This window comes from Megascapheus bottae, chromosome 8, assembly GCF_031878675.1.
Source record: "Megascapheus bottae isolate mThoBot1 chromosome 8, mThoBot2.hap1, whole genome shotgun sequence".
NCBI classification, from domain to species: Eukaryota; Metazoa; Chordata; class Mammalia; order Rodentia; family Geomyidae; genus Megascapheus; species Megascapheus bottae.
In genome coordinates, this window is record NC_143516.1 from 35,238,208 (window position 1) to 35,382,386 (window position 144,179).

The 144,179-nt window shown below is 37.6% G+C and overlaps 1 protein-coding gene across 2 annotated transcripts; it reads left to right on the forward strand.

Annotated features, from left to right (window-relative positions):
- Window positions 1-14,801: 14,801 nt before the first annotated feature.
- On the forward strand, window positions 14,802-114,913 carry Hs3st5 (heparan sulfate-glucosamine 3-sulfotransferase 5). Of its 2 annotated transcripts, none has more exons than XM_090337683.1 (3): window positions 14,802-14,881; window positions 109,197-109,335; window positions 113,980-114,913. In XM_090337683.1, the coding sequence occupies exons 2-3, from the start codon at window positions 109,229-109,231 to the stop codon at window positions 114,911-114,913; spliced, it is 1,041 nt and encodes a 346-aa protein (XP_090193809.1). In that variant the 5' UTR covers window positions 14,802-14,881; window positions 109,197-109,228. The 2 variants fall into 2 exon arrangements, with proteins under 2 accessions (XP_090193809.1, XP_090193810.1); XM_090337684.1 differs by having other exon boundaries at window positions 14,810-14,877.
- The last annotated feature ends 29,266 nt before the right edge of the window (window positions 114,914-144,179 follow it).

Consider the following 144,179-nt stretch of genomic DNA (forward strand, 5'->3'; position numbering starts at 1 on the left):
TGTAGTGTACATACCCAATGAAATTCTATGCTGCTCTCAGAAAGAACGGCATTGTCCCATTTGTAAGGAAATGGAAAGACTTAGAAAAAATCATATTAAGTGAAGTAAGCCAGACTCAAAGGAACATAGGCTTAATGGTTTCCCTCATTTGTCATAATCAGTAGAAACCTTGGGCTCTCCTAGCAGAGATTTACAATAGAAGAAAACCTAGATACATAAGGCCATATAGTATGATGCTAAATGAAAAGACCTTCAGGATATAGAAACAAAGGCCATATAATGAGTGATTGTTGTCCTTAATGTACTATGTTATCTCTCATCTCTTTTGCTGTCCCTTGGCTATCTCATATTGTTACAGTATTTCACCTTGTTATCTGATATATTGTATATATACTTATTTGGTTATTTGAAATTGGATAGGGAAGGGGGAAAACAAGATGAAGGGTGAGTGTAGTGGGAGGGAAATGGGGACCAACACATGAGAAAGGGTATCAATGTATGTGAAGTAATGCACCCTCTATCTGGTGAATATAATGTAACCTTTCTGTTAATTACAATAAAAATTATATGAAAAAATCTATGGAAAAATTAAAGCTTCACAACAATTCTTTCCTAAGAGGGATATCTCTGTGGAAGCATCTGTAGTGCAGCTCCAGGAACCTTCTAATTTTAGAGTATGAGTTTCCATGTTTTTGTCAATATTCATCTTCTCTTCTTCATCCAGCAGGCAGGTTAGAATATAACATTTCTTCCAACAGAATAACAAGGGTACATAGAAACCAGAGAAAAAAGGTGAGGAGGGTGGAGGATACAGAGTCAGGGAAATGAAAATTATTATAGTCCTTTCTATGCAAGTATGAAAAGAGAATAATAAAACCCCTTAAAATATTTTAAAGAGGAGAAGCTGGAGGTATTAACAAAGGTAGTAACAGGATGAATTTGACCAAAGTACATTGTATACGTATATGGAAATACCACAATGATACCCCTTTGTACAGTCAACAATGACAGTAATAAAAAAGAGGAAAAACAAAAATAATAATTGGGGCAATTTCACTTTATTTCATGCCACTTATCTTTTTCTTTTGGGTATTTGTCATTCTTTCGTGAACCATATTGCAGAGCTGATTAGCAAAGAGACTTTGGTGATGCTTAATAAATCATTTTTACATCTAAAACTCAACCCAAAAAAATGTCTCAGTAGTGGCTCAGTAGTGAAAAACTCATTCTTTTGTTCTTTAGAAATATGCTTATTTTTCTATATTGTCTTCAGGCAACCTGTGTTCGTATGTATGAAATCTAAAATCAAAGCATTCCAGGGAAGCACTGAGATAGCTGCTTATCACTGTGTCCTTAAATAAAAGAAAGGAAAAAGTGGGACTAGTCATTTGTTCAGAACACCAATGAATAATTGTGGTAAAGAAAACCATAGAAACAATGCTGAAAAGAAACTGGACTTATTCCAATATAATTTACATGTTTAAGCAAAGTTTTTTGTATGTCTTTTCTTCTTATATAAATAGATAACTGCACTAACTTACCAGCTACAGAAAAGTTCTTATTTCAGTGAATTTTCTCTTTTGAGGTTTATTCTATAGATCAAGGGAAAAATATAATCTTATAGCCATTTTTTTTGCTTTAATGCCCTTTTATAAATTTAAATTTCCAGGTGAACCTAGGCTTCCACATAGCAAAACCACTCTTAGAAGAAAAAACAAGAAAGAAATTCTTCTTGTGTAACTAGAACACCTCTCACAGGACTAAGTCCTTTGTTACTGAGATAAATTCTAGAAATGGATTTCAGAGTTAAGACCTCAGTGTTTGCTTTCATTCTTTGAAACCAATAAAGTGCTGACAAAGACTGCTGCAGTGTGCCACAGTAGTTTAAAAATAAGGCAAATTTAACAATATTCTTTATTGCTTTTTTGAAGGCTGGGTATTGCTAACCGCAGCTACACTACCCTATAACATGATGCTTTGCCCTAGCAACAGTGCAGTTAGATCATGTAAACCCTACTTGCATATTACACACCTTTTAAAAGCATTTCACAGTTAGGAATATTATGCTATCTCATTAAGCTGCCATAGGTTTAAGTCTGAAGTGGGAGAAAAATGTTGGAGGGAAAGTTGTGTGCTTTCATTGCTAGCTATTTCAAATACTATTCTTGTAGATAATAAATGAATTATTATTGTGATATATACTTGCTTTCTTGAATCTGAACATTCAAGTGCATGATACTTTATATTCAAAGTAGCATTACAGTACAGCTCTTAGGACAAGGAAGGGAGATGATAGAACACAATGTGGGTTTCAATCTCTGAGAAAGGAATGGAGCGAGGGAAATGCTTGCAAAGGGGAAATGATTAGGGAGAATGTCATGCAGTTGCAGAGTAGAGGAAGGTTTCAGTGCAAAATTCTCCACACGGCTGTATGATAGGTCACCTGGAGAGCCTACCACTTCTCAAGATTAACTAGCATGTAAGCTAAGATCACAGAAAGGAATTGATATTTAGGTCATAAAAATAGATTTGTAACCCACAGCTATTTTCAAAAACCGGTACATGTTCAAAAATTATATCTTTTCTTATTTTCAGGAGGGTGCAAGTAGAGTGGGATGAGGGGTAGGTTTTTATCATTTACCTTGAGTAGGCATTCAGTAAATGCCCTGTTTCCAATCCAGCTCCATTTCAAGCTTCAGCCCTGCGGAGTTTAGTTGAATGATGTCTGTACCTGGGAGTAGGCGTGCGTGTGTATATAATGCCCTGCATGAATGAAAAGCAAGATCAGTTCTTTCAAAAATGTTCTCTTGGTTCAAAAATGTTCTCTTGGTTCTGATGAAAGACAAAAATAAAAACTGTGCATTTCCACAAATGATACAAGTACTTTTTCTTACCAGCTACCCGATTTATACTTTCCACAGCATTTATTTTTCCTTTCATAAATACATCCTTCATTCAAGGACCCCCTTGAAACCACAGATGATTTATGTATAATTTGGTCAATGGTAGACATTTGAAATTATTGTGACAGTTTTTTTCCCATTGTCTCTGCTGATCTGATGTTTTTAATGCGTATTGCTAGAAAAGAATGTGGAGGACTCACATTCCATAGAATCAATTTGAAACACCCTTTCAAAATGGGACTGTTAAGGAGAAGCATTTTGGAAAGGATGGGGCAGGGAAGACAGTTCTTAAATCAAAAATATAGTTCAATCAAGCATATTTTATTGTCTTGATGGAGACTATATGCTCTCTGCTTTAATTTATGCATCATTACTATAGTCTTCAGGATTGTTTTCTGGACTACCAATAGGATGGCCAGTGGACATTATTTTGTGCCCTGGAGAAGCACTTCAACATATTTTGAAATAAGAGTTTGCTTAAATGACAAAGCAATTCTGAATGCTGGAGACTACAAACTACAGAAAACAAATCTCATAGAATGGCCCATCCATGCAAGCACTAATCTAAGAAACAAAGAGTAGCTGTGTTAAGTAATTTATAGAGGAATTAAAAAGGTTTTTGTTTTACTTAGGCATTGGAGGATAACATAGTGCAATCTTGTCATATTTTTAAATTCTGACTTAAGCAAAGTACTGGTGAGGCACTTGTTCAATTAAGACTTCCATTTACCTCCTTAGTAGTTTCTTTGCTTTCTCTGTCTTCCTCATGTACCCTCCCCCTTAGGCACAAAATAGGGAAGCAGTTGTGTCATGTTGTTATTTGGGATCTTCTTAATAAATGCCTCCTGTCTTTCAGATGTGGTCTGAGGAGGTCAGCTAATGCGTTTTACCTTTGATTACTTATATGAATTTGGGATGCAAAGAACTCTGAACCAATTACCTGAACTTGTCATCATTATAATTTACTTATCTGAACTGCTTCATTTGATTTAAGGCCTTTCAAGGATATATTGATTACTACAGCTCCTCATTATTTGATAACAATATTCATAAGAGGCTTTATTAGCCCATTCTATTTCCCTGACTCACTAATGGATAGGGATTTCATATTTTCTCCTTTGTTCACTCACATCATTTTGCCAGAGCTCTCAGACTCTGATGACCTGCAACATAAAGCAGCACTTCAGCAACTTTACAGGCTAGACATTGGTTCCCATAGCCGCTTCCTTCCCCCTTTCAATCCATGCTTATTGTTTATTACAAGTCTGAATTGTGAACTCATAATAAGCAATGGCATTCAAGAGTTTAACATATTTCAGTGTACTTGTTATCCTCTTTTTAGGTTTTCTTTTTAGAGAAGCATCATATGATAAGGCATTTGAACCAAATTATGAAATTTCTCATTCTAACTGGTATAGCCAACTAAGAATAAGAACACATGCCAACCCAATCAAGCTATTTTTAAAATATGATTATATTGAATAGTTTGTATAATCACCAGAAAGGAAAAGAAGCACAAAGATATTTGCCATATATGAACTTCTCAGTGAAATGATTCATCAGTCTTTTTAATGAAATATTTTAGAACATTTAAAATTGCCCAAGAACTGATCTAATCAGGATAGATTTTAAAAACAACAGGATAAATCCTTCCCCCTACAGAAATATTGTCTTTTTTGGAAACACAGGTAAGCAATGAGATGATGATGATGATATCACAATATGACAAAGACTTTAGAAAATACTAGGCATTGAGCATCTAAAGAAAGAACACCTAGCTGGGAGTTTGGCCTAGTTGTAGAGAGCTTGCCTAGCATGAAGACCTGGATTCAATTCCTTGGCACCACATACATAGAAAAACCAGAAGCGGTGCTGCAGCTTAAGTGGTAGAGCTCTAGCCTTGAGATAGTGCTCAGACGCTGAGTTCTGTCCCCAGAATTGGCAAAAAAAAGAAAAAGAAAAAGAAAAAACACTGAGCTGGGCACAGTGGTTCATGCCTGTAATCCTGGCTACACAGGAGGCTGAAATTTGAGGATAGTGGTTCAAAGTCAGTCCAGGCAGGAAAATCCATGAGACTCTTATCTCCATTTAACCATCAGAAAACTGGAAATGGTGCTGTGGATCCAGGAGTAGTGCAGTAGCCTTGAGCTGAAGACCTCAGGGACAAGGCCCAGGCCCAGAGTTCAAGTCCCACGACTGCCAGAAAAAAAATAAAAAACTGAGAAAAAGAATGGCCAGAAAAATCTTCCTAAAGACAAATGACATCCAACTGACATCAAAAAGAAGATAAATTAGCAATGTTAGTGTTAGTGCTATAGGCCAAGAAGAAACAGCTTGTAGCAATCAGGGAATGCTAACACGTTCTGGATGAATGAAAGTAAGGGAACTATGCAAAAGGACAAAGTTGGAGAACAATCAGGAACTCTTCTATAGGATCCCAATTAAGGGACCACATAAGAAGGGACCAGAATAGGAAGGGAAAAGATGGAGAGGTCTTATAAATGTTGATTTCAGGGACCTGTGGGTATCCCATTGAGAGTTCCAGCAGGGAGAGGCTGCACTGGTAACAAATAAGGGATTTGACTTTGAAATTTATGATTTACTAAGTTAGTTTAATTAGGAGGTGGCTGGTTTCTTATGATTCTTTAGGTAGTTTACTAGAAATTTCCATGGCTTTTCTCCAGCTACTCATTTTATAATTCACTTAAGGCTACACCTGTAGCTCTCTTTCTCAGCAAATTTCAGAATTATATGCTTAAAATTATTTTTCATATATTTTATTGTAATTAATAGAAGGGTTACATTATATTTGCCAGATAGAAGGTACATTAATTCACGTACATTGATACAAGTTTGCCCATTTTCATGGCTTATCTTTACTTTCTCTGTATTTTTCCCAACCTAATAAAGTATACCGTTGTTTCCTATGGAGAAGTACTAAATGTAAGATTGACTACAGCATCTCATATATTAAAGATTTGTTTCTATGGAAGTTGAAGTCCCCATGCTTCTCAAAAGTTGTTAAAACATTACTTGCCTATTCTGAAAATGCAGGCAGACATGTACTACTAATATATCAAAAAAGACACTCTCAAAGAAGACTTTTGCGGTAGAATATTCTGAATAGAAAGTTTGCTTCTAAAAAGAGCCCAACCTCTTTAACATTCCAAATCATACACAAAAGAATACAAAATGCCTAAATTTCCTGCCAGTCACAACATTTACCCTTTACTACATTCCTTTTTTTGTATTCCAAAAGCTGTTTCCCTAAAAGAATCATTAGTTTTATTCCATGATAACCCTAGTTTGAAGTAAAATGAAAGTAGCTGTGCCTTCCCTTTTCAAATGGATTCTTACAGACTTGTTAGCACTTCTAAAGGTATAATGAGGATGTGGCAGTCTAGGTCTACTATTAGATTCAGGGTAATTATGGGAGAAGCAATAGTTCTCTTATCTGTTAGGAACACTTGCTGTAGCTGACTACATTTCACTGTCTGGAAGATGAAATAGAGGACTGAAAACACAAACTAGTTCCTCAAGAAGTCCTCCCTCCCTAGTCGTTTTAGAAATCTGTAGCTCAGGGGAAGATGGCATCCAGGAGAGAATGATAGGTGATATTTAAAGGTCTTAGCAAAATTAACAAAGCAGATGTGTCTCTTCCACTTCTTCAAGTGATCCCTGCCTCTGGGGATCATCCTGTGATGATTCCAATTGTTTGGATCCTTTGAGACTGTCCAGAATTAAAGTAATGGTTGTTAGTCGAAATGTCAAACTGAAAAGTCAGATAATTGGCTTCAATTGCAATCTAATATTAAATTACCTAAATTTCCAAGTTAAGACAATATTTGTGACCCCCATTGTTCCAGGGAATGCACATAGGTCAAGCTCTCCCATGGGAATCAGGGAGATTGACTAGAAGAAAGTGAACCAGATGGCAGATGTGGTTGTTGAAATTAGTATAACTCAAGAACATTTTGGGCCAGGCACAGTGGCTCACGCCTGTAATCCTAGCTACTCAGGAGGCTGAGATCTGAGGATCTCATTTCAAAGCTAGCCCAGGAAACTAAAGACCTTGAAACTCTTATCTCCAATTAATCACTAAAATATGGGAAGTGGCACTGTGGCTCAAGGGGTAGGGTGGTAGCCTTGGGCTGAAGCTCTCAAGGACAGTGCGCAGGCCCAGAGTTCAAGCCCTATGACTCACAAAAAAAAAGAATATTCTGGAACATCATAATAGTACTATTGGGGGAAGCGCAGAAGACCCTTCAGCACCACTTTACTTGATGACTGGAGTTTATTTCTTTGTTCTCAATTAGGATATCCTAAGCACTATATAAGAAATTCCAGGTCTTCGCCCCATATTGTTACTGAAATAGGAGGAACTGATATTAGTCAGTAATCGTCACGTTGAGTATGTTACCTTTATGTTTTCATTAATTCAACTATTACCTCCAGGAAAAGCCAATTGTAAGACAGCAGAGAAGGAGGGAGGGGCCCTTCAGTATCCCACAATGTATGGCTTCCCCAACCCTATCAGACAGGAGCTGCAGGTAGTGAGGTACAGAACTGTAGGTTGCAACTTTTGCGTCTTGCCTGCATCATTCACTGATTATGTGAGCTTAGACAAGGGGCTTAACCTCTCCAAACTTTACTTCATTCATCTGTGACATAAGCCTCACACCTCATTGGATATTAATTTCACTTAGTGGCTAAAACATCTGAGTACCTAATAGCATTGTCATTAATAGACAAGTGTCTATAACTTAGCAATTTTGCCTGCTTGGCACAATAAAGATTGGACTTTATCACCACTGCTGAAGAAATTGCCCCCAGATGGCTTCTGAAACAGCAGATTTTTCAAGCCCATAGATTTGTATGAACCAAGAAGACTTTGTCTCTCTCTGGACACATGCACATAGCCATGTTTTATGTCTTCCTTTCAGTAGAAACTAAAGTCAAATTTTGTCCTTGGAAATGTTTCCTAGTTACATTTCTTGGTCAAATTTACAAGTAATTTTGTTTCCATGATTGTTACAAATGAAGAGCTGGAACCATAGCTCTTCTTAAATGTATGAAAACCAAAATTAATTTATATAGTTTGGGTTCCTGTGATCCCTTTGAAATTTAAACACATGTTATCGCATGGAAGGATGAAGGATATATAGTAGTGGTACAGGAGCTGTCAAAGACCACGTCAAGCTCTGATCTTATCATACACTAGGCCATGGGAGACCTTCAGTTGTATCTAGGGTAAATCTCCCTAGGGAGTCCACAACTGAAGCCAATGAAAGATGCAAATTGCTCCTTATAATGTTTTAATGTTAAAACTTTTCAGGACTCTTTTTTTTTGCCAGTCCTGGGCTTGAGCTCAGGGCCTGAGCACTGTCCTTGGACTTTCTTAAGGTAGAACTCTACCACTTGAGCCTCAGCACCACTTCCGGCTTTTTCTATATATATGGTACCAAGGAATCGAACCTGGGTCTTCGTGCATGCTAGGCAAGCACTTCAACCACTAGGCCAAACTCCTGGCCCCACTTATCAGCACTTTTGAGCTATTTTATAAATTAATTTCAAAAATGGATGAGGCAGTAACATTGAACTTCAGCTAATTAGGTTTAAATTAAATATAAGCATTTAAAATAACTATTTTAATTAAACACAAGGCTCAGCACACTAATTATTAAAAGTGGAATTGGTAACTTAGATTTATCATTGTGAAACCACTTGTACCACATTTCTAATGAGCTCTTTGTTCTACCTAAATGGAAGATTAATTATGTCTCCCTGTGTTGGCCTGGTAGCTAGCATAAGATGATCTTTTCTCAGGTCAGGACTGTCGTCTATGTATTGAGTCAAAGCAAAGTCCTTTTACTACAGCTTTCTAGATCCTGACTAGATTTTTTTGGAGGGTGCTAATCCTGGAACTTGAACTCAGGATATGGTCACTGTCACTGAGCAAGTTCTTTACCATTTGAGCTGCAGGTCCACTTCTAGCTGCTGTTGTTCCTGCTGTTGCTGCTGTTCTTCTTTTCCTTCTCCTCCTCCTCCTCCTCCTCCTCCTCCTTCTCCTCCTTCTCCTCCTTTTTCTCCTCCTCCTCCTCCTTCTTCTCCTCCTTCTCCTCCTTTTTCTCCTCCTCCTCCTCCTCCTCCTCCTCCTTCTCCTCCTTCTCCTCCTTCTCCTCCTCCTCCTCCTTCTTCTCCTCTTCCTCCTCCTCCTCCTCCTTCTTCTCCTCTTCCTCCTCCTTCTCCTCCTCCACCTTTTCCCCTCTTCTGCCTCCTCTTCCTCCTCCTTTTCTTTCTCTTTTGCTACCTTTTCCTCTTCCTCTTCTGCTTTTCTTGGTGTTTCAGTTGGTGGTTAAGAGTATCAAGGACTACCATAATCCTCAGATATCAGCCTCTTGAATAGCTAGTACTACAGGTATGAGTAACTCTGGCCCAGCTCCAAACTGCATTTACTATTTGCTACTCAGCATTTAATTTAGCACAATTTTTAGTTCTATAAATACTTGGGAAACATCTCTAAAACTTGAAATACCAAAGAGAAATTGTACCATTGCCACTGCTGAATAGATACAGGAAAAATAATTAACTAAACTTAGACCCCTCTATTTCTCACCCTATAAAAATCAACTCCAAATGGAGCAAATATCTTTATATAACTTCTGAAAAATACTGAAAATCAATCTCAGAACACTGCAAAGTTGGAGACATGTCTCAATGATATCTTCCAGCCTAGTAAACACGAGACCTTGAATTCAAACCCCAGTACCACAAAAAGGGGGAAAAAGTTCTCATATCATACATATCAAAGGAAGTAATAATTAACAGGATCTAGAGACAGTCCAAGTAAAAGAAGAAACTCTTTGTCAATAGATAAAAGGTTAATATCTGGAGTATGCAAAGAGCTAAAAAGAATAAATACCAAATGAACAAATTAGGTAAATGAGTTGAACAGACATCAATCCTAATTTCAAATGGCTAATAAATACATGAAGAAAAATATGCAACATCTTTAGACATAAAAATATAAATCAAAGCTTCATTAAGATTCCATGTCACTCTGTTTACCATGCCAATTGTCAAGAAAACAAACAGCAAATGCTGGTAAGGACGCACAGGGTAAGAAAACCTTACTCACTATTTCTGGGAATGTAAACCAGTGCAACTCCCATGGAAATCAGAATGAAAGTTCCTCAAGAAACTAAACGGTAGGGCGGGGAGTTTGGCCTTATGGTAGAGTTCTTGCCTGGCATGCATGAAGATCTGGGTTTGATTCCTCAGTATCACATACATAGAAAAAGCTGGAAGTGGTGTTGTGGCTCAAGTGGTAGAGCTCTAACCTTGAGAACGCCCAAGGACAGTGCTCAGGCCCTGAGTTCAAGGCCCAGAACTGGCAAAAAAAGAAAAAACAACTAAAAATGGACCCCCCTTATAACACTAACATCCACTTACAGGAGCATATATCCAAAGGATTATAGACTAGTATCCAAGAAGATACCTGCACACCCAGGGTTTTTTTTTTGTTTTGTTTTGTTTTGTTTTGTTTTGCAGCTCTCGTCACTACAACCACACTGTGAATCAAACAAAGTACCAGTAACTAATGAATGTATAAAGAAGATATTACACACACACACTGAGAATGACATCCATAAATGACAGGTTGCTATATGCAAGAAAATGGATGAGAATAGAGCTCATCATCTTCTGTGAGATAAGTCAAGTTCAAAGGGCCAAATGTCATAGCCTTCCCTCATTTGTAGAATCTAGACCTAAAATGAGAATATAGAATGTAAACAGGATTGCTTGGGGAGCTCAATGGGAGTTCGGGGAAAGGAAAGTATACAAGGATGAAGAAAACCATACCAGGGTGTGGGGGGGAGGGAAATGGGTACCAAGACATGTGAAAGGGTATCAATGTATGTGAATTAATGCACCTTCTACCTGGCAAATATCATGTAACCCTTTTACTAATTACAATAAAAAAAATTAAAAAAAAAAAAGAAAACCATACCATATATAAAAACATGCAATGAAACCCCAGTCAGTGTTTGGGAATGGGGTAAGAAGGAGGAGATTATGAGAATACGGTGGTAAATGTGTTCAAAGTATAGTATTTAGTATTTATCTATGGAATTACCAAACTGATATGCCCTCTCACTATTAATATATACTAAATAAAAAATAAATTATAACAAAATTGATATATTTTGTAAAAATAACATTAAACTCTATAGGGAAAGGTCTGAGAGGGAAAATTAAGTAATTTTGTAGCCTAAATCTTGCTAAATAAAATATTCTACCACTGGATTTGTGCCCCTAATCTTTTTTTTCCTAGTTCTGGGCTTGAGCTCAGGGCCTGAACACTGTCCTTGAACTTTCTCAAGGCTAGAGCTCTACCACTTGAGCCTCAGCACTACTTCTGGCTCTTTTTCTTCTATGTATGTGGTACTGAGGAATCGAACCTAGGTCTTCCTGCATGCTAGGCAAGCACTCTACCACTAGGCCAAACTCCTAGTCCAGTGCCTGTAATCCTTTTATCCTCTAAGTATTTTTTTATAAGATTTTGAGATTTTGTCAAATGCTTGCCTCTGATTCTGATCCTCCTGTGTGCATCACCATGCCCAGATTGTTGGTAGAGATGAACGTTCACTAACTTTTAATCCAAGTTGACCTCAAATTGCAATCCTATCCCTAAATCTCCAATCAGTGGGATCACAGGCATGAACCTTCATGCCCATTCCCTAAATTTTTAAAATTCTTTTGGATCTAAGAAGTGATGACATTTAATAATTGTTTATAAAATAAGCGGACATTTGAAAAGACTTTTGAAATCTATTTGCTATTATACCCTAACTTACTTAGTCATGATTGCCAATAAGGCTGAAACCCCTGTATTCGCTTTTTTTTTTTTTTTTTTTTTTTTTTTTTTGCCAATCCTGGGCTTGAGTTCAAGGCCTGAGCACTGTCCTTGGACTTTCTCATGGCTGGAGCTCTACCACTTGAACCTCAGAGCCACTTCTGGCTTTTTCCTATGTATGTGGTACCGAGGAATCAAACCCAGGTCTTCGTGAATGCTAGCCAAGCACTCTTAACACTAGGCCAAATTCCCGGCCACCGCCCCCGTACTCACTTTTAAAGTTGGCATGCTTCCTATCATCTGTTCTCCACTTATAGTACAGAATGAATAAAAATGTTAAGAACCTAAGAGCACAGTGCCTCTAATGGCTGAGAGAAGATGATTTAAAGTCAAGCTAGCTTGTTTTTGTTCTTTGAACAAAATACCTGCAATTGCTGGTTGTCACATTTGTCTTGTTTTGTAAAAAACTGAATTAATGACGGCATTACCCTTGGGGGACCAGCCCTACAGTGAAATGAATGTTGAATGCCTTCTTGAGTTTAACATTTTAATTATTCATAATTATAATGATTTCTGTTTATTTGGAATCTTTGGAAATAATTTTAGCTTGATAAATTGAGAAGCTGAGTAGTTTGGCTTTGTTTTGTATTGTTTTGTGGTCAGCAGGCCTCAGAACAGCCAAGAAGTTCTCACAGACAATGGATCTTGTTTTCTGGCTAACAGTAGAGAAGATTCGCATGTGTCCTGTCCTGAAGTAACTGGGTAGCAAATTTTTCTCTCATTCCTCTAAAGCTCTGGGAAATATTGGGGTTGTAAGTGGAAGAACTGACAAAGACTCAAATCCTTTAGAATTACAAATAACTTATGGAAATATTTTTGATATTTTTATTGTAATTAATAGAAGGGTTACATTATATTCACCAGATAGAAGGTACATTTCTTAACAATCATTGCTACCCCTTCTCATGTTTTTGTTCCCATTTCCCTCCCCCGATCCCCTCCCCTCATTGTGTTTCCTCCCCTTCCCTATCCTATTTCAAATAAACAAATAAACATATATACAATATATCAAATAATAAGATGAGAAATAACATAGTACATTAAAAACAGCAGTCACACCTTGTATGGCCCTTGTTTCTATATCCTAGGGGTCCTTTCATTTAGCCTCATCCTATATGGTCTTATGTATCAAGGTTTTGTTCTATTGTAAACATCTGCTAGGTGAGTTCAAGCTTTATAATAATTATGACAAATGAGGGAAACCATTGAGCCTATGTTCCTTTGAGTCTGGCTTACTTCACTTAATATGATTTTTTCTAAGTCTTTCCATTTCCTTACAAATGGGGTGATGTTGTTCTTCCTAATGATACCATAGAATTCAATTGTGTATAAATACCACATCTTGTTGATCCAATCATCAACTGAGGGGCATTTAGGTTGGTTCCATATCTTTGCTATGGTAAATAGTGCTGCAATGAACATCATTGTGCTAGTGGACTTAGTATGTCCTTGTTTCTGGATGATTGGGTAAATGCCAAGTAGTGGAATTGCTGGGTCATAGGGGAGTTCTATGTTTAGTCTTTTGAGGAACTGCCATACTGCTTTCCATAGTGGTTGAATGAGTTCGCACTCCCACAACAGGGTAGTAGTAATCCCTCCTGACCACATCCCCTCCAGCATCTGTTGTTATTAGATTTTTTGGCCATTCTTACTGGAGTGAGGTGGAATCTCAGAGTTTTTTTGATTTGCATTTCCTTTCTGATCAGAGAGGTCGAGCATTTCTTCATGTGTCCATAGGCCATTCTTATTTCTTCTTCAGAGAAGACTCTCTGTAAGTCTTTGGCCCATCTTTTAATGGGATAGTTGTTTCTTTAGAGATTAGTTTTGGAGTGATTCAATTTTTTGAGCTGTTGATATATTTTAGATATGAGGCCTTTGTCTGTTGTATGGTTAGTAAAGATCCTCTCCCATTCTGTAGGCTTTCTACTTAATTTGCTAGCTATGTCCTTTGCCATACAGAAGCTCTGCAGTTTAATGCAGTCCCACTTATCCAGACTTTCTTTGATTTGTTCTGTGGAAATATTTTAATCAATGGAAAGATGTAGGAGATTCAGTTGTTGGCTATTGGCCAAGCATATAATTCTTTAGGCTATTTCCTTCTCTTGAAAGTGTGTGTGTGTGTGTGTGTGTGTGTGTGTGTGTGTGTTTACTGTACACCATATATTTGCATTCAATAGAATTTAGGAAAAGATGGATTTTTCTGGGTCAGTTTAGCAGAATAATCTTATGTCTACTGTTACTACATATTTATTAGTGATAATGATTTATTAGAAGAATAAGTCTATTTAGAAGTCCTATATACTTTACAGAGTAACCTAAAGTAGAAATTAAACATTACTTTTTTAAAAAGTTTACATCACTCTCTCCCATTTTTCCAATATCTTTACTGTTTTTAATCTCTATAATATGACATGTCAGTGTTAGAATCAAACCTATACTCTACAGCTAGAGAATTACCCAGTTTTCTTGGTTACCTGCAGTCTGAGGTAAGAATGATTGATATGGATTATCAGCAATGTATGGAAAAGGTCAATCTGAAGATATGCAATACACAGCAGTTGCAAAGAGAATACATTTGGCCACTCATATTTGAAAACATCAATGGCCAGACAAGGAACAGAATTTTGCTATAAGAACATTATTGGAAATGTGAAGTTCCCATCTGTGACAGAAGGGAATTAGCCATAATGTATTTCAGAGCTAAACTTCAATATGAATTGGCATTTTAACAGAAAATTGTTTAACGAAGGAACTAGAAGATGTTTGTATTCATCTGCAATATGTTTCTTCCCACAACAATTGTTTTGGGGCTGCTCAAGTGGAGAGTGCCTATCTATCAAGCGTAAGGTCCTGAGTTCAAACCCTAGCACTGAAAAAAAAATTAATCAGATACTAAGAAAAAGTGTAGAAAAAAAAAAAGACTGACTAAAATCACTTTGCCTTAGGGGCTCATAAACAAGGAAGAAACCAAAAGAAGGAAATGATAAGGTGAGAAGAGGCCATGGAACATCCACAACTTAGATAATCAACGTTGGAATAACAGAGACGTGTCTGAATGTAGGTATGTGATTTCTTCACACTCTTAATAATGTCCAGCTTCCTCAACTTCAGTTTCCATTCAACCAATTGTTAGATGAAAATTTTTTCAGAAAAACTTTCAATGTCTTAATTTCTTCATCTCCACAATGAGGATAGTAGTAATATAGTGTGTTTCAGACTTTCCATCTCAATGGCAGATACCTGTGAGAAACGACTTATAGGGAGGACAGATTTACTTCAATACAAAGTTTATGAGGTTTCAGATCATGATCATATGCCTCAGAATTTCTGGGCTTGTAATAAGGCAGAATATCATGGTAGAATTTTGTGATGGAGGAAAGCTGCTAACCTAATAGAAGCCAGAAATCAGAGGAACAGGAAGTGGTTAGAAATATACCCTTAAAAAAATGCTCTCAGCTGGGCATGGTGGCTCACGCCTGTAATCCTAGCTACTCAGGGGGCTGAGATCTGAGGATCAAGGTTCAAAGCTACCCCGGGCACAAAAGTTCCTGAGACTCTATACCTCCAAGTAATTACTAGAAAACCAGAAGTGGCACTGTGGCTCAAAGGGTAGGGCAGTAGCCTTGAGATGAAGAGCTCAGGAACAGTGCCTAAGCTAAGTTCAAGCCCCATGACCTACAAAAAAAAATGCTCTCAGATACTTACTCTCTTCAGCCAGGTTCGACCTCTTGACTTGTCGCACCTCCCAATAATGCAGTTATAACAGATTTACCCATGGATTAAGTCAGAGCGCCCATAATCTATTTTATCACTTCAGCTCATGGGATCCATGAGCTGAAAATCAAACCTTTACCAGAAGAGCTTTTGAAGCATATTTCCTAAGCAAGCCTTAACATTTACTGTCTATATCATGCTTGTGATAACTGAGTTATTGTAAAAACAAAAGGCCTAAAATATATACTAAGCATTCCAAAATTAATACAATACTATTCCGTCTCAATTTTCTCAGGATTTCTTGTGAAATTGATGGTGTAGTCTCTGTTCTCAAGCATAAACCGTTATGAAAACATTGAACACTAAAGTAGATAGAATGAGAAGAACAAGAGTTTGTAAGCTCTAGGTTGTTTTAATCCTGGCATTGCTTTTCACATAGGTGCCAAGTGATAAGTTTAACTCCCTTATTCCTATAGATTTTCAGTATTAATCTTTAAGTACCCTTACAAAGGAGATGCCATTTAACAATGCAATTTTCTAATACAGTATATTTTGGTCATTGCTTCCCCCTTTCAATATTTTCACTCATCCTTCCCCTACCCAACTCTTCCCTCACTCTGCTCTGTTTTGTGGAATATACATTAGATTCTCGTCTGCATTTCTCACCTCTTCTCTTCATTCTTCTATCTACCTCTTTCCCCTTCCTCTCACCCCACCACTTTCAAGTACCTGTTTCCTGGTATTATTTAACTGAATTTTGGTGTTGGAATTACACTATTTGAGAACTCATTTAATCTCCCATATTTCCCCATTCATATAGTTTTTTAGAGATAAGAAATCTTTTTATTTTATTTTATTTGGCTGAGGTTTCTGTTTCCTTTATTTTTTATAGTTTTAAACAAAACTATGCTGAGATGCTGAGATTTCATCACTACATTTAGATCTTTAAATAAACATTATGGATGTGAACTAGTTCTAGTTAATAGTGAATACCTTTATCAATGGTTTAACTCAAATGGGGTACAGTCATAACAATACTATTTGTTTCTTTGTTTGACTCAGATGCTAAAATTCACTGTAAATATTTTTGCTCTGAAGTATTAAAAGAGGAAAGAGAAAGTGTTAAAAGCTATTTATGTCCTGGATTATTTTTAAAATTAGGTAATACAAATAATGAGAATACCATAGAACACCTAACCCATTCTAATTCTCCTTTCTCTGCTCACTGTGAGATAGACCCTCCATACAGGTTGGATACAACTTTAACTACACAAATCACATTAGGATTTAATGGAATAAATCATTGAAGAATAAACCATAAAATGTATATGAGGTAGTTTTAAAGTTGCTTTATTGTCTTTGGAAATTTTTTTTGGAGAATTTACAAAGATCCCGCTATACAATGTAACAGACTAGATTGTCTTGGAATATCTCTATTGTCTAAGAAGTCACCCACAAGTGTTGTTCTTGCTGCTTGTGACATTCATTGGTGATTATTCCTTCACTGGTATCTGTGGCACTTGCATAAGGCTGCGACGTAATAGGTAAATGATAAAGCCTCATTCCATAGGCCTACTGATACATTAAGTATTCTGTGTTCATTCACTACACCACTGAATTCCAGCATGACTTCAGAAATTCTCAGTGAACCTAATAGAACAAGCTTCAGATGCGCCATCATCCATTTTAGGACTAGAAAGCTTGAAATTTCTGAACAGTTAATCTTGCTCTAGATTTTATTTTATAGGTACATGGTTACTTTTATTCCTCAAAAGAATCCTATGAAGTAACAACTTGTCATTGCTGCTTATAACACAGAAGTTAAAATTCAGTGAGTTACACATATTTGAAAATCACAGCCAGGTACCTGTGGCTCACACCTACAATCCTAGCAATTTAGGTGGCTTAGATCTAAAGTCTGAGGTTGAGAGCCAGCCTAGGTAGACAAATCCGTGAGAGATTTTTATCTCCAATTAAGCACAAAATCCCAGAACTAGAGAAAAGCCTGAAGTGGTAGTGTGCCTGTCATGAATTTAAAAAAAAAAAAAAGCTGAGCAAAAATGTAAGGCCCAGATTTCAAGCCCCAGTATCAGAGGGGTAGGGTATTAGTGAGGAGAGTTTTCCAGCACAAACCACATCTATAAACAGAGGAGATATGATAGTCATGGGACAAAATGAGCCTAGACTGAGTCATGAGGTAGGTACTCTGTCTTGACACTAACCTCATGACATCTAAGGCACCTTACATAACCTCTGCCTCAACTTCCTCCTGGCAATAGCATTACTGTGTGGATGAAGGTGGAAATGGCTTTGAAACAGTAAAAGAAGCTCTAAACATAAACCATCACTCTGAATCTATTAACATAAATGCTAAAGCAGTTGATAAGTCACTGAATGATTGCCTTTAAATGCCTGACAGGTAATAGCAAGGAGATGGGTACAATGAAAGTAAGCAAAGACTAAAGATACAAAAATACCATGCTGACACAGGGGTCACTGGGATCTCAGCTGAGGTATCGGTGTATGGCCTGCTTCCAATGCTGACCAAATTCAATTCCCATTTGTCAAGTGGAAATTCTCTTCTAATATAGAATTTTATCATAGAGAGCATAGCTATTGTTATGGCCCAAATCACTGAGAACTGGACATAGAGTAGAACAGGAATTCAGCACTGTTACATATGAAACCATGTAGCTTGATAGATGGAATGTCTGTATGGAACATTAGAGTTTAAATGTTACTTGTGTATCCTCCAGTCTTTGACCCATCCTAAAAGACTCACTGAGACCTGGCCTTTTGCTTCTTGATATAGACTCCTCAGTGGTTTTTCCAAAAGATGAATGACACTTCCAATTGTCAGTGATGTCTGGCTTTGACCTTGTTGATATTGATGAGAGTAAAATAATTTGGTGAATTATTAAGCACATGTTTCAGTTGTTACAGTAACAAAAGCATCTCTGCCTTACAAAACAGTGAGGTGCTTTCTGTTCCTTAACACTTAATTGCCTTCCTACTGAGTTTAGATAAAAAGTCATTAATCTTGGCATATGATAGAGTGCCTTTGTATAAACTTTTTTGTTATTCATGTTTCTTTATGTCCTTTTTTGTTCTTTTAAGTTTCAGGTAATGGCTATTAGATTTATTTTTTAACTACAGTTTTGCCTAAATGAGAATAGATAGCATAGATATGTTAAACTGTATTTTAGGAATCAGGGCAATTAAGAAGCTACTTCTGTGTGTCTTCTCTCAGAGCGACCTAAGTGGAGGTCTCTGTATCTGAGATCTACTGCTGATATGGGCATTCTATGATGAATTCTTCAATTCCATCTAGCAATGTTCAGAAGTCAAGTATTTCTAAAAATATAAAAGTATGACAATACATTTGAGTTTTGAATGGCTTCTTGAGTATGTATAATATGTCAGTGTTAATTATTCAGCATCTTGATGATAGAATGGAATGCAAAGATAATGATCATGCTAATCAAGTTACCAAGGACTGATCTGTAACATTTTGGGGGCTGTATTCCCCAGTTGCAAAGGAATTTTTTAAACTAGAAGTTGCTATTCAAGTATTACTTACAAGAATAATTTTCATAACAGCAAATTATGGTCTCTGCAAGGCAGTGAAACATAACAGAGAAAAGCTTTCTTACCTGTTGTACATAAAAAAGAGTTTAAAACGTGTATTCAACAAATACCAGGGTGGTATCTATACAAGAAAACTCTCAAAAGTATATAACACCTGCTGTTCATGGAGGACTGCTTCATACTTTAAAATAGATCATTCTTAGTGTTCAGAACATTACTGCAGAAAGGCTTTGTTACCTTTCTATGCAGCTGAGGAAATTCAAGAGCAGATGGGTTAATAAATATATTAGTAAAGCATAGGATGGTAGAAACATAATGCAAACTGAAGTCTGTTTTGACTCCAGTGCTTATTACTGAGTCTGACACAATGAGTTATAAAGAAACACTCTCCAAACAAAAACAGTAATACAGTAACAATAGCCACCATTTATAAATGTGCCAGGTCCTGGGCAAAGTGCCTTATGGCATATATATTCACCAAAACTATAAACAATTCAGAAAGATCCATTCACATCAGTTTTTTTTCCAGATAAATTACATGTTAATACTATTCCCATTGCCTTATGAAAATTTTCATATTCAAAGACATTGAGTTAAAAGATGAAATATACTAAGTAGGAGAACAGAGTTGCTAATTTAGATGTTGATTTATAAAATCTTTTTATTACAGAATATGATAAGCACAATATGTATCTGGATTATAAAATAAAGATTCTAGACTATGTCGTTTTTTGTTGTTTTTTTTTTTTTGCCAGTCCTGGGCTTAAGCTCGGGGCCTGAGGACTGTCCTTGGATTTTTCTCAAGGCTAGAACTCTACCACTTGAGCCTCAACACCACTTCTGGCTTTTTCTAAGTATATGGTACCAAGGAATCGAACCCAGGTCTTCGTGTATGCTAGGCAAGCACACTACCACTAGGCCAAACTCCCGGCCCCTATGTTGTTTTTTATTTCTTTTTTATTGTAATTAATAGAAGGGTTACATTATATTTACGAGACAGAAGGTGCATTACTTCACATACATTGATACCCTTTCTCATGTCTTGGTCCCCATTCCCCCCCCCCACTCCCACCCTTCATCTTGTTTTTCCCCCTTCTCTATCCAATTTCAAATAACCAAATAAAAATATATCCAATATATCAGATAACAAAGTGAAATACTGTAAAATATGAGATACCCAAGGGACAGCAAAAGAGATGAGAGATAACATAGTACATTAAGGACAGCAATCACTCATTATATGGCTTTTGTTTTTATATCCTAGAGGTCCTTTCATTTAGCGTCATACTGTATGGCCTTATGTATCAAGGTTTTGCTCTATTGCAAATCTCTGCTAGGCGAGCCCAAGGTTTCTAATGATAATGACAAATGAGGGAAACCATTAAGCCTATGTTACTTTGAGCCTGGCTTACTTCACTTAATATGATTTTTTCTAAGTCTTTCCATTTCCTTACAAATGAGGTGATGTTGTTCTTCCTGACAGCAGCATAGAATTCCATTGCATATAAATACCACATCTTGTTGATCTAATCATCAACTGAGGGACATCTGGGTTGGTTCCATATCTTTGCTATGGTAAATAGTGCTGCGATGAACATCACTGTGCTAGTGGATTTAGTATGTCCTTGTTTCTGGACGATTGGGTAAATGCCAAGTAGTGGAATTGCTGGGTCATAGGGGAGCTCTATGAGTAACTGCCATACTGCTTTCCATGGTGGTTGAACGAATTTGCACTCCCACCAACAGTGTAGTAGTGATCCCTCCTGTCCACATCCCCACCAGCATCTGTTGTTATTAGATTTTTTTGATCCTGGCCATTCTAACTGGCATGAGGTGGAATCTTGGAGTCGTTTTGATTTCCATTTCTGACCAGAGATGTTGAGCATTTCTTCATGTGTCTATAGTCCATTTTTGTTTCTTCCTCAGAGAAGACTCTCTTTAAGTCTTTGGCCCATCTTTTAATGGAATGGTTGTTACTTTGGAGATTAGTTTTGGAGTGATTCAATTTTCTGAGCTGTTGATATATTTTAGATATGAAGCCTTTGTCTGTTGTATGGCTAGTGAAGATCTTCTCCCATTCTGTAGGCTTTCTAGTTAATTTGCTAGCTATGTCCTTTGCCCTACAGAAGCTCTACAGTTTAATGCAGTCCCACTTATCCAGCCTTTCTCTGATTTGTTGTGTTTCTTGGTCCTTATTGAGAAAGTTTCAACCTGTGCCAAGGAGGCCTAGTGTTAGACTATGTCTTACTTGCCTTCTTTCTCGTAAATCATTCTTGGTATTATTTCAGTTTTATGGAGAAATGAATGAGCTTTGTGGTAGAAAAGAACTTTCAGAAAGTTAATATTTGCTCAACTAATATGCTTTGGCTTATGTATATTCTATGCTGCCCATGTTTGTGTTTTATTGTTATAAATCCCATGAGTTCAGCTTGTGTTTCATAGTCTAGAGTTTCACTGTGAATGAAATAATGGAAGGAAATGTTTTATACCTAGGAAAACTTCCTCACATCCCTACATTGTTATTCTGTTGTTGTTGTTGCCAGTCCTGGGGCTTGAACTCAGGACCTGGGCACTGTCCATGGGCTTTCTCAAGGCTAGCGCTCTACCACTTGAATCACAGCACCACTTCAAACCCAGGTGTACTAGGCACTTTACCACAAGGCCATGTTTCCAGCCTCCTACATTGCTATGTTTTTTATGGGACATAGGGCTTGAACTCTGGACCTAGGCGCTGTCCCTGAGCTTTTCAGCCCAAGGCTATCACCCTATCCTTGAGCCTACATTGCTGTTCTTAAATGCTACAACTACATGGCTTGTGCCCTGAGCCTAGAGCAACACTTGGCATTCATTTGCTAAATAAATATCTATAGAGTGCCAGTGACCTTTTTTTATCACTGCATGCTGGGAATATTGACACATAATGAGAACTCAAAAACTCTTGCTCTCCAAGAGCTTTGTGAATTAATTAGGGAGGAAACACAGAGTAACCATTAAGCCACATAAGCCCAAAATTATCCAATATTACAATAATAAAATAAATGGCTTAATACAAAGCACACAAAAACTCTGGCTGCTGGTGCTGTTAATTGAAATAGTCAAAAAGGCCTGACAGAGGGAGACAAATCCTAGGTCAGAAAGGAAGGAGAACATTGGCCAGGTAGAGGTCCTAAAGGTTCCTGGAGAGGAAGTGGAGAAGACATGACTGGAAAAGGAGATGAAGACAAACAGCCAAAGCCTATGTTTCTACCTAAGGACTCTGGCCTTTAGCCTCCAGGTGATGGGAATTGCTGAAAAATTTTGAGCAGGGACACAGCATCATTAAAAGAGTGCGTTTTAAAAAGATTAATTTGGCAGGACCAGAAAAGATGAATTGGTGGAATGAGAATAGAGCAAAGAAACTGCTGCAATAACTCAGAGACAAGGTGATGAGGCTCTGAACAAAGTGGCAATAGGAACAGAAGGCAAGAAATAAATGTAAGAGGGGGCACAAAGAAAGATAAGCACCAATGCGATAGCCAGACAGGGGAAGGGAAAAACACAAAGTACACTAATTGTGAACACTACTTGGGAACCTCTGCAGTTTGCAATGTATTTATAATATCCATAGCCTGAAACACCATTAAGTGACTCAGCATGTCAATTATTTTGGCATGGTCAACAGGAAACTTTCACGCCTGTTAAAAATAGACCAAGACAATAAGTTTGTGTTAGTATAATAACTAGTAATGATACCTGAAGTTTTAGAATGGTAGCAGTTAGATGAGTAAAGAATTCACTTCCATAATTCACAATTGCAATTTCTTAACTGTTTAATTTCCCACCAAACTGACTCTTAGTACCTCTGAATTGAGAATGGCGTAAATTGTTTTTGCACATATATTGATAGGATTCTCTAGAAATCTTCCAAAGACTGAATCAATTGTCTTTAAAAGTCCTTGGATAATTATTTCACTTGTACAGATGAGGGAAAAAAAGTCCAAGAGAAAGTGAGTTAATGATTTGTACAACACAATGTGAGAATTCAAAAAATTATCAATTTGAGCCCAAAAGAAACATTAAATAAGATTAGAGAGCAAGTACTATTGTACTCAGTCTTTTATGTTTAATACAAGTATACCAAGCAAAGTAAAGAAAACCTTCCTCTCTAAATACACACACACACACACTGCATTGCATTACTCTATGATATATATAAGCAGTTACTTCAGAAAACAGGTGCCATTTTACTGTTACTTAGATGTTGCTTTTAATGTATCAAGTAAAATGCATCATGGCATCTAATATTAATTCATTCCCCCACTTAGCATTGTTAAAAATATTTATGGTATAGGATGGGGCAAAACGTATTATTTTCCATTTCCCACAAGTTTGATATAAAAGCATTCTTCAGCTATTTTCTAGGGAACAGTGTTATCCAAAGTTTGATGGTAATTTATGTTGTCAGTCCATTAAGTTGATTTTATGGCAGACAACACAACTATTGTCCATTTATGAGAAACCTGTGGGTCACTCCAGATCTCCTCCAAGGCCATTTGATACCTGCCCCTTCATACGGCTGACCTTGAGGGGAGGTGAGTTTGGTTATTTATGGCAAACACCATCTAGGAAGACCCATTTGCAAGATTCACTGTCATTTAGTGCTAAATGATCATTGCTGAGTCCAGAGACAATCCGATCTCCTGACAGAGCAATCCCATAAAAAATATTGCCTACCCACCCAGGTGTCCTTTCCAATTATCTGGAGTAGAAATTAATACTTTTAAAAGCTGCTAGTTTTTGAAGGGTTATTACAATTTATTCCAGCAGTTTCTTTTGCACATTATGATGAATTAGTTTATTACACCATTATTTTCCATGTCAGCTTTTTAGAAGATTGAACCATAATGTTGAAACATTCCTGTGAATGGCAAACATACTATTTTACAGCAGTGTAATATATTTCTTTGAGAAAAATGTGCTCAGTTTTTAATAACAGGTAATTTTATGTTTATGTTCCCTAATGCTGCTGTCATGTATTATTTATTTCTGTTTGGAAAGAATCAGAGAACTTTCTTTTAAAATGTTAATGGTGGTTTAGACAGATTTTAGAGTCATAGGAAGAATATATTACTTAAAAGTAGAAAATATGGTATTGGAAGTGTTTTGCCTAAAAGCTAATAATTTCCAAGACTTTTCTTGACACCAATTTAAAATATAGCCACTTCCAAAGAGAATAATACTTCTGTTTCAATATTTTCTGGAAGTGCTGTAGGGGAGGAGAGATTTTTAAATTTATTTTCTAAGGCTTAATGATTTCCAAGTTTCTTTTAAAGGAAAAGCCTTGATCTTAAATGAGTTTCTTCATAAATATTGATTCCTAAGTCATTTAGAAACATTTTAAATAACCTATAGACATTTTATCAAATAATTTGTTTATTCGAATGAGGGAAGGAGGGAAGGGGGAAACAAGATGATGAGCCAAAAAACAAAGGGTGAACCAATGTAACAGTGATATTTACAAGACAATATGCTGGAAATGAACTTTACAACTTGGGAGGGGTTGGGGGAGAGAAACTTGTAAAAAAAAATGGGAAAGGGTAACAGTGTTTGAGAAATAATGCGCTCACTACCTTACAAATGTAACTGTAATCCCTCTATTTATCACCCTCACAATACATTTTTTAAAAAATATAAAAATAAATAATTAAGCTGTGCCCCATGCCTCACTCCTGTAATTCTAATTACTCAGGAGGCTAAGATCTGAGGATCACAGTTCAAAGCCAGCCCAGACACTAAAATTTCTGTGATACTTTTATCTCCAATTAATCACCGGAAAACTGGAAGGGGGGTAGGATGCTAGCCTTGAGCTGTAGAGCTCAGGGACAATATCCAGGCCCAGAGTTCAAGTCTCACAATGGGCAAAAATATAAATAAATAAAATAAATAGAACTTTATTGGAGATTTCTTTCTCTTTAGTTACAGATATTATTCTGTCCTTTAGGTCTACTAAGATTAAGTAATTTCCTATTTGACCAAATATATATATATATATGTATATATATATATATGATACTTGCACAAAGATCAATTGCAAGCATTCGAAAGACTTCAATGTACTGTATTCATTCATGTGGTCTTGAATACGTATTACATGCTAGGCATTATACAACTGTGTGGCAGTAAGAAACATATAGTGAACTTCTAAAATTTCATCCTTCATTTCATTTGTGATAATTTTTATCCCCACAGTTAAAAAAATACATTTATACCAAATTCTGGATCCTCTATAAACTGAGCATGTTAAGCCCACTGGGCAACACTTCACAAGCTTTATATTTGCCACCTTCACCTGCCAAATGAAATTTTATTTTTTATTTTCTCATTAAACACATGTGTATTTTGAGCAAGCACATTCAATATTGAAGTATCTATTCTGGTTGATGTGGCTGGAACAAATGTTAGCTTTAGCAGAGCTTAGATTCAAAATCTACCACAAATTTTTCTTATCGCACCACAATGATTTTTTATTATATGCTAGTCTAATAATTTGAGTGACAAATATCTTTTTCTTAGGAGAGAGTTGTAAGTTAAAATTTTTATTGAAAGTAAATATACCTTCAAGAAAATGAAAACACTAAGTATGTAGCTCACTAGATTTTCTACGTGAGCACCCTTGTGTAATTGGTACCTGACTCAAGAAACAGAAATGAGTAGCATTCCAACAATCATTAATAGCCTCTCCAGTTGTCAGCCCAGCCCTGCCACGGTGTTCCCAGCCTATGATGTCATAGATTAGGTTAGGCTGTATTTTGAACTGTACTTTGTATTAATAACATCACAACTCTTTTTTTCTCAGTTTGTTTTTGAGATTTGTGCACATCATTTTTTATCAAAACACACTATAGTACATAATTATTTACCTCATACATTTTTACCCAGCCCAGTGCTAATAATTACTGAGTTGATTCCAGCCAATATGGAGCTACAAAAGTGAATCTCTGAGCAATCTTACAGTAACAATGAAGCATTCCTGTTACATGAGTGGCATGCTGGAGTCACAGTGTACATACACTTGCAGCTTGATAAGGACAGGCAGCTTTCAAGATCCCTAATCTCTTATAGTTACTTACTGGATACTTTTCTTTGGTCTTCAAGCTGTAAAATAATTGGCAAGGGTTGAGTGGATAATTTCTAGGCTTTTCTCAGATCTAGAATTCTGTACTTCAGTACTTGTTTACACTGAAAAACAGTAGCACAAATTTCAACAAAAGACAGATAATGAGAATCTGCTATTTGATTTTTTTATTCTATTTCTCAATTTGCATTTGCATCTGGATGTGACTGTTAATGAACCTAAGCATTCTCATTTTACACAAAATAGTAAAATTATTATTATCTGATGCAGAAGAGCTAGGAAGATATCTGCATTGCCAACACATAATATTTCTCATCATAGAGAATATTTTTATTAGTGTAGTAGAAATAACTAGCCAAATGTAAAATGAGCCCTCTCTTCAATAATCCTAGTTATTTTTTTTACTGGAGTTGAATAGGGATTGTGTATCTACATTTTTATGGTCTTTGGGCATTGCATAGAATCCTAGCTTTGCCAAATGATTTTTTCCAAGTTATTCATCTCCTTTGGCTTCATTTTCTTTGTCTGTTATATAAAGAACATTAGTAGTCCCTGCTTCACAGGTCATGATGAGAACAGAATGACCTAGCACATGCCAGTTGCTTTACAGGTTAATAATAATAATAAGGTCTGCAAGTGATAAATATTCCACAATGAATGGCATCATTTTCATTTTTTTCTCTTTGATCGAGTTTTTTTTAATTTTTTATTGTAATTAATAAAAGGGTTACATGATATTTGCCAGATAGAAGGTGCATTAATTCACATATATTGATACCCTTTCACATGTCTTGGTCCCCATTACCCTCCCTTCCACCCATCTTGGTTTTCCCCCTTCCCTATCCAATTTCAAATAACCAAATACAAATAAATCCAATATATCAGATAACAAAGTGAGATACTGTAACAATATGAGATAACCAAGGGACAGCAAAAGAGATGAGAGATAACATAGTACATTAAGGATAGCAATCATTATATGGCTTTTGTTTCACTATCCTGGAGGTCCTTTCAATTAGCTTCATACTATATGGCCTTATATATCAAGGTTTTGCTCTATTGCAGATCTCTGCTAGTAGAGCCCAAGGTTTCTACTGATTATGAAAAATGAGGGGAACCATTGAGCCTAATTTCCTTTGAGTCTGGCTTACTTCACTTAATATGATTTTTTCTAAGACTTTCCATTTCCTAACAAATGGGGCGGTGTCCTTTTTTCTGACAGCAGCATAGAATTCCATTGTGTACAAATACCACAACTTGTTGATCCACTCATCAACTGAGGGGCATTTAGGTTGGTTCCATATTTTTGCTATGGTGAATAATGCTGCAATGAACATTGTTATGGTAGTGGATTTAGTATGCCCTAGTTTCTGGATGGTTGGGTAAATGCCAAGGAGTGGAATTGCTGGGTCATAGGGAGCTCTATGTTTAGCCTTTTGAGGCACTGCCATATTGCTTTCCATAGTGGTTGAACGAGTTTGCACTCCCAACAACAGTGCAGTAGGGATCCCTCCTGGCCATATCCCCTACAGCATCTGTTGTTATTCGTTTTCCTGATCCTGGCCATTCTAACTGGAGTGAGGTGGAATCTTAGAGTTGTTTTGATTTGCATTTCTTTTATGACCAGAGATGTTGAGCACTTCTTCATGTGACTATAGGCCATTTTTTTTCTTCCTCAGAGAAGACTCTCTTTAAGTCTTTGACCCATTTTTTAATGGGATGGTTGTTACTTTGGAGATTAGTTTTGGAGTGATTCAATTTTTTGAGCTGTTGATATATTTTAGATATGAGGCCTTTGTCCATTGTTTGGTTGGTGAAGATCTTCTCCCATTCTGTAAGCTTCCTAATTAATTTACTAGCTATGTCCTTTGCCATACAAAAGCTCTGCAGTTTAATGCAGTCCCACTTATCCAGCCTTTCTCTTATTTGCTGTGATTCTTGGTCCTTATTAAGAAAGTTTCGACCTGTGCCAAGGAGGCCTAGTGTATCTCCTATTCCTTCTTGTAAAGTTTTCAGTGTGTCAGCTTTTACCTCCAGGTCTTTGATCCATTTGGAGTTAATTCTAGTGCAGGGTGACAAAGAAGGATCCAGCTTTAGTTTTCTGCAGGTGCTTAACCAGTTCTGCCAGCACAACTTGTTGAAGAGCCTGTAAACCCACAGCTAGTATTATACTTAATTGCGAAAAGCTAAAGCCATTCCCTCTAAAATCAGGAACGAGACAAGGATGCCCACTCTCTCCACTCCTCTTTAACATAGTATTAGAATTCCTAGCCAGTGCAATAAGGCAAGAAGCAAGCATAAAGGGGATCCAAATAGGGAAAGAGGAAGTAAAACTATCCCTCTTTGCAGACAACATGATTCTGTATTTAAAGAATCCTATAGACTCTACTCCCAAGCTCCTTGAGCTGATTCAAAACTTTGGAAGGGTAGCAGGCTATAAAATTAACCCTCAAAAATCAACTGCCTTCCTCTACGCCATCAGTGAGAGGAACGAGGCAATAATCAGGAAAGCAACTCCTTTCGCAATAGTATCAAAGAAAATAATGTACCTAGGAATTAGCTTAACTAAGAATGTAAAGGACCTTTTTGATGAAAACTTTAAAACACTAAAAAAGGAAATTAAAGCAGAACTGAGGAAATGGAAAACCCTCCCATGCTCCTGGATTGGAAGAATCAACATTGTGAAAATGACAATCTTGCCAAGGGCTATCTACAAATTCAGTGCAATACCCATCAACATCCCAATGGCATTCTTTAAAGAAATAGAAGAGGCAATCCAAAATTTCATATGGAATAATAAAAGACCCCGTATAGCAAAAACACTTCTTAGCAGAAAGAACAGCGCTGGAGGAATTTCAATTCCAAACTTTAGACTCTATTACAGAGCTATAATTCTCAAAACACCTTGGTACTGGCACAAGAACAGGCCTGAAGACCAATGGAATAGAACTGAGGACCCAGATATTAAACCACAGACCTATAGCCACCTAATCTTTGACAAGGGAGCCAAAAAAAATCATTTTCATTTTTAAGATGGGTATTCCTCCAACTTCTGCCTAAAAGAATAGAACTCCTGCTGCTCATAATATATGTGTTCTTTGAAGTCAATTCAAATTTGACAACCAAATTTTATTCCTCCTATTATTGACTTTTCCACAAACATTTGCTGAGACCTACTACACTGTGCACTAGATATAGCACAGATTTCACCAGGAAAAGTTCTAACTCTTCCCCTTAGCTCAAGAAGTGAACACTTACAGGGATCTGTGGGTAGCTCAGTGCTGTGGGACCAGGTAAAGAGAGAAGGTTGAAGCACTGTGAATTTGCACAGGAGGCTTTCTGGAAGTAGTGACAGCTGGACTTACAAATGCATAGCAGTTAGTCAGGTAAGGGAGGGAGGGGAATGTCTAGATACAAGACCTCAACATGCAGAAGAAACTGCACAAGGACATAAAAATGTTCAGAAAGCTGAGTGCTGGTGACTCATGCCTATAATCTTAGCTACTCAGGAGACTGAGATCTGAGGATTGCAGTTCAAAGCCAGTCCAGGCACTAAATGTCCATGGGACTCATCTTCTGTTAATCACCAGAAAACCAGAAGGGACACTGTGGCTCAAGTGGTAGAGTGCCTTGAGCTGAAGAGCTCAGGGCAGCATCCAGTGCCAGAATTCAAGCCCCAGGACTGACCAAAAAAGAAAAAAAAATTCAGGAAGCCAGAAATTTAGAAGAGGAAAGGAACTATGTCAAAATAAAAGTTATGACCAAAATATCATATGTGTATGAATAGAAATGCTATAAATGTAACAATGCATCCAATTATGCATTATTAATGATAGTTGAAAGTACCTGTTAAAATAATTAAATTTCAAAAGAAAAAAACACAGTGCTGGAAAGGGGAAGTAGTGACCCATCCTTTACAGTTTTATTGACTGAATTTTGAACGTTATTTTCATGATAAATAGAAATCATGGAATGACTTTCTTTTTTCAATTGTGTTTCACTAAAGTTTACAAATAGATATCATATACATTGGAGTATATAATGTGATATTTTGGTGTATGTTTTACATTATGGAATAGTTAATTGAAGCTCTCTTTACTGCTTTTAAATCCTTGCTATTGTCAGCTCCCAGCTATGCACTAGCTCTCCCAAATTTAATCCTTTCACCTTCCCATCCTCCCACTTTCACTCCCAGAACCTTCCCAGGTTCTCTGTGAGCTCACTGATTTTCAGTGTGTTGGTCACATTTGTGAATTGGAGACACCATTGATGATGCAAGGTGCAGGGTGGTTTAGACAGAGAAAAGGAGGTGGGGAGAGCAAGGGCTGTTAACCACAGAAGGCAAGAGTGGCCTGAAGTCAGGTCTCAGCCATGGGAGCTGAGAAAAAGTGAAGAGAAAAGTGTTATACTTGAAGATCTAGACTGGAACCTACAGTTCCTTCACTAGAAAATGGATAATCATTTTAGTCATCAAAGGAAAGGTGGCAGGAGGAAAGCAAATGGGAAGGAAAGGGCAATGCATTCAATGAGGCAGATAAAGATGTAAGTCCCAGTTATTATCTAATGCAGAAAACGTGTACTTGCTGAATGACTAGCTTAGAGTCCAAGAGAGAAATCCAGAGGTAAATAATATAGTAATGACAACAACCATGTGCTCATTTATTACCTGTTAAAATGCATGCTTTTTAAGTTTGTCACAACTGTAACATTTGTACTACTTTGGATCATAATAGATTTTTCCATCTCTCTTTGGTCATTTGATAAAAACGTATTTATGTTTGGCAAGAAAGTATTATTTAAAGTATTATGAATTCAAACTCAGCCTTATCCTGTAAAGGTGGCTTCATTTTCATTGAGAAGGTAGAGATTCACACCCTCCCTGAAGAGGAAAAATTTTGGCATGAGAAGGATGCTTTCTGCAGCTTCAAAGTCTAAGCATTGTAGCAACCTGACTTTGTATATTGTAATCCAAAAAAAAAAATTAAGACTGCTCTTCCTTTGTTTCCAAAATACAGAAAATTTGTTACCTACAATATTGTTTTCTCTCCCAAGACAAACTATAATCTAAAGTAAATGATGCAGTATTAGATAATAAGTAAAGACAAGCCTTAAATATAAAGGAAGGATAGAAGTATTGTCTTTCTTACAGAATGTTATCAACTTTATCTGTAACAATGGTTTGTTTATTTTAATTGCTTTTTTATAAAAGGCCACAGTTTGCTTTTCAACATGGCAAGATATAGCAGGTTTCTTTTTACCTAGTTTATTATAATTATACTTAAGGTCGTATGTTAGAATTAAGTTCAGATTAACCCAGGAATCCAAATGTTCTTTCTGTGACACCACAGATATTTGGAGATTACATTTAAATTGTGGAAAACAAATTAGGAGATTTTTGTCACCATATAGAGTGCAAACTTGCAGTGTTTAATAGTTTAACTTGTAAAGAAATAAAATTGAGCCAGGTGCTGGTGGCTCACGCCTGTCTGTAATTCTAGCTACTTAGGAAGCTGAGATCTGAAGATCTCAGATCAAAGCCAGCCAGGACACACAAAAGTCCATGAGAAACTTACTTCCAATTAATCACCTGAAAAGCCAAAGTGGTGCTGTGGCTCAACATGAAAGAGCATTGGCCTTGAGCTGAAGAGCTAGGACAGTGCCCAGGCCCAGAGTTCCTGCCCCAAGGGAAGGAGTGAGGGAAGGAGAGAGAGTGGGCGGGAGTGAGAGAAAGAAAGAAAGAAGATAAATAAATTCATTGTTTTATTTTTTAAAAAAGACTATGAATTCTGTGACCTAATGCAATCGTTAAAATTTGTTTTTAGGTGAACCTTAGTTGAGAGTTCTAAAGAATCAGGAATGGGGTGAGGGAGAAGAGAATCTTTGGAGATTAAGATTTAAGAGGATGCGAAAACCTAGCTCAGAGCAATTCCAAGTGGAAGGGAAGTTCTTGTCCTTGCATATACATACATGCAGACTCAAACTCAGGGAACAGTCTGTGCAAGGAAAGTCTGTGATTCATTATTGTGAGTTAAGAGGGGACATGCTACAAATCACAAGCAGGAGAAGTACAGCTCTGTTTTCCCTGCTCTGTTCCACTGTTGAAAATTAATTTTCCCCAGGATTTTTTTTCCTGGTGGCTGTTATTTACTATCATCCACCCAGAGTAGCTCATTCATTTCTAGAAGCAGCTCAAGTGAGTACCAACAGGATAAAAGCATAGCAAATTAACTGAAGACATTATAGGAACCCTAGGTGAAGACGCCATTTCTATTTCAATCTATAAATGTAGGGTCTGTTAATCATCTCATTTCATACCCAGTCCAAGTCCAGTTTAGTGCATGAGATTTGTGTTGAAAGGAGATTTGAAAAGAATTATGTTTGGGGCAATTTTTTTCTTTTAAAAACACATGAAGTCATTTAGAAGTGTAATAGAAAAGGCCCTTTCCTGGATGCTACAGAAGACAATGGTTTTGTTGCCTCAGATTAGAGGTGAACAGTTGGTATGGAAGAATTTCACACATCTTACCTTGCTGTTTTTCCCATCTTTCACTTGACTGCCACACCTCTCCAGATCAAACATATTTCAGAGGATGTCAGGAGGTGCACTAAGGGCGTATATCAAGCTGAAGACTTACAGGCACACTCTGTTCTCATTTAATCTCCATCAAAGCCATGAGGTCAATGCCATAAGGACATCCATTTGATAAACAGGAAAGTCAGAATCTGAAAATGCAGATGATTGGTCTACATATACATTTACTAAGTTGCAAGACCTCAATTCAGATCCATCTTTTTTTCCACAGTGGCTTAGTGGAACTAAAAGATAATGTGCCTGTATGTTTTTAGATTTTTTAAGCTTTTATCACATTTTTATTATTGTATTGTCAGAGTGATATATAGAGGGATTACAGTTACATTCATCAGGTGGTGGGTACATTACTTCTTGGACATTGATATGCCTTCCCATGTTTTTCTTTCAATTGCCCATCTCCCACCCCTCCCAGTCATTGTATATACATTTATTTGTTTATTTGAAATAGAGAAGGGAAGAGGAAAGACAAGAGGTTTTTACTTTTCTAATTTTTTTGTTTTACTTTTTTCTGTCCAGCTTGTGACTAGAGTCCACTAGTTTGATTAAGAAAAGACTAATGTTTCCATATTCCCTAACTGTACCACAAGCTTTGTTTTACTAGCCTATTTTCTCCTTCAAATTTATTTATGCCTTATTATTTATATCTGTGCATGCCACTTAAAATTTGAGGAGGGGATGAAGAAAGAGACACTTCATTAAGTCATAAGATTAAAGTAGTCATAATCAAAATTTAGTATCATAATAAAACATGATATATAATAAACACAGACATGTTAAACATAGCAGATACTGTGATACAAAATAATTAGCATAAATTTGTTCCTCAGGGGAAAAATAAACAGTAAAGTAAATACAAAGTGCCAAGGGGATAGGAGGTGAGGACTCATGTGCTTTATGGCTGTAACAAGAGACCTTGATGAGACAACGAGGGACAGGAGTCACTGGGAGTGAGCACTATCTACTTCCGGATGAAGTGCCTTTCCAGAAGAGGAAATGGGTGCCCAGAAAATGCTCTGACAGAGGAAATTACATTATACTTATGTACTCCTGGCTCTGGCTTCCCCAAGTGAGTAGGCCAGATGGAGTGGGTGAATGAAAGGCAGAAAGGCCAGAATCTAAATCAGATGTAATGGCACAGTGTGGTTTGAATTGGAGGGCTTTGTGAGCCAGTTAAGGATTTTAACCAAATATGATAAGCAAGTCACATTTGCAATTAACATTGCTTTAATATATCCAATCCAATTTACCAGCTTGCTCCTCTTTGGAGTTCTCTTTTTGTTATAAATAATGCCAATTAGATGAGCAAGGTAAGAAAATAGGCATGCAAAAGGACATAGCTAGCAAATTAACTAGAAAGCCTACAGAATGGGAGAAGATCTTCATTAACCATACAACAGACAAAAGCCTCATATCTAAAATATATCAACAGCTCAGAAAATTGAATCACTCCAAAACTAATCTCCAAAGAAACAACCATCCCATTAAAAGATGGGCCAAAGACTTAAAGTCTTCTCTGAAAAAGAAACAAAAATGGCCTATAGACACATGAAAAAATGTTCAACATCTCTGGTCAGAAATGGAAATCAAAACAACTCTAAGATTCCACCTCATTCCACTTAGAATGGCCAGGATCAAGAAATCAAATAACAACAGATGCTGGCAGGGATATGGCCAAGATGGATCACTACTACACTGTTGGTGGGAGTGCAAACTCCTTCAACCACTATGGAAAGCAGTATGGCAGTTACTCATAGAGCTCCTCTATGACCCAGCAATTCCACTCCCTGGCATTTACCCAACCATCCAGAACAAGGGCATACTAAATCCACTAACACAATGATGTTCATTGTAGCACTATTTACCATAGCAAAAATATGGAACCAACCCAGATGCCCCTCAGTTGATGAGTGGATCAACAAGATGTGGTATTTATGCACAATGGAATTCTATGCCACTGTCAGAAAGAACGACACCACCCCATTTGTAAGGAAATGGAAAGACTTAGAAAAAATCATATTAAGTGAAGTAAGCCAGACTCAAAGGAACATAGGCTTAATGATTTCCCTCATTTGTCATTATCAGTAGAAACCTTGGGCTCTCCTAGCAGAGTTCTACAATAGAACAAAACCTGGATACATTGGCCATATAGTATGATGCTAAATGAAAGGGCCTCCAGGATATAGAAACAAAAGCCATATAATGAGTGATTGTTGTTCTTAATGTACCATGTTATCTCTTATCTCTTTTGCTGTCCCTTGGTTATCTCATATTGTTACAATATTTCACCTTGTTATCTGATATATTGTATTTATGCTTATTTGGTTATTTGAAATAGCATAAGGGAAGGGGGGGGAAACAAGATGAGGGGTGGGGTGGGAGGAGGGAAATGGGGACCAAGATATGAGAAAGGGTATCAATGTTTGTGAAGTAATTCACATTCTATCTGGTGAGTATAATGTAACCCTTCTATCAATTGTAATTACAATAAAATTATATGGAAAATAGGCATGCATCTACTTTCCCCTTTCTGCTAACTTCCTGGGGGTAGGAGTAACAATTGATTACAGATTTCTATTACCACACAGCCAAAGGTTAGAACTGGCCCAGAGGTGAAGTATTCTAGACATAGGGTTTGATAATTACATATGTTCTCCTTCCATCTATGGATAGGCTGCAGTCCAAAAACCTACAGCATCTGGGTTTGCCTGTGCTGGTGTAAACCCACCTGGCCCAGAAACTAAAGATACCTTTGACCTTCCTTGCTCCACACCGAACTTTCTCCTCACCCTCTGCTTACCAACTTGCCACTCCTTACTTACTGTTCTCCACTTGAAAGGATCTCAGCACCAGAGACTTAAATGCAAAATAATCTTCACCTTTCTGGGTCATAATTTCCTCATCTACAAAATGAACTTGACTATAATGAAAGGTTGTTGCAAATCCTGAAGCAGTCACTGATTGTGGCTGATACCACATGAGTCCAGAATGTACTAAAAGAAAAGGGGAAGGGAAAAAAAGAGGGAGAGGGAGTGCTTTTAAGAACTTTGAAGCACAGAAGGAACAGATAAAAATGTATACTTGAAAGTTGTTCCATAGTTTTAATATCTGCCCCTTCTATTATACCTGCTGCCCCTTCTATTAATCAGATTGAGATGAAAGAGAACATGGTAGATCAGGACAAAAGCTTGTTCTCTCTACAAAAATGGTGTGATGAGAGCCGCCTAATTGGAAACATGAACATGAATATGAGAGGTAGGTAAATGTTTCCCATGGAAATGGGAATGAATTTTCCAGCAGTAGTTAGGAAAAGAGAATATGTCCATAGAAATGTAGAAGAGAGCCTGGTGCTGGTGGCTCATGCCTGTAATTCTAGCTATTCAAGAAACTGGAATTTGAGGATTACAGTATGAAGCCAAAAAGGCAAGATAGTTTGTGAGCTTCTAATCTCCAATTAAGCTGCAATGTGGAGCTGCGGCTCAAGTGGTAAAACACTAGCCATGAGCAGAAAAAGCTCAAGGACAGCACCTAGGTATTTATGTTGTCAGTGTCCTGAATTCAAGCCCCAAGAACAACACCAAAAAAGAAAATGTACAAAAGATGTAACACTTGGGACATGTGGAAGTTTAATGCTGTTCCACTAGAATGAGTCACTGTTTGAAGCTTCTGTTATTTAATGGAAATTACTTGTACATTATTTATTTAGCAGTACTAAAGCAGAACAAATCAGGGGCCAGAATGTGGCTGTTCCATATGGACATGGAACCTACAGGAAAATACCTGACTATATCTAAACCAGAAGATACACTTCAGTGTCTGAACGGCAGACACTACGGGTAATAAAGTAATGAACAAGTTAAATATAATAACTGGGATATTCAAACAGATGTCCAAGTCTTCAGCCATGGGAAATTTCAGAGAAAAAAGTCACTCCTTATAGAGCCAAGGGGAACAAAAGGGGTAGGACTTAAATGGGGTTAGATTGTTGTAAACATTGCTAATGTAAGCCAATTAACATACTCTAGAAAGCATGAATGTTATTAGGTAGGTCCCCCAACAGATTTATTTGACAAACTTAAAAACCAGCAAGTCATGACAAGACAGGTGTATTGTCATTACTCAAGGAAAAATCCAAAACCCTTAGCAGCAAAAGATATAGGATATTCAATTCCCACATCTTATATCCTGGCTGGGACAGGAAGAAAACAGTCCAAGAGCAGGCTACCGGGACTGCATGTATATTGGGAGACTGGACCATCAGTGTGCAGAGGCAAAGAACAGTCAGCATTGACCACTCTAACCCAGCCAATCCTCAGCAAAGCCACTTTAGCTCCTCCATTTCCCTGGACTGCAAGGTGAAATTTTGAGAAGGAAAATGAGAAAAATAAATCTGTAAGTTGCCTGAGGGATTAAATTCCTCCATCTTTATCAAAACCAGTCCATGCTTAGTTCAGGAAATCATGGAATCATTCCTGATCACCTAAAAGTTTGTCTCTAGCTGAATCTCAGTACACAGTGGTTTCTTAAAATTCTGGGGTCAAAGGTAAAGAAGAATGTAGAGCTATTAAAAATAGTTCATGAATTCTTAACAGAGGTATGTGCTACACATATGTGCTTTTTGATGAAAGAAATAGACTTGCAAGGATTAACTTTTTCCCTTAAAAATACAAAGCATCCTGATATTGATCATTGAGACTGACATTTTATTTTGAGAATGTTCAGTAATATAAATTTGAACTTCTCAGGCACAAAAAAATAGGACATAGAGGATTGCTGAATACATTCACTTAGTAAACAAAAATGACCATGTAAACATTGGCACAAAAGCTTATGTTTTCCTGCTTTAATTTACAGTTTTGCAGTGTTGATATAATTTTCTACATTCTACATAATTTAATTATATCTTCTTTCAAGGGAGCTTTGAATAGATTGGGATTTATAGGACAAATGTTTATTCAGAAACAAATGACTACTCATACATTATTGGCTTTCAGCGAGAGGTTGGGCTGGCTCATTGAGGCAACTGGTAGGCTGTCCACCAGAAAGCTAATCAACAAGATGGCTAGTTACATTTATGAGTATTTCTTTTAAGGCATTTAGTTTCAATCCCACAGATGGTAGCTGTGGTCCATTAGTTCCCAAGCCAAGCTTTACAGTATCCTATTGTACTTAGCAAGATTGCTACTGCTGCAACACAATTATTTCAAATTCAGTCAGAGTCAGCAGGCCTAAAACAAAGCTCTGCCATAACAATTTAATCCCAGATCACCTTCCCTTTTACTGGATAAACAACCAAACACCTGCTGAATTCTGTTCCACATAATGAGAACAGTTGAGCAACAAAGATCAAAGAACACTGACATTTGATCTTAAAGCTAACACAGCAGAACCCCATTAGAGAGAGAATTTTTATTACAAGGTTTCAGATAGCAATTCTTTCGGTCAAATCATACTTCCCAAAAGAAACGATACTAAAAATAAATAAATAAATAAATTCTGACTTGACATGGTCAGTTGACAAGGCACATGTCATTCTTGGCTTCATCATTAACATTTGAGGGGTTTAATCTTTCTAAATAGGCCTTCTTTCAAATGACTTGAAAGCATGGTCCTTTAAATTTTACAAGGGTAAGAGAATATGTTTTCTGGTTTTTTTATTTATACTTTGAACAAGCTATGAAAACGAAAGGTGAGAGGATATTAAGGATGTTTATCTTCCTAGTTACACTAGCAGTCCCACTTTCAAGAAGAAAATATGTTGAGCTTTGAAAATGCCTAAAACATAGAATCTCCAATGTAATTCATCTACAACACTTTGATGGGCCCCTGCTGTGCTTCTGTCTTCCAGGCTTATAATAAATAAATAAATAAATACATATGACCACAAATGACTATACTTTCAGGGTTCTATTGTAATTCCTAAATACATCTACAGCCAGTTATTAATTCCTTTGAAGTATTTTTTATTATCTTTAAGTAGTTGTACAAAAGAGTTGCCATTTAACAAAACAGTTTATGAATATAATATCTCTTAATTTCATTTCTTAATACACTACAGAATGTAAATTCCCCTAGCCCTACATCCAAGCAGATCATGAGCTTCCAGATTCTAACCCAAAACCTCTCCTCTCAGTGATTTAAATGTGACAAGATTTACTGGCAGCATGTCAATCCAAGCAACGAAATTCAAGCTTAGTTGTTGAGACACAACATTTGGTCTGAAACCAGTAGCCCTGAACACTGGGTTTAGTCTTGGTTCTGCATATCCCTAGCCTTGGCACCTTCACAGGAATGCTTGCTCTCACATGCTATTCTCAGACAGCTGCAGATGAAATTCTTGCTTCTGTGCCTCCTGATCTCCTTCCCTTAGCTGCCTAATCTACTCACATGATTCCTCCTATGTAGCCTCTCGTCCTTTAGCATCTCTCATCTATCCATACAAACTACCATGGCCACTCCAAATGCCCTCTTGATAATCCAGCAGCTTGTGTCTCCATCATTTCCATTCTCTGATATGGACATCTTGTTTTTCAAACACAACATTGTCATGTCATTTCAGCTTTGCCTTAAACCAGACAGGCCGTGCTTACTGCTGAGACCATGGCAAATAATAAGTGAGGTGAAACAGGGAGCACCAGCCATTATGAAGACACTCTCCCTGCAAAGGTGATAAAATATCCCACGAGGTCTTTTGATTTGTTTTAGTGAGTCAGCCTTTGTGCCGTGTGTGAGATAAGACTCAAATACACTACCTAGAAATGCAGAGCAGAACCCTGAGTTAGGACTTGGAGGAAATACCAGAGCATGGTTTGTCTAGTAGTAGAAGATCAGGCTCAAGGTCCAAAAATTTCAGAGGAAACAACTAAGAGTGTCAAGAAGCAAATGGCAGGTCAGGGGCAACAAAAACTAATAGAGAGTAGAAAAACCAGGGTAAACAAGAGATGGAGCTGTGTGAATCATTTCTACAAATTCTAGTGATATCCATAGGCATATCTGAAGAACCCCGGCTACACAGCACAGGGAAGTCCTTCCTTGCTTAAACACTCCACTGCCCAGGTCCTGACTACGAGCAGAATTGGCCTGGCAGACACAGACATTTACTGGTCACCTGGTGTGCATCAGGCTCTGCCCCAGGAGCTGTAGCAAGGACTGCTCAGTTCATTCTAGCAAAGCCACTTTAAAGGAATCATTAACTCTTCATTTTACAGATAAGGAAACTAAAATGTGACTCCATTTAAGTGTCCACCTAAGATCAGTGCCCAGTCATATCTGATAAGAAAAAGCTTTACTTTTTCCATCCAGAATATGTTGTAAATGATCCATAGATTTTCTTGGCCTGCCATCTCTAGTTTCCATTTTTTAGGCTTATTTATTGTAGGTGCATTTTCTAAAGGATTCTCTGTTGAATAGGGAATCTCACATTCTTAAATAATCTCATGTTTGCCAGTGGTACAGAGGAATTTTGGAAGAGTTTGATTTCAGGTCCTTGGGATTCTTCTGCACCTTATCAATGACAGTCCAAAGGATGAAACATATTTATTTTCTTATGCTATAAATACAAAGGCTTTCATCATAGTTCTATTCTGAATTTTAAGTCTTTGAAGGGCACCTGCCTTAATTGGTTATCCAATGGTGATAACATAGCCCGTGCTTGAGAGTGTCATACACTTGTCTTCATGCAACTGGAAACAGAATGAAAGACTTTTAGCCTCAAAGTACAGAAAGCAAATGTGTAATACTCAAGTCATCAATCTTGTCAGGAATAGTTAGAGGCAATCTGCTCAGGCCAGAGTTGAGGGTGATGAAGCCAGTTGCTATGGGAAAATCTCGGGGGTGCAATTCTGTAGCCTGCTGGCTTCTCATTTGCTTTTCTCTTAAGAACTTAGACCTCAGCCGCTACTAATGGAATGACAATAGTACATTCATACTCACCTTCTGTTCTTTAACAGACATGCACACATACCTAAGATAAACACAACTCTGGAAGAAGAATTAGAAAATGATTATATCTAGTGTTCTCCTACTGAATGTAATAAATGTATTCTATAAATAATCATTTATTAAACCTGGTACTTATATTCTGCTTATTCTCTGCCAGGCATTGTCTTGCATACTTAAAAAAATATTAGCTTATCTAATAGGCATTATTAGGTATAGGCTAGTTAATTAACTTACTCATAGACAACATGACCCCTGTTTGAAGCAATTGATGTTAAGACAGATTTGAGTGACCATTTCTGTACTTTTGTGTCAAAAGGGAGAAGAGAAATCTCCTTAAACTCACAACATGTAACATCCATTGTGCTTAATCTCCCATCTGTGCCCAACTTCACTATTTAAATCTCTCCTCCTTAAAAAATCTGAAAGTGATTCTCTGTGAATGTGTTTTCATAAGAATTATATCTTATAATTATAAGGCAGGAATTGGTGAGTGACTTCTACATTATAAAGCATTATAAAGGAAATGACAGAATTCTATACAAAGTCCCATCCCCATAAGTACATGGACCTCCAAAAAAAAAAAGAAAGAAAAGAAAAGCCTTGAATAGGGCTGTTCTTTGTGTAGAACCCATATAGACTAACCCAATCAAGGCTGTTACTTTAACTTCTGAGACTTGAAATAATTTTATTGTTCTACTGATCCAGTGACAGAATCTTGAGAGTGACCCATTTCTGGCAGTGGCATTATGATTTTGTCTGTCAGGGGAAAATGATTATCACATTTATTGGTGACATAGGTACTTATCTTTACAAATGTTTTAAACATTTGGGTCAGTCTGTAAATAAATAAAGATCTCTCTATGTAGCCTAAGCTGGCCTTGAATTCAAAATCTGCCTACCTCACCCTCCTAATCACAAGATGATTTAAGTTCTCTATGACTCATAGGTTTGCACTATCTTCACTTAATCTATTCTGCACTCTCCTTCCTGCCAGCCATCCTCACCTTTCATGAGTTGTGTGCCAGTCACGTGGCCACATTCAGAATGCATTTCTAATTAAAAACACAAGGCAAGTTGATGGCATTCCTCACTGATACTGCTCCATTATTCTCATTCCTTCCACTTGCTTGCCATCCTCACATTGTAGACATTATTGGATCAAGGACATTTTAAGCCTGCTTTAAAAAAAAAAGCCCCAATTACAATTGCATAAACCCTTAAAGTGCAATGTGTCTCACACCTCTCTGCTAAGAATTCTGTACTCAGATGTGAATTTGTTACCTTAAAAAAAAATCAGGAATGCTTCAACCAGAAAAGCTGAACAAGAAGGAATAATTGAGAAAAGGAGTTGTAAGGCTTGAAAAAGAATATTAAAGATTAAGCCATCCTTTCATGAGAGAAAAAAAAAGATGACCAGGAAACTAAGAACTAAGAAATAGCCTGAGCACTGCATGCCATCAACTATAGGAAATAAAGAAGAAACCTGGCATGGGAAATGAAGCAGGAGAATGTTTAACGTATTCGAACAATGTAAGTATCTGAAGAGCCACTACAATGCTCTGGTGGTCATTAGCATGCATGGCAAGTTATGTGCAAAGAAACACATGAAGCTAGAAGGCAAGGCCTGCAAAGTGGCTAGATGATGACAATTCCAGCAGCCTCCAACCAGTGTGTATACGACAGGAGCTAATGGGCAGGAAAGGCAAACTCACCTTTTTAGCCTCATCTTCTCTCAACCCTTTGCTACCCTGTCACATTGCAATTGAGTCTCATGCATTTGGCATTGTATATATTGTTAAAATGAAAATTAAAACTGTCACACTTGGGTGGCTTAGGCACATTTATAATTTATCACCTCCCTTACAGTTCAAAAGAACAACCAGGGAAATGGAGCTTAGCTCTCACACACAAACTCTCAGCACTGCATAAAGCATGCTGGAGCCTCATAGGACAGATATACTGCACACATTTAGCATATTTATTTCTCTCCGTATGGAACTTTTTTCTTATCCTTGGTAGGCTTAGCTTTAAATATATTCAGAGGCTATAAATATTACATGGAATTTTGAGAACTGAAAAAAATAACTCCATTGCTGATTTACTGATATGCTAAAGAACAAATTTAGTAGCTATATTTACATGATAAAGAAAATTTTAGTTAGAGTACTGGACTGGTCCTAACAACCTACTGCAGTAGTATGATTACAGGTTAATCCTTGAGTGGTAGAGAGAAAAAGAACCAACTTAGAATGATTGGGGTTTTTGGTGGTGGTGGTGATTCTAAAAAACAGGAATTCACTGAGGCCAGGGAGGAGAGTAGGACCTAAGTTTCTGAAGGGATAATTGATAAGTGTGTTTTAATGAGGTAAAAAGCTAGATATGTCTACTTGACATTAGAATTGTGTATCAAGCACGCATTTTCAAAATACCAATCTATTTCCCTATGAATACCAGCTACTACTTATTGGGTAGCATTTGATTTGGTTCAGGCATTTTTGTTCATCTTTTCTTTTTTAATCTTTACAATAATCTTGTGAGCTTAGACATGAGGAAATTCAAGGTAAACATACATATAACTCATTAATGCAGACTTGCCTAGCTCTAACTTTTGCTGTTGCCAGTGCTCGATCCTTTTGGACATTAAGAACTATTCTGTTCCTTTTTTTGGCAGAACCGTGTCTTTTCTCCCTTGTGGCTGAAACCCAAAAGAGGGCTTCAGTTATTTCCACTGTGATCCTCTGTTGCAAGATGCACTTGGAACAGACCTAAGCACAGCACTACTACTCTGTGCTGGATTCACAGCCAAGATAGTCAGAATTAGCAATGCATTGCACTTTCTTCTTCTCATCGTTGTTGCCAATCCTGGGACTCAGGGCTTATACACTGTCCCTGAGCTGCTTTTGCTCAAGGCCAGCACTCTACCACTTGAGCCACAATGTCACTTCCAGACTTTTCTGGTAATGTGGTACTGAGGAATCGAACCCAGGGCTTCATTCATGCTAGGCAAGCACTCTACCTCTATGTTATAGTCCCAGCCTCATGCCCTGTGCTTTCAATGCTTCATATGAGTCAAAAATGAATCTTAGATCATTGAAAGCAACTAGGGGAGAACTGACCTCAAGAGATTTTCTGACTCATCTCATCAAATGCATCTCAACTTTCAGGCAGTGTTCATCCAGATTTTGCAGTGACTTAATAGATCATTTAAATAATATCTTACCTTAAAGTCATTTATTGTAAAAGTAGTTTACATCTCTATTATAGAGGAACAATCAGCAATACTTTAGATGGGTGGAAGGTAATCTGTTAAAAAAAAAATAAAAGATGAGGCCAGGAGTTTGGCCTAGTGGTAGAGTGCTTGCCTAGCGTGCACAAAGAGCCGGGCTCGACTCCTCAGTACCATATACATAGAAAAAACATTCAGAAGTGGTGCTGAGGCTCAAGTGTAGAGCTCTAGCTTTGAGAAAGTCCAAGGACAGTGCCTGAACCCTGAGCTCAAGCCCAGGACTAGCAAAAAAAAATAAATAAATAAAAGATGAATAAATATACAAAACAAAATATTATTTCTAAATTATTTTAATTGTATTTTGTTGTAAGGGTTATGTATAGAGGGTCTACAGATACATTTGTCAGGTAGTGGGTACATTACTTACTGAACATTGATGCCCCTTCTCATGTTTTTGTCCCACTTCCCTCACTCCACCCCCCCCAATCATCTTGTTTTTCCCCTTCCCTTCCCGATTTTAAGTAAACAAATAACCATGTATACAATATACCAGGGACCAAAGTCAGATATAGTAACCACATGAGATTAACCATAAAGAGAAATAAAAAAGAGAAAAGAAATAACATAATACATTAAGAATAACAATCACACAAGATAAAGCTCTTGTTTCCCTATCCTAGAGTTCATTTTGCTTTGGCATTGTCAACTCTTGGAAATTAAAAGCCTTGAACATATTAGAAATTGCTAGAGACATGATGAAGACACAGTATCAAGCTGAGACTTTTCCACTTTTGAATAATAAGATAATTGCCCGTTGCTTTCCTCCGATGATGCAGTTAGTTGGTACCATGCCCACCTTATTTGCAGAAGCCAGTGATTGACTTCACTTGAAGTGTCACTCAGTCTTTGCATCTCTGTGGCAAAATACCTGAACAAAACTATTTAGAGGAAAAAAGACAAAAGACGTGGTTTGCCTCACAATTTCAGAGATATCATTCAAGTATGGCAGGAAGCTATGGCAGAGCCAATTAGCTGACATCATGGCAGATAGGAAGAGAGAGGAGAAGGGGGAGAAAAGCCTGTCCTGAAGACTTCCTTGTAATCCTCCTTTAATTCCACCTGGATCACCAGTCTATACGATGGTGACTCCATGTGCTGGGCGGATATTTCCCTTTAAATTAACCTTCTCTAAAAATGCTTTCACAGTCACAAGCAGAAATATACTTTATTATCCAGGCTTGGTGTCTCACGCCTGTAATCCTAGCTACCCAGGAGGCTGAGATCGGAGGATCAAGGTTCCAAGCCAGGCTGGGCATAAATGGACCTAAGACTCTATATCTCTAATTAACCTCTAGAAAATGGGAAGTGGGGCTTGCTCAAGGATAGGGCTGTAGCCTTGAGCTGAAGAGCTCAGGGACAGCACACAGGCGAGTTCAAGCCCCATGACCCACAAATATATATATATATATATATATATATATATATATATATATATTGCTAATCTTCTAGGTACCTCTTAATTCAATCATGTTCACAAACAAAATTAGCCATCACACATAGGCTCTTCTCCATTCCCCCTGTATTAAGAAAGAAAAATGAAACAAAATCTAGTATTTTGTTTGCAGGTAGGCAGTAGAATTTATGAATAGAAGAGATCATTCCTCTCCTGTGGAATGTCCACTGTGACTAGAGGGACAAAAGACAAGGAGTTTTGAATGACCACCTGGGAGAGGTCTTCTCGTTTTCTGCCACTATATTTGTTTAGTTCTGTTGTATGTCCAAGTTAATACTAGCTACATCAGTTCAGCAGATACTGAATTAGTGGAGCTACACCAAACTCAAAACCCAGTACTTGCCACTCTAGCAAGAAAATACTAAACACCTTTGGTCAGGGACTATAGAAGTCCTTGCAGAGCTCTATTGGTGTGTACTTCTTTTAACCCTTTATCAAAAGTAGTTTTCACATATGAGTGTGTGTGTGTGTGTGTGTGTGTGTGTGTGTGTGTACGTGCATGCACAAATGCATGTGTGCTAAAGCCAAGGCTTCAACTCAGGACCTCATGCTCTCACTCAGCATTTTTGGTTCATGAATGGCACTCTTACCATTTGAACCATACTTCCAGTTTGGCATTTTCCTAGTCAATTGGTGATGAGGTTTCACAGAGTTTTGTACCCAAGCTAAGCTTTGGACCAATGTCCCTCATGTCTCAGCCTCCTGAGTAGCTAGGATTATAGTCATGAGCTATAAGTACGTGGCTTCAGAAATGTTTTCCCTATATGTACTGCTTATTTCCCAGACCCTAAACAGTTAAAGCCAGCATATCATTACTTTTATACTTACAATAAATACGGTATTTGAGGGAAAAGGGAGAAAGAGCAATTGTTTCTATTAAAAGAAAAAAATATCTTTCAGATAACCTATTCAAGAAGAGATCATTCTCAGATTTCTACTTTGGATACTGCCATTACCCAGAAAGCAATCAAAATAAGACTGCTAAGATGCATTTTACTGTCATAGCCACATGTCTGTTTGGGGGAAAAAAATACTTCAGTAATAGTTCCTTAGCAAAACACTGAGCAAATGAGTTCTGTATTCTTTCATTCTTTGAGTGATTAAGACAGAGAAATAAAAAAATTAAAGACAGATAATCTCTCCTAGAAGTTTAATCACTTCATAAATATCATTTTTAGTGGGAGGGAGGGAGAGACAGATCCTAGATTTTGAACTTAGGGCCTGGGTACTATCCTTCTTCAGATGCTTTTTCTCAAAGCTAGCACTGTTCCAATTGAGCCACAGAGCTATTTCCTCTTTTGTCTGAGTAGTTTTTTGGAGATAAGTGTCTCTCATCCTTTTCTGCTCAGGCTAGCTTTGAATCAGTATCCTCAGATCTCAGCCTCCTGAGCAGCTAGGATTACAGATGTAAGCCACCAGTGCCTGGCTGTAAATATGAATTTTGTAACAAGTACAATTAAAAGAAAGCAAAGATCTAGATAAGACTGAATATGAAAATCACCCAAGCCTTATTCCATGAAAATATGCAGGATGATTTTTAAGTACTTAGATTATACAAATGAAATGAGGACTTTCCCACAGCAACTGAGCAAGGCTTGAACTAACACTTTCAAATGAGCAAAAATCATATTATGAAGTGCATCAAAGCCAAAAACATAAAAGAAGGGCCTCACCTTTGTCTTCAGCAATGGAGCAAACAACTAACCCTTACAGGAGAAGAAAGCAACACAACAGAGAGAGCATCTAACTTGTCCCTGAATGGCTGACCCAGGTGAGGAGAGGGAAAAAGAATTCATACCAGAAACCATGAACTCCAGCTTCTGAGACTGGGATGGGGTGAGGGGGAATGTGATCTGCCATGCCTGTTCCACCCGTGTTAGTGCAGGGCACCTGGTTATTACCACCACAGCCCCCTGCTGTTGCCTTTCTGCCATTAGCCATCTACCTTCTCTTGCTCTGTCCTTCTCTGGGGAATGCTGGGCTCCTCATCCTTCCTTCTTCCTATCTCCAGGCCAGTCTCTTCTCCTGCTTACTCCATCTATTTTCTCACCTGATGTAATTTTCACCCAGTGAATTTTCTCTCCCATGTCCCCAGGTTAAGATGTGAGCCTTGATCTAATCTTGACAATGAAATGCTGCATCTGTGGAAGGAGTGGTTGACTTTGGGGAAATGGCAGGCACTCCATAAGAAAAATGAAGCAACGCTACCGCCAGGCTCCAGCAGAGCCTCTGGGGAAGAGTTTATGGCTTCTTCCAACCATGTTTTTAACTAGCAATCTAGGTTTTCTTACCACTTACTCTCCTCCCCACCCCTGGTTTCTTAACTATATAGAAAACAATATCTCCCAAGTTCACACAAACCTCCCCCAACTTCCCTCCTGCTGCTTCTGGAGCCCTCCATTGTGACAAACAGCTTCCTACATGGTTTACCTGGAGAGAAGCTGATGTGTCAGTGTTTAACGCATGCTCTAACAGTGATGTGAGCACACAACTTCAGGACACAGAAAGTAAAGAGTCTGACAGCATCCAAGTGAGAAAGGAGAGTGTGGGCAATACGGAGATCTCCTTCAAAACCTGACAGTCCCAGCAAAGAAGCACTCAGTACAGTGTTTTCCCACTAGTCCTGGCCATATAATAAAGTCATAGAAAGCCTTTAAAACAGGGGCAATCAAATGAGGGTCCCTGAGCTAGGGGGACATTTATGTGACCATCCCATGCTGAGTCAAATCACCCAGCTGGAATCAAAGCTTCTTACTGCAGATTCTGCCTGCCTAGAAAGAGCTCTCTCCTTTACTTCACAGGGTCTCCTCGGTCTCCCAGAGATGCCTATAACCAGAGGGGCCTTTATGAGAGAGGAGAAGATGAGGCCAAGTGATAACAGTGTGTGTTGCAGGCGGGAGGAGGTAGTGTATACCTTGAGTCAGACCTTGGATCCAGGCCTCACTGAGAATTGGTTAACTCTTCTTGGCCTTGGTACCATAACCTGTAAATAGATGAGAGTAATAATACAGGAGAGTGATGATTCTATGATCTCCTAAGGGTAAAACTCCCACAATGCCTAGCTAGCCCATAGTAAGATGCTGCTATGTTTTGAAATGGCTTACTCTATCTTGGGCAAATCTTCACCCAACTCACCACAAGATTCTTCAATTTCTTAACTCCACACATTCTCAAACAGAAGCAATTTTCAATTTTTCTCTACCTCCTCTTCTTTATCTTCTTCTCCTCCTCCTCCTCCTCTCTTCCTTCTCATTCTTCCTCCTCTTCCTTTTCCTCCTTCATCTTCTCCTTACCTCCTTCTTCACCCTTTTCTCCTTTTCCTACTCCCTTTTCTCTTTAACTCTGTCCTTTCTTACCACTTCTACCCTCTCTCCATCCCTCATGTTAATGCATATACATACTTCATGGTGCCTTTTCTGCCACATTCCTTTTATTCCTTCCTAGCCTGATCTTCTTCACCAGCCTGCCTTCATGAAGTCCAGCAAGCACTCTGTGAAAGTTCAGTGTTAATCTCATGATCCCCTCCCTAGAAACTTTTCCTGAAGAATCCCCAACAAATGCTTCTCCTTTATATGACTGAAACATTCTATATGCTTCTCTAACTCTACATTTGTCATATTGAATTCTAATAACTAAGCTTGTATTTGTTGCCCCTACTAGAACTGAGCCTTTTAAAATTATTAATTTTTTCCTACACTACTGGATACAGTGGCTTCCATTTTATACTACTAGCTACTCAAGCTGAGATCTGAGGATCAAGGTTTGCAGTCAGCTTGCACGGACAAATCAATGAAACTGTTATCTGATTAACCAGACAGACATTGGTAGTGTGGCTCAAGTGATAGTGTGCGTGCCATGTCTAAAAAAATGGAACCAGATGTTGAGGCCTTGAGTATAAGCCCCAGTACTGGTACAAAATAATAGCAATAATAGTAATAGTAGTAGTAATCAATGCACAATAAGCACATAAGAAATATTAACTGAGTGAAGAAATGTTCTAAAATATCTACCAATATTTCCATTTCTCCCCTCTCAGCTAAGAATTTCTGTTACTGATGTCATTTCTGTATTATAAACATTATTTTTTTAACTGTAGAAATAGTCATTCCAGAATGTAACTCTGCATGGACGAACATACATGTATACATGCAGATACATGAGGTGCATGGATTGTCTTTTGCATCCAGCTTTGTCCTCTCCCTCTCCATCAGTGTTCTCAGATAAGCAGTGGGGTCCTAAGGTAGAGCAGTGCTCTGGGTCCTTCCAAGCCTAGAAATTCACAGATGCAGGCTCAGCTCCAAGGAAAGTTTAGAGAAGCAGAGATTGAGAAGACAGAGACCAGGACAGCGGGTAGGTGGACTGGACCATCATCTATTTTAGGTGGGTAGAGGACAGGATGAGAAGGTGAGATCTGTGTGAACAAATTCTTCAAGAAGTATAGGTCTAGAAAACTAGCCCAGAAAAGCCAGAGAGGGTAAGAAAAGGGGCAAACTGAGGGTGAGATGCCTTCTGAGAGCAAGCAAGAGGATGAGGTTTAAGGAGAGCCATGAGTGGGGTGTATGGTTGGTTGGCATTCAGGGTGATGAAAACAGACTATAAATGAGAGCATGAGGGAGCCAGAACAGTGTTAATGTCATGTAAAGCACAGCCTGGTTAGACTTGAAAAAGCTCCTGGCAGAAAATCAAACCAAGTTCTCTGAATTTAGATTGGCTTCTTAGGCTGTCTTGGCTTTTGGTGGTGAATGGGACAGGAGCCCCACGGCCTTTCAGTGCTAGCAGAATTCAGCCTTTGTTCACAGCAGATACATATACAGCCCAGTGTAGACCTTATTTAATATTTACAAAGCTTGCAACTATTTAGAGACATGCCTTTTCTTCTTGGACCTGTCCAAAACCGTGGCTTCCACTGGGCCAGGCCGTCTCTACTGCTTCAGGATTAGCACTGCCGGTGGCTGCTGCTCTTAGATTTTAGGTAGGCAGCATAGAAAATGCACAGCCTGAGATCACAAGCACTTTCCTGGATACCACTCCACTGGTTATCTGGCTGAATCTCGCATAGCCATCTTTCTAGCTACCTTGGCTAGTTAGCTGCTAGGCAAATAAGTGACATCCTTTTCATTTTCAATGGTGGTGTGGTGTCATAAGAATTGAGATACTTTGCAAGAAACACTGAGCATAAGCTGGTGCTGAAAATGAATGCATTGAGTATCTGGAAACAAATTCCTGTTTCTCAAGAAGTTTCCATTCTTTGTAGGTACAGGAGGTAAAACAATGAAAAGTAAAAAAAAAATGCTCATTTTTTTTCTTGCAAAGTTCTACTGAGAATTCATAAAGTCTTTGAAGCACACTGATTACAAAGCAGTAATCAACACCATGTCATACTGTGCTATACCATACACACAAATGGTCATTGCATCACCCTTAGTTTTTGCTTTCATTTTGTCACATTTAATGCATTGGTTGACTGGTATTTGAGTCTATCAGCCAGATGTCTACTGAGGTATAAGCTCTGAGAACACTGAAAAGTAGTTCATTTATTTGAAAAATGAAATTAGAATGTAAACTGTAACTACAATAATCATCCAAAAGATTTAAAAGGTGAACTATTTTAAAAATTGAACAAAAAGGAGAAAGCGCACTGAATGGTAACAAAAGAAGCATTTCTAAACGGAAGTCCCATCATAGCCGCTCTCTTGGCATTGGTGAAAGGGCATACTGGAATATTAAAAGTCCACATCACTACAGCCAAGCCTTATGGTGAACATTGATAATGAATTGCATTAATCAGAAAGAAAAATATAGGGAGAAAGAAACAGCAAGGAATAATTTTATAGAAGAGAAATTCATGGATTTTTTTTAACAAGAAAAACTTCAAGGTATTTGTTAGCTATGTGAAGGCTAAGAGAAAAGTCCGTTTCTGGAAAAGTCTCTTTCTTTTATTCCATTTAAATCTCAAATTGTCCTCTCATAGCGTTTAAATCAACCTGTAAATACCATGTTCCCCATTTAATGACAATATTGTACATGAGCCATCCTCTTTTAAAACATCTTCTAGCCAGGCACCAGTGACTTATACCTATAATTCTAGCTAATCAGGAAGCTGATATCTGAGATCATAGTTTGAAGCCAGTCTGGGTAGGAAATTCCATGAGACTCTTCTCCCCCATTAATCACCAAAAATCCAGAAGTGGAGCTATCTCTCAAATTATAGAATGCTAGTCTTGACCACAGAAGCCCAGGGATAACACCCAGGCCTTGAGTTCAAACCTCAGGACTGCAACAAAAGGAATATCTTCTAACCTAATATATATATATTACATGTATCCAATAAACTGTATTTTTATTATTGTCAAAGAGGAAATTTTGCATTTATGAGTGGGAGGGTGGAGGGTGGTCTTGGAGCTTAAACTCAGCCTGGGCACTGGCCCTGAGCTCTTCAGCTCAAGGCTACCATTCTACCCCTGGGCCTGGCACTGTCCCTGACCTCTGCAGTTCAAGGCTACTGGCTTACCCTTGAGCCAAGCCCCACTTCCCATTTTTTAGAGGTTAATTGGAGATACGAGTCTTAGGTCCTTTTGTGCCCAGGCTGGCTTTGAACCTTGATCCTCAGATCTCAGCCTCCTGAGTAGCTAGGATTATAGGCATGAGCCACTGTGCCTGGCGAAATTTTGCCATTTTTATTCCTTTAATTTATAATGGAAGTCCCTGTCTTAAAATTTAATTTGCAGTATTTAGTAAAACTAATATCCTTTATTTAGTTTCCTATTTTACAAATTTACTCCTCAAGTGTAATCTACTTAAGTTTATTAGCCTCCCTTTTCTTCTTGCTGATAATCTGTATACTAGATATATGCATTCAGTAGTTCCAGAAACAATGGGCAATTAAAACCCTCATTTGCAAACGTGCACCTTAACCTAGATGCTTCTATAAAGCTAAGTAGTTTGTGAGGATTCCTGTTGGTTTTCCCTGTGAGTCATTTATGTACTAAGTTTGATTTCTTTCTAGGCTTGAAATGACTTGGGTAATTTCAGAAGTGCAGTTGAGAAATCTGGTCACCGGATTTCTTTACTTTCTTTACTCACTGGGAGATGCTTTTATTGGTAACTGAAGTCTACTTTTCTCTCACTGTGTAAAACTAGTAATAGAACAAAATGCTTTTTGGATGTTGAAAATGTTTTACAGAGGGACCGTTTGATCCGGAAGATGCTGGCTATGCTGAGTTCTTTTCACGACATTAATTCAACCAGGGAATGAAACTTTTAATTGTGTTTAATTACAATTAATTTAAATTGAAGAAGCCATATGTGGCTAGTGGCTACCATTGTGGACAGCATAAAACAAGCAGTTGTAGACTGTGATCTAGATAGTTGTTTCATTAACAGTGACCTCTGCTGGTGTTCGCACATTCAGTGTGTACACAGGGTATTTTCACTTGAAAGAATAAGTTTCTGTGTGACTTATTCTTCACAGCTCAAACTGTCTCAGTCTTCCTCTAGCTGAAAACATTTTACAATCAGCTCTAGTACTATCAAAGAAAATCTAATAATACAAGCCTTTAATATTAACCAATGAAAATAGTCCTGCATACAAAACCTTTGATAATCAATATTTTCATATCCATTTTTCCCAGATAGCAAAGAATACCTTCATCCCTGAAAGTTCCTTTACACAGTTGTGACTTATATATCAAAGCACAGAAAAAAAAAGTCTCCCTCTTAAAGGTGGCTCAACTGATTTTTCTCCCTGCTCCTTTTCTTCATCTGGAAAACTCTTCTACACAATGTCTCTGAACCCTCCTATCACAATAAGCATAACATATTGCTTTTTGTGGGGGTGGGGGTTGTCATCCTGCTAGATATTAGGATTCTTCTTGTGGTGGCAAGTGTCTGTTGTTACTAATTCTTCAATTCACAGAGGGATGTTTGGAGTGTGTTGAGACCAATATAGCAATAGCACCATTTAACATTTCCTGAGAGCTCATTATGAACCACAGCATTGTGCTAAGTAAGGGATTTATATTCTCATCTGCCCCTCACAAATTCTGTGAGGTACATAGCATTAGAAGTCTGTGTAAGAAGTATATGACAAATGGACAAGGAAATAGGCCAGGGAGTTGATTTTTTTTTTTTTTTGCTTTTCCTGGTGTTTCTCTGATTCATTAAGAACTAATGAATTTATCAAAAGCCTTATTCTACAGTGACAAGGCCTAAGCAGCAATTTTTCTGTGCTACAAAACATACGTGATACCTATTATATGTAAAAACTAAGAGTTGAAAGAACAGAGCTGCAAACTGTAAAGAACCCTTTATATGTATTCCTTTTCTTGGCATTCACACTAGACTGGAGCTAATTACTTCCTCTATTTCCCAGTATTTTTCACTTTCACCAACTGTCTTCTGAATTTTGGTGCAAAGTTGTCAATTAAACTACATGATAATAAGCCAAGTAGGATCTACAGGTTTATTTTACCTTGATTTACAGTAAGCCTGCCTTGTTCACAGATTTATACATTAATTTTCGCCAAGAGCAGTCAAATTCTCACATACACATTACACAGCTCCATTGATACAGAGAGGCTCTTTGTCCCAAATTATTGTCAGCTGTGTTTTGTTTCATGATCTGCTGAATGTTTCTCTGCCCTTAACCTTGTGAAAATCTGCTTCCTGAAAAGCAAATGGCACCCCAAAATAAAGATTAAAGTTCATGCATTAATATACAGTGATAAAGTGAAATTTTAGATGTGCTAGAAGATCTCTTCTGTCATCATGTAATTTGGGGGACATCATGGGGAAAACTAATCAAGCTTCCATAGTCCAGTACTAAATGCTGTGTATCCTGAGAATTTCTGATGTTTCCTCAGTAGTGGTTTTCTTGAAGCATATGCCTGTAGATACCAAAAGTCTACTGTATCTTTCAGCAAAACACATTTATTCCTTTTGTGAAAATTTTTCATTTGGGATTCATACATAATTCAATTTTCTCTAAGCTCCTCCCACTAGAGTATAAGTTTCCTGAAGGTTGGGATTTTCTCTGCCTTGTTCATCTATGCACGTCTCCCCAGACTTTAGGACAGGTGTTGACATAGAGACATTCAGCTAACATCTTTGGAGCTGTGGGCTTATGGCTGCACTGTGATCCTCTAAACCACTGGTATTTTGGCACAACTTGGTTGCTTTAAAAATGTTTTATTATTTCTGTAAAGTATTCCTGGGACATGGAACAGAAAGGCACATATACAAAATCTGAAGTGTTTAGAAAATTGTTATATATCAATTATTTACAAGATAAAGATATTTTCCTTTCTAAATCTTAGCCAGAGGTGTGTGTGTGAGAGAGGGATTGGGGGGAGGGAGGGAGAGATAGACACAGAGAGAGTCAGACACAGAAAGACAGAGACAGAGATTCTTAAGGGCATAATAGAATAATAGTAAAAGTATGGGTGCTGTCAATTCTTAGATGTGAGTGTCAAACTGGCAGGCTGGTAGTCTGGAGGCAAAATTCCTTTTTCCATTATTTCCATTCACTTTGGTTTTAAGTAATTTTTTTCAAACCCATCCACATTATAAAAGGTATATAGAAAGATATGCATGTATTTGTATATACCTATGTATTTATTTATATACACTATATAATAAGCATATATTTAGAGAGGAAAAATTATTTTAATGAATTGGCACATACTGTTGTAAAGACTGTGAAATTCCAAGGTTTTAGGTCAGCAATCTGGAAACCCAAAATGGCTAAGGAGTAATTCCAGACTAAAAGTCCCAACTTAAATTAAGAGAGTTGGTGATAGAAGCTTCAGTTGAAACCTGGTGGGCTCTAAACCCAAGAAAAACCAAATGTGAAGTTTTCTTCAATGGCCTGGAAGGAGGGTAGTCTGCTTTATCCAGTCTGTACCAATTCCAAGGTTACTTTAATCCCAGACACACCTTACCATTATTAGAGACAGTCTAATGTTCACTAAAGTGTATGGGTGGCATTAACCTACTAAAGATGACACAAAAAATGAGCCACCACAGAAATAATTTGTTCTATTGAAAGTCTGCTGACTTGAATGCTAATTACATTAACAAACAGAAACGTTCATAGTACCATGGAGCTTGATATTTAGCTAAACAACAAGGCTGCATAGACTAGCAAACATATTAAAAATCATACTTATTATATTTACATATGATAAAACACATCTATTCCACTATTTATTTCCTGTTCTATAAACTAGGCTTCTTTACTATAGCACTTTCCATAAATTGAGTGATGTAGTGTGACTATATTGTTTTCTTCGGACTGGAGTTTGAACTCAGGGTCTTGTACTTGTTCAGCTCACTCGACTGGCCCTTTATCACTTGATCCATGGCTCCAGACCTGCCTTGTGCTGGTTAATGGGAAGTGAAATAGCTCAGACTTCTGCCCAAACTGTCCTGGAACCCTAATCCTTTTCTTTATTATTTATTGTAATGTATAGAGGGGTTACAGGTATGTTCATCAGATAGGTAGGGAAGTCCTCTGGCTAAATCAGTACAAAATTGAATCAAAATTGTCTTGCATTCTACTGTGTATGTATTTTTTTTCTATATTTCTTTGGCTTCTTAATAGCCAATTGAGTTAACATTTCTTTCTCAGTGCTACAGTATCTTCATTACTCTTGGGGCCTAATCTATGACAAGGGCAAAGGACCGCTTCCAGTAGTAGCTTAGGGTTGTATGGCACTGATCACTGCGTCATGTAATTCTCTTAATAACTTTTTGTACATCATTGTTTCCACCTTATCAATGCAAAAGTCTAGGCTGTTGAAGAATTGTGTTGTGCCTGAGGTTGCACAGTTAGCAAAAGGTAAAAGTGTCATTTGAACCTTATTCTTCCAACTCAGGCTCAGTACAGCTTCCTGTGCCTTTGTGTGAAGAGTTCAAGAAGTGTTCCCAAGACAAATTAACTCAAAGTATTAGGATGCCCCTAAATGCCTAATTTGATAGCTTTGAGTATTAAGAATTCTAAAATCCTCTCGAAACTCTTCTTAAAATGAAAATGCTGTGGAGATAAATTAAAATTACAACTCATTCATCTACAACTGCCCTGACTAGTTACTGGTAGTTCATGGCTGTCATCTAGCCAGTCAGGAGGCTGAGATCTGAGGACCAGAGTTTTGAAGTTCCTAAGAATCTAATCTCCAACTAACCACCAAAAAAGTAGGAATTAGAGCTGTGGCTTAAGTGGTACAATGCTAGCCTTGAGCAAAAAGGGTTTGGGGGCAGTACCTAGGCACTGAGTTCAAGACCCAAAACTCCCACCCCCCAAAACCCTGCAAGATACTGAATCTAAACCCATGTCCTGGGTTCTCTGCTGATTGCCTCCATACATCACATACCTCTTTTCATACAGAAGTTGGTATTATCTCAATGGTGTGAAAGTATGAAGTGAGTTTGCTTTTAAATCTCAGCCCTGCCTGCCTATACAGATGATGCTTTTCTATGCCTTGCCACACTGCTTCTCACCACCTTCTTCCAATAAGATTCTGAATGGAGGTGAGAGGTAAAGCCCCTGGAGGCCAAGTAACTGGGGAAAGGGGTCAAGTTACTTTTTTGCATAAGCTTTCTAGAGCTAGCTGTATGGTAGTATATGAAAGACTTGCTATTAAAAGAAATACACAGAAAGGCTTTTTTGTTTTAATTTTTACTAGCTTTTAAATTTTTACATTCCTTATAATGTAGCCCTTCTATTAATTGCAGTTAAAAAAAGAAAAGAAAAAACTACAAAAAAAGAAAAAAAATTACATTCCTAATTTATTTGCTTGTGCACAATGTGTGTTTCACACTTTTTGCTTAGTTCATCCAGGGAATATTTCTGAAATTATTTCAGGCTGAATTCCCAAAAGAGCCCATAATGATATTAATTGTGGTGAAAAAAAGAACAAGAATAGAAGATTCACGCAGCTCTTTGAATAAAGGTTCCTAGATAGAATTTCACCTCAAGAGCTTTGTTATTTTAATGGCCTCATATAGGTGTTATTCTGAGTGGTCTCTGAGGGATTTGTTTCCTTGTTCTTTAGAAGAGTGTTGTCAGCTTCCAGGCTGCATGAATTTTACTTCAAAAGAAAGCCTGGGTAATTTTCCCATTTCTGCATTTTAGGGAAGAGTCAAACAGGGCCAAGCAGGCTCGCATGTTTTGTCAGGGTTTCACTGGAAATGCTGGTTAGATGATCTCCAGGTTGGTCTCTGGTGCGACGTTGCACAATGATTTTACCTCTGCATCAGCTGAAGACTCTCCCGGAGCTCTGAGAAGTGATTTCTCAGGAAGTCTTCCATTTTGGGGTCGCAGTGATGTCATTTATCCTTCCATCCTGTAAGTGCTTTAAATAGCAATGAACATGTGCCATCAGGCTCCGTTATTGCAATGAAAATCTACCTCATTCCTAATTTCTTAAAAATTGCCTTAGATGTAGATGATGCCAGAAATAGAGTGAGTGCCTTTTGATCTTGCTGAATATTTAATAACCGTGAAAGAGTAAAATTAAAGAAAACTAAAATGCCACAATTTCTTTTTTTGCCACTTTGCTGAACCAAAATGGTTTCATGTATTTAAAACTAATTTTAATATTTTGTTCTAAATTTTACTGCTGATCTTTTGAGGAATTTAAATACTTGAAAGATGCACTTTTAGAATTGTAAGCATTGTTAAGGTACATGCTGCTGAAATACCCAAAGTTTCCAAAATATGTATATTTTTCCCATTTGAATGAAACATAAATGAGCACGAGTAGGATTGTGAATACCTGTAAAGGTAGCATTTGGGAGACTAAGGCAAGAGGACTGAAAGTTCAAGGTCAGCCTGAACTATGTAACAAGACCTTGTCTCAAAATAAAGATAGGAAGGAAGGTAAGACAGGAGGAAAAGAAGAGAGGGAGGGAGGAAGAGAGGGAAGGAGAGAGAAAGGAAAGACAGGGGAAAGGGAGGGAGGAAAGGAGGGAGGGAGGGAGGGAGGGAGGGAGGAAGGAAGAAAGGAAGGAAGGAAGAGATGGGAGCATGATATCCTTGATATGTAATACCAGAAAGCTAAAATATTAAGTCTTTCTAAAAATACCACAACTTTAGAAGTGTTTTGGATGTTAAAAGAATAAATAAAGCCATATAATTTATTAACAATATTCCCTCTTACATATTTCAGTGGAATATCACATCGAGGGGAAAAAATCAATTACCTCTTACTTGCTTTCCCTGACTAAGTCTAATGACAATTTGAGCTATATTAACTTATATCCCACTTTTCTCATACAATTCCCAGAAAAAGTAGCCACTGCAGCAAATTGTGTATACAGTATGACTAAGACATGCCCCATAGACCAAGCAATGAGATTCTACATCTAATTTACTCATTTTATAGAATGTTTTCTTTACTACGGATAGGCCCATTTTCTGGCCAAATGGTCCAAAACAATGTATAAGAGAGAATCGATAGTTGATGGTTAATAATAAGGTCCCTCTATCTTCCAAGAGAGGAAGAGATTCAGTTACATTGTCTCAAGTATGCCAAGAAGGAGGGAATAAAGTTAAAAACTTTGTGATTCTCTCCACTATCTAACAATACTCTGCATCTGCACGTCATGAATAAAACAGGCCTATCATGAATGGAAAGAAGAAGGATGGGTAAATACACTAATAATATTCAATATACATATATAAAAATGTATATAGATAACTTGAGATGGATAGGGTTGATAGAGAAGGTGAAGAATGATAGATAGGATAATATTGATCAAGATGTATTTACTCATAAATTATTCTGTTGAATTAAAACCCTTTTGTAACTACTTAAAGAAAATAAGAAATTAAAAATCTAAATTTTTTTTAACTAAGCCAATCAGCTGGATGCTAGAGGCTCACACCTGTAATCCTAGCTATTTCAAGAATCTGAGGTCTGAGGATCACAGTTCATAGCCATCCCAGGCAAGAAAGTCTGTGAGACTCTGATCTCCAATTAACCATCAAGATATCTGGAGATGGGCCGGGAGTTTGGCCAGGAGTTGTGCCTGCCTAGCATGCACAAAGTCCCAGGTTCAATTCCTCGGTACCACATACATAGAAAAAAGCTGGAAGTGGTGCTGAGGCTCAAGTGGTAGAGCTCTAGCCTTGAGAAAGTCCAAGGACAGTGCGCGGGCCCTGAGTTCAAGCCCAGGACTGGCAAAAAAAAAAAAAAATCTGGAGATGGAGCACAAATGTTCAAGGACAGTACCCAAGCCACAGAGTTCAAACCCCAGGACCAGCACCAAAAAAAGCCAGTCAGACATAGGAAGAGCTTCTCTTTTAAAATCTAGAGGATGCTCTCTAAATCTGTCTTCCTGTGTGAAATACTGGAGGAGCTAGCTAACTCTGACTTCTGTGTTAAAATACTCAACGTCTGGAAACTCAAGACTGAAAGAAGGAAAGACACTCTGCCAAGGGAAGGCTGCCTATTGGGGTAGGACTTATTCATCTTATCTACCCAGAGCTATTGCAGAAGGATTTGGGGCTCCTACACTGACATAATCACATGTATGAAGACTACAGATTGGAGCTACTGTTGGAGTCCTTAACTCCCATTTCCTGCATGTGGAGCAGAAAATATTTTTTTCTCTTTTTCCTGTTCTCCTTACAATATTCCTGTTATTCTAAGAATAAATAAATAAATTATTGCTGAAAGGTCACTCTTGGACAAATTTGCTTACTAGACAACTGAACCACAACATTGGAAAATACAAGCTAGAATATTTCCAAAATTCATTTACTTAAGTGTCCCTGATATTCAAGCAAAAACAAAAGTGATGGGACCAGGAGTTTGGCCTAGTGGTAGAGTGCTTGCCTAAGTATGCAGGACGACCAGGCTTCGATTCCTTGGTACCACATACATAGAAAAAAGCTGGAAATTGTGCTGAGGCTCAAGTGGTAGAGCTCTAGCCTTGAGAAAGTCCAAGGACAGTGCCCCCCCCAAAAAGTGATGCATGAAAATCTCAGATTTTATTTCAGTCTCCTATATTGATGAACACCAGAAAACAGGCATGATTAGGCAACACTTATTGTAGAAAGGAAGTCAATTGATAACTGAGCCCGGGAGTTTTGTTAGGCCAACATGCATTCTTGGTATATTCTTTATTCCAGTGCTCCAATCCCCTCCAGGCTATAGTAAGTATTAGCTGGACAAGCTGCTGGTGGGGCAGAGTTGTCAAGGGTCCATTCAGCTTTTACCTCAGGCTTTGAAAGTGAATGTCCTGCTGACCATGACAGACACAAAGGAAGCAGCTGATGTCTTTATCTGCTTCCTGGAGTATACCTGCGTTTTTTCATAGGGCTGTAAAATTTGTGGAGGGGATTGTTTTGAAAAAAATAGTATTTTTGGAGTTGTCACATGTCTAATGAGTTATTACATTTCTAGAGTAACATTTTGCACTTATAAATGAATTTGTGTATCTTATAGGTACAGGCATAGATAAGGATGTACCTATCTGTCTGGAGAAAATCAGGAACTCTTGTCAGGCTGTGGATTCGCATCCTCCGTGGCATACTGTGACAACTAATCCTAGTGAAGTATTAGTGACTTGTTAGGCACAGGGAATGGGTCTTGAATATCAGGCCAGAGAATTGGGATTTTATTTAGTTAGAGAACAACCATTAGCTTTCTTGATACTTTCTGCAGACGTTTTCTCTTAGTTATAGATCTCCTGTTTTTCTTTTAGTCAAACAAACCCAGAATTGATTGTGGAAATCAAAATCTGAAAGAAAGTACCTCAAGCCATTGACCCTTGACTCAGTCTTCTTGTTCCTGTGATGAATATCCTAGGCTAGAAGTATCCTCAGATTTGAGCTTTCAGATTTGGGCAGTATACATACAGTGTTGTATATATGCACTTGACAACAGCAGAAAAGGGAACAATTCTTTGTACCAGCGTAATAACTCAACATACAAAGGCAAATATTACTGCAAATCAGGGTCTCCGGTTATCAAGTGCTGCAATCTTATGTAAACTGTGGTAATATTATGACCTAATAATCATCACTCCACATTGAGCCTCTGGGACTCACACTTTACCTTTGACACAAGCAGGGAATGTGAATGGGGAGATGCTCCATTTCTTTCTTCACATTATGTTGCATTATAACCTACGTGCAACTGAGGTTTACTTTAAACATCCTAAGTGATTTTCTTCCTTCCAATCTTGAATTAACAAGGAGGATTGTCCCAAGTTTAAAAGAGGAAATTAGAGAAAGATGTCAGAAATACTTAAATGCCTCAGCATTCCAAATGTTGAAAATAAAACTGTTGACCACCATTTGAAATAGACTTCTATTGAAGATATCCCAATGCCTTCTTTCTTGGCCCAGAATTGTATCATAGTTCTCAAATACAGACCTACTTCATAAAGGGAATGATGTCTTTCCCTGGCATTGGTGGCACATACCTGTAATTCTAGGTGGAGTCAGGAGGATAAAGAATTACAGGCCAACATGGGCTAGGCAGAGTTCCAGGCCAGCCTGAGTTATAAAATGAACCCCTGTCACAACACAAATAAATACATAAAAGTTTAAAAGACAAAGCTAAAAATTTTACCTCCTGACTCAGGCAAAATTGAAAGAACAGACATTGGCTAAATTATATACTAGGTGAAAGAATTACTACAAATGCAAATGATGAGATATTTAGGCACAATCCGGAAGTCAGCCTCAGATGAGGGTGTGGATTTCCCATAGCATCTTCAGGGTGCTTTAAGTCAAGGCTTGTCTCTAAGGGCTCATCAGACATTGTGAAAACTACTATTAGCAAGATTGGGTAAGGAGAGTGACAGGGAGCCTAACTGCAAGCTTTTGTCAACAAGCCAACCTTGTCTACAGGAACAGAGTGTAGTGCCTAAGCTAGACCTGGGAAGAACCCCAGGTCAAGAAGATGAGAAGCAAAGGCACAGCAATAGCAGGAACCTAGGCCTCAAGACTTCCAGAAGGTAGAAGTAGAACTTGTGGACAAAACTAGTATCTAACACTAACTCAGTCCTGATTCATATAGATGTGTGTGTGTGTGTGTGTGTGTGTGTGTGTGTATACATACATATATACATATACATATATACATATATGCAAATATAATATTCATTACATTACCATTTTCAGAATGTGATTTATAATAAACAAGTAAAATACACAAGTACACATCTTTAAATATTTCTTGTTGACACATAAAATCCACATATTTATACTGTTTTTTAATTGTATATAAGCAGCTGTGGGGGGTGTACAGAGAGACAGAGACAGAGAACTGAGGGTGAAACTCAGGGCTGCTCCTTGGGTTTTCTCATCACTGATATTCTACGACTTGAACCATTCCTCCAGTCATAATAAAATGTTTAATTCCTTTAGTTTGATAATTATAATCATACAATCAAGTAGGCTTATAATATATACATATATGCATATAAAAATATAAATGTATATATGTGCATATATACATATACACATTGAATTACTTTTCAAAAGCTATGGCAGGTCTATTTAAGGCATGTACTATAATAACAAAATATTGCAGATGACTTAAATGTTCAAATACAATGATTTGTATAAAAAATGAATTTATCCATGATCTAATAGAATATGGTTACTTTAACTGATTTATCAGCATTTTAATATGTTATCATGAGAAAAAATAAGGTAATGAATCACTAGGATAGCATTTATTTAATCAAAAGAAATTTTCATCTATTTATAACGGGAAGGGTGTAGGAAGGATGAACCAAGATCTTAGCACTACTTTCTATTGGGCAATAGATTGGTTCTTGTCTTGATTTCCTTTCCTCTTTGGATTTAATTCTGTGTAAAACACACACAAAAAAAAACCATAAAGGAATTAAGAGGAAATAAATTCTTCCTTGAGGCACTAACTCACAAAAAGGACGCTATGTGGTAGATGACATGATTTCAGATGTCCAGAGGCACTGTTTCCCACTGGTGTGTGAGTGTTAGAGCAACTAGAATCACCTTCACCAGCTTCTCACAAGAAGGTTTCTGTTTCCAGTGTATTTAAACAGCTTACAACGTTTTTACACAGTATATGAGCTATGGGTCAGAGCAGTAATATAAAAATAATAAAAGTAGTTTTGCTTGAAGAAATCTAACTTATTTTAAAGTGACTGAATTCCAATTTATAAGCGTGAAGTACATTAGAGTTTGAACACTTTTTTTCCTTTTAAATCTACATTAATATTTGGCTCACTGCTCACAAGAAAGCAGTTCGGCACCAAAGGTACAATTTTTCTTCCAGAATGCGAAAATCAATTTAGCTCTTTGGCTTATAGTAAATGGTGATTTATATTCCCAAATGCCAAAATTCCTGCAATTACAGGTATATATTAGTGAGACTTCCAGGAAAAAAAAAAAAGATATGTTAGAGCTCTCTTTTTAATTCTTGGAATTCAAGCCCTGAAGGAAAAGAACAACAACAAAAAAAATCTATGGCAATCTCTCAATTTGTAAAGCCAACTTGATTATTGCTTATATTTTCAGAAAGGGTTTTATTTTTCTCTCAGATCTCCTCTCCACTCTACTAAGTAGTTCCATACTCTTTGCTGGAAAAAAAAACTACAGTTTGCCTATGACTACAAGAAAAGCTCTCAGAATATGTCTAAGTTAGAATGTCCCATTTTTTTCTAACACTAATTGAAGTGGGAAAAATGACCACAGTGTAATTACATAAAAGAGTTTTTCCCTGATGCCTTAATTCACTTAATAAAACACATTAGTAAATTAACATTTCAAAAATGTATGTTAAAAGACATCATATTATCTTATGGTTATGTATGAAAGTCACCACAGCATGTTGAAAGAACACAGATACTAGAATCATACAAAATAATTTCAAGGCCTATTTTGACCATTTTCCATAAGAATTCAGCCTGACTTTCTTCATTTGTCCAGGCCTTACTGCATCCTACTTACTATAAGCATCATTAGCCCTACCTAGGAGGTTTCTAAAATTAGAGGTAATTTGTACAAATACCCCTGTCCTAGTCAATAAGATAATAATAAATATTTAATAGTTACCAGCTAGAGATGGTTTAATTTTTATCTGTTTCTTCATCATATTGGGAGGTGCTTGAAGATGAAACTAAATTCTCTTTGGACCCTGAGCACAATTCCTAACTCGCAGTAGTTAAGTTAGTTCACAAGTAGATGTCGAATGCATTCATGGAACCTTATACTTTTCTGCAAACATATAGGTTCTCTAGAGGTTGTGACTTTATGGTGATATATTACATATTCTCAGCCTGATAGAGTTTTCAATCCTTTTAAATTGAACAAGTAGAGGCTGTATAAAAATTATAATCTCATTTAATCATTTCTTTTGTATCCACTTCTATGAAAACCAGAGTGTATTACAATGGCCACTGCTCACTATTTGGGTTGTCATTTGACCCTCCTGTTTTCTATAATGTCCTTAACATTAGGCATTTCTTCCTCTTTGGGCCAGCTTAATTCAATCTGCAGCCCCCTTTCAGAGCTTCCCCAGTTGCTGAAAAACTGTTGTTTGGGGAAAAGAAAAGAATCGATCAAAATTTACTGTTTTCCAGGTTCACAATTTTTGACATGCATCAGATGGACAACTCCTGTGGTGGTCTGATTACCACACCAATTTTACCATCTGTGCTAGGAGAGCATTTGCCTGTTAGACACACCACCACCACCATTTTATTACTGTCAGCTTTGTCTTCTGTCAGATGCTTTGCATTCTGCTTTTCTCTTCATTTCAGAATGTGCTTCTTCACGTGCTTGTACATTCTTATTTTTAGGGCCTCTGCTTCCTTTGACCAAAGGAAATTGCATTACTGGGAACAGTACATGAGATGCTTTGAGATGCTTTGATTATGAATAATCCTCAGCCTGGGACCCGTGGTACATGCCTGTAATCCCAGTATTGAGAGTTTGAGGCAGGAGGATATGTTCAAATACATCCTAGATGACAGAGTGAGGACCTTACCTCAAATAACTAAAATAAATGAATAATCAAACATGCAATATTTGGTTGAAGTTTTTAAGACATTTTTGTCCTTTTCCTAATGCAAACTACATATCCATCATGGACAGAGTGTACCTGTTTTACTTGGCCTCTATTCAGGACCACCCAAACAGAACCCCCACTATCAGGAATACTGTCAAACATCAAACACTGTGGCAGAGGGTCATACCTCTTAAAGCTTTCACCTACAAGGCTTTTCATTGACCAAAACAAGTCTTATTTCACTCCAGTATTCAAAGGAGAAGACAAAAATCCCAAAATATATCTGGTGAAGAGATGAATGCCTGAGAAATGCCTTCCTACCTATTCATTCTGGTCCTGAATCCTGTCTTACCTGTAGGAGCTCAGATTTGCTTCCATGGTTTAAAATCTCAAGTTTCTTTAACTTTTGAACCATACACTTTTGAGGAGAATAATGGGAAACCTCAATCCAAACAATGGTAAATAATGTTAATACCCTCCATGATAGTCTTCTTATCTGTAGATTGTGTTTTTATAAACAGTTAAACTTCTATCTTCAAGATATAGAGAAGATGTTTGAAAATCTCTAGTCTACTAAACAACACATGAATTTTCTAAGGCAAAGTGCACAAATTTCCTCTTCCTGTCTCTCTTCTCTGCACTTTCCTCCTGGAAAAAGATGAGCTCCTTCCCATAAATCACTTCTTCCATAAGAAATGGTACCTCAAGGTCACCCTGACTTGAAGACTGGTTGACCTGGTCATAATATGACCAACCACAAGTAGCAGAATTAAAGGAATTCTTGCCACCCATAGAAGACCTTCTGAATGTTAATAGCATCATTAATTCCCTCTGTAACCTGAAGTGAATCACTTAATTACTAGCTGACTTTCTCTTTGGATCAAAGGATAATATTGACATACTTTTTTACGTCCTTCAGAGCCATGCTAATCAGAATTGAGTGCAGAGGCATTTTGAGAATATGAGACACTACGGAAGTATTTGATCCAGTTTTAATTCTGTTTTACCTTCAGTGCCTATCTGTAGAAAGAGAATATATGTCACATAGCACAGAAGTGTCTATCCTGATTTTTAACTCGAAGAAGTCAGTTGTCTATACTGTGGATTATATCTGAGCTGGCTACTTGATACCCTCATCTTCCTGCTCTTTTTAAGGCATTCTTTCTGGTTTCTATCCAACTCACTTAGCAGGGGAGATAAAATTCAAATTAATCCTTTTGACTGAGTATATTATCTTTAGCGAAAAGTAAGATTAAGGGTCCAGCTATAAGTAATATTGACAATCTGGGTTTAAAGCTAGAGTAAGGACATGTTTATTTAGCATTTTACCATTAAAAAGTGTTTCCCCATCAGATATCAACTTATTTGAGTCTTACTGAACCTTTATAAAGAGATTATTGGGACCAAGAGCATGGCCTAGTGGTAGAGGGCTTGTCTAGCATGGCTGAAGTCCTGGGTTCGATTCCTCAGTACCACATATACAGAAAAAGCCAGAAGGTGTGCTGTGACTTAAGTGGTAGAGCACTAGCCTTGAGAAAGCCCAAGGACAGTGCCCAGGCCCCACGTTCAAGCCCTAGGACTGGCAAACAAAAGCAACAACAAAAAAAGATTCTAAATGGTCTCACCACAAAAAAAAATATTATGTATAAATAGATTATTGTCCCCATGTATGAAAGAGGAGACAGATTTAAAAGAATTAATCTAAAGTCACAACGCTGAAAAACAGATGACTAAATCAAACCTGTATTTCCGACTCTGCATGAAACAATACTTTGTAAATAATAACAGGCTTCCCTGTTATGTTCACATGGTACCAAGAAGTGAGAAATGAACCAAATAGTCATACACCAGGGCCTTATCTTTGAAGCCAAATTCAAAATCCTTTTGCCCAGGAAGTGAAAAAACCTAACTGTAGCTTCAAGATTAATGTTAACACTGTAATGAATTAAATTATTTTAATTAATCACCAATTGCCCAGTAAAGCATTCAGGGGAGACATTTTTAATTCCCAGTTAAAATGATTACTTCATTTCTTGATATCAGTACTAGACAATCACTCAACTCCATCTTGTTCTTTCTCAAAATAATAGCAATGGAGGGAATTTATTTCCATTAATTGATGATACAGTCATTTCTACCATTTTTCAAGAAGCTTTCATCTAACTGATACAGGGGAGGAAAGCAAATGAATAAACATATTACTGTGCGACAATAAACTCCATGATAACACAGCAAAGAATGACAGCTACAAAGGAACCATGCAGGTGAATGACTTACAAAGAAAAAGTGAACAAACCAGTGGTAGAGACTGTGGAATTCTGGTGAACGAAACAGAAATTCTTGTAGTTCTAAATGGTAAGATGGTAATGAAGAACGAAAGAAATTACTAGAGATAAATGAAGTAAGAAGTAAGCTAGAGTTAGAGCCTGACATTGATAGCCTACTAAAAAAATTTTAGTTTTTGGTGGTGTTATTGATCATAGGGCTTGAGTTCAGGGTTTCAGCACTGTCCCTGAGCTTTTTATATATTTTTACATTTTTAAATTTTTGCCAGTCTTGGCGCTTGAACTTGGGGCCTGGGCACTGTCCTTGGCCTTTTTCCTCAAGTCCTTGGACTTTTTCCTTCTACTGCTTGAGCGACAGCCCCACTTCTGGTTTTTCTATATATGTGGTACCGAGGAATCAAACCTGGATCTTCCTGCATTCTAGACAAGCACTCTACTACTAGGCCAAACTCCTGGCCCTCCCTGAGCTGTTCTAGTGCTCTACCACTTGGAGCCACAATGTCATTTCCAGTTTTTGAGTGGTTAATTGGAGATAAGAGTCTCACAGGGACTTTTCTGCCCAGGCTGGCGTCAAACTGTGATCCTCAGATCTCAGCCTCCTATGTAGCTAAGATTATAGGTGTGAGCCACTGGCATGTGGCTAGAAACTTTACTCGTAATGCTACTATATCAGCTGATGTAGCTGACCAAATTTGGAAAATCTATGGAGCAGATGGGCATGTGATCCTGGTAGGCCTGTTGGCTGTCTCAGAGACATTTAAGAAGGTTACCATAAAAATACAAAGAAAAAAATAACAGGTAAGGGGAAGTTGTAGTCTTTCCTGATCATAATTTCACTCATGCCTAAGTAAATTGAAGCTCAGCCCTCCTGGATCCTATGCTGCTATGTATTTCTTCCATCCTTCAGTGTCTCTTTGGACTTTTTTTCTATGAATTCTGGGTTTTTTTGTTTGTTGTTTTAAATTACTTTTGAGACACCAAAACATTTTCAGAACTAACCTCTTTGTCTACTAGAACCAAATATTTATCGTGATGATGTTAGCAGTTGGATACCATCTTCTCTGTATTACTATTCTTGTGATTTCATCTGGTTTTCATCTTTAAAAAAATGATGAAGTTCTTTTCCCTTCTCTGGCTTGAAAATAAAGATGCTCTACTTTTTCCAACTAAATACTTTGAACTTTTATACAGTTTGGCTTTGCTTTTTTTATTGCTGTTTGGAAAAATCAAGCAAAAGAATCATTTTATTTTATCTTTTAATATCAAAACATAACAGCTCATTAATAATGAGAATTGTAGACCCAGTTCAAGTGCAGTGTGGTAAATGTGGAGCATTAAAGATCGTATATCAACACGACCTCACAAACCTTCCCTGTACTAAATGACAGATTGCTAGAAATAGCCTTTGGATCAGGTCACAGAGACACTATAATACTCGCCTTTCACCACAGACCTCTATTGAACCCTATCTATCATTTCCCACCTTCAATCACAAAGGCTTGCTTCAATGCTTAACAGAATTTCAAGCCAAAAAGAAATGGAAAGAGAACTTCCTTCGAATAGTTCAACTTCTGGTTTGATTTAGCTTTACTTTGGACCTGTAAAATCATATGGGGTGAGATCACAACACATTACAGCATGATGTGCGTGTATGGGGAGGGATTGTGTACTAAGGGAAAGTGCACAGCCATGCATTCTAGTCTGCCACTGTGCAACGCCTAATAAGGCATTATACATATCTGGTGAATATCATATCATTTCTATAATGAAAGAACAGGTATATGACAGTACCCTTTTTTATAGCATAACTAGACCAAGCTAATAGAAATTTGGTTAGCTTTAATAAGAGAAATTGTGCAATTCAGCCAAAGTTTGCAAAAATTTCCCAAACTTCAGCTGAGTAATTATTGTGGCCTGTTTGATTACTCCCTGGTGGCTACTGGAACTGGTAACCTAAAGAAAAGGAGGCGATGATAAAAGGGCAACAACTTAACAATGGAATTTCAAGTCAGGGCTAGTGATACACACCTATAATCCCACCTATTTGAGTATGCACTACCTGCGGTATGTAATTATAGTCCCCCTATGTATCACCCTAACAAGAAAGTTATTTTTTTTTAGTTCCAGCTATTTGAGAGGTGCCGGGGCCAGCCAGCAGCAAACCAGGGTTCGCAGATTGGGGTTCCTGAAATAGGGGGCAAGGACTAGGAAAAAAATAGAAGAGAGACAGACACACCGGGTCCGGGTCCGGGATGTCTGCAGCCCAAGTAAAGACTGCCTCGTTTATTGTCAACTCCAGCTTATATCCCTTCTTGAAACCAGGGAACTTCCAACTGTTACATTCATATGGTAAATCTCAGGTAATTTAAACAGAATAAGGCCATAAAACAATAAGACAATAAAGCCATGGTCTGATGCAAATCAAGGTACAATTTGATTCTACTCTGGCTCTCAACAGAAAGGGAAAGGTGAGAAGATGATCAAAGCTAGTGAGACCTTTTCTCAAGGCCAAACAAAAACAAGTAGCTGGAGTATAACTTGGGTTCAACCGCCAATATTCCCACAAACTCATACACACACACACACACACACACACACACACACACACACACACACACACACGGACTTTGGAGAGGAAGGAGTCAAGGCTTATCATCAGGGAAGCTGAAGAACTCAAATACGTGAATAATAAGTCATTTTAGAGGGTAAAGGGTGGCATAGAAATGGAGGGACAAAGGGTGAACAAATACAGCGGTGATACTCACTAGACACTGTGGTGAAAATATATTGTGTGTGTGAGATGGGAGGGAAATACTGGGAGAGAGCAATGGAACAGATAGCATTGTTCCCTGACTGACTTCTGTAACTGTAATCCTTCTGTTCATCACCTAAATAATAACAATTTTAAAAATGAAAAACTATTGTCCTTTTTACTCTAAAATGAGTCCAGAAACTAGATACTGATCCTCTGGTTACAGTACATTTCCAGGGTGCTTATTTTGCTAAGAGTTATTGCAGGTGGTCAGTTTTGGAAAGGACTCTGTTTCTGGTTCTCAGCCCTCCCTGGGTAGGAAGCATAAACTGGGCGGTCTTGCAGGAGCCATCTATTTCATCCAGACACACAGAGGCAGGAGGAGCTATATAGCTGCCTCATGCTCTGAACCAGGAGAATGCACTGTCTTTATTTAAGACTAATAAATGACTGAGAAATGTATGCATAAATGTGTCTGGAAAGGTGTGGCAAAGCTACCTGGAGTATTTTTGTAGTGACTAGGGAACTTTGTGCATCTAATTGGCTATTTTCAACTTAAAACTACTTCACTATTTTCCAGTACAAATAAGGGTCATCGTTTGCAGTGTTCATTGAAAGATTTCTCTGTAGCGTATTCTGTCTAGAGAGCATAGAATTAGTTCTGCTGTCTCTAAGCCAGCCCAAAATTGAGGAATGTCTAGTTTTTATGCCGCACTATTGAAACATCATTATTTTCTTCCAGGTCTGTGTGTATTGATTTTTTGTTGTTGTTCCCCAAGGTACTACAAAAATAACAGCTTACTGAAAACAAGAACCCAGGTTTGCATGTTCTCCATCATTTGGGGGTGAATAAGGGCTAGATGATGGATCTATTGAGTTAAATTAGAGAAGAGACAAAATGATACACTGTGTGTCCCAAGATCAAGAATCCACGGCAGAGATATTATTACAGAAACAGCCTGATTCCTTTTTAACAGGTCTCCCATCTCCCTATTGGAATTTTGAATCTATCAATGATTTAGGCCATTGATTAAGTTAAACCCTTCATGATCTCATTATTGCTGGATATGTCTTCATGGGCACACCTAAAGGTATGCTTTATTACTGGCTGCTAATCACATCAGGTTGACAATTAAGATGAACCATCACACAAGGCATATCACTCCATTTATTTGGGGATATTATTTGGTTACTTGACAGTATTTCATAATTTTGGTATATAGATTTTGCAAATATTTTTGTCAAATTCTTGTCCTAGATAATCTATGTGAGATAATCTGTATCTTAGATAATTCCTAGATAATCTAATCTATGTCTTAGATAATTCCTATATAATCTATATCTTATACTTTCATGGCTTTGAATTTTATACTGATGATTACTAGACATTTATAGAAAAGTACAGAGTTTGGTGTGTTGAACTTGTATTTAGAAATTTCACCAAAGACTAATTCTAGAGCTCTATCAGTATTATTATATAATTATGTCAGCTACAAACAAAGATAATCTTACCTCTTTTTTTAGTAGCTATCAAAATGAGTTTGTTATTTTAACCTATAATCTGGTCAATTACATTATTTTATTTTAAATTATTTAAAAGCTGTTCTTGGGATAACCTTACTTGCTGGTGATATATTATTCTTTCAGTATTTTTTCTTCCTATTTTTCCTTGTTAAATGCACAATTTGAAACTCACAAGAAAAAATAGTTGGAAAATAGTACTTTCTTAAGTTCTTATTTAATCTTAGTTAGTAATTTGAGTTTTTAGAGAATAATAGAGCCTATAGTTGCTTCCCATTTCTTTTTACTATCATTCCTAGTTCAAGTGTTTTCTACAATTTCTGAGATGGGCTTAATAGAATTAGTTGAATTCTATTATTTTGAATATATCATCAACTGGGCTTATAATTTTAGTAACAGTAACAAAGGCTAAAATTTGGTAAAATCTGTAAGAACCATATAGCCTTTCCATCTTACATGGTGACTTTTCTCTAATCATGGTGGCATTCAAGTACTTTTTTCTCATTAGTTATTTTATAATTATTTTATTGTAAACTTCCTGATGAACTTGTCTTGATTTTCAAATATTATGTGTACTTGACACTGTATAATTACCATAAACAAGAAATTTAAATAAGGATATAGATTTTGCTTGTATTCCAAAGTGTAAATTTCAAGTTCATTTTAAATACTATCTCATATTGTTAGGTTACTCACTTCTGGCCAGTCCTTTTACTGTATTTTACACATTTTTATGTGCTGCATGAAAAGATAAATGTAGATATATGTGTAATGTGTGAATATATGACCATTCTATTACTTTTCACACATTGACAATTATAGAAAAGTATAAACAGAGCATATTGTGACTGCAGTGGGAGAGTACCATTTCTGTAGGTCTTTCTGTTCTTTTAAATTCAAGGAACATGTATGGAAAGACACATGGTTCTTTCACTATAGAGTTTCTTAGTTTGTTATCCCTCTCTTAATCATGGTATTTATCATTTCATTTGATAGGCCTATTTTAACAGAGAGATGGCTACTGTTAGATTAGTCATATGATAGATGATAATGTAATTTATTTCATTGAAATAGGGACAGTTCTTGCATTTCAGGGAATTCCATTATCTTGAAAACTTTACCGTATTCTCTTCTCCCTTTCATGAAATTACCGCCTTAGTTTAATTACAAGTGTAGTGTTTTCCCACAGGCAATACAATATCTACTTCCCCTAAACACCTCAAAGTCAAGAAAACTTAGAGTGTTAAGTAAAATTGATTTGTTCAGACCAGATCGAAAACAACATTACAGCTTAGTGGTTAATCAATGTAAATTTTACTAATGCCATAAGCAGCCAGCTCCATTTTGTGAAAGAACACCTATTTCATGAGTCTTTTAGTTTCCTATCAGTAAACTAGTTTTGAAAGATAAGCAAGAATATTTCTCAACATCTTTTAATTCTGGAACTATTTACATAGTTAAAACCTGATTAGTTAGTTACAGTGCATTCATCTTAAAGAAAGTAGTGATCAGATGTAATAAGTCCCTATTTTACCTGATTTAATTATTTAAAATTATTTTAATGTGAGACATATTCCTCTAAAAGGAGAAAATATATGACTTTTCTATTTCCCAATCGAAAAACATTAAATATCAAAAACATTCAACTATCCTCAGCGTTTTATTACAATGTCAAAGATACAACAAAATATAAACTATTGAGATGAATTGAAGTAGTAGAATAATGCTGTTAGACATCTAATGTACCATAAGTGCACTAATTATACACTGTGCCTGTCTTGTTTATACGGCAACCTAAAGGAGTATATTAGCTAAAACATTTTTCCATTACGGTCTCATTGACATTTCTTTTCCTGAAATTTTAGCAGGACTTTTGACTGGCTATGTGGTTTTCCAGCATTCCTAAACTTGTCCATAAATATTTGAATTGCTGTCTACTTTGTGTGTGTTTTCCCCTCTAGCAAGCAAAATTTTCACTCATAATTATTCTGTTGACTTCAAAGTTGCCTCAAAATAGCATAGCTACTGGTGACTAAGGCTGCTATTGACAGTCCTGAGAAGGCTTAGGGAAACAAAGAATCATAATTAATACCAATAGTTTTTCTTTTCCATTGGGGCTTTGGAAGTGTTCTTGGGAATTAAGAATGTGAGTCAAATCCCAGAATTGTGGATCCAAAATCTACAGTTATACACTTTATCCTTCGATAAAAATTGACGTTTAAGTGCAAATGAAGTTTGAACTAAGCAAGGAAGGATTGTCTAGCTGTCAGTGTTTTTAGAAATGTGCCACTCAAAATGTGAATCAGATGGACTGGGTTCAAATCTAAGCCTATGTTATGTGATTTTTTAAAGAATATTGTATTTACTTTATTATTAATTTGAAGGTGATGTATGGAGAGATTACAACTGCATGAGTCAGGTAATAAGTACATCATTTTTTCATAGTTTATAAAAATTGGCATTGTTTAAATATTTTAAAGCATAAATCAAATATTCCCTTATCTTTGGATATTGAACAAGCCCTTTTAATATCAAAGAGAATTAAATATAGTAGAATGCTTTGGTAATCAGAACTATAGATAAAACTATATAGACAGTTCACTAGAAATTAATTGCTAATTGTGTTTCTTGAAGCCATCTTATATAAGTTCTCAAATTATCATTTGTGTTCACGTTTTTAGGAGCTTTTGCATGTCTTCTCCTCATCTCAAATTTTATGAACACTTTAAAGCAGCTCATTTGTTTTTTCTTTGTGAAAGCTGCTTTATTCTCATCTTAAAACTTAATATTTATGAAGTCAGAGGTTACTGTACCTATATCAGATCAATGCTTATTAAAAATTTGAAAACTTCTCTATATCATGCTTAAATTAAAATTCCTAGAGAAGAAGCTCCTAAAGATTGGCAAGGTTTTGAGAGTAAATACATTGAAAGAAAACTTGGAAGCCATCCAAGGTTTGCTAAATAGCATCAAATTAGATATTATCATGCTTCCTTTTTAAAAAAAGAAGAGTGCCGCAAGGTTGGCCTAGTGGTAGAGTGCTTGCCTAGCATGCAAGAAGATCAGGGTTTGATTCCTCGGTACCACATACATAGAAAAAAGCCTGAAGTGGTGCTGAGGCTCAAGTGGTAGAGCTCTAACCTTGAGAAAGTCCAAGGACAGTGCTCAGGTCCTCAGCTCAAGCCCAGGACTGGCAAAAAAATAAAAAAAAACTGTTAGCTAGTTCAAAGTACATGAGAAAGTTATTTTAAAAATCCTTTAGAATAACTAAAATCCCAAGGAAATTCTTTGAGATTTCTTTAAAATCAGTCTTGGTTTTTTTGGTTGGATGATTTTGTTGTTTTTTTGTTGAACATAAGGCTTGAATTCAGGGCCTGGGTACTATCCCTGAAATGTTTTTGTTTAAGGCTAATGTTCAACCATTTTGAGCCACAGCTCCACTTCCAATTTTTAGGTGGCTAATTGGAGACAAGAGTCTCACAGACCTTCCTGTCCAGACTGGCTTGGAACCATCATCCTCGATCTCAGCCTCCTGAGTTGCGGGGAGTACAGGTGTGAGTCACTGGTTCCCAGCCAAAATCCATCTTAATGCACCAGGTGTGATGGCATATGATTATAACCACAGCTCTCAAGAGGCTGAAGCAGAAGAAACTCAAATTCAGGTCAACCCATGCTAAAGACAGGGAGATTTTATTCAGGGAAAGGTTTTGTTTTGGACTCGGTTGTTTGTTTATCTCAGTACAGTGACTTGTGTTTGGCAGAGGAAGGGGACAGTGTCACAGTATGAAATTCAGAACATTTCTGAAATTCACATTGAAGAGGCTAGATTTGACACTTCCCACACAGGGCCCTAGCGTGACTCAACATGTTAGTATTGGGATATAATTTCAGTGATTACATTGCGTGAATTTTGGACACAGTATTTAATCCAATAAGCTGACCATTCTAAAAAAGAGACATAAACCATGAAAATCCCTGGGGGCCACAAGTTTGAACTCCTTTCTTAGGATATACTTACTGTGGTTAAGATGTATTACCTCCAATGCCCACCTGTGTCCTGGGTCACAAGGGTAAGCATCCAAGGCAGAGAGAACACGTCACGATCACATGCAAAGTTTATAGAACACCAATCCTTCTGTTCCACTGTGGAGGATAGATAGATAGATAGATAGACAGACAGACAGACAGACAGACAGACAGATAGATAGATGTGTGTGTGTGTGTGTGTGTGTGTGTGTGTGTGTGTGTGTGTGTGTTCCATTTCAGTTAGAGATTCCAGAACCAGTTTATGTTCCAGGAATGTACACACCCTGAGGTAGAATGAATTATAGGCAACTATTCCAAAGCAAAGAGTTCAACAACATATGCCAGAATGGGTAAGCAAGGAAGTCCAACAGGGGAGCTGCAAGGACTGAAGGTGTTTCCAGAGCTTTTGATGTACATACCAGCCCATAAATCATCACTCAGTGGGCATTGTTCTTCAAGCCCTGTGTTGTTGTTTGTTAATCAAATAATGCTTCCATGGAGTGCACCTGACGAGAGCAGCATCAGAGAGGAATATTCCCTCTAGAAAAGACACATAGCTGCTTGGGGATAATATAAACATAATGCAATAAAATATAGGAAACTTCAGTTTCCTGTATTAAAAAAAGAAGACGTTACTTCTGTGCTTTGAAACTGCCCTAGATAAATATGTTGCAACTCTCTCCTTATTCCAGTTAATAACTCCATTGTGGATTTCTGAATAATGTGAACATTTGATTTATTACTCATGAATATGAGTTCTGCAATAATGAACTAGAGATTACATTCAATCAAGACTGCCAATTCTGCCAAAGTGGCCAACCTCACATTGCATCAGACGTTTAAACTGAATTTCCATGCTACCTTAGGAAAAAAATCAAAATAAAAGGAACAAAAACAAATACATTCACTTTCAAAAGTCAGAGGATGCTTCAGCAATCACTAGTGCCCCTGGGTGTGATTTGTTTTGATAAAAGGACACAGATCAATTGCTTTAAACAAGGATGCTATGACTCTTAGCTTACACTTTAGGTTTAACCATATCTCATCCCCCGTCTTGTCTGAGAAACCTACCTTATCATGACTTATAATGACTATCACACGGGGTCAGCTTTAGGAGCTGTATACTATGTATGTTTTGGAACTAAATGTTTCTTTTCTCCATTGACTCGTGACCCCTTAGAATAACTGTCACCTTCTTCAAATGTGTTCACTAAGTAAAAAGTCAATTGGCTGTAAGTGGTGATGAGGAAAATGTCATGTGATTAATGCTATAGTTTAGGCTATTGTGATTAGTCACAGGGAAAACAGTTAAACTTCCTCCCCAAGACACATGGTATGTTAACAGCAAATGGTCTGCCTGAAGCCCAATAGGAAGAAATAGTTGGGCAGTGTTAAAAGCTGCCTATTGATTTGTGCCCCAACTGAAAGCCATGTGCTGATGTAAATGAAAATGTGTCAAGAGTTGATATCGATTTTTTTTCAAATCAGACCATCTCTGGGGAAATACTGCTAGCCATACTCCTGCTCTTGTCTATGAGTGAAATAAGGCTCCTTTCCACAAGACTACACATGTCCAGACATCAAATTTTTCTCTGCAACTAAGGTGTGGTAGGATGCCAAGTCCATCATCTGCAATCTCTGCTTGGAGAAAATAGCCCAGGATACCTATTTTCAAGGAAAAAAATAGGAAAGAATGAGGGATGCCCATGGGTGAGAGAAAATGAGTCTGTCTGCCTACTACAAACTGGCCAGTTTGTACGTGGCTCATAATATACATGAAAGTTTAAGCTAGAAATTCTCCTTTTACCTGTCCTAACATAATCCATCATAGAAGAGTAAATTTAGTTTTAGGAAGTAGCACTGTGGCTCAAATTGGTAGAAGACTAGCTAGCCTTGAGCAGAAACAGCTCAGGAACAATGCCTGTGCTCTGAGTTCAAGCCTCATGACTGATAAAATGAGATAAAATAAAGAAAATTTCTTAATAATTTATTTTAGAAGATCCTATTATCAGATAACCATGATACGAGATACAAACAGAAATATAATAGAAAACAAATCATGACGTGGGGATTTTCTTCTCCAGCCTACAGAAGACTAGTCACTTTTTTTTCAGAGCTGTACCTTATTCTTAGACTGCAGTGCTTGTAAATATTGGCTAACAATATAAGAAAAGGCCAACAGTCTTGATAATCAGGAAGCCTTGGGTCAAATCTGTGGGGATTTTTATCCCATAAGCAATGCTGCAATTCATGAGTCAGCTGGGGTGAGCAGTGGGCTCTAATATTATGCAATTCGATTGGAAAATTAGTGTCGAAGAGAGAGGTCATTGCCTGCCAATATATAAGGATTATATGGCATCAACTAGTGGGATTAGAGAAAGCCCTAATAAACTGATAAAGGACCGATCATTCCCTCCATAGTAGCTTAGACACCTAAATCCACTTAGTTTGATTCATTGGCCTTAGGCACAGGCACATGATGAAAATTTCCCTTTGCAAATTGATTTGGTTTTTTTGTTGTTGGTAATTATGCAACAACCACTGTGGTACTCTAGAATTTATGATTTGTATGCCTCATGCTTGGATTTAAAGGAAAACCAATGATCTGAAGTAGAACTCTGAAAGAGCAAAAACTCTAATGAAATAATTCTACACTGGATATCTTGTGTTTAAACTCAGGAATGTGTAACAAAAGCTTTTAGGAGTTAGTTCCTTTCTAGTAACACTGAAGACAAATTAGGTAACAAATGGTCTAGGTAACTGGAACTTCTAGACCAGCTCTTGACAGCTGTCTTTTCTACCATTTCTGTATTGTCTTTTGGATTTGGGGGTTTTTGTTGTTTTTATGTTGTTTTGTTTTTGCTGGAACTGCTGGTGCTTGAACTCTGTCCTGGAAATTTTCTGTTCAAAGCTAGAGCTCTACCACTTGTGCCACAGCTCCCCTTTCAGTGTGTGTGTGTGTGTGTGTGTGTGTGTGTGTGTGTGTGTGTGTGTGTGTGTGTGTATGTTTAATTAAGAGATGAGTCTCATAGACTTTCCTGCCCAGACTGACTTCAAATTGCAATCCTCAGATCACAATTTCCTGAGTAGCTAGGATTATAAGTGGGAGCCACCACCACATACTTGCACTGCAGTTTAATATTAGTGTGTGTGTTTGTGTGTGTGAGAGGGGGGAGAGAGACAGAATATAGGATGAGACTAAATAAAAGGATCTCTAGGAGATGGAAACAAGAGCTTTATTGTTGTTCTTAATGTACTGTGCTATTTCTCTTCTCTTTTTTTGCCCTTATAGTTAATCTCATGTTTTTACTGTATCTAACTTCGTTATCTGATATACTGTATATACATTTATTTGTTTATTTGAAATAGGAAGGGAAGGGGGAAAACAAGATGATTACGAGGGGGTGGGGTGAAGGAATTAGGGACAAAAACATGAGAAGGAGTATCAATATGTGAGAAGTAATGCACCTACTACCTGATGAATGTAGCTGCAATCCCTCTATATACATTATCCCAACAATAAAATTTTTAAAAGATTAGGTGTTCACCATCACACCAAAAATAAATATATATTAAATATCACCAGAAGAACAGCAAACAATATGCTTCATTGTATTTCCCAAAGTGCACAACTTTGTAATTATTAAATAAAGCAATACAAATATGTGCATATTTTTATTTTATTTGTACCCATGTATATGAGTTTATGTGAGTATACATATGTAAATGGAAGGTGACCTAACTTCCCTATGATATTAAATTATTCACTTATCAATGTCCTTGTGGTTACTTATTCTTGGATAAGATCAAACTACTTCAGATGATATTATTCAGAATAAGAATAAATTTTTCCTTTCTTAGAGTTTGTATAGCTACTGAATATTCCCATTAACCATGCAATCCTTAGTTGCTTTGCTCTCATGCTCTGACATTCAAATATCCATTTCAAATAGATGCATATATCTGCATATATCTGGGACAATAAATGAAAATAGTTTGACAGTGAACATAAAATTTAGAAATGTTGGGGCTGGGAGTTTGGCCTAGTGATAGGGTGCTTGCTTAGCATGAACGAAGTCCTGGGTTTGATTCCTCAGTACCACATACACAGAAAAGGCCAAAAGTGGTGCTATGGCTCAAGTGGTAGAGCTCTAGCCTTGAGAAAACCCAAGGACAGCACTCATACCCTGAGTTCAAGTCCTGAAACTGGCAAAAAAGAATCATTAAAAATTTAGAAATATAAATAATATTAGTTTATACTGTTGTCATATAATATCAATAAAACATTTGTGCTTCAAGATTAAATGGTTACCTAGTATTTTCAACATATTATCTAAATGTATGTATTCGACTAACTGATCCTTTTGCTTTTTTCTAAGTTGAAGGGCTTTTTTTAATTTGTTTCAAGGCAGACTGAACAAATATTTTAGCAAGAGACATGTCTCAGCCCAAAGTTGTGGATTAGACAAAAATTTGTTGTAACTTCTTTAGACTAATTACCTACCTTGAATGATCCTTACTTTGTTACCTGGTAAATATATATATATATATATACATATATATATGTTTATTTGAAATAGGGAAGGGAAGGGGGGAAACAAGATGATTAGGAATGGGAGGGAAAAGGGGACAAAAGCATGAGAAGGGGTATCAATGTTCAAGAAGTAATGCATCCACTACCTGATGAATGTAACTGCAACCCCTCAAGACATCACCCCAACAATAAAATACAGTAGCACATATTTAACACTAATCCTTCCTTCCAGGTGCTGTCTTTAATTTCTGAAGTGCTAGAGAAAAGGATAATCAAGGAAATGTACATTTCCCTCTTCATAGAGAAGTGCAAAACATACTCCTGTTTTAACTTTAAAAACAAGGAAGTTATTTTCCAGCCCACAAATTTGTGGCTTCTCTTTCTTATTCACAAGAAGTAAAGACTCCATTTTAAAATTTTGGGAATTAACAAGTTCAGAAAACAACAAAAATGCATACTGTACTCTGATAAGGAAGAAAACAAGAAGAGAAAGAAAGAAAATCTAGAGGAAATTTCCTTCCCCTTATCATCTCCCATGCCTTCTACCCCTTAAGTAATTCTAATGCCTCCAGTTCAAAGGGTGTATATTTTTCAGAGTGAAAAATAGACTTCAAGTACAGTTCTGTGTGCAATTTTAACATTTATGCTACAGTGTTTGATAAGTGTAAGAACTATGTTGGGTGGTATTATAATTTGAACATAACTAAAGTTCAGTGGGGAAAAACATCAATCCTAATATTGTATACAAAAGAGCCTAAATACCCATAATGTTCTTCCCTAATAATCGTGCTCTTATTATACAAAATCCCATTACAGGACAAAAGATGTAAAGGAAGATTTTATTTGCACCCTAATAACTAATGAGGGCTGGTAGTGTGTCTTAGAGGTAGAGTGCTTGCCTGCCTAGCATGCATGAAGCCCTGGGTTCAATTCCTCCGTACACAGAAAAAGCCACAAGTGGTGCTGTGACTCAAGTGGTAGAGCACTAGATTTGAAAAAAAAAGTTCTAAAGTCAGTGCTCAGGACCTGTGTTCAAGCCCCAGGACTGGCAACAAATAAATAAATAATGAAAACTATCTTAATAACATCTGTTACTTTTTTTCTTAATTTTATCTTCACAGATGCAAACTTTATATAGATGCCTTTAACTTAATAATAGTGTTCACTATTTACATTTGTATTCTGTGAAATATAGTTTAATAATCTAATGTCCAATTATAATTTATAATGATCCATTGATTTCATAGAATAATTCAAGTGGTAAATTTCAAATATTTTTGCTTTGTATTACTCAGAAAGCAAAGTAATCAGGAAATTTAATAAAGTTTTCCCTTTTTTTCTCTCTTTTATTACACCGAAGAAATTAAATGCCATGGAGCACATTTTGCCCTTCTCTATCAGGTGCATATTTACATTTGCATTGTTAAGTTATTTATCATAGATATATTTAACTCTAGCAAGCTATAAAATAATAAAGTTATATTTTCATGCAAATGTGAATGTGACAAAGGCATATACTTAAGTTACACAGAGGATTTATTCATTGGCCTATTACTCGTGCTGTGTTATTCTGGCTTCATAAAAATGTGAAATATTAGGGAGCCCCCTAGTGGTATGTATATTCCTAGCAAATGTCCAAACTACAAAAAAGTTGGTTCTGTATAATTCCTTACTAACTGCTTAGACCAGTTCTGGTCACCTACTTACTGAGTTTATTTTCTTGCTATTCATCCCAAGTGCATTCCCACTGGTAACTCATCGATATTGTCAAAGTTGTGGCATCGAGTATGTAATGATGGCCAGGAGCTGGTGTTTCAAGCCTATAATCTTACCTACTCAGCAGGCTGAGATCTGAATAACCCAAAAGCCAGCCCAGCAAGAAAATCCACAAGAGTCTCTATCTCCAGTTAACTCACACAATGCCAGAGTGGAGCTGTAACTCAAGAGGTAGGAAAAAACAGCCTTGAGCAAAACAAGCTAAAAGACAGCACCTAGGTCATGAGTTAAATAACAATAACAAAAAAGTAATGATCACCACCACTTATCCAAATGCTATAACTTCTTTGTTATGTTATCTCATCTCGCACCATTTCCAGTTATTTCAGAAACAAGTTGAATTTTCGTTAAAAAAATAAATTTCATGGAAATAAAATTCTTATTGTAAAATTGCATACTCATTTATATAAATATTCATTTTACTATGATTGTAGTAAAGAGGGAAATTTTTACTACACTTTCTAGCCAAAAACAGATACACAGAATGACAGCTAAAGCTCATTATCACCAAAGTAGCCAATGCGGCATGATGAGAGTCTTCTAACATTACTGTTGGTTGTGGTCAAGATCTGATGATGTGAGGAAGAATTATGCCCCCTTGGGTCAAAAGTGGCAAAGCTCAACTCGGCCCTGGTAACGAGTGGTGGGATTTACAGTGTACTTGGAATCTTAAGGAAGGAGATGAAATTAATCTAAAAAAAGAAAGTGGAGAAAGGCATTCCTCAAGGCATTATAGAAAGGCAGTGGCATACATTTGTCCTGGAAACAATGCGATAAACTCTCAGCCTGGCTGCAGCACAGATGTATAGCAGGGTGTATAGGGTAAGAACAAGATGCAGCCATTAGTGTAACAAGAGCCTGCCAGACACAGGAAAGCTTCTGCTGCTACACTGTGGAGTTTTAATTAATCCTGGACCCCAGTGGAAAAATATTGTGAGATCAGTCAGATTTGTGTGGTAGGAAAATCACTCTGAGAAATGAGGTGGGAGATAAATTGGAGAGGAAATAATATCCAAGCCAGAGCAAGCATTCAGTTCATACAGGAAATGATGAGAGCTGGTAAGAAAGTTATAAAATTGCCTCTGCACCACACTGAGGTCATTCCTGGGCCATGGATGCCCTGAGTAGCAGCAGGATTAACTGAGGCCTGAGCTCAGGGGCACTGCCCTGCCTTAGCTCGGCATTTGCACTTTTTGGTTGTTATTTTCCCCTCGCCCTTTGCCATATTACTATCTCCATGCTTTTCCCTGAAAATGGGCTCCTGTGAGCATTTCATAGCCTTCAGCCTGGATGAAAGGTGTCACTTACATTGTCTGAATTCACTTCTTCGGAGTGGGCAAGACATGGGAATGGAGAATTGGAACATGGCAGGATCTGGGCACATGCAAAACATTCAGGTATTACACATAGGCAATAGGGGAAGGAGACTCCAAAGATGATTAACAGGCCTCCGGTCTGAGGGCTAGAAAGATGCAAGCAGTAATTGTTCATTATCAAGCCAATAAAAGAGGAGCAAAACATGCACAGAGCTAGTTTCGAATTCCCACAAATTTTACCCAGTTAAAACAATACATTGCGTATATGTCACCTTTTTCTGTGGGTGGCAAGTCTCTGTCTGGCTTAGCTGCTTCAGGCTGTCAAAAGGAAATAGGGTGGGGGAAGTGAGGCCTGCATTCTCATCCTAGGGCTCAGCGAAAGGAAGAGGGGCTTCCCCACTTGCGTGGCTGTTGACAGCATGCAGCTTTGAGTTACTGGGGATTGCTCCAAGCTTCTACTTCAAAGCCTACTTGAAAGGAAATGATTTTATATAATGTCATAAAAACCACTGGAGTGACATCTCATCACCTTTGCTATCTTAAAATTTATCAGAATGTACTTAGTGTACTAAATAAGAGGTGTTATTGTGACATTTTTCAGGCATTTATGTAAATTACTTGAGTCATGTCCAACACCACCATTACTTATTTTGCTAATCTTTCTTCTCCCTGATCTCCTCCCTCTTCCCAAATAATTCTATGCCACTTTCATGTACATATGCACAAAGTCTAGGTTCCACATATGAAAGAATACATGGAATGTTTGTCTTTCTGAGTCCGGTTTATTTCCGTGCATGTAATGATCTGCAATATTGTAGCAATATTACTTTACTCTTATGGCTGAGTAACATTCTAATATTCTAATACATTACATATAATCAAATGTATTATGTATAATATGTATAAAATATGTATTATTTTATTGTATGTAACACTTTATCTATGTTATATTCATTATATATTTGTACTTATAAAATGTATTTATATTATATGTAAGTTGTATTTATATGTGAGATGAATGACTAACAAATGTTTATATGCCAGTCCAGCTTTAAACTCAGAGCTTAGGCTCTGTCCTTGAGCCTTTATGCTTTACTACTTAAGCCATACCCCCACTTCCGGCTTTTAGGGGTACTTAATTGGAGATCAGAGTCTCACCAACTTTATTGCTCAGGCTGAGTTCAAACCATTATCCTCAGATCTTAGACCCCTTAGAGACTGGAATTATAGGAATGAACCACCAGTGCCTGGCTACTTGGGTTATTTTTATCCTCTGTGAATTTTGGTTACGTTATATGCATCTAGAAATGTGTTTGTTTTTCAATCCGGGCTTAGTGGTCGTGAATGGACTTGGTTTATGTATACTGTGGAAAGTTTTTAATTCTTCAGTTTTAAGGCATGATTATGCTAGGTATGAGCATCTTGGCTGGCAGTTATTTTCATTCAGAGATTAAAATATCTTAGTTCATGTTATTCTGACAGATCTGCTTGCCTGTTCAATCATCATTTTTCTTCAATGGACACATCTTTTAACGGGCAGCTTCTTTTGTCAGTCACTTGTGCTTAAGCTACATTTACTACCCTGTCATCTCCATATCCCTATCTGCCTTGTCAGAAAGTCTGTTATCTGATTTTCTTGCTCATTCAATCTTATTTCCAAACTTTATTACACCAGATGATCTTTTCTCCTTCTACATAATGATTTCACTGTGAGACAAATTTCTTTTTTCCTTCTCTTAACTCAAGATTGTAGCTGCTTCTTGGGTCATCACAGTGAATAAATATTGCTGCATGGAAAGCCCAAGAGAAGTGTGTGAGGTGAAGCAAACGTTAAACAAGACAAAGAGAAAAAGTTGAAATAAATTCATGCAGAACTCAGAAAGAGGACATTAAGAGAGAAACTGAAGTTTGGAGGAATATCAGCATTTTACTCATTTTGCCCAATAAATATCACATTCTATCAGTCAAAAACAATTTATGCCAGGTAGATTAGCCAGGGTAATTATAAGTATGAAAGGCCTCATAAAGCATAAAGAGAGATGGAAAACATGAATATAAATAAAGCCTCAGAGGGTAAATGAGGTCCCAGATGAGGATATTTCTCAGACTATAAGGACACACAAATAGGACAGGTGCATGCGTATTTACCAAGAGTAGAGACATAAGAAAGACAACATGCTACAGAAGATGCAGGCTCTCCAGTGTTGCAGTATATTTTCTATTTAGGCAGTATTAGGATCACGGCATTTGACACCAGTCAGATTAGAGTTCAGTTTCTTCTTCCATCATGTGAGTTTAGACTTGCCATTGAGTGTCCTCAGGCCCCAGCTCTCTTACCTATAAAATGAGGATATGCGTATCAATAATAGATGTATAAGAATAAAATGTAATTACATATTTTATACAAAATGCCTGGCAAGGATACAATAGATAGCCTTCTTTGATGAGGTCTATATTACCAGCTTCAAAAAAAATATCTGCCTGTTTTGTGTACTTACCATGGAATGTTGTATAGGCATGCCAAGTTTGGGATATTTATGTTAATTTCCCCAGTGATGGTATGAGCTCCTTGAGGAGAAGATTCTCATTGCCCAGCTCATCATAAAGGCTCAGCTGGAACTTGCAATTACAAAGCATTCATTTATTCAACAAGGACATAATGAGAATCCGCCATGTGCAATGCTTGTGGATGTGTAAGAGTAAAAGCTTGGCCTCCTGGAGCTAGGCATGAATTATCTCACTGAAGTATGAGCATGTGGCTTATAAGAAGAAAAAAAGGAAGGAAGGAAGGAAGGGAGGGAGGGAGGAAGGAAGGAAGGAAGGAAGGAAGGAAGGAAGGAAAGAAGGAAGGAAAGAAGGAAGGAAGAAATGAATGATTATACAGCCCAATTTTACAAGGATATGGTTGAGGATCAAAGAAATTACACTCGATTTTGGATTCGTCTTCATTGCCTAATTTTTGGACTTTTCCATAAGTGTCATTTTGAAACTCAAAGGGAGGAAAATTTCAGATGTTTGCAGCTGAATAAAAATTTGTAGGTGAGCAGGGGGGGTGGCTCACACCTGTAATCCTAGCTACTTAGGAGGCTGAGATCTGAGGATCAAAGTCCAAAGCCAGCCCAGGCAGAAAAGGACCAGAGACTCTTATCCCCAATTAACCTCTAGAAAACAGGAAATGGGGCTTGGCTCAAGGGTAGGGTGGTAGCCTTGAGCTGAAGAACTCAGGGACAGCGCCTAGGCCAAGTGCAAGTCCCATAACCCCACTATATATATGTATATATATATATATATATATATATTTATATATATATATATGAGCTGTTTTTGCTTCCATCATGTGAATGTGACACTGGGCCAATCCTTTAAGAGACGCTTCCAGAATATATGCCTAACAAAGACTCCTGGTGGGCTCCATCACAAAACTGACAAAAATTTCTGTATGGCAGCAGTCCTGCAGCCATTTTGCATGTTCCATAGGGTGAGGAAGGAAACCCATCACAGGAAGAAACACAAGTCATCCCAGAAAGAATGAAAAGGTGTCCCCCTGCTGTCTTCATTTGGAAATCCAAGATGGTGTCTCCCTTTAAAGACCATTACAGATCAGTGCTTAATACATCTACAAAGACACACATACACATGGATGGATAGAATTGTATTTGAATCAATAATATGAGGCTGAATCAAATTGTTTATTTAACACCCTTCAATACCTGATTCACAAACCTATTTCCAGATTAGCCTGCCAACGTGAAGATTAATACCTCTAGTTCAGTGGAGCTAATGAGACTTGACTTATTAATCTTACAAGAAAATCCTAATTAGACACAAGAACACTGCTTGTTTCATTGTTACATACTAACCATCCCTGAAGAATTGGAAAATAAACAGGGACTAAAATAGAAAGTGGTATTATAATTAGGTCCCATGAAATGAGAACAGTATTTTCCCCTTCATGAAAAGTATTTGTCATTTAACTTTCCCTAAATAACCAAGTATTAGCATTTGTAATAAAAATTGGGTACAAACATTCTTGAAATAGTTGGTCATGTGGACAGTGGAAAAGTAGGGGAGTGTGATTCACTGAATCTCTGCTAAGAAGGCAAGTTTATGCCAAGTGCCAGCAATGATAATGTTAGTCATCATCCAGCCTCATTAGGAAAAGGACTTTATTATATATAATATCTATACACACATATAATGTTGTGACTAGATGTTCTTATAAAGATGCATTCTAACCTTCATTCATTTCATAATGAAAGTCTAAATATTTCCAAATTCTATTATCTTATTCCTTGGCACTTTTGTCTGTCTTCCCATCCTATCCAAAATGGAAAAGGAATAGGAGGAGAAGACCCACATCATGAGTACATCACAAGGAAATGGAAACTAAAAGGGTAGAATACAGGATACCCACAGAACTATGTATTCAATAGATATTCCCATAGTATTTGATGTTCAAAATTTTGTTTTCATGACTAGGTTAACCCTGAGTACAAAGAGAAAGGAAAAGGGAACTCATTTGTGTGACATTCTTTTATTATTTTGGAATAAGTCCCTTTGCTAAGTCACAGCTTGGAAAATATAAAAAGGATACTAATTGAAGACATTGTCAAATTATCGCAGGCTCATTCAGATAACAAGAACCTTATCCATGTGGGAAATATGTACAATGCACAGATCTCTGAGATGAACAACTAAGATGGACTAAGACCTAATTGACTTTTTCCTGTTTATATATTCTGTTTAACATCATAGACTGCATTTTTTTGCAACTCCCTCTTTTTAAAAACAAAAAGTCATTAAGGTCTAATTAAGCATCACGAAATTATCAAGCTTTTGAAGTCTCTTAATCTATGATGGAGGAGGAATTCCATATCATTCACAAAAACTTATGAGCCTACCTCTTGATTTTTATAAATGCATTAAGTGTATCTCAATGTAAAGTTTAGGGGAGCTAATTTAACAATCTGTTGGTTATTTTTCGATTGGATAAGTTTAGTAATAATTCCACAGAATAAGAAATTAAGGAAATGATGTTGGGGCTCCAAATGGTAGAATTCTATCCTTGAGATGAAGAGCTCAGGGACAATGCCCAAGCCCAGAGTCTAAGCCCCATGAGCAACAACAACAACAAAAAAAGAATTGTGATATTAAGATCGCAGCATTAGCCAGTGACTTTCTGTCATTTAATGGCCACATTTTATAACTACTGCTTCTTCTGCAATAAAATAATCTTCTTATTCACACATCATAATGGACAAACATAATATTTGAAAATAATATAGAAGACAGAAACAACTCACATGCTTCTTTGCATTATATGATATTAGATCCATATAAGCTTACTTATTAGAGTTTCGATTTATTTCAAAGTGAGGACTCTAATAAATCTGAAGAACATTTCCTTTAGAACTTTGTATATATAGCAATAGTGCTATATAAAACTTCAAGCAACAAATAAATGAACAAAACTACTAAGCCATGAAAGAATGAAGGAATCCAAGAAATGAAAACAAGAGGTTTTTTTAGTGCACTGTTCTCAGTAATTTTTTTCTGTTTCTCTTCTAGTTTATTCCCTTTGTCACTGCTTTTAATTCCTGTACCCTTTTGTCTTGTGTATAAGTTTATCTGAACTGTGAGTGTGTGTGTGTGTGTGTGTGTGTGTGTGTGTGTGTGAAGGAGAATCACAGAAACAGACAAAGGGTCAACCAATTCAGAAGTGATACTCACTAAACACCATAATGGAAAGAAATTTGCAACTTGTGGAGGTCAGGAGAGATAGGTTTGGAGAAAAGGAGGGAAGAGGTGACACTGTTCAAAAAGAAATGCATTCACCACCTGACTTATGTAACTATAACCCCTCTGTAGATCACCCTCACAATAAAATTTAAAAAAAAAAAGAATGAGCCAGGTGCAGTGGCTCACACCTGTAAACCTAGCTACTCAGGAGGCTGAGATCTGAGGATCATGGTTCAAAGCCAGACTGGGCACTAAAGATGGTGAGATTCTTATTTCCAGTTAACCACCAGAAAACCAGAAGTGGCTCTGTGACTCAATGGGTAAGGCTATAGCCTTGCGCTGAAGAACTCAGGGATAGCACTCAGGCTCAGAGTTCAAGCTCCACAACTGATCCCACCCCCAAAAAAGAGGAAATCAGTGAAAACCCATTATGCCCATGAGGGAAACTACTGAAAGCACAAATGTTCTTTGTTCTGCACAAAGAGGCAGCAAAAGAGGCGCAAACCAGCTTGCAGAGGGCCATCTAAACTGGGAGGAAAGCTGTCGCACACTCTTTAAAAAAAAAATTGTCTCTAAATAATTATACAAGGTAAGTGCCGTTTAGCAAAGCAGTATATCAATATAAGGTACTTGATCAGCATTTCCCCCTTTAGCATTCTTTTATACAGCCACAAGTGCCTAGATATTGCTGCCAAAAAAAAAATCTTCAATAGATAATTATAATTGTTGTCTAGCTGTTCCACTTGTAACCCCAAACTGCTTCCCAGGGAAAAAAGGAAGTGGCTGGAAATTTAGGCTTATTTGGGAAATAATGAATATTTGCCACATTAATTGTATGTGATAACAAATGCCAAGAAATGAAGGTTAAAAGGCAATTGAGAGGGGCCAGGAGTTTGGCCTAGTGGCAGAGTGGCCTAGCATGCATGAAGACCCGGGTTCAATTCCTCGATACCACATACATAGAAAAAGCTGGAAGTGGTGCTGAGGCTCAAGTTGTAGAGTTCTAGCCTTGAGAAAATCCAAGGACAGTGCTCAGGCCCTGGCATAAAAAAAAAAGGCAATTGAGAGAAATTAAAGGTAAGAGATCCATGCCTATCAAGTACACTCCAGCTCCACTTAGCTCAGAGTTCTGAGCATCACCAAGGAGTGGAGGCACTTTCAGAGCCCACAGGTGAGCACTGGCCATTGGCTTTGGTTTAAGAAAAGATACAAAGGAGTCAGCCCATGAGAGGATAACAATGAAAACAATGGCTTACAGATAATAACTCAGAAATCTGACCTAGTGTCAAATGTAACGATTTGCCTTTACACAGAGAAATATTTGACATTTCACTGAATTGACCTTTGCTGGCCAATAGCATACTCGAGTGCATTATCTTCTCTGTTCAAAGTTTAAGCATATTATTATGGGTACAATGTATCCCTTGAAGGTGAGCTTTTGCTCTTTGGCACTTAGTGTTCTGTGAGAGAAAAAAAAAGGCTTCACAGAAAAAAAATCACTATTTTTTTCCTTAAAGCTATAGATGATGGAGAAATGTGCCTTTATTCATTTTCTATTGCTGCATAAACAAAGAACCACAGACGTAGCAGTACCCACACTTTTGTGGCACTTTTCAGGCAAGCTCAACTGGAGTCTCAGTGGAGGGTTTTACATAGCTTAAGGCAAGCTACCAGGCAGGGTGAGCTCTTTTCTGGAGACACAAGGGAAGAATCTGCTTCTAAATTCATTCTTCTTATTGATGGAACCCAGTTCCTGTAGCTATAGAAATGAGGTCCTGGGTTGCTGAATGGCTGTTTGACTGTAGTTGCTTTCAGCTCCTAAAGGCTGCTCTCCAGTTCCCTGCCAACAAGAATATCCATCATTTACTTGCTTAAAATCTCTTTCAAACCAGCCTTGCTACCAGCTAGAGGAAACACCCTGTAGTTAAAGGCTCGCCTGATTAGACGAGTCCCACCTGGATGATCTCAGTACTGTAAGGTCAAATGATTGATACCCTTAATTGCAATGTGCAAGATCCTTTTGCCTTGTGATATGATCATAGCAGTTACCCCAAGGGTAAAGATGGTGGAAAGCATAGAATTCTTCAATTGACCATGAAACCCTTCATCATGTCAGAGAATATTTTATTTTTTCTTATATATTGAAAGAATCAGCACAACTCTATGTTATGAGACTTTGAAATCTATAAAAGTAGAAATTTTCTCCCAGCCAACTGGCTAGTTAAGTAGGGCATCAAGAAATTTATATGCATTTAAGGGGAAAAGGACCAATGTAAAGGAGATTTTATTTTGCCAATATAGTAGAAGTTAGCCTACGTTTCCCCCTCTGCTGAAATAACTAAAGTAATAACTAGAAAATTAACTAGAAAGCCTATAGAGTGGGAGAAGATCTTCACTAACCATACAGTGGACAACGGCTTCATATCTAAAATATATCAACAGCTCAAAAAATTGAATCACTTCAAAACTAATCTCCAAAGAAACAATCATCCCATTAAAAGATGGGCCAAAGACTTAAAGAGAGTCTTCTCTGAAGAAGAAACAAAAATGGCCTATAGACACATGAAGAAATGCTCCACACCTCTGGCCATAAAAGAAATGCAAATCAAAACAGCTCTAAGATTTCACATCACTCCAGTTAGAATGGCCAGGATCAAGAAATCTAATAACAACAGATGCTGGCGGAGATGTGGCCAGGAGGGATCACTGTTGGTGGGAGTGTAAACTCCTTCAACCACTATGGAAAGCAGTATGGCAGTTCCTCAAAAGACTAAACATAGAGCTCCCCTATGACCCAGCAATTCCACTACTTGGCATTTACCCAATCATCCAGAAACAAGGACATACTAAATCCACCAGCACAACAATGTTCATTGCAGCACTATTTACCATAGCAAAGATATGGAACCAACCCAGATGTCCCTCAGTTGATGAGTGGATCAGCAAGATAGGTATTATATACAATGGAATTCTATGCTGCTGTAAGAACAAATGACATTGCCCCATTTGTAAGGAAATGGAAAGACAGAAAAAATCATATTAAGTGAAGTAAGCCAGACTCAAAGGAACATAGGCTTAATGGTTTCCTTCATTTGTCATAATCAGTAGAAACCTTGGGCTCTCCTAGCAGAGATTTACAATAGAAGAAAACCTAGATACATAAGGCCATATAGTATGATGCTAAATGAAAGGACCTCCAGGATATAGAAACAAAAGCCATATAATGAGTGATTGTTTTCCTTAATGTACTATGTTATCTCTCATCTCTTTTGCTGGCCCTTGGTTATCTCATATTGTTACAGTATTTCACCTTGTTATCTGATATATTGTATATATGCTTGATTGGTTGTTTGAAATTTGATAGGGAATGGCGGGAAACAACATGAGCGGCGGGACAGGGGGCGGGGAGGGAAATGGTGACCATGACATGAGAAAGGGCATCAATGTTTTTGAAATAATGCACCTTCTATCTGATGAACATAATGTAACCCTTCTATTAATTATAATAAAAATATATATGAAAAAAGAAATAACTAAAATACTTGGAAATATAATTAGAATATATCACAGAACTACATCTGCTTAAAAATAAGGAAACAAGACAGGCACTGGTGGCTCATGCCTGTAACCCAGGAGGCTGAGATCTAAGGATCCTAGTTTGACACCAACCTAGACTGGAAAAGCCATGAAACTCTTACTTCCAACTAACCACCTACAAATCAGAATAGAGAGCTATAGCTGAAAGTGTTAGAGTGCTAGCACAAAAGCTCAGGGACAGTGCCCAGGCTCTAAATTGAAGCCCCACAACTGACCAAACAAATAAGTAAGAAACACAAAACTAGCAAAACCCCAAATGAAATCAAATCAGGAAACCCAAATGATAAGCAAATACCAGAGTGACTACTACTATCCTGGGAATTTCTTTCAATCCCCAAAATTCTTTTTTTTAATTGTCGGGGTAATGTAAAGTGGGGGGTAGTGTAAAGAGGGGTTACAGTTACATTCCTAAGGTAGTAGGTGCATTACTTCTCCTGCAATGATCATTCCCTAAAATTCTTCACAAACCTTAAATTCCTTCTGGTAGTAAGCAGAGGCTCAGCTGTCACAGAAAGCCTTAGACCTGGTCAGAGAAGTAAATCTAATACAAGGGAACTCATAAACCAGTACTAGAGAGCTATACTGTCAGAGTAAGAATGAATTAGAAGTGAGCCCTAATATTTCACAACAAAGTCAATTTGGGCCAGAAAATGTAGACAAAATCCCCTGAGGATTAGTAACCACAAATTGACCCCCACTTCAGTTGAGGTCCTAATTCATGCCATGTGTATTGTCCCAACAACCTGAAGCCAGATCTCAGAAATGCCCTAAGGCAACTATCAGAAGAAAGCTTTCACTCACTTCATAACTCAGTCTTAGACTGGACTTCCCAGAATACCAACAAATAAAATTCCTCCCAAAATGACTGAGCCAGATTGGCAGATCACAAAACAAACAAGACAGCATGAGTAAAATAATAGGCCATGAAACAAAAAAAAAAAACCAACTCAAAGTTTTCAAACTTTTCCCTTGTAAATTAGCTTTATTTTGGACAAGGGTTTTATAGGTTAAACCAATTATGGTTTTATATTTTGATTATATTGCCTTTTTAGGACTACCATGCAAATTATTACAGAATGCTTATTTGAATTGACACTGAAGTACTGGGGTTAGAACCCATAGTTTACATGCTTTACCACTGCACAAATGCTCTATTTCTTGGATCAAAATGCCAGTGGCTCACTCCTGTAATCCTAGTTACTCAAGACAGTAAGATCTGAGGATCACAGTTCAAAGCCAGCCTGGCACTAAAGTCTATGAGACTCTAATCTCCAATTAACCACCAGAAATCCAGAAGTGGTGCTGTGACTCAAGTGATAGAGTGCTAGCATTAAGCTGAAGAACTCAGGGACAATACCTAAGTCCAGAGTTCATGCTCCATGACCAACAACAACAACAAAGCTAAAGCTTTTTGTTTCTTCTTTTCTGTTTTGTTTTCTATTTTTTCTTTCTTTCTTTCTTTCTTTCTTTCTTTTTTTTTTTGGTCCAAAACCAGGACTCAAAATCCATTATTTGACACTTTCGCCTCACTGGCTCATGCTCTATTAACTGAGATGTGGCTCCCACCTCTGCCTATGAGGGTTAGTGAGATAGAATCTAATTGTTTTTACTAGACTATTCTCCACTCTATGATGTTCCTGTCTCTTCTTCCTGACAACTACAACCTCAGAAGAGCTATTTTAAGCAACAGAGCCATATTTCCTCACAGGGATGACAGTTCAAGCCCAGGTTCAAGCTGATCTGAGCAAGTGTCTCTGTGGCACGTAGGTAGCCCTCTTCCTCCAGTATCTTCATGCTGTTCTTTCCTTCATTGTATTCATATCATAAACTTATGATTTCAGATCTCAGTGGTTTGGCCTGCTAAGCTTGGGCCCAACATCCTGATGGTGCAAGTATATGTAAAGGAGCACCCTAGACCTCGTTGCAGACCAAATACAGAATAAAGTAAGCCTATGTGAAGCCTTTTGGGGGGCCAGTACTTGAGACCAAACTCAGAGCCCCATTCTTGCCAGGTAAATGCTTTACCACTTGAGCCATGTTCCCAGAAATTTTGCTTTTAATTTGATTTTCAGATAAGTTGTTTTTCTCCACATTAGGTTCAGACAATAATCCTGTCTGCTTACATTTACCTAATAGGGGTATTACAGGCATATGCCACCTCACTCAGCTAATATAACTTTAAAGACTTGAAAAATATTAACGAAGAGGAAATTTGAGACCATGAAAAATAACCAGGTATATCAGTACAGTATTAGATACTGAAAAATAGTATATAATTATTGAAAATTATAGTGTAATGACAATACTATTCAGTATATTACATATAGGATACATGTAGAATGAAAACTTAATCCTAGATACATCCTAGAATTCAGTCCAGATAGACAAGATTGAAATCATAAGACATTATTAAGAGTCATAAAAAATGTGTAAGGCCATAAGCGTCCTGCAAAATCATTGGGTACTTGATGACATCATACTTGCTTCTGTCCGAACATGCTTCTGATATTTTGTCTGTGTTGTTCATTTGTATGGCTGAAGAGTGGCATTAGAAATATCTACAGTCCTTCTTAGAGAAAAGATTTCCCACCTATGATAAAGTTTTAGATTTAGTCTAACCACTGTCAAAAGGAAATAATAGAACACCAATGAGATAATTTAAGCTAGTGAATATAAGATACTTGAAAAGATACACAGAAAAACCAATTACAGAAAAGCTACAAAAAACCAAGGTAAAGAAAGGAAAGGATCTTGAAAGCAAAAAGATATGAAATAATATTTTCTTTTGAAGTTGAAAATCTAATCTGTGTGTCAACTTCTAATTAGCAAAAATAGAAGCCAGAAGATGAAAGAGAAATATGATTAATAAAACATAGTGGAAAAAATCACTTTTCCTGAACTCTAATCAATCTCAAACTACCAAATAAGAAAAAAGATTCTTGTTTAAACACACATTGCTTCACTCTATACCCAAGAAATGTAGTGGAGTTTATTCTGTGCTTAAGTAAATGATAAAGGATCCAAATATTAATTATGCTAAATAACAATCACTCATGTCTAATCATTTTTCCTACTAGTTTGGGATGTTCTTACTGAATACTCACCTTCTTAAGTCTAATTTGTGTTTTAGAGACACAGAGTAAGACTAAATGTCTGAGGAGAATGTTTTAGCCACCTTTTCTTTTAAACCAAGTTTCAGTTCACTACTAATCTCAACAACTAACAAATCCTTCAGTAGTTGAATCACCTATTGAAGAAAGAAGTCCTACAAATGTTTCCCTTTAGGAAAAATAATCATTAAGGAAATATTTTCTGCACTTGACTTGAAATGGCAAAACTTTGGTATGTTGTATTAGAGCAGAAGGGCTGAGACAGAAACATGTGGCAGAATGACTTAAGATGCAAGGAAGAGTAGTGAGATAGACAGCAGATTAATTAGAGACTGCCCAGGACTGGAAGGGAAAGATGGACAGGTCAGGTAGATTGGTAGAGGGTTCAGTGTTTCTTTAGGGATGAAAAAAAAATGTTCTGAAATGGATGGTGATGGCTATTCCACTTTGTTACTACATTTTTAAAAATCTATTGAATTATATATTTCAAGAGGGTGAATTCCTTATAGCTTATATTTCAATAAAGCTGATACCATAAAATAAAAAGCAGTAGTAGAATAATTGACAATACTGACATGTGTAAAATTCTAAACTGATGAGTAAAATAATAAAAAAAAGAATAACAATAATGTCTAGTTTATGAGAGTTCAAAAATCAGTCTAGGATGAAAGTCCATATAAAAAAGGATAAAAATTACTTGAAAAGGGGTATTGGGAATATTATTCAAACTTTACAGCTTTCACCATGACTCTTCTTAGAAATTGTCCAGTTAACTGGCATTTTTTCTTCCCTTGAGCTCTTTGATGAGTCTAATATAAACTTTATCATCCTACCAAGGTATTTTTCAGAGAAGTGATGACCCAGCCAGAGAGAAAAACATATTAATACTTATTAATTCCAAATTAATGTTATAAATTATTTTATGCCTCTTTTATCTCAAGTCCTGCATTTGAACAAATATGACTTTAACATTTTTTCAAAAATCTGTACCATCCAAAGATTAGCTCTGTACTAATGACTGCTTACTATTCCTAGAACTAAAAATAATGCCAAATCTTTCTACAAAAAGAATTAACTCTCCCAACACAAACACTGAGGGTAAAAACAGCCAGATTCTTTTCTTAACTCTGCCAATAATTAGCTGTGTAAATGTAGGCAACACCCCAAAATGCCCCTTAGTAGTCTCCCCTACAGAAGAAAGAATAAAATGGGTCTTATCTTTGTTATGAAAGTTGAGTAAAATGTTTAAACAAGCTTTAAAACCTGCAAAGTACCACACAAACCGAGATGGTGTGGAAGTTGTGTGTTGTGATTGTTAGGCAGAAAATGAAATGTCTTTCTCCAGCATTTTCAGGATGTTGAACCTATACGATCCTGCCTGTATTTCATATTGCACATACTGACTTTTGGGGAAGCAGGAGTGGGTCGGCCTTGGTCATTGAACATGATTCATCTACCTTTCCGTGAAGGCAGTCTACGAGTGATTTATTTCTTCACTTAAAGTGTTTAATATTTAAATCAGCACTGATTTTAATACTTAAATCAGCCTCACCATCAGTCATTATAGAGGAAATAAATGACTTAGTGTCTACTATATTAAAATGGAGATGGGATAATGAGAACTGCAATCAAAGTTTAATGATAAAAGAGCCGGTTTTCTCCATTTATTTGTGGTGTTAATAAACATTTTACAAACATTTTTTCCTTCCATCCTCACCAAAATAAAATCTATTATAAGATAGAAAATAAGATGAAAAGTGAATTTTCTTGCTAGGTTTGAATGTGGCACATAATTTTAAAGTCAACACAGACACTGGTACTGGATGTGCCGGGTAAAAATCCATCCTACTCTAACACTGACTTTCAACTGTGGAGAACAGGCAGAGCTTCTGCATTCCACTTGATCTCTTTTCACTATGGGCAATGAAATCACTGCACTAATCTTCTGGATCATATTCATTGGCTTAATTAGCTGTATAATTGCTATGGCTCCCACTCCCTTTCTATGTAGATACAAGTTAAGGGAACAGAAAGATTCTACATCAGAACTCACCAGCAGAGACAAATTTACTGAACTCCAACAACTTTCTAATGAAATAAAAAAAAGAAATACTGAACAGGCCTGAGATGATCACCAGGTTTATAAATGGTTATGTCCACCAATGAGATATTAAGATGAAGAATAATGAGGATTCATTCCTAGGCCAAGACAGAATTCACTTCTCATTTCTTCCTTAAGACATTATTCTACTAAATGAGAGTCCTGAACAGGAACAGAATTCACTGGCTCCTTTAAAGCTTGCTAATTGCCAATGCAAAATGAGTATCTTCCTGCAGACAGAGCCAGCCGACTGCTCAAGCTAAGGCAGTAATGGGAGCTGTGATAAATAATGTATGCATGATATCAAAAGCTGAATGAAGGGGGAAAAATAGAGAACCATTTGAAACTTTGGAAATGGCTCCAAGCTGTTCCTTCAATGACTCCCAGGCAGATGAAGCAAAGAACAATCCTACGCAGTTCTGGGTAACATACCTGCCTTTTGCTTTTTCATTTCTAACATTGATCCTTCATGGTTAACTGAAGAAACGGGGAACTAGATAGCTTCTTCAGTTGTTGATGGATCAATTATGAACATCCTGCTTGACATGTTTTCTGCCAAAACTTACTAACAGACAAGCACCATTTTGCTTTTCTTCTTCACCTTTCTGCATGCGGTCTTGATACATATAGAATTCTGCCTTTTTGCCTGCTCTTATGCTCCTCAACATTTGTCTCTTCCTCATCCCAGCTCTCTTCTACTATCATTATATCAGAAGAAAAGCAGATTCTTTATGACAATTTTTTTCTTTATGAAAAATTTCCCTGGCTTCCGTTGTTAATTTAAAAAAAAATGCTTCCAATGGGTTCCCTGACAGGACATATTGAAAGCTAATCAACAGAATCTTTCTCGAGTGTCCATATCTTTTCAAAGAAATGTTCTCTCTTAGGAAGACAGGGTTGTTTTTCACACTAATAGGCACTATAATGTGCTACAGCCGTCTTTACAAGAGGCCAGAACTGTTTAAAACTGAGGAATAATAAGGTATTAAAGATTAAAATTGACTTCAGGCACTAATTTTCCCTCTAGTACCATTGTCCTTTCTTCCTTACGCATCAGACTTTCATTATAAGAGCATTCTGTTAGTGCTTATCTGGTAGAATCACTTAAAATGAGAGGATTTTAGCCCTAGAAGGAACTGTTGCTTGCCCTTTTAAGTCCTTTGTTTCTCAGGTGAAAAACTAGAAAATCAGAGAGGTTAAGTGATTTGCACAAAAATCACACAGCAGGTAGGTAATAAGAGTCTGAGTTGCCTGTTTTGTCTTGTTTTGTTTTCTTAAGTGTTAGGAAGTGATTTTCTACTCCAGGGTAGGAACAGATGCCTGTTATCTTCAAGTCTTTCTAACTTGCATTTGCCTCTTAGAGATGTGTCTCTCTTCACCTCACAGGAACACACACACACACACACACACACACACACACACACACACACACACACTCACACACACACACACATTCACATCATGTGGCACATACTCTACTCTGGATATTGAGTATCCAAGGAAGAAATGCACCTCTGAAGATCACAGAGCGGGGGGGGGGGGGGGGGGGAGGGGGAATTATCAGCTCTGTGAAAGGATGGTATGGGTATTTTGCTATGTGATGGAGATAAGAGTGTGTTTCTTAAAGCCACATGTCTGGGAAAGCATTACTTACCACTGTGAGGAGCCACAGCCCAGATACAAGTAGGCTATTCTCTAAAGGCCATTCTGGCAACAAGGAGCATATACATCATTTGTATAGTCTGGAGGAAAAAATGAAAATGTATAGGCCCTTGTTCTGTAATAATTCAGCATTTCAAGATTTTATTCATAAAGCATGAAATCAAGAGCAAGAATTTCCTGTGAATGAACGGATTACAGATCAGGTTTTGCCACTGGGTGACTTCTCATTTCAGTGGGTTCTGCACAGTTATCACTTTGAAGAAAATAGTAGCAGATGTTGGTGAGCAGTTTGTGCTTCCTACATAGAAAGCCAGAACTGTGGGGAATGAAATGGACCTCAGAGCCAGGAGGTGAAATCAGCAGACCCTGCTCCTCCTGTAAGTCCATCTTCCTTCTCTGCCAACCTGAGGGCAGCAAGGGCCTGAGTCTGTGCTTTACAGAGCATGCTGGCTCCCCCATGCTTCTATCAAGAGTCAGCCGTGAAAAATAGAAGATCCAAGAGTCATGGAAAAGAATCTGTTCCTGCTGCTTTTCGTACTCTTTCTGGCATTTGCAATGCCCGATCCATGGAAGTATTTGATCAGTATTTGTTGAGGACTGGAGGTGAGCATAGGGCCAAAATTTGGTACAACCATTCTGGTTCCCAGAAGAACTAAACTTTTGAGACAAGTATCCCTGGTAATAAAGAGAGAAAAGGCTTGATGTCAGTATTACTAACTTTAATACTATAATGTTAGTCTGCTCTGGTAGAAATGAAAGACTTTTAGTATCATTTTTACATATGGAATAAGTACAGACTACTTTGGAGATGTATTAAACAATGATAACATTTTCTAAGCCATCGATATTATTTAAGAATAATAACTCTCCCTTTTCCTTTTAAGCTGTTTAAGTTAGAGAATTCAGTCAATGACAAGAGCTTAGAACAAACAACTGGAAGGCAAAAATAAATAAAAGCTTCAGAGGATAATTGGACATAGAAAAGTAAACACAGAAAGAGCCTTAGAAGTGAAAGGGAACCTGTGTGAAAACCCAAGTGATTAGGGGAAGAGGAGCTAAAGGGTGGGGGGAAAAAAAAGAGGAGGCTGTGCCCACCTATGTTTGGCAACACATTTGCCTAAGTATTCTGCATTGGCCCAAACATTTGGCAACATTAAACATTCTTGGTGAGTACTTGGGGGAAAAAATATAACTAATGAATAAAAAGCAATTGATGAGGTGTACTGGGCAGTTATGCTAGTAACTCCTAACAGCCAGGAAGAGAGGACAGCTTGTCGTGTGCATGAAGTAGTTGGCTCAAGCATCCACATGAGAACGTACTCTTTACAGTTTTCTTTCTTTAGAGGAATTAAGAAATGAAAAGTCGAATTGGAAAAAGGAAATCTCTTAAAAATAGTTTCTCCTTCATTCTGCCAAGAGCTGTGTTTTTATTGGATACATGCTTATGCTTGCCTAGAGATAGAGATAAAATAAATATAAAAAACATAATTGATGAAGGTTTGTGAAGGATATATGGCATTCTTCAATGTTTTAAAGATCAATAGATGGACAAAATGAGATCCACTTTGTTATCTGATATATTGAATTTATTTGTATTTGAATATTTGAAATTTGATAGGGAAGGGGGGAAAACCAAGACGGGAGGGGGGTGTGAGGGGGAGGAAAATGGGTACCAAGACATGTGAAAGGGTATCAATGTATGTGAATTAATGCACCTTCTATCTGGCAAATATCATGTAACCCTTTTACTAATTACAATAAAAAAAATAAAAAAATGAGATCCCTTATAGACATATACCTATCAATCCGTCTATCCCTGGGCAAATCTACCAATGTACTATGCAAAGATAAAACACTACTATCAGTTAAAGAGGTGTGGTGTCAGGAACAATTCTACTGAGATATTCATAGATTGTCCAGGTAACAGATTTTATTATTTGAAAATGGTCACAGAGCATCTGTCCCCCTAAAAGTTAGTGATAATTCAAACATGACATGACAAGTTCTTTCATCACAGGGAACTGCCACTCTAGTTAGAAAGACCCACAAGTTAGCAGAAAGACCCACAAGTTAGCAGGCAATCACATTTTTACTTGAGTGGGATTAAATAGAGGATGCTGTAGTGACAGAGAAGAGGAACATATAAGCCAGCCCTTGGTGATCAAGAAAAAAATCCTAAGGAATCTAAGATGACAACCTAAGACCTACCAAATTTGAATTAAATTCAGGCCTGGCAGGAGGAGGAGGGGTGTGTTTGGGGATGCAGGTAGAATTTTTGGTACATTTTATGCCAAGCAATACTCCTTTTAAGAGTGTTATGGAGAAGGCTATCTGTCTCATTTTACAGACCTAATAAGTAAGGCACCTGGTGTTTCCAGGCTGTAGGAATTTTATGAAGAAATATCTTTTAAGGTAAAACTGGCCATGGCCTGGTTTGCCTCATTTGTAATAATTAGTACACATCTAAGACTCTAGATGTGTACTCTAGCAGAGGATCACAATAGTTCAAAACCCAGGTACATAAGGTCATATAAGATGAGACTACATGAAAGGAACTCTAGGATATGGAAACAAGAGCTTTATCTTGTATGATTGCTATTCTTAATGTACTGTTATTTCTCTTCTCTTTTTTTGCCTTATGGTTAATCTCATAGTTACTGTATCTGACTTTGTTACCCTGGTGTATTGTATATACATTTATTTGGTTATTTGAAATAAGGAAGGGAAGGGGGGAAACAAGATGATTGGGAGGGGTGGGGGGAGAGAAATGGGGAAAAAAACATGAGAAGGGGTATCAACGTGTGAAAAGTGATCCACCTACTACCTGGCAAATGTAACTGTAAGCCCTCTATACCTTACCCCACAATAAGAAAAAGAAACATTGTAATAAAAAAAAACTGGCCATGGCCAATTCAGGTTATTTTGAGTACTAAAGTTTTATGTCTAGATATTAGAAGAGGGGACAATATTTCAAGTTGCAATAAGAAAGGAGTAAAATCTTTTAAAGCCAAATGGCTGACAAGGATCTATAAAATAGTACTGAGCTTGGAAGCAGTTTGATCAATTTGGAAAGATCAGTCTGGCCTCAATGCATACAGTAAGTGGAGGCAGAACTTAATAGTGGAGAGACCACTGAAGAGTCCATAATAGTTTACTAAGTGTGTCAGGGAGCTGAACCATGGCAGTCACAAATGACACAGCAGAAAAATAGGTGGAACTTCTGGGGTTTTGAAGAGAGAATCCACCAGCTGGTGAAGTCCAAATTTTGTGGAAAACAAAAGCTGTTACCCAGATGGGGATCCACTTACTGAGATACTGAGCAGAAAAGCTGTGGAGATGAGGAAGGATGGAGATGGAATGGTAATGGAAATACAATAAAATTAACCACGGTCTTAAAGAGTTCAGCACATAAGAATCTGAGTCAGTGATGGCGTAGCAGTCAAAGCCATGTCATTTTTATTAAATACTATAAAACTGTCCCCCAGGAAAAACCCCTTCTTGGTGTCTGGAGGGAATAAGTGGGGTTCTGATGATTCTAGACAATGTTCATTCTGAATATTAATTGGATGAAAATCACCTTTTCAACTGTAACAGCCTTACCTTTTACTGCTATTATTACTATTATTTATTAGGATTTTCTTTCTGCTCTTTGCAGATTGAAATCACCAAAATGATCCCTTTATCCTACCCCTCCATGAAAACGTTTTCCTCACCTCTCCATGCTCTGTATCAATGTTCAATAGCAGATGATCTGGCTGGAGTTAAGTAGACCTCGCCTGCCTTCCTCCATCAGAGAACAAGTGTATATTAAGAATCTTGCAGGTAAAAATCTATAGTTCTTTGAATGTCATTGCAATCAACAGACCACAATCTCTGAGGTCAGATCACTCTGAATTACAATCCCCTTTCTACATTTCCCTGACCACATCCCTTTGAGTAAAAAAGTCTGTTAATCTCTCTGCTCTTCAGTTTCCATCAGAAAAAAAAGGAGAATAGATTATATGTTACAAGTGTGTTCAATTACGGCAGAAAAATAAATATGTAAGAAACAGAGTCCAGTGCCCAGGAAATGTAGTTCTTCTACTTATAAAGCTACTGCCTGGGAACAAGAGCTAATACTCAAAAGACAGTTATGATTGTCCCAGAATAATTCTGCCACATCAATTCAGTCATTTTTAATGAACTTTGTTGCAATTATTGCATTATTCTTTTTGCTGGTGTAAGGAGCTTATACTGTAACTATGTCTACAAGTCTTAGAGCAGTTGTTGAACACGTCTTTATTATTAATCAATGATTTGAGGCTCCTTATTTCTTTTTTGTTTGTTTGTTTCTGTGGGACTCCTTACTCCTTATTTCTTTGTTGCACTTTGGGAATCATTTTTTTCTTTGCTTCGTATTTTTTTTTTACAAAAGCAGCCAGATGTCTCTACAGTACATCTTTTCTGGCCACATACTCTGTCATGTAGGTACTAAGCTTTGTTCAGCTAAGATACCACATCTGTTGGAGCTTCCCCAGTCTACATGAACTCTAATTGTAATGTTCTTGGCACAGAAAATGAAAGATACTGAGAGCTTGAACATTGGATATGAGGGGCCCTCAATGTCACTGCAGGTCTTTAACCTTTTGATACACAAGAATAAATTATGAACTTAAAAAATTAACTCCATATAAATTTCTTCCTATCAATATGTCTTTTCTGGTGAAAGGTTATGAAAATACCTACTATAAGTGGTGAAAGGGAGAGGACTTTGGGGCTGGAGATCAGTTCACCAGTTTTAGGGCATTGCTCATAAAGATTGAATTCTATTTGTCTTCTCTTCCTAGACCAAGAGTCTCCATTCTGTCAGACCCATATGCACTTTGTGATATCATGGGAAATCAAAGATGCATCTTGAATTTCCACTTAGCCCAATAGCTTTGATTTGCTCTAAGGAGTGTTAAAAATTCATGGGCTGCTCTGATATTGTCCTTACTACCCAGTTTAAGACTGGTTAAAGAATTAGGTTTTAGCCAGGCACATTGGCTCACACCTGTAATCCTAACTACTCAGGAGGCTGAGATCTGAGGATCAAGGTTCAAAGCCAGCTTGGGCACAAAAAGACCTGAGATTCTTATCTCTGATTCACCTCTATAAAATGGGAAGTGTGGCTTGGCTCAAGGGTATGACAGTAGCCTTGAGTAGATGAGCTCAGGTACAATGTCCCAGCTGAGGGGTAGGGTGGTAGCCTTGAGCTGAAGAGCCCAGGGACAGCGCTCAGACCAAATTCAAGCACCATGACCCACAAAAAAAAAAAAGAAGAAGAAGAAGAATTAGGTTTTACTTTCAATCTCCTAAAGAAACTTAGTAGAAACTTTGGGAATGGCCTCATTTTTTTAAAAGTTCTAAGATTTCATCTCAACAAAAGAACTATGTATACACTTTTGTTTGTGTGTGTCTGTCTGTGAGTGTGTCTGTATGTGTAAGTGTCTGTTGGTATGAGTGCCTGCCATCTTGTTTTAAACTGAAACCATAGCATTACATTTGAATATTTAATAAGATTTTTTTTGTTGAAAGATATTTATACTTAAAATGAACTTTACTTATTTTTTAAGTCTAATGATACTGCTCATAAAAACCACATTTAGCCAGGAGTTTAGCCTAGTGGTAGAGTGCTTGCCTAGCATGCATGAAGACCCGGGTTCGATTCTTTGGTACCACATACATAGGATAAAAAAAGTAGTGCTGTGGCTCAAGTGGTAGAGCTCGAGCCTTGAGAAAGTCCAAGGACAATGCTGAGGCCCTGAGCTCAAGCCCAAGACTGGCAAAAAAAAAAAAAGACCCTCCTTTGGGGGGAGTTTGGCCTAGTGGTGGAGTGCTTGCCTAGCATGCACGAAGACCCAGGTTCGATTCCTCAGTACCACATACATAGAAAAAAGCCGGAAGTAGGGCTGAGGCTCAAGTGGTAGAGCTCTGGCCTTGAGAAAGTCCAAGAACAGTGTTCAGGCCGAGTTCAAGCCCAGGATTGGCAAAAAAAAAAAAACATTTATTTTATTTTCTTCTATAAAATCCAATACAAGAGTCAGGCACAAGTGGGGCGTATATACCTGTAATCCTAGCTATACATGGGGCTGAGATCTGAGAATTGTGATTCAAAGCCAAGTTGACCAGGAAAGTCTCTAAGTCTCTCACATCCAATTAATGATCAAAAAGCCAGAGTGGAGCTGTGGCTCAAGTGGTAGAGTGCCACCTTGAACAGTTAAGCTAAGGGACAGTGCCCAAGTTCTGAGTTCAAGCCCCAGTCCTGGCACACACAAAAAAAATGCATCACAATTATTTCAATAACTATACTTCACTGTTATAAAGTTTGAGTCTGATGTTCACTAAACTTTACCCTATGGAAACCTACCCAATGTTTATGTCCTGGCAACCTGTGATAGGTACAGTGTGTGCACAATTCAGAAAGGTTCCATGACAACATTAACCCACAAAGTGACACCTTTTCTTGAGATACTGGATACTGTGGTCTTTTCACTTCCCTACCAACAGTTCATTCATGGTAGTTGAGCTGTCCAATGTAAAGTTTAGGTCTCCTCCATACTACAGCAGGCATGGATGCACTTTAGAGTATAATGTGCTGGATGCAACATAAGAGGGAGCATTGCAGGAATCTAGGCCAGCACCACAAAAGGCTAAAGAAATTAAATTTTCCAGAGAGGAAACATCAGTGGGCACATTTAAGGGCCTTTAAGCCCAGGGAATCTGGCCTAGTAGTTTATCCCACAGTGTAAAACTTCACAGGAACATCTGGGCTTATCCTAAAAAGAGTCTGTAGGTGGAGTATTGGAATACTGGAGTGTTTGGTGTTTGATGCTGCCTTCCATGTGTACTACAACCATCTTCTAGCAATGGGCTAAACCTACTGAATGACTCAGAAGTACTAGAAAGCCAACAACAGGTGCAGAGCATGAATCAGTCCACTTTGCTGTGTACACCAGTGGCCCTCTATGGCAAACTTGCGGGGCCTATAGAAAACACACTTGCCACCATCCTCAGAAATCCAAGTTCAATGACTGTATACTAAATTTAACATTTCAGAATAAAGTCAGAAAACAATATCATTTTTCTCTTTGGTCATCAGTGCCAGTAAATTATTTCTCTATAATATGCCTTGTTCCATCCCTTAGTATCTCACCCTCATTAACACTGGAATTAATTCCATGTTCTTTTCCTATGAGCCCGTACATTCTGATTTATCTTCCTAATTGATACTGTCCCTCATGTGTTTTCATTGTTCACTGGACCAAATTCAATCTCTTCTTGAAAGGCCAAGATGTCCCAGAGTGGGTAGTCAGCCTCTCTCACTATTATGAATCATCCATGCTGGTATTTGTATCTATGAAGTTTGCTTCATTTCTGCTCCCCACTCATCTTCAGATACTTTTTGCTTTTTCAGTGGACTAGAATTTCCTTCCTCTGTCATCTTCTTTAACATCCCATTTCTACTGATCTTCCTTGGAAGGAAGGAGTCTCAGAGAAAAACCATACTTCCCATTGGTAGGTAGAAATGATTCAGGTCCACACGTAGATAATGAAGAACCAAAGGGTAAGAACCAAGGTGTCCAAACTACACTTGGAAGACACTTACATGTACAGGGTGAATAGAGTTAGTAAAGTGACTTGGTTGAAGCCTGCTTCAGGTTAGCAGATAGGAAGAAATCGAGAGCAGCATCAGAAAATAGAAGGGCTACTGAGAAATAAGTCCATGTTTGAAGGACTGTGACAATTAGGCTATAAGCCTTCTGACAAGTGCTCGTTTCTTGTGGTAAAGGAACACTGGGCTGTCAGATCTGAGTGAAGATGAGATCATTACTGTTTCTGCTCCCATTGAGGGAAGCTCCAGTCTTCCAGGGTAGGGAGGCAAGAAGTTGTGCCATCCCACCGAATCTTTTTAGGAATCTACCTGAACCTATGGGAATGGTTGAAAATGCTTTCAGTGCTCTCTTGTTGTTTTTTGTTGGTTTTTTTTGTTTGTTTGTTTGGTTTGTTTTTTGCCAGTCATGGGCTTGAGCTCAGGGACTGAGCACTGTCCTTGGATTTTCTCAAGGTTAGAGCTCTACCACTTGAGCCTCAGCACCATTTCTGGCTTTTTTCTATGTATGTGATACCGAGAAATAGAACCCGGGTCTTCTTGCATGCTAGGCAAGCACTCTATCACTAGGCCAAACTCCCGGCCTCAGTGCTCTCTTGATGAACAGATGGATTAGTCAGTGAATCTTTCACAAAGCAAATCTACACATAGGAAATATGGAGATTGGATTACAGAAAAACAAACACACACACACACACACACACACACACAAAACCAACAATTTCCTAACTACAGTTCAGCTTTTTCCTTTCTGGGTTATGATTTTGAGTTTCAAGAAGAAGCAAACCATCTTATCTTGGAAGGTAGGTTGGATTTAGTTTTAATTTTTTAAAAAAGTATGAATCGGGAGCTTGCATTTTTTCCCTAAAATTTAATAACAGCACTAGTAAAGCCCTCTGCTTCTCCACTGGCGTTATTTCAATTAGAGGAGAATGGAGCTTCCAAGAAAAGTTTTTCTGTAGTGTAAGAACAAGCCTGGTAGCCAGAAGATTCACTGAGAGGCAGAGAAGGGAGGTTGGCACAGCGGGAGAACCAAGACTAAGGAGGTTCCAGAGTCCAGGTTTGAAGAGGGAATATGAAGGTTCCTCAGAGATAGTTCACAGGGAAAGTCTCAACAGTGACACCACCACTTGTGATCTTGCTCCCTTCTTCTATTCACAGTGAAAACAAAATGAGACCAAAAGGTGTCAGTAAAATAAGTCATTGTTATGCGCTAAATGGTCCACTTACTTTGCTGCTCAGCCTTAGGTTGCTTTTACTCCATGTGCTTTGACTTACAAAAATATATATGGAAATGCACACACACACACACACACACACACATTATATATATATATATATATATTTATTTATTTATTTATTTACAATGTATATATCTTACTTTACCTTGCCAGTTGCCTAGCAGTTGCTCTCTAATTGATATTCTCCATTTAGATTTAGTAGTTGACCTTATTGCATAGTATAGAAAAAGAAAAAAAGAAAGGTAAGTTGTGCCAAATACATGTTACAAAGGTTGCTATAGAGGTCTGTTCTTCATGTAGAGTCACTTAATCAGCCTGTTTTTCACCTCTGGTGGCTTTGTTTCCATCGGCAGATTCTACTGATGAGTGTCTTATTTTCTATCTCTCAGGCTTCGGCAGTCCTGAAGGTTGATGGAGGGCCATGCTATTCAAACAGCAGGCGTGGCTGAGACAGAAGCTTCTGGTCCTGGGAAGCCTCGCCGTTGGGAGTCTCCTGTATCTTGTTGCCAGAGTTGGGAGCTTGGATAGGTGGGTGATTAGACAGTGCCTGTATGACTTTAAGTGTTGGGTGATGTAAACGCCCTTAGGACACTGAAGCTCTCTCTGTTTGTTTTTATCTCTCGAAATCCCCAAGAAACATGCTCTTCTGCAGTATTGATTTTGCTTTATTGAGACTTTAAAAGAAATAGATCCACACTGCTCAAGGTGTTCCAGAAAGATCCATTTGTATTCTGTGTACGTTGACACTTGTTTTTAGAGAAGGGATAAAGCTGTGTACAGTAAAAGATGTCACTTGCTCGAGCAGAGTGTGATCTGCATACATCTGGTGTTGACCTCTAGCCATACAAAACACTGATGATAGAACGGCACATCTTCCTTTTGAAATCTGTGCATGGACAATTAATGTGCTCTTGGGAGCATTAAAATTATGTATGCTCCTGTAAAGATGCTCATCAAGTTTGCAATCCATTGCCCTGGAAAGATGGCTGCAGGCATGGATTTTTAACTGTGTTAATTAGCTCTGGTTTTTCAGGAGCTGAACATACCAGAGAGAGAGGTTGCCACAGGGACTAATTGCCCAGAAGTCAATGGCAGATCCATGCAGAGGAAACTGAAGAGCTAGGGTCTGCCTCTAAATAGGCAAACTGTTGAGAGATAAGAGAGGCTGGACCTGCAGAAAGAAGTCTCAAAAATGTCAGCTGAATCTCTGCTAACTGTTTATGACTGATGGAGTGAGCTTCTATGATAGGAAGTTTTGTTCTTTGTCCTTTAAAATTAATTCTTGCCCTGGGAGGACTGAAATCTGCTGTCTCTGATCTCAATTCCCATTGTCACTGAAAACAAAAACACACTTTCATGAAAATAACTTCTTTTAAAGTTTTCTTTCCAGAATGTATGTTAATTTGTTGACCTTATTGTTCAGATTCAGAAATAGTGTGACAGTAGTCCTTGTTTACTTGTAGTCGATATTAATTTTAACTGTTAAAATAAAGACCCTTCAAGGTTTTTTTAACCTAAAATTCCTGAATAAACCTCCCTCTCTCTAGTGGTTACTTGTAGGAAAACAAAGTGCTTATCACTTGAGGTCGGTACTTGAATATTTTCCTAAATTAGCACTTAGTTATAGTGAAAAGCCTGAGGAGGAACCAGGTGCTAATAGCTCATGCCTGTAATCCTGCCTACTTAGGAGGCTGAGATCTGAGGATCATGGTTCAAAGCCAGCCAGGACACAAAAGTCTCTTAGAATCTGATCTCCAGTTAACCACCAGAAAACCAGAAGTAGCACTGTGGCTCAAAGTGGTAGAGCACTAGCCTTGACCTGACAAGATCAAGGACAGCACCAAGGCCTAGGGTTCAAGCCCCATGACTGACCAAAAGAAAACAAACAAACAAACAAACAAAATCCTGAGGAGGAACTATGTGTTTGTTCGGGAACCTTTCTATCAAGTTCTTCCCAATACTTTTTTTTTTGCCAGTTCTGTGCTTGAGCTCAGGGCCTGAGCACTGTCCTTGGACTTTCTCAAGGCTAGAGCTCTACTACTTGAGCCACAGCACCACTTCCAGCTTTTTTTTTTTTTTTCTGTGTATGTGGTACCGAGGAATCAAACTCTGGTCTATGTGCATGCTAGGCAAGCGCTCTATCACTAGGCCAGACTCCCGGCCCTCTTTTCAACACTTTTACTTAGTTTCTACTTTACTTTCAATTGAGCCATTGGTCTAGTTCTCATTAACACATTATTATTTATTTGATTTTTCTTTATGTTTTAACCTATTCTCTAGCCTCTAATAGGATGACTTTTATAAGGAATAGAATTGACTGGGGGAGCAGGAAGGAGTTTTTCTCAAAATCCCCCTCTTGAATACAATACTAGATTATGTCTGAAATGGTATGTGAAATTATGTCTGATTCATACTTACTTGAGCTTATCTATTAGGAAGCGGAGACTCTGCTGTCTGGGAAGGAAGCTGTGGTTACTCCTGCTATAACTTCTTATCTTAAAACTTTCATATTTTTCTTGATTTGGGATCCGTGATCAGAACTGCTCTTCAGGAAGTTTGGTAGAATGAAATGTTTTCCTCTTTACACAAAACAGCAATTGTTCTGTAAGGTATGATTCACCAGAGTTGAAAGAAAGGGACCAGGTGTTGGCCTAGCGGTAGAGTGCTTGCCTAGTGAACATGGAGACCTGGGTTCATTTCCTCAGTATCACATACATAGAAAAGGCTGGAAGCAATGCTGTGGCTCAAGTGGTTGAGCTCTAGCCTTGAGGAAATCCCCAGGACAATGCTTAGGCCCTGAGTTCAAGCCCCAGAACTGGGGGGGGGCAAGAGGGGGGAAGTAGAAGTAGAAATTTTTGTCATCCTAGCCCAGTCAGGATGGAGATATCTATAGCAGACCCTTCAGTCAAGATTCTGTGAGAGAACTAGATCCTACAAAAAATGGGTTCCAGTGATTGTTTCCTGTATTCTCCCAAAAGCAGTACTAACATTGTCTAGATGCTTAGGAGAAAAGTCTTATCAATGTATATGCTACTGAATTTAAGCTTAATTTATGCTTAATTTGAAACCAGAAATTAAAAGAGCTAAAACACAATCTTTTTTTGTTTTTGTTTTTGTTTTGTTTTGTTTTGTTTTTGGTCAGTCATGGGACTTGAACTTGGTGCCTGAGCACTGTCCCTAAGATCTTCAGTTCAAGTCTAGTGCTCTACCACTTAGAGCCATAGTGCCACTTATGGTTTTCTAGTGGTTAATTAGAGATAAGGATCTCATCAACTTCTATACCCGGGCTGGCTTTGAACCACAATCCTCAGATCTCAGCCTCTTGGGCCTGTCGTAAGATTGTCTTTTATGTTGGGTGTCACTAGCTCACGATAGGCCCAATCAATGACAAAATTAAAAATATCATTCACTATATATTGTCTTTGACTATGTGTAATCTTTGATTATGTAACTTTTATATTTTCCATTTAGAGCCCTAGTATATTAATCTCATTAAATATATAAAAACTAAATTCATGTTTTTCTGTTGATTGTAGTAAACCCCATGTCTCTAACTTTCATAATAAACATGAATTGTTTTAAAATTATTTTTCAAATATTATCACAAAATATGATTACATTTTTCCCCAAGCATTATTGTAGAGGATGATTTATTTATTCAGAGCACAAACCAAGAGCATTCCAATAAATTCTATAGAATAGGCAGATTGTGGTTTACAGATGCACTAGCTTCTTTTGGGAGAAAGAAGAGACTGCTTCATTGCCACAGAGATGCAGACACAGATTTCAAATGACTTGAGTAACTAGAAGCCTGAGGATAGAGAAACTGGTTTCACTGACACTATGACTAGTATTAACTTTCTTTCTCAAGAAGACTATCATGCTTTCCTAGATCAACTTAGCAAAATTACAATTAACTTTAGTTGAGCTTCAAGCTGTGTAAAAATAAGCTCAATTTGCTACTCAGTATTGACATGCCAAAAAAAAAAAGCAAAAACAACAGCAGTCATGCTAGGAATGTATTGTGACTATAACCACACCATTGTCTGTGAGAAAAACAAAGACATTGAATTATTACCCCAGCTAACAGTGAAATGGAAATCCTCTTTGTGCTTTTATCCATTGCTTTCATTTTTTTTTTCATGAACTCTATCCGTTACTTAAATTCTGTTGCCATGAGAAGCCAAGGTCTCTGGCCTCGTGGAGGTCTTGTTGCTTTGTGGTCTCAGGTGTAGTAGGTTATATACAGCACTTGCTGACAGTAATTGGGTTTGTTCCTACATACAACAAAATGAAAATATAATCTTGACCTCTTTAGAAGAGAGACAAAAGAAATATCATGCTCTTCTGGCTCTCCCCAACGTTAAAGATAGAAATTCTCATATGATGGAAAGCTCAACTAGTGCCAAAATTGGAATTTTACAGACTGATGATGCAAATAGCCAAGGGAAAATATCTGAGCTGTTTTCAGCTTATATATCAAAAGATTTTAAGGGCCATGTGAGTGCTGCTGAGCTGAAAGAAAATAGTACCACAAACAAACAAATGGCCTCTTCTCTGCCCATCTGCCTCTCAGCTGAAGATTATAATCTTGTGCCTTCCATGTTTTCTAAATGATCTTACCTGGTGAACTGTTAAAGCTATTAGTTTACTAGGTGCTTGTGGCTCACACTTGTAATCCTAGCGACTCAAGAGGCTGACATGTGAGGATCTCAGTTGGAAGCCAGCCTGGGCAGGAAAAGTTCATGAGACTTTTATCTCCAATAAACTAATCAGAAAAATCTGGAAGTGGCACCATGGCTCAAGTGGTAGAACGCTAGCCTTGAGCACAAAGAGGCTCAGGGAAGCACCCAGGTGCAGAGTTCAAGCCCCAGGACCAGGAAAAAAAAAAGTTGGCTGGTGTCACTTGTCTATCCTGTGCTGTAACTTAAGTACATACCAATTAACTGAATACAAATTTTAAAAGGCACTCATAAAAAATCCCATCAACTATATATGCTCCATTCAATACAAGGAGGTTTAAAATAAAATTTCCCAGACATATTTTCATGAGCGATTGCAGCATGCTAGGAACCACCCCTTTTAGTTACATGTTTGAAGTCAGTCTGGGAAGCAGAACAATGAGCCTTTCCCATTCGTGATCTTCTCACAGTGTCTCTCTGTTGCTTGCAGGTTACAGCCCATTTGCCCCATTGAAAGCCGATTTGGAGGAGCACGCAATCAGGCTGAATTCCCACTGCGTGCCCTACAGTTTAAGCGTGGCCTACTGCACGAGTTCCGGAAGGGCAACGCTTCCAAGGAGCAGATTCACCTCCATGACCTGGTCCAGCAGCTCCCCAAGGCCATCATCATCGGTGTGAGGAAAGGGGGCACCAGGGCCCTGCTAGAGATGCTGAATCTCCACCCAGCAGTGGTCAAGGCATCTCAAGAAATCCACTTCTTTGACAATGATGAGAATTATGCCAAGGGCATTGAATGGTATAGGAAAAAGATGCCTTTTTCCTACCCTCAACAAATCACAATTGAAAAGAGCCCAGCCTATTTTATCACAGAGGAGGTTCCGGAAAGGATTTACAAGATGAACTCATCCATCAAGTTGTTGATCATTGTCAGGGAGCCAACCACAAGAGCTATTTCTGATTACACTCAGGTGCTAGAAGGGAAGGAGAGGAAGAACAAAACTTATTACAAGTTTGAGAAGCTGGCCATAGACCCTAATACCTGTGAAGTGAACACAAAATATAAGGCAGTAAGAACCAGCATCTACACCAAACATCTGGAAAGGTGGTTGAAATATTTTCCAATCGAACAATTTCACATTGTCGATGGAGACCGCCTCATCACCGAACCTCTGCCAGAACTTCAGCTCGTGGAGAAGTTCCTAAACCTTCCTCCAAGGATAAGTCAATACAATTTATATTTCAATGCTACCAGAGGGTTTTATTGCTTGCGATTTAACATTATCTTTAATAAGTGCCTGGCGGGCAGTAAGGGGCGCATTCACCCAGAGGTAGACCCCTCTGTCATTACCAAATTACGCAAATTCTTTCACCCTTTTAATCAAAAATTTTACCAGATTACTGGAAGGACATTGAACTGGCCCTAAAGAAAAAAAATACATATATACATATATATATGTGTGTGTATATATATATATATATGTCATACAACGCTATGTGTTGTGCCTGGAGACACATGGTATCTCCTCTAGATTAAGATATGCACTTTCCCTAGACACACCTATCCATGTCATTTTTTCCATGGATACTTGTACAAACGCAGTATGTGACCAAATATAAGATCAGTTCTTCTTGCTACTGAAAAATGTACAAAAAAGAAGGTAATAAATCCTGTCTGCATAGTTGCATCTTTTCTGCTACTTATGAAAATGAAGAGGTGGAGGGACTGGGGAAAAGTGACTTCAGCTATTCTCAAAGAGTTAGTCTTCCTTTGATTCAGAATTTGTCACCAGCCATTTATGTAGATTTAAGCCAAAAGATGAGTGTGTGAAAATGAACCAATGGCTGCGAGGCTTCAGGAAGTAGAGGGCTCAGTTATGCATTTTGTTTTTCCTAAGGGAAAGCTGGCTCTTTAATTCAGATGAGGCATTGGTGCCATAAAAGGGGGAAAAAGGAAAGAAAATGCTATTTTCTTATTATTTAAAAGAATGTCTTATCTCATAAAATTTGACATTGTTCCAAAGTTTCTGTGGTGATTTTGCACTATTGTTTCTCGTAAAAACCATGGTGTCACTTGTAGCATGTCAATCACATGTTGGAAAGTCCAGTCCTTTTACTTCCATGTTGAATGTCAACGAAGAAATGTCATGTATATAGTGTATATTGTTGTAAATACTTGTTTCACACCAAGTAATTCTATTTTGTAAACTGAATATGGCTATTTAATTTATTGTGAAAATTAAATTTATTGTGGTATTTAAAAATGGAATGGATTAAAGTTACTCTATGTGCAACTATTTTTAAAAACTCATTTTGTTTTGTGAGCCTCCTGACTGGCTTCCAGAAGAGTTGTTTATACCCATCTGAGGGCACTTGAGGAGATCGACTTCTCCATTTGATTCCTGTATCCTGGTAGAAGTGCATTTGCAAAAGGAATTTGTATTAATATATATGTACATATTATATGTGTAAATATACACAATCTGTGACTATTACTTTACTTTCAGTTACTGCTGTTTCAGGAAGAGGTGAGGAATACACTAATAGAATCAAGGCACAGAAGCATCATAATTTTATGTGAACCTCTATAATCAGTAGACCAGCAGGAAAATAAATAAATAAATAGATTTGGAAACTTATATGGCCTCTGTACAGAGCAGCTGATGCTTCAGAAATGAGAACAAGTGCTCAGAACTCTCCCTTTTAGATGAAAATGTATCTGCTTCTCAGAAATGACCCAATTGCATAGTAATACTATGACTAACGAAAACATATGGTTCATTTTTCCACCCAGAGAAATGAACACTAAATTGAGTGCCTCACCAGCATCAAATATACTCGATTGGGCTTAAAGAAAATTGCAGGGAGGAGGGGGAAATTGGGGCTAGGAGTTAATATCCACAACCAAAAATATGGGGTTTGTCAACATCGTAGTTGCTTCTCCAGGGAGAAAATATTTGAGAAGATTTTGTTGAACACCACATTGAGTGCCCAGAGTGAAATCAGCAAATGAAACCAGATTCCCCCTTACTGCAGGAAGTGTTGATTCTTTTCTCCATGGGTTGTTTATCCTGTCCAGTGATTTCATGGTGAATTTTGCTAAACAAATACCACTTTTCCCCAGCCCCAGGGTTCGGATATATTGCTTCTCAAGCGGTAGCTTTGGCGTCCATCATCTCTTCTGTCTCAATTAGAGGGATGCTGTGCTCTCAGCATGCCAGGGACAGAACACCAGCACATTCTGCAGGCGGATCCTCACTTACTGTACCACATCTCTGGAGGGAGAGTCTTGGGTCTAAATATCAGTCACTTCTCTCCTGGGCAAGGAAAACAGTCAATATTATACGAAGCCTCGTTCCTATTGTCCTTGCCTCATCTCTCAGCTAACAGAATAAGCTTTTTAAATACTATATTCCAGCACATGATGACTGGATTTGCCTTCACTAAAATGTATTACAAGGACAGCTGGTCACAGGTGGCTCACACTGTACTCTTATCTACTCAGGAGGCTGAGATCTGAGAATTGCAATTCAAAGCCAACCTGGGCACGAAAGTCCCTGAGGCTCTTACCTCCAATTAACCCCCAGAAAACCCGGAAATAGCACTGTGACTCAATAGAGCACTAGCCTTGAGCTGAAGAGTTCAGGGACAGCACCCAGATCCAGAGTTCATTCCCCACAGCTGATGACAAAAAAAAAAGTAAAAAGTATTTCAGGGGCAGTAGACAGCTAACAGTTTTGTACCCATGACTGACAAATGATACCCAACTAGAACACTGGGGTTTCAAAATTTCAGTCTCTATTAATGATTTGTAATGGTTCAGTAATTGTTTTGCATTATACATTTTTCTTTTCAAGTATTTTTCCTGATATATCGACAAATTATAGTTGATCATATTTATGGGACACAAAGTGACATGCTGACTTTGTAATACAATGTTGAGTAAATTAAGCTAATTAACATATCCATCACCTCCCACACTTAACATTTTCTCAATGAGAAAATAAGAAATTAACCTTTAATAATACTGACATGCAATCCCTGAACATTGAACTGTGTTCAGCATGCTGTGCTTGATCTTAAAAAAAAAAAAAAGAAAGAAATCAAAGAAAAAAACAGACATACTTCTCTTACCTAACAGAGGCTCTGTATTGCTTACAGGTAATATATATCACATTTTACTCAAAGGTTCTATTTGACTTAAACAAGCTTGTTACTTCTAGCTCAATAATCTAGTATACTTAAATCATATTCAGACAAACAGAAAGCACCACACTTGTCCTATTTTCTAAATGAGTTTGAGAATGTCCTAAATCTTGAAGGCTTCTCCCACCCCCAACCCCCGCAAGATCCAGAGCAAGAGGCCTAGCATGGCAGAAAATCATGGGTGGTATACTTCATCTCACTGAAAAGTACAGCCACTGCTGATTAAGCCAGGTAGAGAGAAATAAAAATCTTAGGACTTAATAACATGCCACCACTGGAGATTTGAAAGCTCCTGTTGTGATCAGACAGTCAACAGGCCTCCAGAGAAATCCTCAGCTCATTACCGTAACTCCATGAGGGCTTTCTGTAATGAGTTCCTCCTTTCACATTATGAACACCTTGTATTTCTTCCTGAGGCTTGGCAGCTCCATAGAGCTTTGTCAAATAGTTCCAACTGCAACAAGAAAAACTGTTTAAGCAACAGTGAAATTCCTGATGAATCGCAAAGCTGAAACAACACCATTTTGGAACCCAAGACTTTTCAGTTATACAAACTGCTCGTGATAGGAAGAGAAAGTAGGAAGCCAAGATTGAAGGGATACTCAACTTACAGAATAGGCAACCTCAAGTTCCACACTATCACTTTATTCATCTGAAACCACCACACACAATCCCTGGAGGGGCTTTTCCCTACTAATTGAGGTATAGTATAAGAGAAATATAAGACATTTCCATCTTTTGTGAGTATATGGTGAAGCAAACTTGGGTATCTCTCACAAGTGCTTTTAATCTTAGATTTGGTAGTTTTTATGTTAATGAACCAACAAAACTAGTTGTTAGGGGCTGGGAGTTTGGCCTAGTGGTAGAGTGCTTGCCTAACATGCACGAAGACCCGGATTCGATTTCTTAGTACCACATACATAGAAAAAAAGCTGAAGTGGTGCTGAGGTTCAAGTGGTACAGCTCTAGCCTTGAGAAAGTCCAAAGACAGTGCTCAGGCCCTGAGTTCAAGCCCCAGGACTGGCAGAAAAAAACAAATAGCCAAGTGCCATTCACAAGGCTAGTAAGGTCTTGATGGAGCTTTGTCCAGATACTGGTGCAAATGCCCCCTAGAGGGCAAGGGGAAGGACAAACTGGAGAGCATCATCTGGGACACTGAAGACATGCTATTACTAAGGGAACCCAGAAGTGCAATCCAAATTCTAGGATGCCAGGTAAGCGTTTATTTTGCCCAACTGGCTGGTTTGTTTGTTTTTTTAATCGTATGAACTTCATGAACTTTCTTGGACAATTTAGCAGGGATGGTGAATTCTACTCCCTGCTGCAATCTTTGGTGTCATCTTGTACCTCAGCAGCCATTTTCTCCACTATGGAGAATAGTCTATAATCTAATTTAAACAGAAAGTATCTTCTTTAAAAATGACTACAGCTGGGGCTGGGAGTTTAGCCTAGTGGTAGAGTGCTTGAAGACCCGGGTTTGATTCCTCAGTACCACATATATAGAAAAAAAAGCTGGAAGTGGTGCTGAGGCTCACATAGTAGAGCTCTAGCCTTGAGAAAGGCCAAGGACAGTGCTCAGGCCCTGAGTTCAAATAAGGCCCTGGCAAAATAAGAAAATAAATAAATAATTTTTAAAAAGTGACTACAGCCAAAATCTTACTAATTTGAACTAAAAGGATATAAATTAGAATATTTCAAATAAATTCATTGCAACTACCGCCAAATAACATATCAAATCAAACTATAACTACATTGAAAAAACAAATACCTGATTTCACCTAATTTGCTAAATTAGGTGACCTCTTAATTGTCAGATTAGGATTTTTCCCCAATTGGTATTAATTATTTCTGAACACTGTATCATCTTGAATAGGTTATTCAGGTCCTTTAGCATCTTTTCATCAATATTCTTATAAGCCATTCTTTTATGATTATTTTAAAAGTGGAATTTAGGCATAAATCTGATTATTTGGGAAGGTTCTAACTAAGGCTTCCTTATCTACATGTCTTACAAAAAATTTATGTTTTGTTTGAGCTTTTAAAGATTTTTTTAAGTTACATTTGATTTAACCTTCTATGCCTTCAATAAGAGTATTAATTTTGTAATAATTAAGACATGGATTGGGGAGTTTAAAGGCAGAATAAAAATGATAGCAACATGCATGCCCATAAAAAAGCAACTCACTAGGATTCCAAGGACAAGTGTCTGTTATTTAAAGGCACAGATTTTCCAGTCATGCCAAGTAGAGAGTAGCATTCTGGGGAACCTCACCAGGCTGGTTCTATCATGAGTTTATGAAACCATATTGTCTACTAAATATTGAGAGCCACTAGTGAAAAGGTTTATCAATTCTACATGTATGTGTCCACTACCTTCAAAACCAGCCTAGCAAAAAAAAAAAAAGTGAGTTGTTTTCAATAGATTGGTAACACTATTTCAAAGAACTAGACTGTCTTGCTCATTTCTTTTTTTTACATTTTAATTGTTATTGTAAAATTGATATAGAGAATGATTACAGTTGCATGACCAGGTAATGAGTAATGATTCTTTTCGGATCATGTCTTCCCCCCTCTGTCTCTTTCTCCTAGTCTTTTCCTCTTGTCCCTACCCATAAGATAACCATTTCATGATCTACATAGTGTCTAGTGAGTATCATTGTATATTTTACTCATCCTTGTTCCACCTTTCAAGTGCCCTCGCATACTCTCTCAAATACAAATAAGATAAAAGTGAAAGAAAACAAAAACACCAACAATGGCAACCAAAGAATGTCTCTTATTTGTCTTGCTCATTTCTTTTTTTTTTCTTTTCCTTTTTCTTTTCTTTTCCAGTCCTGGGGCTTGAAGTCTCATCCTGGGCACTGTCTTTGAGCTTTCTGAAGGTCAGCATGCTACCAACTTGAGCCATACCACCCCTCTACCCTTTTCTGTGTATGTATGTAGTACTAAGGAATCGAAGCCAGGGCTTCGTGCCTGCTAGGCAAGCACCCTACCACTAGGCCACACTCCCAACCCCTGTCTTGCTCATTTCTAATGCATATGCCTTTCCATTAATGGTACCAGAGTGCAATCTTTGAAGTCAATTTCAAAAATATTTGTTTCTGTAGTAAAGTTGCACTAGAAGTCACCCAAAGGTTTAAACATAGAGTATAAAGGAATTTGTGATTGCTACATGTCATGTAATCTAACTCCAGTCCTGAAAATAACTTTAATACAACTCTTTGAAAAAGAAACTTGCTCAGTGTCAGTGACAGACAGCCCTGTAATCCTAGCTAGTTAAGAGGCTGACAGTTCAAAGCCAATTTGGGCAGGAATAGCCTGTGAAACACTTATCTCCACTGAAAAGTAAGAAGAAGGAAGAGGAAGAGGCGGTAGCCAGCAGGAAAGGAGAAAGAGAAGTAGGAGGAGGAGGAAGAGGAGGAAGAGGAGAAAAATAATTTTAAAGGCCGGAAGTAAAGCTGTAGCTCAAGTGGTATAGCACTAGCCATGAGCACAAAAGCTCAGAGATAGCACCCAAGCCCTGAGCTCAAGCTTTATCATAAAATGGGGGGTGGGGGGGTGGGCTTTCTGATAATGCCAGCTGTCTTTGGCCACTTAAAGCAGAATTAATAGTGCTAACAGATAAGTCAAAATTTAGAAGCTGCAGGAGAAAACAAATCATTTGAAAAGTGATTGAAGCCTTTCCTGCATCAGGCAGTCAAGCAGGAAAAGTGCACTGCAAGCTGTAGAAATGGCTAAGCACACACATAACATAAGGTGTAAAAGCAAATGCCTAGGAAGTCTAGGAAATCTGGAAAGTAGGTCGTGTACAAGATGAAGTGGATAGTAAGAATGGAAATCAGGTCAGAGTTCCATAGGCTCTAAACACATTCACTGTACCACTGGGAGGGCCCTGCCTTGTCCTTAGACCCAGCTTGTTTTTTGGATCTACAGCCATCTGATACTTAGAGAGTAAGTACTTAAAAATGGAAAGAAATGAGAAATAAGTACCTCAAAATTTCTATTCAAGAAGAATATTGCCAAAAATTAGTGTCCTAAGTTCATCATTTTCTTTCACAAACATTACTTTTGTTTTTCTCTATATATTTTATCTCCCCCTCCCCACTCCTCCTCATCATGTCCTTTTTCCTCCTCTTCTTTCTACCCTTCCTCTTCTTTCTTCTTTTGTTCATGCCCAGTAGCTTTACTGAAGCCCATAAAATTGATGGCTTGTTTCCCCCCTAAAACAGGGAAATTTCTTTTAAACATCTCCTGTCCATGAAAAGGTCCTATCACCTCCTTGCCACTAAGCTTCCTGCTATGGTTTCGATCATTTTAATCTGAGCAACATATGGTATCTTTTTAAGTCAGAAAGAGCATTGACCATATGATGATACAGTTAAGGATTTAGGAACAGAGTCTCCAATTATGTGAGGGATCTCAATATCATCACAGAGTCCTTAAAAGTAGAAAAGCAAAGCAGAAAAAGACAATAGGAGGAATCGTAACAATGGGAGACTGCTGGTGTTAAAGATGGGACAACGAATACATTAGCCGCCTTTAGAAGCAGGAAAGGATAGACAATTTCCCAAGAGTCTCCACAAGACAGTTTTGCCAACAACCTGATATTAGCCCAGTGACATCTGTATTGAATTTATAAACCTACAGAAATCTAAAATAACAAGTTCTTGTCATTCTAAGTCTCTTAAGTATAGTACTTTGATACAATAGCCATAGAAATAAAAATCTGATACACGACGTGGAAGAAATGGAGCAGTCACAAACTCCTGTCACGTTCAATTAGCTTGGGCTCCTTCAGCATGAATAAATGATGAGGAAAACAGACATCAGTCGCGAAGGGCACTTCCACAGGGTGGAGGCACACTGCAGTAGTGAAGAAGAAGGCATATGCATGTTCTCCAGGGCTGGAGAGGAACAATCACACCCAGAGCATAATTCTCCAAGAGAAATCTCCTAAAGATAGGAACACAGAGCCAGCCTCTCTTCTTCTGGATATCCATTAAAGTTCAAAGCTTAAAAAGTTTGGTTTTTTTTTTAATGTTTGGAGAATGTGGGAATTGGTTTGGTTTGGGGGAATACTTTTTGTTGTGGGGGTATTTTGTCTGTTTTACTTTGACTTTTCTGTTTTTCAGAGAGAGTGTCTCGTGCTACAGTCCAGGCTGCCTTGAACTCATGATCCTTCTGTTTCAATCTGTGAACTTCTGGGATTACAGGAGTCAGTCAAATAAAGTAATGCAGAGAAGTATAGATCGCATGATACTTTTGTGTGTCCTTATACTGAAAAGACAACAAAAACTTGTCATCTTACAATGCCATAGACTCTAGTCTGGATCTAGAAAAATCTGAAATCTTCAAAAACCAGCAGCCTAAGTTTGTCCCAGGTCTCCTACAAAGACTTCAAAACAGTCCCATTTGAAGTCAAAGACCATGAATTTCTTCTCCTAGGCGTAATGCAATTCAAAAGAACTCACTGAGCATTTAATATGTTCTTAGTTTCTGCAGAATCTATAAAACAATTTCTAAAGTTCACTAGGAAAGTCAGGTTTGAGAGTGTGCCTAGAATATTGTCTTCCAGGTGTGTAACTCAGGACTCCTTGTCAAGAAAATCTAAATGTGTCGACGTGTTATTTTATATCTGTCTACTCCTCTAAAAGTATTTTAAAGTGGAAATTTTCTAACTAAAATTTGTTTTTAATCTTGCATTGACTGCCTTTCAACTTAGCCTAGCTTGAATCATAATGCATATTACATCTTTACAAAACTATGAATTACAATTGAAATTTAGAATACATGTGCATTGAATACATGTGCAGGATGCACTGACAGGTACTTACTTGTATTTGTAAGCCTATGAAAGAAAGTAATGAGAGTAGTTCATTATGAGCTAATCCAGATCATTCTTTTGCTAAGGGTGACCTATCAAATCACTATTGCTGCCCCACAAAAATTACATTCTAGACCTGTCACATTCTGGCAAAACAAGGTGAGTATATGCAAAGAATCATAAGTAATATTTTTAAATCATATCATCTATTTTAGAAGCAAATATTTGATTAAAAAAAATATCGGGGTTGGGAATTTGGCCTAGTGGTAGAGTGCTTACCTAGCATGCATGAAGACTGGGGTTTGATTCCTTGGTACCACATACATAGAAAAAAGCTGGAAGTGGTGCTGTGGCTCAAGTGGTAGAGCTCTAGCCTTGACAAAACCCAAGGACAGTGCTTGGCCCTGAGCTCAAACCCAGGACTTGCAAAAAAAAAAGAAAAGAACTACCTTATTTCACTCCATCTAATATAAGAAATTTCTATGGCAGATCGACAAGTATCTCTTAACCCAAGGGTATGGAAGCCACTTGTATGTAAACAACCACTTGTGCACATACACGTGGTCTCATGTGTGTGAGACTGTCAGAAATCCCAAACAGCAACTTTTTCCTGGTGATTTCTGTACTACTTGCATTTTGACCATAACCACGGGTCTCCCACAATGAATTGTGTGTGTATAACTGCATATCTCAGAAATTTTAATTCAGTTTAAGGATAAACTGATAAAACAAAGTGTCCATATGGCTATACCTGATTCTAAGGTGATTCAGACCTCCTTTGTTAATGTTAGAAAACAATGTAAAGGGGCCAGGAGTGTTGCCTAGTGGTAGAATGCTTACCTAACACATACACAGAAAAAGCTGGAAATGGTGCTGTGGCTCAAGTAGCAGAGCACTAGCCTTGAGCAAAAAATGTTCAAGGCCAGTGCCTCGGCCCTGAGTTCAAGCCCCAGGACTGGCAAAAAAAAAATGTAAATTGACAATTATTTTAACCCAAACTTAAAATCCTGACATCTTGAAAATGATAGAGGTCTTTTAAAACCTAAAATGGCCTTGGAATTGGAAATTCTAACTTAAAGAACCTCCTCCCTCATTTATTCCCTCTGTCCCTCCTCTAGAACAAGTGAACATAAAATCATATTACTATACCAACTCCCCTCCCCCGCAATTTTCAATATAGTATCTTGTGACTATTACTGATGCATTGATTCACCCTTTGTCCTTTGTCCCACCATTTCTGAGATTCTACTTCCCATCCCCAAATCAGATAAACTTATATACAAGACTTGAGAAATGTTCCAAGTCTTTTTGTTTTGGTTTGTTTTTCAGTAAGGGCCTTGGGCTTTTGTCCCAGTTTGACATGGAGTCCACCCCCACCAACCCACCCACGAATCCTTCTATCTCCACCTACTGTGTAGCTGGTACCACAGGTGTATACCACTGTCAGGGTCCTGCCCGACCTGCAGGAGGGATAGGGAGAACATGCCCCCACCAGGAGGAGCAGAGAAAGGAAAGGGCCAACTGACCACCCTCACCCAGCCCCTCCCTCACCGGAGGACAATCAGACGTGTCAAGGAGACCTATCGAGGCAGGAACTCGTTTATTGAGGAAGTACATTCAGCTAATATAGGATGCAGGAGCCTATCAGCACAAAGGTGGGCAGGGTGGGGGGGAGGTAGGTAAAAAAGGGGAATCATGCAGTCTGAGAGGAAGGGTTAGGGCTTACCCCTATCCCAGAGGTGGCATTACTTTACATCACAAATCACAGCTACTGAACCTGCAACAGGCACCATCTCAGCCAGGTGTGGTCCCAAAACCAGGAAATGAGCACTGGGCCACAAGTTAGGCCTCTTTTTCTACAGCATAGATTTCCATTTCCCTGATAAGATGGGCCCCACATACCAGCAGGCCTAGTATAGGTTTTGAGATACTCTATCTAACTTTTGACTGGGCTGACTTTGAACTACAATTTCCCTCCTATCTCTGCCTCCCAAGTAATTGGAATTACAAATGTGTACCACTATGCCAAGACCATAAATATCCTTTTGATTACTACAAGTAAATGTATAAATAAAAGCATTATGACTTTGTAACTTTCATTCTTCTTTACTAAAGAGGGTATCAAGAAGAAAAATCGCAAATATTAGAAATATATAAAGAACCAAGAAATGAGAGCTTTACGTTGCTTGATTAAGGATATTTTTCTTTCAACTCTTGTTAGTTAAAATAGTGCTTAAACTGTGGTTCTCAATTATGGTGACACAGAAGAATCACTTGTGGAGGGTTGAAAAATTGATGTCTTGATTGCATCTCCAGAGCGCCTAATCCAATACATAAGGGGAATGGCCTACAAGATTTGCTGTTTATTTTTTAAAGATCTCAAAGTCATTCTGATATGCAGCATAGATTAAGAACCAATATTCTAAAATATAAGTTTCAGGTATGATCTGCATGCCATATTTTCTGTATTATAAGCAAGTTTTGTAACAATCTAGCTGCCAAGTTGTTTTCTTTGTTTTTATGAAACTGTGTGCAGCATTTTTCCTTGCGGCTATGACCACTTGTGTGTCATTTCCCTAATGGTTATGATCACCTGCGTGTGACACTTTTGTGACACTTTCCTTTAAAAGCCCAGCTCCATTGGAGCTCAGAGCTGCTTTCTATCAGCCGGAAGGTGGAGAATAGTCACTGCGCTGCTATTAGCATGACTCCAAGCTCTGTTTACTGAGTGCCGGTGACTCTATTACTGGGAGTTCAAGTCCCCACAAAGAGACTTGGGTATTACATTTGAAGTTAAACACAGGTAATCCCTGTCCCTTTTAGATACAGGAGATGATTTAAAAATTACAAATGAAAAATGTTTACTTATTGAATCCTATCAGGAATCTCTGACATTAGTTATTGGTTTAAAAAAATCACTTCTACTGCATAATATCAGGTGTGATGGCTCACATCTATAATCCTAGCCACTCAGGAGGCTGAGATCTGAGGATCAAAGCCAGCCCAGGCAGAAAAGGACCTGAGACTTATCTCCAACTAACCCCTAGAAAATGGGAAATGGAGGTTGGCTTAAGGGTAGGGCAGTAGCCTTGAGCTGAAGAGCTCAAGGACAGTGCCTAGGCCAAGTGCAAGCCCAATGGCCCACAAAAAAAAAAAACCACTTCTACTGAATAATAATTTTAAAGGCCATCAATATTGGATGTTATTAGATATATTAGATATATGTTATTATACATATAATAGTTTTATACATGATATATAATATATAGTAATCATAAACAATATTAATAATATATTATAATAAAATTGTATTTTGTGAAATATGTTGATTTTAATATACAATAATATTGTACACAATATATATTATATAATATATATAATAGTGTAATATATAATAATACTATATATATATATAGTAAAAGGCCCATCACTGGGATATAAAAAGTATTTACTCCAAACCACACATGTCAAAGGGGACCACATTAGATAACTGACCTTACCTCCAAGTAAGATAAGGTTGCTATTCATAAAAGAATTCTAGCAAATATCACATATTCTGGGACATTCACTTCTTTAAAACTGAAATTGAACACATGGGGATAAGCCCCTTTGGCCTCTGAGAACCATCAATCTCACATTTAGATCTGAACTCACGCACAACAGGATTTCCAATATGGTAGAATTGCCCCTTTGATATGTTCATTTTGCTCATCCTTGTCACTTCTATTGAGAAGCCAAAACTTGGAAACAACAGGTTTGAAAGAGAATGTGATTTTGAAGGAAGCAAGTACAACCAAGAGAGAAAATACAAGACTATCATCCATATTCCTATGGAGATACTCTGGTTTCAATATTCCTTCTTTTAAAAATAAAATTGAAGCTTCTCTAGTAAGTTGGTCACACTCCAAGAGGAATTAAGCATGAAAGATAACAGAACTTCAAAAGCCAAATTGAAAAGAGCAGACCTGAGGCTGTGAAGGGCATTCAGAAGAGAGAAGAGTTTTAACTTGGCTTTCAAAGCATGCTCTCCTTCCTCTTTGAAAGTTTCTAACACTTTCAGCGGTCCAGAGATTTCCCCACCCATGACATCTTTCATCAAAGCACAATGAAATAACACAAACCTCTCTCCAGGTAGAACAGGGGGAAAATGTAAAAGTCAAAGTAAGTTGATTACAGGTACTGCTGCCTGTTGAGTCATCTCCATGAAAGTTACCTGAGTTTTTGTTCTCATGGCACATTAGCAAGATGTACATCCTACTGTGAGCAGAATAGAGCTCCTGCTGTACGTTAGATGGTTTTTCCCTTGAGGGAGTAGAGTTTGAGTTAGAGAATCCATGATACGTTCAGGTGGTACACCTTTCAGAGGTGAGGCCTAGTGAGGTGTCTTTAGGTTATTGGGGTAGCTGCCCTTAGGAAGAATTATGTAGTTGTAGTATGACCCTGTGTTAATTGTGGCAAGGGTCAATTGGCTCTTCTCTGTCACATGATATCTCCCTCTCATATTTTTTCACACCACTGTGATGTCACCCGAACTGAGTTGATACATCAGTGCTATGCCCTTGAACCTACAGGACTGTGGGTTAAATAAACCGCTTTTCTTTGTTAGGTACTTAAACTGTTCATTATATAACAACAACAAAAAAAACTATTATGGCTTCTAAACAATTGAACCCCATTACTAACGATGTATTTCCATGACCCATTTTCCAGGAATGGCTAAAAAGACATAAAGGAAAACAGATATAAGAACAAAAAGTATAAGTCAAGAGCCAATGGTTCATGCCTATAAGCCCAGCTATTGTGGAAACAGAGATCTGAGGGTCACAGGAAAAGGCCATGACACTCATCTCCAATTAACCACCAAAAAGGAGGAAGTAGAGCTGTGGTTCAAGTGGTAAGACACTAACTAACCTTGAACACAGAAACTCAAAGACAATACCTAGGCCTTGACTTCAAGCTCCGGGATTGGCACAAAAACAAAAACAAAGTAAATAAAAGTATAACTGAAGTGTCAACAAGTACATCCATGATCTTTTCAAGATATGTCCTTTATCAATAACCCTCTGCTGTCCTGGATTAACCAAGGTAAAAATAACCCTGATTATCCTTCAAGAGTCAACTGACATTCATGATACTTCACACTGTGTCCCTAGCCCAGTTCTGAGAACAAGGAACATGAAGTTCATAATGTAAGTTGCCAATTTTGCTGCTGAGATAAGGAACAAGATGGCTACCTCCAAGTGGCTGAGGATAGGTTTAGTGACCGTGTCAGCTCACAGTTCACAGTATTCCTACTCAGAAGTGGATTTGTGTCAGGACTGATACTTGTATCGTGAAAGAGGCTTGTCCTCAACAAGCTTCTTTCCTGAATATCTTGGCTTGACATTTTCTCCCAGAATCCCCGTTGATAACCTAATAGCCACTTAGGGAATGGGCTATTTTCAGTGTCTCCCTCCCCATTGATTATAAGTATCTTGGTATCAACTGAATCTTTTTGTATTTTTGTATCTCTCACCATAAGCCCAATGACTTCAAAACATCAAAACCACTGCCATGGATATTAATAAAGATGTCTGTGGCACTGAAACAATTAAATTCTGTTCAAAACCAAGTCAATGAAGTTTTAGGGAAAACGTTGTTAGCATCCTATTTAATGTGTTTGGATCAATATTCTTTTTATTGTATTTTATTGTCAGGATAATGTGTAGAGTGGTTACAGATAAATTCATCAGGGAGTGGGTACACTACTTCTCGAATCTTGATACCCCTTCTCATGTTTTTGTCCCCCTCTCCCTCCCCATATCAATATTCTTTTTTTCATATCAATATTCTTGAATGATGTTGTCCTAAAGTTTTTTCTTGTTCTGGCATCTACATCAGTGTTAGACTTGTTTCCTAAAGAAATTTTCCTTTCTTTCCCTTGCTCCATAGCATATAACAGGACATTTTTCTTTGCTGTAATGCTCAACTTGGTCTAAAAGCAGTCGCAGTCATCGAAGAGGCAAGTGTGGAAGATTATGATTCAATTGTACTTTATGCAAGAAAAATCAGTTGCCTGGAGCTGATCTTGGCATTGGTTTGCTACCACCTGCTCTGGCATAACCTTTAGAGCACATGGACCATGAAGAGTTGACAAAGTTAGATATTAAATGTATAGTTTCACCTGAATCCATCTAGTGAACCCTCATCCATAATATGGCTGTGTTTGGTTTTGGGAGGTTATTAGGAGTTAGTGCATACACATACACACACATACACACACAGTGCACATACACACACACACACACACACACACACACACACACACCACATTCTAGAGAACTTCCTTGTCTGCAACTATGTGAGGACCCAACAAGGAATCACTGTATATGATCCAAAAATAAATTAATTCCTGTATGCCCAATGCTAATAGAAAAAGAATTATGTTTTTCTCCTACTTTCCCTCCCCCACACCCTCTCCCAAGTTGTGAAGTTCATTTCCAACACATTGTCTTGTGAATACCGCTGTTACATTGATATAGCTACTTTTGTAGTCTATTTTTTTTCATATTTTGTGACAACATATTCCTTGGCTGAGCCAAGCACCAGTGGACAGAAAAGAACAAGACTGTATGACCCAGAGTCAGACTTGCAGAGACAGGGCTACAATGAAGAGCAATTCATCAAGCCAGATGCAGAAAGCTGATTGCTTGTGTGCAATACTACTGAGCCCATGAGTCTTCAGTTTGGTGGGAATCTAACAACAGTAATATATCACTGCTCAGCAGCAGTGATGCAAGTGCAGGGCAGGGAAATCTCATCATAACTGATATTGAGATTGTTGGCATGATAAGATCAAGGAGAATCCCTAAATGTAGAGGCTCAGAATCTCAAGGTGTAACCACAGGAGAAATAAACAAGGGAGAACCCTTTGGGGTAAGTGGTAGGTGTCTGAAGAGGAGACTAAGATGCTGAATAAGGCCCAAAATGAGTTACCAGACCTGGAATGCAGGGCAGAGCTGGACATGGACTAATGAGGCTATAGATTTATATCCAGATGTTACACTGAATCTCCTAAATCTATCCTGACTAATGGCCCAATTAGTCCTAGAGCCTCTAAGCAGAGATGACTATTGTGGCTACAAAGAAAAGGTGAGATACCTTGAAAAATCTCAAGGTCAGACACTGGACTTCGAGACTTTGAGGCTAGCACTCATCAGTCATCAAGCAGGTTGCTTACCTCTTTGGATCATAAAGGGAATTGAATCTGAGGCTTTTTCTGCTCATAGTTGTCTGCTGACCCCATTTAAGACCAAAGGGGACTTAAAGATGTCACCAGCCCATTCTGTGTGCCATGCACTTTAACACTGAAGGGAAAGAAACTAATGTTTTATGTTATCTGTGACATAGGGTAAATATTTAATAACCAACTCTCTCACACTGGTGAAAGGATTTGATCGCTGAGATCTGCCATGAAGTACTTCCTCCATAATTTCCAACTACCACCATATAGGCATTGCAGGCAAAAGGTAGAAGTGGGATGAGTTTGCAGTGGCATATCATTATTGTCACCTAGACCTACAGATAAAAGTAACCTTCAAGTGTATGTATACCAGAATACAATGGAATTATTAGAAAGTGATATATTCTAGTACTTATTAAATATTTAATATACATTTCTAACTGCATGTCACTATAACTTCGTTTTTAGTGCCAATTTTTAACAACTAGGTCTCAATTTTATCAGCTAGTTCTTAAGAGCTGTAACAAACCAATGATTGTCACCTATTGTCTGTCAGGGGCCACCACTGGCATTTAAAATACCTTCATACAGTGATCCTCACTGAGCTCTTCTGAAAGTTATTATTATCATTATTATTATTATTATTATTATTATTATTATTATTACTATGCCAGTCTTGGGGCTTGAACTCAGGGACTGGGCACAGTCCTTGGACACTTTTCACTCAAGGCTAATACTCTTTCCATTTAAGCCACGACACCACTTCCAGCGCCATACTTCTGAAAATGTGATACTGAGGAACCCAGGGCTTCATACATGCTAACTGAGCACTCTCCCATGAGGCTACACTCCTGGCTGAAAGTTATTATTTAACTGAAGAATAAAAGTATCTCAGAAAGATTAAATAACTTAGTTGGATTCACACAGCTAACCTATGGCTGTATGACTTCCATTCCTTCAGTTTCTATATTCTTTTATACCACACACTCATGCAATAGCAGAAATTAGGTTTAAAATTGCTTTATTCTTTATCTGAAGGAATAGATGGTGTTTCATTTAAGCTGGGGCCCTCTGAACTCATTGATTCTAGGATCATCCTAGTGTGATTGAGTTCAGTGAGACTGAGATAATTGGGCTGCTGACTGTATCGCTAAGGTGAATAAGATGCCAGTGCCGGGAAGGACTAGAGAGGACTGATAATCCCACCCTGAGACTTCCACTTACTCAGAAATAGCAGGAATCACATCATTCTCCCCTCTCAACATTCTTTTCCTTAAGCTAATTTTAACTCAAAACAACTGTTTTAGTAAGCAATTCCAATTTTTTTGAACAATGAACCTAAAAGCATTCACTTAGTACATTTTAGCCACTGTTTTCAACAAAATCATAATACCTACTATGGTTCGGTTATTGTCTTTTCTTACATCATAACATAGTGATTTTTTTTCTAATAAGGAATATCACTGAAAAGTAAGAATAGAAGCTACTAGGGACACAATAACCTTACAAATTAATAACGCAGTATGTACAAACTAGAAACAGCATAAAAATGAGTATATTTTGTAATTCAACTGTTTAATAGATATTTATTGGCTAATATTTCATTCTTTACAAAATCTGTCCAGTAGTTCAAAGGCAATGGTTTGCAATCATGAGTGATCACAGTTATCACAAGATATTAAAATTAACTATTGTCATCTCTTTTTACCTATAGTATATTAAATATATATATGAATTGTTGTGAAAATGATTTTCTCTGTCACCAATAGGTTAAATTATTTTCATATGCATTTTGTATAGTAATCTTAGGCTTTAGAAAAATCTATACATAACTTAATTATGACATCAATTTATAGTGTTATTTTTCCCCTTTTTATTTGCCTCAGGGACTTTATAGGAAGATATAAAGAACCCTGTTCAGCCTGGAAGCCAGATCTGATATGGTTTTTCTGCTTATAGCTTTACGGTTCTCTGTCTCCTGCCTTCAGTTACTCCCTTGTTTTCTCCTTTTCTCTCTTGACATTCAATAGGGAAGTGTGTGGGAAGGCAGAGAGGGAACTGGGTGTGTCTGATTTCAGTGTAGCTGGAGCCTGGTAACTGCACCTTTGGAGCCCAGAAGAAAAATGAGTAAAGGGTTTGAAAGGTCACAAGAAGGGGAAATCCCTTATTCTATATTTATATACATTTTGTGTTATACTTGTATATATGAAGAATTCATTTTGCATTGAAATACAGAATATACTAAAGGAGAGAAAAGATAGAGTGAGGAAAGAGATGAAAGACAGTAATCAAGTTGTGGCAGGAATATCTAAATAACTAAACACACTGTTTTCTTCCATTTTTCTTCTCAGCATGAAGTCAGACATTTACGCCATTTCGATGTGATAAGGCAGAGCCGGGCCATATTGGGCACTATTGAGAAGCAGGGAACAGTTATGAACTGAAGCCATAGCTCGGGACAAAAGGGGATGATGATAGATGCTCGATGGTAGAATGAGATCTCCCATTGTACTTAATACTTATTTTCTTGAAAAAGCTCACACATACACACAAAAAAAGTATTTGGCAATTTAAAATGTAACTGCTGGATACTCCACTACAGGCAATGGTTGCCTTTCATCATCTTTGTAATATTCCTTCCTCACTAACTAAATGACTAATAATTACTTTTTAGATACAAATCACTAATATTGATCGAGTGCTCTAGTTAATGTTTTACAATAACACTACGCAATTAGTACTATTATTATTATAATTAGTACATTGGCATACAAAAAGATGATTACGTTTCATAGCTCTGTGTTATTCTAAGGATAAATCCCAGATTCACTAGGATTCTAATCAAGACCTTCCATGATCTAACTCCAAAAGAATTCTCAAAGTTAGATACTGCTCTAGGCTGGGAAGCATGATCTTATCTCTCCTCATTGTCCCTTCCCAATGTGCCCTCTTCCTTGTTCTCTGTCTACTGGAATCTGCCTTGTCATTCAATACGGGTAGCACCAACTAATAGTGTCAACTCTTTGACCACTGTTCCACAATGACTTTATACTCCTCTGAACTGACAGCACATTCATGATAATACTGCCTAGTCACTTTAATGGATTTGTCTTACATTTCTTAAATGACCATTTTGAAATCACATTCTTCCAACTAGGATGCTAACTCAATATAAATCATATGTCCATAATATATCCATAATGCTTGGCACAGTTCCGAGTAAAGTTATACTTGATGCCTTTTTTATTAAGTTAATATATTCTATAGTTTATGTAGATTTTATTCATGTCATCAGAATGCACAATAGTCTTCTTGGAGCCCTATTGCACAAGTGTTCAGTATGAAAAATACTCCACAGGCCAAAGGTTATACTTACTCTGGTAAAAAGAATTGATGAGATTTATCTATTAATCAGAATACTTCCTACCCTATACCCATGTTCTTTAGTGTATTTTCATATTCCATAAAAATTGGAACACTAAAAAGAAACCTAGTTAACATTGCATTGAGAAATACATACTTGGGGTTGCACACTTGTAATCCCAGCACACAAGAGGCAAAGTCAAGAGAATCGTGTTTCAGGTCAACCGCACTGCATAGTAAAACTATGCCTTGAGAAAGAAGGAATGTACAACTATCAACATATAAATAGACAGATATATAGATATTATAAGCATACACAATATAAATACTATAGATTCTCTATAATATATATTATATATTCATATATTTTTACATATGTCTATGAATAATTGAGAAAAATCACAACAGAAGCAAGAAATAAGAACTTAAATAACTTTTCTTTGAATACTGTAGAAAACCAATGATCCCAATAGCTTTAGGAGAAGCAGAGTTACTTTTAAGAACTTCAAATGACTTTGAAGATAGAAAAGTAACACAAATTTAAACAAGGAAGAAACAAAATATTATATTAGGTGAATTAGAAAGTTTGGAAACATTTCAGGTTAGTAGTTTACAGCTTTCTGAATGTCACTTTAAATGAGGTAGAAACTGACAATATTGAATTGCTTTGGAAAAAACTTGTCTAACACTGACAAGAGGTAGATGTGGGGAGAATACATTGAATGCTACTTAGTTCCATTTTAGGCTTGGATCATTAGGCTAAAGATGAGAAAGTAAATGAGAAGGAAAGTAAAATGGAAGTAATAAACACCTTAGCTACTTTCAATGTTCTTTGCCTGGTATTATTTCAAAGTGCTCTTTTAGCATTCGATGTCCATCTTGTTCTGCAAGAGAGCAGCAGGAACCATTTTTGTGCCCCTAGTCACACCTGTTTTGCTCATGAAACAAGAGAATGAATGAGGATATAGGGTCAACGTTTACTGACCACACTATCAAAATTAGTGCAAATGCAGTTTTAAAACTCTTGTTTGGATAAATCTTTAACACAACATCTAATCACCTGGATGATTCCATCTGAGTAACATCTGCCAAGGACTCATGAGAAATTCATGAGATATCGGAATTAGGTAACCATGATAAAGAATCAGTACATTATACTAGCGATTCAGAAATGTATAGGTTTAAATTCTGTCCTCAAGAAAGTCTTGGACTTTATGTTTAGAACCAAGTGAGATTTCTAATGAATAAACCTTTCCTTCATAGCCTACATGTAGGAAAATATACTTGATCTCACTAACCGAGGTAATAGCAGTTGTCGTATGAAGATTATTAGAGCTGAGGCACCTAAAAAGGTGGTCAATATCGTGATTAGATTTGTACAAAGAATATGAGAGCATCTCACACTCAGGCTGTGAGGTATAGAGGACAGATTGTGCATGAAACTAGATCAATCAAAGCTTTCATCTGTTCTGATTTCTTGGGGTGGGGCGGGGAGAGATAGGTACAAATAGACAAAAGAACTTGTCTAGAAGCTTCTAGACAAACGTAAATGTCTTATATTTCCTATGACAAACTTTCATTCTAAAGATATACATTTGGAATTGATCAGAACAGCTGGCTGATTCAGTCCAAGCTCTTTCACTCAGCTGTTAATGATAGTTTCTTAGGTATTGACTCTCCATTTTGGTGACATGAGATTAGTCAAAGACATAAGTGATTTCTTAAGAAATTTTAGCACATCCATGGATGTGCTAACTTGTTCAGTTCCTTGACACTGAAGAAGTAAGAGCTATCCCATAACCATCTAGAAACACTTCTTGAGACAAATCTAGTGGGTCAGTAAAGGCTCAAAGTTTGGAGTTCATCTGCTTTATCTAATTTCAGTGCAATTCAGGATTCTATTGGGAATGTAATGGAAAATAAAGGTGGAAAGGTAATTAAGATGTCCATAAAATGAGGTAATTTCTTGACTGATTTAGAAATTCTGTTGCTATTTAGAAAGGTAATGAGATATTGTGAACAAATGGGCTTAAAGAACGAAGATGGAGAAGCCATCAAGAAAATTACCTCAATAACCCAAACCAATCCAACCAAACTCATGCACTAGTGGGCCAAAGTCCAAATCTGGTCCATAGCTAGTTTAAGTTGACCTATCTATTTCAGATAAACTCAAAACAATGCACCAACATATTAAATGGAAGAGTTTTTATTAAACCCTAAACTTCCTACTTTTTCAACAAGGTGGTTTCTTTACTATCATAGTCCATAGTGTTTAGTACTCTTATGAAGAATCTGGAAACCTTACCTTACTTTCTATAAAACACCAACATGAACACAAAACCTACATAAAATGTGATTTATAATCAATGAGTCAATATCTTAGATTTTAAATATATTTAATTAAGACATTTATTTGAACCTGCAGTTCTGTTTTGAAAGCTAAATCACTTTTTTCACTCTAAGTTGGATATATTTAATCAGCTCATAAAAAGCTGTAGACAGCCAAGCATGGTGGCTCACACCTGTAATCCTAGCTGTTCAGGAGGCTGAGATCTGAGGATTGCGGTTCAAAGCCAGTCCGGGCACTAAAGATCATGAGACTCTTACCTTCAATTAATCACTAGAAAACTGAAGTGGCTTATCTACAGGGAACAAAAAAAAAAAAACTGAAGTGACACTGTGGCTCAAAGTGTAGGGCAGTAGCCTTGAGCTGAAGAGCTCAGGGACAGCTCCCAGGCCGAGAGTTCAAGCCCCATAACCTCAATTAGTGGCACTGTAGTTATTTCTCTTTTTTTCTAATTTACTTTTTTTGTTGTTTTAAAGGTAACATACAATGGGGTTATCTTTACATACATCAGATAATGAGTACACTTCCTTTCACACAGTGTGATTTCTTGGTTATGATTATGTTGTGAAAATAACAAACTTTAACAAGTTTTGCTTTGCATTTGGGGAAAACTAATGCTCACCTGAGCTTTTACTGAGTGTAGAACATATTTATTCTCTTGTTCCAGTTCTCACACATACAAGCCAGAAATAAAGAAATCAAAGAACATTCTATATACATTAATTAGAATTGGAAAAGAATTGGGAAACAATTGGTAGAATTGGAAAAGCAATTTCTTTCTGTATACCTGCTGAATCAATTTTTCCCATATAAAAATGTGTGATCTAGGGGCCGGGAGTTTGGTAGTGGTTAAAGTGCTTGCCTAGCATGCATGAAGTCCCGGGTTCAATTCCTTGGTACCACATACATAGAAAAAAGCTGGAAGGGTGCTGAGGCTCAAGTGGTAGAGCTCTAGCCTTGAGAAAGTCCAAGGACAGTGCTCAGGCCCTGAGCTCAAGCCCAGGACTGGCAAAAAGAAGAAGAAAAAAAAAAAGAAAAATGTGTGATCTATTATGGCTTACAAAAGACCAGAAATTCTGTAATATGTATTTTTCTATTAATTGCCACATAACAAATTCAGACTTAATGTCTACATAAATGTTCCTACTCTATTTTTAAAAAATTAGGGGCAGGGAGTTTAGCCTAGCGGAGGAGTGCTTGCCTAGCATGAATAGAAACCTGGGTTCAATTCCGTGGTACCACATACATAGAAAAAGCCAGAAGTGGTGCTGTGGCTCAAGTGGTAGAGCTCTAGCCTTGAGAAAACCCACGGACAGTGCTCAGGCCCTGAGTTCAAGCCCAAGCCTGGCCAAAAAATTAGCTTGGCTGGGAGTGTGGCCTACTGGTAGAGTGTTTGCCTAGCATACACGAAGACCCAGGTTCAGTTCCTTGCTACCACATACAACTAGTCAGAAGTAGTGCTGTGGCTCAAGTGGTAGAGCTCTAGCTTTGAGACAACTGCTCAGGCCCTGAGTTCAAGCTCTAGGATTGACAAAAAGAACTTAGCCTATTCTGGACCAAATATGAGCAATATGGTCTAGAAATATTCAAGTTACCCACAAATGACATATTTCATCATGTAAAAGCTAATGTGAATTTTTTTTTTTGCCATTCCTGGGCTTGAGCTTGGGGCCTGAGCACTGTCCTTGGACTTTCTCAAGGCTAGAGCTCTACCACTTGAGCCTCAGCACCACTTCCAGCTTTTCTTTATGTATGTGGTACCAAGGAATTGAACCCGGGTCTTTGTTCATGCTAGGCAAGCACTCTACCACTAGGCCAAACTCCCGGCCCTAATGTGAATTTTTATAATCACAGAAAAGAAATTCATGAATTAATGTATATACCAAATATGTACTAGTAGATAAGGTATAGTCAGATAGAGAAATCTAGGGAATTTAGATGCTATTGTAGTCACATCCTTAGCTTTAGATTTGTGGGAACTAGGCAAATCAAGCTAACTTATCCATTCCATGTCAGTTACAGAAGATGATAGTAAATAGTTATATGAAGGGACAAATGATAGCCCCAAGATAATTTTGCTCTTGGTCTATAGTATTCCAGGTTTTTACATTCATGATATTCTAACCCAGCCCAAGGTCAGAATACTCATAGGAGTTTTAACAGACAAAGCTTCTTCAGAGAACTTCAGTTCACACTAACATTTAATATGCAGATGAGTTCTAAGACTGTCTCTTTGTGTGCCATCTATCCCAATGGTATGTGGCGAAAGTCCTATGGGGTAGAACCCATCATAATGACACTTCTCATCTCATAGGCTTTGAAGAGTATATTTCAGCAAGACATACTCAGTTAAGTGAATTTATGGTCTATATTATATATGATAAACCAGCCTGCACACAATGAATTCACGATTTCTGAAAGATTCCTGCGGGGACATTAAGTTGTAGATAATATGAATAATTCAAGCACAAGGAGTTGGCAGAGCTGAAGCTTCTCCTTCTCTCTGCAAGGTGTGTTTTTCATGCATGCTATGAGTTAAAAGCAATGGCCATATCAACTGTTCAAAAAGGCCAAAACAGTCTAAATTATCTATAAGTCTATTGAAATATTGTCTTACCTCCATAAGGTGAATTTTATCCAAATCACATGTTTGAGATATTTTCTACTATTAGTATAAGATCATCAAAATTAATAAAATGTTTATGCAATGACAATGAAATACACACACATACATATATAAATATGCATACATGCATACTTACACACATAGTGTGTATATGTGCATACCTATTCACAATAAGAATGAATCTCTGGAGATTAGTTTTGGAGTGATTCAATTTTTTGAGTTGTTGATATATTTTAGATATGAGGCCTTTGTCCGTTGTTTGGTTGATGAAGATCTTCTCCCACTCTGTAGGCTTCCTAATTAATTTACTAGCTATGTCCTTTGCCATACAAAAGCTCCGCAGTTTAATGCAGTCCCACTTATCCAGCCTTTCTCTTATTTGTTGTGATTCTTGGTCTTTATTAAGAAAGTTTCGTCCTGTGCCAAGGAGGTCTAGTGTATCTCCTATTCCTTCCTGTAAAGTTTTCAGTATGTCAGCTTTTACCTCGAGGTCTTTGATCCATTTGGAGTTAATTCTAGTGCAAGGTGACAAAGAAGGATCCAACTTTAGTTTTCTGCAGGTGCTTAACCAGTTCTGCCAGCACAACTTGTTGAAGAGGCTGTCTTTCTTCCATTCTATTTTTTTGGCTCCCTTGTCAAAGATTAGGTGGCCATAGGTCTGTGGTTTAATATCTGGGTCCTCAGTTCTATTCCATTGGAGATCTGCAATAGAGCAAAATCTTGATACATAAGGCCATATAGTATGAAGCTAACTGAAAGGACCTCCAGGATATTGAAACAAAAGCCATATAACAAATGATTGTTGTCCTTAATGTACTATGTTGTCTCTCATCTCCTTTGCTGTCCCTTGGTTATCTCATATTGTTACAGTATCTCACTTTGTTATCTGATATATTGAATTTATTTGTATTTGGTTATTTGAAATTTGATAGGGAAGGGGGGGAAAACCAAGACGGGTGAGGGGGGTGGGGGGGAGGGTAATGGGTACCAAGACATGTGAAAGGGTATCAATGTATGTGAATTAATGCACCTTCTATCTGGCAAATATCATGTAACCCTTTTACTAATTACAATAAAAAATTTAAAAAAATAAAGTAAAAAAAAGAATGAATCTGAAAAATTTCATCTTGAGCAAAGGAGATAAAAGGAGGGTGTGACATTTGGATGCATTTTATAAAGTTCAAAACAAGTAAAATTTATCCATGCTATCAGAGGTCAAGACTAGTAATTACCTTTGTTGTGCGAGGTTATTACTGGAAACTGGAGCAAGGGCTTCTGGGTACTGACAATCTTCTCTTTCCTGCTCCTAAACTAAACCACATGGTTTCAGAGCTTTGCTTGATTTGTGACATTGAATATAGCAATAACATTGAGTAAGGACAATATAGCAATAGTATTGAGGAATGAGAGCTAATCAATTTACTGAAAAGGATGTGGTATGAAAGAAAGAAAGAAAGAAAGAAAGAAAGAAAGAAAGAAAGAAAGAAAGAAAGAAAGAAAGGAAGGAAGAAAGGAAGAAAGGAAGAAAGAATGGGAGGGAGGAAGAAAGGAGGGAAGGAAGGATAAAAGAAAGAGGGAGGGAGGGAGGGAGGGAGGGAAGGAAGGAAGGAAGGAAGGAGAGAGAGAGAGGGAGAGAGAGAGAGAGAGAGAGAGAGAGAGAGAGAGAGAGAGAGAGAGAGAGAGAGAGAAGAAATCCCATCATACAGGCAAGAGTTGATAGAAATCTGAGCCAGATCAATGGAAGTAGGATGAAGGAAGGAAGGAAAGAGATGGCAGGAAGAAAGAATCTACTAGTCCTGAACATGGGTTAAGCAAAGGGGAAGAAGTGTCTGTAGAGTCCTGGTGGCTCTCTACTTCCATGTATCCTCTGAAAGGCAGGTAATGCCCTTCAAGACATGAAACCTGGGCACACAATGCATATGGGGAAATTGCAGACATTGGGAACTTGAAAATTATCCACTATTTTTGTCCTTTTCTTTCCTTTCCTTTCGTTCTTCCTCTTATTTTTGTCTGAATGAACTCACAATTTCCAGTCTTATCCTTCCATACTAGCATTACAGGCATGCACCATACCACCCAACTACACCATCCTTATTTCAGTCTGTAACAGCAGCCATGTCATATGATTAATTATTGAGTTATTTCCTAAAGCCACATGAAGAAGTGGCTTTAGAAAAACTCTAGCAAATGCTGTGTGCTGATATTGTATATTTCACTAGAAGGATAAAGCAGAACTTGTGATGAAGAATTTAGTTCTGAAGGAGGGTCTAGGAAAATATTCTAAAATCAACTGCTGGGTTATTTTTATAAGTATAGAAAAATGCAGTGTGTTATTATCAGGCCGGTGGGAAAGGGCAGTGCAATTAATCATCAATTATATTCTTAAAATCAGGATCCTTTGAAAATGTAAACGTCAGAGAAATGCATTTATTCTTAATTGAGACTCTAAGAAAATTATTTTGAAATTAGCATCATGAACATGTTATTAAGATAAGAAAAAACATCTGTGTCACCCACAAAAGACCCCATTTACAATAATGTACATCAAGTGTATCGACTCTAATAAGACTTGGTCTTTGCCTGGTTTTTTTATCTAAAAAGCTTTAATTTTCTTTACAAATATTTAGTCACCTTCCATAGGTCTCAGGAGTATAATCATCTGGGAAATTAAACCATAAAATGATGCCTGTCTTTCCATCCAAGCCCCACAGAGGCCTGCTGAACCAGGCAGAAATTCTAAAGACTCCATGCAGCTCTCTTTGCTACAATAAAAATTGTACTAGGAAGATGGCAATTGAGACAGGAACTCCTACATGTGGACAAGAAGCGTCACAAGAAAGAAGGAAGCATACAGGAGGAAGGAAACAGATTCTTCTGCTTCTATCTCTTACTTTCTTGTGAAGTGTTGCCTTTCTGGCACTTTACATTCATTTTCTGCAAGGAAAAAAAGTTTCCCTTCGTTTCTTTTATCCTTTCCTCCATCCTTCTTCCTTTCCTTCAGTAAAGACCTTTAGTGTTTTAGGCATAACAACTACGTCTTCTAAATTCCTTGAGGCTAGGTAGTATACATATATATGTGTATGCCTGTGTGCGTGTGTGTCTATGTACATGTGTCTTTATTTGTATATGTATAAATATTCAAATATATATGCACATGTCTATATCTGGATATGTGGATATGCCCATACATATGTTTGTATGTATATATGAACTTATATACATATACTTATATGTGTATATACATGTATATATGTGCATGCATATATATGCATATATTCTGAAAATACTGATAGGTTTACACCTTAAAGTTAAAGGTTTATATAGACTAGTCTTTTGCTAAATAAATATTAGTTACAAAAGAATAAAAGGGAAATCTACTTTACCTATGGCTGATGCTTGTATGTCTTCTGAATCTAGAGATTTCTGAATGAGGCTTCGTAGCTTATTGGAGGTTGCTGATAGAGTCCATAATACACTATACTGATGATGTTGGTGTAATGTAAACATTTCAGAGAGCTATCCTAATCACATTGTAAGATTACATTTTCAAAAAGTCTAGTTATTGTCTCGTTTCCTTGCAGACACTGAAAATCTAATGGTAAAATGGGTGATGTGATTAATATTTCTTAAACTTGCCCCCTAAAATGTATTAAATTGGGGGAAAAGGGTGCAGGGATGATGCTTGCAATTCTTGCATTAAGGAAAAATTGTTATTTGGGTTTAAACTATTATTGGAGTTCTAAGCAGTAACCTAAACTGGGGTGAAAAATGCCTCTTCTAAAAGGAGGCCTGGAAGTAAAGGGAGTGCCTTGAGCCTACAATGGTTCTTCAAATGCAAATAAAGGCTAAAGTGTTAAGTGTTAAAGCAAAGATCAGTAAAAGTTTTAAAGAAAATTAGAAATAGGTTTCTAGACAAAATTTGGAAGTGAGGTTATCCTAAATGTTTGTTTCAAAAAAAGAGATAAAAGGAAAATTAGAGCTAAAAAAAGGATTGTTTAATTGCTATTTCAGTTCATCCTTGTAAGTTTGTAACAGTTTCCAGCAGCCCACAGAGAAGGACAGCAGATTCTTATTCAGATATAAGTTCCAGGTAAGATCATGCTTAGAGACTATTTCTGTGTTGACCACCTTATTGCTTTAATTGGAGTAAAGTGGCCTTTTAAAGGACTCATTGATCTGAAAACTGCAATTCTGAGCCAGCCTCGGCAGATCAGAGTCCCTGTGAGACTGTGATCTCTAATCTTCCAGCAGAGTGCTGGTGAGGCAGAGTTGCTTTGGAGCTCAAAGTGGCAGAGTGCTAGCCTTGAGCTGGAGAGCTGAGGGACAGTGCCCAGGCCCTGAGTTCAAGTCCAGCAACCAACCAAGTGAAATGCCAATGGAATATTTATCCCTGTGTGAAGAGATACTCTTGGGACAAAAGCTATGAAGCATCCAGAGGCAGTAAACCACTGCTTGGATGGTAAAGATGGTGCCAGATCAAAGAGTCACTTGTGCTTGGCCATTCAAAATTATCAGAGCCAGGAGGTCATAGAATAGTTTGTAAGCATGCCTTACTACACAATGCCTGTGTCTACTGGGCAGGAACTTCTCAGTCATCTAGAATAGTGGGTAGTTAAAACTTAAAGTTGTCAAAAAAAAATGGGTAGTTTACAATCCTAATTTTGCTCAAAATCCTAACTGAGCGGATTTTGGGTTGACATCAGCCACAAATTCAGAAAAGAAGTTTGTGGGCCTGAGGCTGTGTACCTATCAATCTGTAAATTAGGCTAAGCTCTTAGGGTCCCTGGCTAAGTATAGAGACAACGCCCCTGAATCAGCTTGAAGAAAAGAAGATGGATCTTTGCCCATCAACCCCTGTTTTCCTCCTTTAAGCCAATGGAAGGCCCACTACACCTAGCCATGAAGCAATTGAAGGTACTGCTGGAACTTAGAGGGGAACCTTTAGGTTCCACCCCAGGGGCTTTAGTTTAGCCCACTCTTGCCCCTGGGCCCCCTTAAAAAACAAAAGAAAAGAGGGGATACAGGTACCTAAGGCATGAGGCCTCAAGATAAGCTCCTTGATGTTTTATTTACATTAAACCTTTTAAATTTTGACACCAAAGGAC

Excerpts from the sequence above, each read along its gene's own strand:
- Hs3st5 (XM_090337683.1), top strand. The coding sequence starts at position 109,229 with ATGCTATTCAAACAGCAGGCGTGGCTGAGACAGAAGCTTCTGGTCCTG. Across the intron at positions 109,336-113,979 it reads AGAGTTGGGAGCTTGGATAG|GTTACAGCCCATTTGCCCCA; the intron begins GTGGGTGATTAG and ends TGTTGCTTGCAG.